At 41.9% G+C, this 124,095-nt stretch overlaps 7 protein-coding genes across 10 annotated transcripts in view; 4 read left to right on the forward strand and 3 right to left on the reverse strand.

Annotated features, from left to right (window-relative positions):
• Positions 1-821: 821 nt before the first annotated feature.
• On the reverse strand, positions 822-23,922 carry tnpo1 (transportin 1). Of its 3 annotated transcripts, none has more exons than XM_053447690.1 (25): positions 23,783-23,922; positions 23,558-23,674; positions 22,191-22,266; positions 21,370-21,519; positions 20,871-20,977; positions 15,483-15,616; positions 13,624-13,705; positions 12,595-12,717; positions 11,838-11,956; positions 11,460-11,520; positions 10,979-11,156; positions 10,614-10,766; positions 10,273-10,498; positions 9,927-10,098; positions 9,526-9,612; positions 9,333-9,440; positions 8,367-8,525; positions 8,180-8,267; positions 7,995-8,093; positions 7,770-7,865; positions 5,490-5,565; positions 4,501-4,600; positions 4,327-4,401; positions 4,052-4,191; positions 822-3,957 (listed from the first exon to the last, which is right to left on the reverse strand). In XM_053447690.1, the coding sequence occupies exons 2-24, from the start codon at positions 23,660-23,662 to the stop codon at positions 4,084-4,086; spliced, it is 2,682 nt and encodes an 893-aa protein (XP_053303665.1). In that variant the 5' UTR covers positions 23,663-23,674; positions 23,783-23,922; the 3' UTR covers positions 822-3,957; positions 4,052-4,083. The 3 variants fall into 3 exon arrangements, 2 of the variants coding, with proteins under 2 accessions (XP_053303665.1, XP_053303664.1); XM_053447689.1 differs by having other exon boundaries at positions 23,558-23,677; positions 23,783-23,917; XR_008342362.1 differs by lacking the exons at positions 822-3,957; positions 4,052-4,191; positions 5,490-5,565 and having other exon boundaries at positions 23,558-23,677; positions 23,783-23,917.
• Positions 23,923-25,368: 1,446 nt separating this feature from the next.
• On the forward strand, positions 25,369-33,543 carry LOC128462342 (MOB kinase activator 1B). The gene is made up of 6 exons (XM_053447705.1): positions 25,369-25,662; positions 26,771-26,937; positions 28,245-28,338; positions 30,266-30,399; positions 31,168-31,331; positions 31,461-33,543. Exons 1-6 carry the CDS (start codon positions 25,649-25,651, stop codon positions 31,536-31,538), a joined length of 651 nt encoding a protein of 216 aa, XP_053303680.1. The 5' UTR covers positions 25,369-25,648; the 3' UTR covers positions 31,539-33,543.
• Positions 33,544-37,137: 3,594 nt separating this feature from the next.
• On the forward strand, positions 37,138-43,415 carry dck (deoxycytidine kinase). The gene is made up of 7 exons (XM_053447702.1): positions 37,138-37,398; positions 37,671-37,786; positions 40,733-40,926; positions 41,094-41,241; positions 41,416-41,531; positions 41,872-41,971; positions 43,115-43,415. The coding sequence occupies exons 1-7, from the start codon at positions 37,272-37,274 to the stop codon at positions 43,139-43,141; spliced, it is 828 nt and encodes a 275-aa protein (XP_053303677.1). The 5' UTR covers positions 37,138-37,271; the 3' UTR covers positions 43,142-43,415.
• A 1,471-nt stretch (positions 43,416-44,886) lies between these two features.
• Positions 44,887-78,831, forward strand: LOC128462334 (electrogenic sodium bicarbonate cotransporter 1). Of its 2 annotated transcripts, none has more exons than XM_053447692.1 (26): positions 44,887-45,246; positions 50,251-50,324; positions 51,690-51,866; positions 57,016-57,148; positions 58,970-59,130; positions 59,222-59,401; positions 60,993-61,069; positions 61,834-61,991; positions 62,113-62,200; positions 63,626-63,780; positions 64,697-64,813; positions 65,063-65,237; positions 67,255-67,388; positions 68,453-68,715; positions 69,090-69,142; positions 69,269-69,454; positions 71,739-71,852; positions 72,463-72,624; positions 72,824-73,002; positions 73,909-73,981; positions 74,568-74,636; positions 75,363-75,536; positions 75,657-75,821; positions 75,977-76,070; positions 76,340-76,417; positions 76,546-78,831. In XM_053447692.1, the coding sequence occupies exons 1-25, from the start codon at positions 45,227-45,229 to the stop codon at positions 76,381-76,383; spliced, it is 3,225 nt and encodes a 1,074-aa protein (XP_053303667.1). In that variant the 5' UTR covers positions 44,887-45,226; the 3' UTR covers positions 76,384-76,417; positions 76,546-78,831. The 2 variants fall into 2 exon arrangements, with proteins under 2 accessions (XP_053303667.1, XP_053303668.1); XM_053447693.1 differs by having other exon boundaries at positions 76,340-76,413.
• Positions 78,832-85,607: 6,776 nt separating this feature from the next.
• On the forward strand, positions 85,608-87,140 carry LOC128462337 (neuropeptide FF receptor 2). Its single transcript, XM_053447695.1, has 3 exons — positions 85,608-85,935; positions 86,052-86,151; positions 86,246-87,140. Exons 1-3 carry the CDS (start codon positions 85,608-85,610, stop codon positions 87,138-87,140), a joined length of 1,323 nt encoding a protein of 440 aa, XP_053303670.1.
• An 11,853-nt stretch (positions 87,141-98,993) lies between these two features.
• Positions 98,994-107,323, reverse strand: LOC128462340 (probable global transcription activator SNF2L2). The gene is made up of 6 exons (XM_053447703.1): positions 107,228-107,323; positions 105,167-105,396; positions 103,301-103,406; positions 100,685-100,786; positions 100,391-100,535; positions 98,994-99,901 (listed from the first exon to the last, which is right to left on the reverse strand). The coding sequence occupies exons 1-6, from the start codon at positions 107,321-107,323 to the stop codon at positions 99,768-99,770; spliced, it is 813 nt and encodes a 270-aa protein (XP_053303678.1). The 3' UTR covers positions 98,994-99,767.
• Positions 107,324-114,418: 7,095 nt separating this feature from the next.
• The window catches only part of LOC128462333 (KN motif and ankyrin repeat domain-containing protein 1), an 11,771-nt gene continuing 2,094 nt past the window's right edge, over positions 114,419-124,095 (reverse strand). The window contains exons 2-11 of the mRNA XM_053447691.1: positions 122,827-124,095; positions 122,299-122,448; positions 121,636-121,744; positions 121,359-121,535; positions 121,108-121,195; positions 119,672-119,891; positions 117,213-117,355; positions 116,236-116,436; positions 115,946-116,044; positions 114,419-115,859 (exon numbers count right to left, since the gene is read on the reverse strand). The exon at positions 122,827-124,095 is cut by the window's right edge and continues 1,218 nt beyond it. Of these exons, the coding sequence (XP_053303666.1) occupies positions 115,797-115,859; positions 115,946-116,044; positions 116,236-116,436; positions 117,213-117,355; positions 119,672-119,891; positions 121,108-121,195; positions 121,359-121,535; positions 121,636-121,744; positions 122,299-122,448; positions 122,827-124,095 (2,519 nt within the window). The 3' untranslated portion in view covers positions 114,419-115,796. The remainder of the gene's footprint in view (positions 115,860-115,945; positions 116,045-116,235; positions 116,437-117,212; positions 117,356-119,671; positions 119,892-121,107; positions 121,196-121,358; positions 121,536-121,635; positions 121,745-122,298; positions 122,449-122,826) is intronic.

Genomic DNA, 124,095 nt, shown 5'->3' on the forward strand with positions numbered 1-124,095 from the left:
CTTAGGTGATTGTCATTGTTAAGTTGTCATAAAAACTCATTAAAACTCAAATGTTTAGCTTGATTAGTTCTATCTACTGTATAAAAAAAAAATGGCGGCCTCCGTAGAGAGGACCCTGCTCCTGTTGTAAATATAAAGTATTTAAATAAAAAGAGCCCGTTCTAGGGTAAAAAAACATTGAGTTATACAATTTATTTGAACTAACTGGGGTCCCCTTCTTCGAACGTAAAAAAGACAATAGAAAAAAAAACACTTTTATGAATCAACAGGGGAAGTATTGAGGCATTTTATCTTTATTACATTTGAAGAAGTGGTAGTAAATGCAACCCTGTTTATCCCTGAAACCCCAAAAGTGTTTCACACTTCACCCAACCCTCCATGTGGAGGGGTGGTCTAACAGTTAAAGGCAACACAGATTTCAGAATAGGTGCTAAAAACAAGTCATACATGACTGAATTATAAACACTAGGTGTAACTGCTTTAGCATTCCTGCCCTTCCTCGTAATGCAGGACACAATACAGACATCTGATGATTAGTCATACTGAATGCATTATGTTTTGCTGCTGCAGTCATATTTGCCCAGGATACATTAACGTTACATCATGTGTCTTCTCACTTTCACTGGATCAATCGCTTGTAAAAAATAAAAAAGGAGGAAAAAAAGTTATCACTGGTTCCTTCTTCGTAATCATTGCCTGGCTACATGCCTTTTAAGACAAACATTTTAATATGGTAACATGATGGAACCAGTCAGAATTTTGTGCAGCTGCAGAAGGAAAAAAGCTCTAAATGTGAGAAAAAACAGGACAAAACCCCATAATAATGTAAACAATTTATTGGAACAAATGTACAGACTCAAGCAATGGTAACCAGTCAGACTATATCATCTTACAAATATTACAAAATTACAACAGTACAATATAGATTCTTTGCATGATCCAAAATATTTGGTGGCCCCAAAAGTTTTAAATTTAAAATTCAGCAGCTTATTAAAAAAACTCAAACCATGTCTATCAAAATTATGTTTTTGCTTTTATTAGCAAAAAAGATGAAGGCAGATCGTCTAATCAAGTTTGAAGGCTAAACGAGAATACCGGAGTTCTTTGACAAGACATTCCTCAATATTGGTGGGTGTTTTATAAAATACAAATTTTCAATGAAGCTTCGTAGAAAGTCAAACTTATATTTTCTAACATCATGTTCATAACATAATGTCCATAAGTCGTCAACCTAGTTCTTTGCTTTTTTAGGCGTTGCCTGTTTCTTTAGATACAGCATACTGTATACCTATTGCAAAACACCAACCAAGCCTCAAAGTATTTGCTCTCAAGGCATTGTGTACATATTACACTAAATATTTATCGTAGACTGATAACAATCACTTTAGATAAAAGTTCCATAAAGTATGTGCAAGTTTCCAAATTAATCTTCCCTCTTGCGTTGCAGTCGTAGTAACACTTGACAGCTAGATGTGTGTCACACATATCACACTAATGTCAATTCACACCCACGGCTACCCACTTTTAACACGGAGGGCAAGAGTTTAACTTATCTTTAGTTGTTGAGAGGAGATGGATAAAAGGCATGTACACATTGGGGGGAAACCATGAAAACCAGAAACACTGAACACAGACGACCTGAGGTTAACACGTAGAAAACACATATTCAAGTAGTGACACACAACTACAATGTATAGCAGCAGTCAAGTCAGAAATACAGCACACAGCAGGGCTGGGGGGGGGGGGGTTTAAAGACTCTACACTCATTCAATGACGGACCAACCGGACTGTGAACACACAAGCACACACACACCCCATCAAGCTGTGATTACTCCATTGTTTTGCATGCCAAACAGCTGGAATGTGACAGACAAAAAATCACGTCAAAACACAAAACGATGTGGCACATTTATGTATTTGCCTCTGTATTCCATGATGCATTATGTCCGGAATTAACCTACACCCACCCCATTAACATTACATCTAAGAGACTAGTTAGATATTTCACATTGTATAAGTTGATCAGAGAAACTAAACAACTTTTAAAGTCGATACGTAGTATTAGTAGCAATAGTTTATTATCTTTGTTAACACTCGAATCATATTTCAAAGGGTTTGGCTTTACCATTAATTTCAAGAGCTTGTAATTTGAAATTTAAGTACATATTATGTGCATCGCATAAGGTTAAAATACTGCAGTTATTACTCTGGCCGGCAGAGGAAAAATTACTGGCTGGGCATTAAGAAAAAATGAAAAACTATTAAAAAGAAAATCTCCCTCTCGTTCCAACCCATCATGGAATACATTCAGCCTATCTGTAACTGAAACAATTACACACTTAATTAAATATAACAACCAGGGACAATAACGTTGTGGTTTCACAGCTTTTTCTTTAAAACTATACATCCAGCTACGGGGGTCAAAGTTAAGTGAGAACACTCCAGCAAGATTTACGTGAAGTTATAACTGTCCCAGTGTTGCAACACCCTAAAGGTTATTTTTAAACCCAAAAGGTTCTTTTTAAACCTTAAATTGAAGTTCCCCTCCCTCCCATAATCCTCTCCCCACTATATGTTGGGGTGTGAGGGGCCACCAACATGCAAGAGATGAAAGCATCCAAGTACCCCACGAAACACAACCACCCAAAACATTACACAGTCATCCTCGAGATCATGCTTTTAGCACAAGAAGCCAAACAACCGAGAACGAAATTTCAGTACATTGAGAAAATAAAAGATATCCAACATTGAGTTGATGGGCTGCATGGTTCTGATAGCCAAAGGTCACTAAAGTCGGGATTAGTGTTGTTGTGGTTCAAGTCCGAGAAACAAACGGTGACGACCGACTCAGGATGTCAACCCGTGTGCTTCTCCTCCGCGAGGCTCAGACAATAGAAAGGATAGGAAGCATCTAGCGCTCAGATATGCTTCCTGATGAATGGCACATCCACACTACAAGATCAGACTGAGAGATTCACTCCACCTTTACGTCACAGCCAGGATTTTCTCCTGTTTTGTTGTTGTTTTTTTTGTAAACCCAGTCATGCTACTTCACAGCTGATTGCTGTAATTCTCACGTAGAGGAAACAAAAAGTACTGAAAGCAGATAAATTGCAAGATCGAAGAAGAACCTTATTACAGGGCAATGACGGCCATCGAACGCAACGCACATCACTAATATTCGACAGCTTTTCACAATGATACAAGCATGCTACCTATTCCCAGAAAAGCTGCTCCCTTAAAACAAAACCTTGTGCTCTCCAGTGACACAATGAACAGCGTTTGCCCTGCTAAAGAATAGAAACACTGAAATTATCTGACAAATATATAGGCGTTAACTTATTCTCTGTGATATGCAGCATTGTAAAATCACTGTCTCCAGAGATGGATCCACTATGATGCATTCTTATTATGCGCTGATGTTCCTTAGCCTTAAGCTATCTCTCTAAAGAAAATATCTCTTCCTGAACCTTCACTGTGTTTACTGAGTATAATCTTCAATTTAACTAAACTGCCATGAGCCATTTACCTGGCTGACATCATTATAAATGTGTGACTGCTCTCCTTTCACTTCCTGCACAAGACATTTCGATACACAAAAACTTGTAAAACAAATTATTTTCTCCGTATCTCCATACATTTCTCATCAGTAGTTTGGTTGACAGAAAGTAAAGTGTTTGGAGAAGAAATAGAGAAAAAAACAAACAGATTAAGATGTGATTACATGAATTTTCCTCCCATTGTTAAGGTTGGTCTGCCTGTCCCTTTCCCCCTGTTGCCGGTGCATAGAGGGCTCTGAGCACTGCAGCCACCACCTCCCTCCCACCCCGTCCACCAGGTCGGGGAGGGATCCGCACCCCTTCCCTCCCCTCAGCAGGCAGACCCTTCCCCCCAGTAAAGGGTAACATGTTCCCTGGGTAAAAGAGGTTCCCTAGTTTGTCTCCCAAATTGAATGACCTGTGTGCAGAGAAAAGAGAGCCGTCATGAATATACTGATATCACATTGCGTATTTTCTCAACAATATGAAACTAGATCACAGGGAGAACTGACCCCAGCGATGAGGCACACTGCTCTGGGAACAGTTACACCCCGTAAAAGGTGGCCAGCCGCTCCTTCAGTGGCGTGGGGAACTGATCTGAGAATCGTCTCCAGTTTTCCTCTCCCACCTGGTTCTTGAACCCGTGAAGGATCTGAAAATTTGATACCAGGAGACATTTCATGCTATTTTTTACGAAATAGATCTCCTAAAAGACTTTTGATAGATGTTATTTTTTTTTTTTTTTTATAAGATGAGTCCATTTGCAGATGTCATTTTCAGCTTTTACCTTGTAGAACATGTCTCTGAGATCCTCTTTTGGATTTACCCAGGAGGCCACTGCGTCACAGAAGAATATAAAATCCTGTTCCAGAGAAGAGAGGTGAGGCAACATTTGAACTTGCAGAGAAATAAAAGAAAAAAAGCACAATGACCAGGCGGCTATCTTCGTGCTGGATCTCACCTGCACTACACCTCCCGGATTTACACTGATCATAGTGCAAATTCCTCTGAACGCAGAGTCTTTCTCCTCATTGTCTCTTATATTTCGTAGAGAGGTGCACCTGACAAAGGGGACGGCCAAATTTAACATGAGACGTTTCAAAAACCATAAAGTAACCATTTTAGAAACTTGCATAACAACAATTAATGAATGACTAATGCTTTAATACCTATATATATATATATATATATATATATATAAAACAATATACTAACATTTTATTGTGAGATATTCACAAAATTATTTCTTTCCTGTAATGTATTGTTTAGGTGTTTTCTTTCCTTATACATAAAAAACAGTGTCTATAATGACCCGAGATAACGAGTCAAGCATGCACACAAAACAAATTTAGTAAAACAATGTCTTCATCTTAATACAACTACTCTGAGCTCTTATAACCTTATTTAGTCTGAGCAGTGTGTTCAGCGTCTTTAGCACCTTGAAAATAACATTACTTTTGGATAGACTGACTAGAGAAGGTTTTGGGATCACTATGGGACAGGCACATGCAGCTGGGTGACTACTAAATGAGAAAGGGATTTAGGAATTGCTTGTTTTTTTTGCATCCTTTCTCATGTCGTTGAACCAGCAGGCATGTGACAAATCTGATCCCATGCATCTTTTAGGTTGTTAGCAACAGTTAACGATGACAAAGAAACAAACTGATAAACTAAACAAATCAAAGTGTAATACACGAAGGTGCTACTGAGGCAAAACGAAAATCACAAGTAGGACCTTGAAGAGGACAGGGTTAGTCACAAGGTTGGCAATGATTACGAACTGATAACAAAGGCAAAAAGAAATAAAAAACAGAAAAGACTTCATTTGAGAAGGAGAGTGAAGAGAGGAGGAGAGCGACAGGGGAGAGGAGGAGAGCCACAGGAGACAGCGAGGAGATCGGAGGAAAGCAGAGAGAAGATGAATTAAATAAAAGATTGAATAATACACACCAGGGTCTTATAAACTGCTGTAGCATGGGTGCCACCTCTTGAGGACAAACGTAACCAAGACGACCAATTGTTATTGCTAAGGTAACGCAATCACGGTTACACACCACCAAACGCCAACCAAGACATGAGCAATGAGGAGGGGGAGGAGAAAAATAAAGAAAAAACAAACAACTCAGAGACATAAATCAACAGAATCTGTGTATGATAATAAACAGAAGATTTCACTGGTGTCGGTTATTACTGCCCCTTCAGTCGCGGGGAGGAATGTAAAATATGACACTCTAAAAAAAACATACAACACGTTTAAGGGAGAACACATCGACAGCTTTGACAGGACATTCATAGAAAAAAGGCAAACAGTGTCATCTGCTTTCGGAGATCATATGGCTCCAACAGATTTCGTAATCGGATCCAAATCAATTAGCTTGATTTAAAAGGTGGGTCTGAAATTTACGACACACTGCGGTTTAGCATGTGTATGCGACTGGCATAAACAAGAGCAGTTCAGTTGAGAAATTTCTCCCTTAAACTCACAAATGTAAATTTTTCCATATGAAACAGAAATGTTGTTTTGTGTTGTGGTTCATTTGAAAAAGAAATGACAGATTACTCCAAGCCAACTACATGGAGGGAGACTAGTATCCAGCACAGCAGGTTCTTATGAGGCAGAGAGGAGGGAGGACCTAAGTTTAAGAGACACAAAACTATGCAACATTCTCATTAACAAACAGGCATTTATGAACAGTCCAATGACACATGCAGAAAGCAGATGGTATGCTCATTAGAGTACAGTTCAGTGCAGGATCGGCTGATCTGAGTCAAAATGTGCTGTCAATTTATTGCCACGCCCACTCCTAGCTGTGGTCTTAAGTGGCTATTTTACACCAGATTTCACTCGTGAACTGGTTGTCACAGATCTCTAAAGAAACAAACATAATTGTTCAATCATTTGTATCATTTTGCATCACTGTCGTGTTTTCAATCATTTACAATGAAAACAAAAAACAGTAGGTGAAAGTAGGGGCGGGCGATATGACCTAAAGTTAATATCACGGTATTCATTTATTTTCAAGTTTTGGCACGGCATCCGATCATGAATCCGGATCAATCCTGTCCACTTTAACCTGTGTCTCATGTTGTGTGTTGCAGGTGAACTGCGTGCTGCCTACTTTATAAAGGCAACTGGGCCAAATGCACGCTGGCCCTGATCCTGAAGCAGTGACTGTAACAATTTACTGAAACCCTGTCAACAGAGTTTTCTGTCACTCGGCTGCCTCAGTGTCACCGTCTAGATCGGAGACTCCACTATTCTCTTAAGGCTAAGACACTACTTCTGACGCTTTAGTTGATCAGTTGGACTGCTCTCTTTTTAATCAGGCAACGGCTGACATTGCGATTATGTTTTACTTTCTAATATAATTAGGCTGTTGATTTATCGCCCACCCCTAGGTGAAAACATTCACTAGGTCAGATGCAAAACCTGATTAATAAATTATTTAAAAATGAGACGTATCATGTATCCTGCATCAAACATTGGCCATTCTTAACAACACTTAACATCTATTGGCAGATATGCATCAACATTTAAAGAACAGTAAATAAAAGCAACAAATAAACCGACAGCAAACAAACAGGAACACATCTACAGAGTCCCTAAATTCCTTTTAATTTGGCAGGTTACACTTCACGCTTGCATGAATCTTTGTTCTCAACGATCTCTGACTCATCGCATTCTAATTTCCAATTCAAAGAGCAAAAACAAGAGGAGTGTAACCTTTTTTTAGACGAATGCTCTAGGCTAGGTGCCCTACATTTAGCAACTTCAAGTGTTCTCGCAGTCATTCACGAGTAGTTATCGTTAAAGTGTTGGGTAAATATGTCTGAAGTCTAGAAGTTAACTGTGTAAGACTAGGATCTCTCCAATCTATGTATCTCACACAGTGCCTGTGCTTCACCATGTGTTGTTACGATATTCTACTTCACCCTATGGTGCACAGTCAGACCACAGTAGTTCATCCCAAGACCGGGCACTTACATGGCTCGCTTGATTCAAGCTTGTCAAGAATTTCACACCAGGTCTTGCCCGGGGTTTCGTTTACTTTTTACACTCTGTACTTTGGTGAAACCAGCGAAACCTGTAAGGCTCAGGGCTTGGGAAGGGGCGGGACAGGCACCGTAATGGGTGTGGTGAATCCTGGCTGAATGGACCTGAGTGTGTGAGCACCTCACTGTGCATGTGGTGAGCTGGCTGGCTAGCTCAGCACTGCCACCGAGTGGTACCTGTGTTTTCCAGCAGAGTCTTTGGGGTATTGGGCCTGTTAATGATCTCCACCAGCTGGTGCAGCGCTATGGCAATGTATGGCTGCATTTCAGGCCCTATGAGTGGAGAAGAGACAAGCGATGACGGACAGAAATCTGTTGACTGTGCACTCTGGTGATTGTAGATGCATAACACAATATACAGAATCATTGACTGTGAATGTGTGGTAAACCTAAGGCACTTACCCATTTGTATGGCTATCTCTCCGATCGCCCATGTCGCATTGTTGCACACTGATATTAACTCTGGGTTTAAATTAGTGCCGAGTATGGGCATAAAATCAGCTGTAAGAAGGAGAGCGAGTAAACTTAGCAACAATCTAAAAATGTATTGCAAAACACGGTTTCAGAATCAGCTGCAAGGAACTTACCGATGCAGGGTTTGACGTGCTGGAAACAAGCCTTGGTCAGATCCCCCAGCAGAGCAAACGAACTCTGACGCACTTCGGGCATCTTGTCCTGGGCAGACGGAGTGAACAAGGAAAGGTTTAACACTGCAGGTGACTTAAACAGTTCATCACGTGAGTGACATGTTAACGCACTGTGACGGCTCCTCACCTGCATGCACTGATACATGAGAGTGAGGATGTTGCTGCGAGCAACTAGCTCCTCAATGGTGCCACCCAGACCCTCAGCAAGTCCACTGAGAAGATCCAACGCCACAATCATGAAATCTTTGTCAGGGGCCTCATACTGGTCAGGCTGTGACTGGTGAAGCTACAGCAGCGTAGGACAATAGAAAAAAGGGTCAGAGTTCAAGTTAAATATTTTTAAGTAAAGCTCTGGAGTTGGTTACGTTTCAGGTAGTTCACCTGTTATACCTACATTGTTTTCACCACTTGGGGCGAGTGCAATAATCTATAAACGATAACCTATTCCGACCTTGTACAAATTGATATCCTCAACAGGTAAGGAAACGATTACCTACTCACACCTCCAGCAGACAGAGCAACATCAGCATTCATTCGTATTCATGTTTGTGTCCAACTGATGAATGAACTGAAAGTGACTTCTACAGATTATGACTGAAGCTGATTTAAGACATACACTGATCCCTGGACTTTCTCTGGAGTTTCTCTGGCCAGCCCCCAAGTCAAAACTCTGGAGACCTCCCAAATAATGGATGTGAGAAAACAGCAGGAGATCCTTTGCAGGATTCACCACGAGTGTGTGGGTGTGTTGATGACGTTTCTAACATGTGACAGATGCAAAAAAAATATATATATTACAAACATCTCAAGGGGCCAGACACTTAAGAAGATGTCACAAGAGCTTTGGGTAATAAGGGCAGACGCCGGTGTCAATGTGCTGTAATTAAAAAGACGGGATCTCTGCAGCGGAATAATACGTTATATCCTGCCTCTGCACCCCCCCTCACCTGAACACTATGGAGATTTCTGTGCTCCTGCAGTGTTCATGTATGAAAGGCAAACTCCGGAGAAAGTCCGGACCAAATTGTATAGATATCCTTTGGAGTTTATGCATGTGTATATATCTACACATTTAAGGGTCCTGTGTTCTCACCATTGCTTGAGCGAGGGTTTTCTGGACCAGGTTGACACAGCGCTGGTACACAGGCTCACAGTAGGGCAGGAAGCCATCCTGCAGGGCCGTGGCTACTGACGACAGACACTGAGGAAATGATTAAACCATTAGCTGTTAACATCACAGGACTAACACCAATGGCACAGGCAGTGTGTGACCATTAGAAACTCACTTCTAATAAAGGGAAGAGATCTTTGTCCTCATCTTTCAGCTGGTTCCATTTCTGGATCAGTGGCGGCATCAACATCTGGATGTACTCCTAATAGATGACACAGTTTAAATTAGTCTTCACATATATGGTGTATAAAAATAAGAAGTTAGGATGATAATTACAGGCATTAAGCTATTCACCCATAGGTTCAAACAAATAATTCTAGAATTCACGGGGGTGGTATTAATTGTATTTGTTAGTTTTTCTGCTGCGTATGAGGAACTCAAACTAAAACTTTAACAATTGAAAGTAAACTTTCAACTACTACAAAAGTAAAATGAGGAAGAGGCAGTAAAGAGTTTTAACGGGCTAATTTTAGAATCACACAGAAAAGTGAAGTGAAATCTTTCAGTTCTACATACCGGTTTATTCAGATGATGTCCCACTGAGTCTGCCAACGTTCCTATGGCGTCATATAGAATAAGCAGATTTTTGTGCTGGTACTTGCTGAAAGCAAACACCAGCGTGTCCAGGATGAACGCCAGGTAGGGCACCAGCTCTGTACAGGCCTCCTCCTCCAGAGTGGCAAAGGCACTGGTCAGGAGAGTGGAGAGAAGTGGAAAAGGAAGAAAACACTGTAAGTGGAACCCCTTTAAAAAATATGAATACAAATCTGTGTGTATTTCTGACTCCGAAAAGGACAAATGTGGGTCGCACCATTCGCAAAGCAGTACAGGGATGACATTATGCATTACGACATGGGTTTACCTGCAAGCAGCCTCCTGCACCCGCTTGTTGGAGTCCAGAATACGTTTGAGCAGCTCCGTCATCAGGGGCTTCAGGTAATCATCTGGTGGCTGGCTGACAACCCAGTGGGCGTAGCGGCTCAGCGTCCAGCAGGTGATGGAACGGACCAGGGCCTTCTTGTCAGACAAACACTGGACGAGATGGGGGAGGAGCTCTGGCAGGTATGGGATCATGCCCTGCATACAGCCTGCAGACAGGGATGAGAACAGTGTCAACTCAGGCTGATTCCATATCCTGAGGGGTGCTTTACTCCCTATGGATTGTCTCCGGCTTTTTCCTTCCTCTCTTTCTTCTCTCCCTACCTTCAGCTATGGCGCCCAGCACAAGGATGCCGGACTCTTTCACCACCCACTCTGGATGGAAGAGCAGCTCTTTGAGGAGTGGCAGAAGGTGCAGCAACAGATCGTCCCTGAACACGTTGGCCAGCACGTCCAACGCCGCGGCTGAACACTTACCTAACGTTTGGAGAACAGAAGAAAGACACACACACGAACACAGAGGTGGACAAACATCATACAGACAACACAGGTACAGACATACAAAAAACAAGTAATCAATACACTTAAAAGAAAGGGAGACCGTTAAAAAGACAATTTATTATCAGCAAGGGGGGAAAACACTTTGACAGAGATGCAGATAGTTCCCAGAGCACAGACGATGAACTCACGCAGGTTCCAGTCAGAAATTGTGTCGTCATCATCATCCAGGTCATCATCGTCATCTTCCTCGTCCTCGATCCCGTCACCCTCGTGCTGCTGGGCAACTGTGCGCGACCGGTGGAAGCGTGGTCTGATGTCTTGCTCGTTGTCGGGAATCGCTTCGTCCTCCTCCTCCTCAATGTCGCCCTGATGAGGAATGTGAGGAATGTAGAGGATGAAGGGATGAAGGGATGATGTATGTTGCGGTTTTATTACTCTTAACTTGACTGAAGGGTGGTTGGAGTACAACAGTGTGTTTTTGAAAAGAACAATCACGACGACAATAGAAGTTGAGGCTGAATAAAATCAGATTCTTCACAGACATAATGTTTGTGTTTACATCGTTCTAAAAATGGCCGCGGTAAAATACATAAAACGTGTCATCCTGAATGACGGGCCACTTCATCGTGTTATCTGTACAGGTACAAATACCAGGCTATATAAACTGACCTTGAGCAGGATGATGTCAATCTCGGAGTACTTCATCCCGTTGACAAGCACCGGAGTGAGCCTGGAGTGGACACCAGAGAGAAACATTATGAGGACAAAGGGCAAGGATAGGTTGGAGGCCACACGTAATCACTCACATCTGATTTGTGCTGTGGTACAGTTTAATGGAACAGTGTGGTGACAGATGTTACAGCTGAGGCCAACAGCCAAGGTTCTTAATCAGCCGTCCTGAGGTCGGGAAGAGGAATGTCAACCTGTGACAAGGTCTTCAGATAGAAACTGCCAAGGCTGCTATGAATCACCAGCTTTCAATATTAGTATTACAGTGTCACTGTGTGTATTATCAGTAGGTGTGTTTGTGTGTGTCTGTAATCTTACTGGGAAAGGTGTCCACACAGCACTTCCTTACACACTGGCTGCTCCGCCAGAGTAAGCCAGAACTCACAGGCCTCCAGGGCAACATTCTCGTCTTGGTCCTGAGTCCTCAATAGCATGTACTGAGATTCAATTAAGAGAAATTACATTCAGGATTACATACGTAAGGCTTTTAATCGCAGACTGAACATTTAATTAAAAAAATATGGATTGCAATTTTTGTAGCCTAACTGTAACACAAGTACGTCCAAAAGGCGTCATCAGGAGTGCATTCTCTGGCCAGCACCTGACTCAACACAGTTCTTGTCTACTCCCAAAATGGGCAAAGAGGTGGACTGTGGGTAGAGCTGAGGAGGGCCGAGTAAAGACTGGTTGCTGAACCACATAGCTCGATGAGACCTGGCTAGCTCAGGCTACAGGGTTAGGCTAGATGCTATCCTTGATTTGCTATTGATTGTTTTAGTCAACAATCCCATAAACAAGTGTCAGGATTATATAGTATTATTTTAAAAGGTTAACTTATTTATCCTGATAGGTGGCCATGGTAGTTTTTTAATAAACGATGAGGCATCAGATACACAGCCAACACAGTGTATGTTAGTAGGATCAGGTCATTATTATTGACAAGTATTGTCAGTAGTAAAAATATCAAAATATTCTCCATAAACACAGAAAGTCTGACTCATCCTTAAAATACATCTATTCACTCTTCTTCTTTCCACCAGTGTTCAACCCTCTTTCCGTCCCCAGTCTCACTCACCTCGATGATGTTGTGCATGTGCGGCAGCAGACGGTCCAGGCGGACTTCGAGCAGCATGACCAGAGCTCTGCACACGTTCTTCCTCACCTCGGGTTCCTCATCTGTTGCCAGTGCAAACAGGTTCTATGGGACGATAGAAGGACACCGGGGTCAAAATGTGAAGTGTGTGAAACAACAAGTACCACAACAAGTGATACCAATAATAAGAACAATAGGGAAGCAGCAATTGTTTTACATGTGAGTAACAAACAGTTTTCTGGAACAAATATGAACAGTAGTTACAAAGTCTATATTGTAATATATCCCATTCTATCTATCTATCTATCTAATGCTTAGGTTTTACAAAGTGTTTTTTAGTATTTTGCACTTATGCTTAATAGTAGTTTGATATATTGTAGATTTTATTTTTGTAATTTGTAATTGTTATAATATCTCAGCAGCTGATCTGAGAGAATTAAGGAGAGTTTACATGTTGCCCTTAAAAGCCTCAAGATTGTTACAAATTCAACAGAGGTTCCTATAATTAAATGTATTATCTAACAGTTCCTGCTTCTAACCCTGCTTTTCAAAATAAATATACATTTTACTGTTTTAAATGTTTGTTTACTCTTTCAAATCTCTAACAGAGCTTTGTCAGGCTAGCCTTTTGATTTCTTCTTCCAACCTCTAAATATAATTAACACATTCAGCAATAAAGTCAGACTGATAAGGTTAATTAAAAAAGCCAGAGAAAACTCAGTACAACAAAAAAACAGCAGAAAACAACATCCTGACATGACATTTTCCGTTTGAGTTAAAGATACAAAATCTTAACAGAGGAATACAAAAGAAGCCTCATAACGTACTAGCCATAATTTGCATACAGCTCGGAACAAGCAGGAGCGGCTGTATGACGCAGAGAGAGCTGAGAGGTAGACCGCAGACAAATAGTCTGAGTGAGTGACAGCTGTTATTTACCAAAGCACGGGGGGAAGCAGTTTGTCTGCATAGTGTAACTATAGCAACAGATAATTAAAGGTCGAGACTTGCCTCGATGAAAGAGTCGATGTGGAGCATGAGAGCCTGGGTCCTGCTGATGATGAACTGATTGACGCAGGCGATGGCATGGGACCTGTAATACAATAACCAACACTTAAGAGTCACACCAACTGTTTTACCTCACATGTTGCACGCTATGAATGCAGCCTCTGTCTTCTTCTTTGCTCCGACGGCACAAATTCAAGCTTCAAATGTGAGGAGCTCTTTTCCACAGCGAACACAGGGAGACTCTCACCGTGAATTTACATGGACCTTTAAATCTAGTCTGAGCATGAACTGTGCATGTGTGATTACATGAATCAGCTGCATGGAACATACTCACCAGCTGATCTGTTCAAGATCATTTTGTACAATGGACTGATAATCGTGCATCATGAATAAAATATATAACTACAGGGAAGTGAATACATGAATACATGAATACATAAACGTACTCAATGAATATTAATTAACCCCCACTGGATGGTGATGATTTAAATAGGTATGACTGACAGTAAAAATACATTTAAACAAAACTATTGCAGTGGCTGTTTGGAACGGGTTGTTTGTTTGTACAGTTAAAGGGATAGATCATCCAAAAACGGAAATTCCCTTTTTATCTTCTCACCCCTATGCCTATGTGTTTGAGTCCACAAAAAAACTTCTGGAGTCTCAGCGGGTAAACTTTTTTTGGGGGGAAAGAATCCAATACAATTGAAGTCAATGGTGAGTCCTTCTTCAGATGAAATAAAACAACAGAAAAAAACATAACATGCCTCCACACTGCTCCTGTGGTGTCATCCAAGTGTCGTTAAGCCCTGACATTTATATTCAACTCCAAACAAGGTCATTTACACCAAGTTTTAACCCTAAATAAACCCAAGATATCTTTCAACGAGGTGCAATCATTGACTGCTCCGCTGTTTATCCCTGAAACTCCAGAAGTGTTATGTGGACTCAAACACCTCCACCCACCGTCCCATCGGCAGAGGGCCGAGTAGATAATGAGAGAATTTTCATTTCCGGATGAACTATCCCTTTAAGGCTTCGGATCTGCTTCAGAATTATTCATGGTCATTGGTGATTCCTCCTCAACCAGTTCCACAATAAACTGTCACATTTGATTGTTTGTGTACTGGACATTGTGTGCAGAGTATTTTATGAACATTGGATGGTGCACAGTGATGTCAGACAACTTTGAGTTCATCCTACCGGGATTATCTGCTCTGACCATTTTATTGTCGATGTTTTTAATGAAATGCTTTGTTAGTAATCATATGTCTGATTTATATTTGAGTTTGATTGAGCTGTTATTTTTTCAGGCATTGAATGTCGGGTAATTCAAAGGCCTGTCAAGCAATCCACCCAATCTTTAGACACAAGTTCACAATAAAAAAATAAATAAAAGCCCTTTAGTTGTGCTTGATATAAGGCATTTTAGCAATGAAATGAACGTCATGCTTTTATTTTCAAACTAATTGCTTTCTATGACTGTTGCTGCCACGGTGGAGATGAGCAACATACTTATCAAAATGACTGGCCTCGATGTTGACGAGTGGTTTGACCCAGTTGCTGACTGCCGCTGTAGTTTATCAGTGGACGCAGAGGAAGACATGTTTAAGTCTGTCCACTGACTATAGGCACACTGCACTGACTTCTGATTGCCTATTTAATTTTATTAATACCGAACATGTCCAAATTGCTCCATACTCTGCACTGCACTTCCTCGGGCAAGAAGCAATAATTATGCCAAGTGGGAAACTGATTTGCAAGATAAGATATGCATTCCACATACAGAGAGACAGACAGACAGACAGACGTTAAACTGAATTAGTAGGTAGAAGGAAAGCATTCAAAAGTAAACATTATACCTGATCTTCGGACTGTTGTGCTTAAAAAACTGTAAGAACTTGGGGATCATGACGTTGAGAGGACGATCCAGCATGTCACTGTCCAGGATCTCAGCAGAGTCTTCACAGATCTTCTGCAGGGCTCCGAACGCTCCCTGAGGGAAGATGACAAAAGAAAAAACACTGAGAATAACAACAGAACAAAGGGATGAGAGGAAATCCACTGTACAGATTCTCACAATGGCCAAGCGGTTGTACCACAGATACTGAGATGCTATGGCTAATAATAGCTCTGTTGGTGATTCCTAAAGGAAGTCTTCCTTGCATGAAGTTATAAAAAGGCTATGGTGGTTGAATGGGGTTATTTTTCAGTTCCTTTTTTCATATTGTGCTGACCTCCTGGTGTATTTTGAAATGTGTTCTTATCGGTTTTTTATAATATAGGTTCATATATAGTGTATTTGCTCTCTAGTCAGCACATGTACTATAACCTTTTATGTAAGAAATATGTACTGTAGGTCATATTTCTACAGTCTGAAGGTTATTGGAGCAGGAGGGGATGAGCCGACTGAGCACGTTTCGGAGCACTAACAGTTGGCAAGCAGTCAGATCTAAATATACCCACACACTCGTTCTTAATACTGGCTGCTTGACGGATGGTTAGTATGCACGCTCACGATATGCTGCAGACTCCAGTGTGTCTCACGAAAATCCGGTCTGAGGATCAGACGCAAGAAATGGCAAAGCGCACACCCACCGTCGCTGTCTGAAATGGGTTGCCATGGAAACCGTTCTCACGTCTGCATGCTGCTCAGATGACGGACACAGAAATGTCTCAAAGAGAAAAGGAAGAAAACACGGGGGTGCGTCGAAGGATGGAGCAAGATGAGGATGCTCACGGCGGAGACTGTGTCAAGGTCACAGAAGTCAAGTGGGAGTCAAAGGAATAAATCCCTTTTCCCCCAATAAGTACGGTCGGCTCACTGGTTCCTTGCAGAGGAGCAGCCGACTTCAAATTCACTAGGATAAAAATAACTATCCGTTTTTCAGAGGCTGCACAGGAGGGATAACAAAGAGTGATTTATATGTGAAAAAAACAAATATCACAAGATTTAACCGACTAAAACAATAATGATTCCTTGTGAGTCCAACTGCACAATTGTGGAAGATGGTTTAAGGTTTTTAAATTACATCCTTTAATGTATTAAAGGGTTAAATCTATTATTCAACTGATGGAGTATTTGAGAAGATTTGCTTTTTTTCTGTTTGAAATCATTGTAAAGTGAATATGTTTACATTTTGGACTGTTGGTTGGACACAGACATACAAGATTTTATATTTTATAACTACAAAACCATATACTGATAAATAGTTCATTCATTCACAAGATCGTTAGTCTCAGTCCAATATGGATTTGGCTTTAAATTTAGTTAAAATTAACAGAATCATATAATTACTATTTTGTTTAGTGACAATAATGAATGAACGAGGACTAGTCAGCAATTCAGCATCAGACTCTGGCCATTCTATACTATGCTGAAATGTAGCTCCATTCCAACTGATCCATGTGACAACATGAGGAGCACGGCAAAGGGCCGCTCCCGCTGATGTCACGACATTATGTATTGTAAGTGTTTGAGCGTGTGTCAGAGAAGGGCAAAGAAATGGGAGTGGCCTTCAGGCATTCCAGTGACGCTGTGGTGTAATCCTCCCTTCAAGTCCGGCTGCGGAAGGTCATTAAACTCGAGAATGTGAGTCACACAGATGACAGCGAGCCGGTTGCCGGGGGCAGAGAGAGGTATGTCAACTGCACATCTCCTTTCACACTCCTGCTCTGGAAAAACCTGAATTATGGTGCGGTTCGCGTGAGCACAGGTGAGCATTCATCCTGTTGGAGCCGCATCAAACTTGACCCTCGCAACACCATCACAGCCCCTCTCCAATGGCCATTAATCAAGACAGTAAAAGTGCTCTCAGGCAAAACCTATATTGAGCCATCCACCAACACTGCACTTGGCATCCAACACACCTGCTCGTGTCTTTTTATAGAGCCCGTAGAGAGGGGGTGGCACGGTGGTGCAGGGCGCTCCTTCTACAACCCCACCACGTTTTCCAGGAACTGGTGTTGATTTGCAAGGAATTGATGGTGCGTCTTGATAACCAATTAAAAGAAAAGATCATTGACACTATCGAAATTGAAGACCTATTTGAGAACGTAGTGGAATTTAAGACTTAGGGTAAGTACGACAGACAAGAAGGTGTCCCAGAATTTTCTGGATGCAGCCAAGTAAAGATTAACCCTGAAAACCCTGTGTAATGTCTCAAACTACATGCAGAGACAGAAGGTACCCATAGTCTTCCCCACAGCCAACACGCGAGTACTGTACCAAATTCTGTAGACTCAGTTATCAGTTCCACCTTGGTCTGGTTTTTAGTTAGATTACGATGGAAGAAGGAAATTAAGTACAGAAATAATAGCGCTAATAATAATAGAGCTAAAACACCAAAATAGCCTGGCACCTCAAGTTAATTCAGGATTATGTCTTACCCCCCAAAAAAGTACAATTTTAGCTGAGATTTAAAGATGACATGCCGTCTCAGACAGCCTCATTTCCTCAGGCAAGGACCCTGATGGTGAACCCTCTGACCACTTCCTAGTTTTCAGCCTAGATGCAGGAAGTGACAGCAGACCCTTCCCCAAAGATCATAAGCGGCACAGATGTAAATAGGGAATTAAAAGAACTGAGATACAGCAGGGGGTAAGACTATGAAGAGCCATGATTATCAATAACATCTTTAAATCAATCCTGAAACAAACTGGGAGCCAATGTAAAACTATAAAACAGGTGTGTTGTGATCATATCTGTTGTTTTGTGTTATTAGCCTGGCTGCTGATAATTAAGACCTTTCTAAATTTATTTCCAACCTAGGATGTCATATTTTAACGCATTTAAGACCATTAAGGCCTAAAATTCCTATTATCAAATTTTATACATTTTTAAGATCCTGCAGAAACCATGTAAGATAGATTACTCGAAGCTACACACCATCATTACCACATATCAGCTCATAATGAGTATACCTCTGTAGCAGAGTGATGAGGACGATCTTGCATAGATCTACTACAGATTCATGAGAGTGGATATTTACACTATTAACAGACTTCACATGGCTTGGATACCAGAATGCATATAGCTCCAGCAGCCAGTAAAAATATTCCTAAAATAGAGATCAAAGTCCTTGTGATGGCAGTAACAGCATGGATTATCAAGGGGTCTCTATGGCAACAGTCAACACCTTCAAAAAAGGAACTACGTGGGTATATCTGCTGCATCCGACACCTGAACGAGAGCTGCTGTGGAGTTGGCAGAGCTCATCGTGGTTCAAACACAAAGTCTGACTTCTGTCCACCTCTGACTCTCCAAAGACGTACAGAGAAGGCTATTGTCCACTGCAAAGGACATTAAGTGATCGCCAAGTGGAAATGCATTTTGCTTAACATCAATGCGTGAGCTCAAACAGAAGGAATTATATAAAAATGAAGTGCAATTTCTCAAGATTGGGTTTGACAGTGAAAGGGCCCAATCACACAGACGTAAAGGCAGGGCCAATATTGACCGAAGTTGAACTCACACTACAGGAAGCGAAGGTTGTATTCACCTCCTTGGACTGGTAAGGAACAGTTAGCGAAAGGTTCGCCACTGAAAAATTTGCATATGTGAGACAGTGCACAGCTTAGCATGCAGGTTATTATGGAAAGGAGGAGCAGGACTAGATTGTCTTTAAGATTCAGTAACTGTTCATCCAGTACAATATATCCATTTTAAATCGGTATATCCAGTTTAATTCAAAATAAACAAAAACTAGGCAAGGTCCTTAATTTTCGCAGCCTGTAATACTTAAAACCATTATATCCAGTGTAGTACTGCCATTATCGCCACATCCACTTAAACAATACTCACACACACACACACACTTTTGCACATTGCACCACAAGATTAGAAAAAAGTACGGCACCAATTTGAACCATCTTTAACGTCAGAACCTAAGAAGCTTTCAAAGCTGCTTTTCAAAAACATAGCAAGTCTTATGAGGAGTTGCTACATTCAGTCACAGTTCAGTATTAAGCCACAAAGACACACACACACACACACACAAACACACACACACACAAACACTCACACACACACACACACACACACACACTTAAGGATCCTCGGCAGTAAATAGATGACCTAAATCTCTGCTTCTGAATGAGCTTCATAAGAGCAGCGAGCTGTGGTGCAACTAGGAGAGACATTTTTTTTTCTGTCACACCACTTCTTTAAATTTCAGACAATCATGTGCACATTCCGGCTCCGAGCAGTGATGGGTAATCCTGCAAGGATCCATTTCAATTGCCCTTCGCCACGGCTGAATTTAGCACGACAGTTTAACCTGCTACTTAATTTGTGCATGTTCTACGGTGCAAAGGTGTACATGTTCTCGACCGTGGCTGATGTCACAGGCACACGCAGCTGACAGAATATTAACCAGCAGGGAGTTTATGAGAGTCTTAGTGTGGGTGAGGCACCATCACACTGATCAGCTGATCCAATATCGTCTTCAAGTGGCGTATGTATCTACCATTACAATGTAGTAACTGTACAAGAGCAGATATCGTCGTGAACTGATCAACTACATTTAGCACTTAAACTGGATACATTGAAGAATAAATTATATTACCCTGTAATTCAAATTGGGTCAGTGTAGATATAATAAATACAAATAATTGTTTAATGATAGCTTGTATAGAAAACAAATATTTGCAGTATAAAGACGTCACTATCTTGTTTTTGGCTAAGATGCAGATTTTTAAAAAAGCTACTCAGTGTGTCAGATCAGAAAATGGGGTCATATGGTCTCTGGTCAAAATAATCTGTAGTTGTGGCTGGTGCTCCAGCTGTGAGACTGCCTCTGGCTCATCAGGCCAGCAGGACACTATCCAGATGCTGTTTTAGAGCTGACCCAGCTCTCCTTCCTTCCCACAATAAATAAATAAACAAACAAACAACCATGCGGCACTGTGTGCCTGAACAGCACAAGTGAGCTTTAACATATGTTCACAAACGGGCACAAACTAAATCACTACCTCTCTCACATAGACACACACACACACACATGCAGGTATAAAAGAGCTGAAGGACATTTTTTCCCAATGTACTTTGAGCTGAGCCTGCACAATAAGACAAGATTAGGAATTTAGAAGAACTACAGTAATGTTTAAGAGACCTGAATACCAACATTCAGCCAGTCCCACTTTGGGTCTAATACTTGCCAGAGAGATTAAACACCATCGACAACAAAATATCCATATAGAACAATAAACAACATCTAGAAACCGTCTACTACAGCACTGTTTGTCCTCACCTCACATGTGTTGTAGTCCTCCGAGTCCAGCAGCAGGCAGAGCTTAGGCAGGAGCTCCGGCCAGTTTTGTAGCTCTCCTTTGGAGGCAATCGTGGTGATGAGGATACCTGAGACGAGGGAAGGATTTACTGTTAGTTACACTGGTGGGACACAAGTACAAACAATAGACATGTTGTTGTGTCATGCAGAGTCTCAAACAAATCCAAAATCATTCATGAACACACTAATATTGTCCAAACAACAAAATAGTGTGAAATTAAATATCTTCTTTGTTATGTTATTGTGAAGTTATAAACTGAATTGTTTTATTGATGTCTTTGCTTTATTTTTACCTGCTTTGTCTGTCCTCTACTCCTAACACTGACAGGTTTTGACGTTTTTCTGCTGTTACGGTCTTATTGTGACAATATTTTTGATCTGCGTTATCTGGTGGATACTTTTCTTTAGCAGCCTGTATTCTTATGAGCAGTGATCACTGCCTCCAGTGGACCGCACTTACCCACAGTGGCCCGGATAAGGGGAGAAGTGTCCCCAATGTTTTGGAGGCACTCGTTCTTGATGAAATCAGAGACGCCATTGGGGAAGTTCTGATAGTGAGCTTTCACATTGTTCTTCAGTATCAGTCCGCTCAGGGAGCGTGTTGGCTCATCTTGTAAGGTGGAGAGAAGACAAACAAACGAAAATGTAAAGTAAATACACCAGTGGAGTCACAGCTTAAGTTTGTGAAGGTCGTTGACTCAGTCTTTGAATTGATAACAGGATTGTACTGCCTCAACATTACTGTTCATTCAACCCACCAAGATTCACACAAGCATCAGGACATAATCTAGAAGCTGTTCAGCGAAGTGCTAGAATAATCCTTGAAAGTAAAACAAAGGGATTAGTTAACAAATGATGGATAGCTGCTAGTGCTATTTGTCTGAGTTACTGCCAATAGGAATTGAACTACAAATCGATGGCTTCATTTTTGTTCATCTTCTTGTTTCTGAGTATGCGGCTTGTTTCATCTGAACTATGAGAAATGCCTTAATACCACTTAACATGTGGGTCATCTACTGTGCAGACAGTCAAGCCAAGAGTTGTGTGGGGCCAGGAATTAGGTTTAAAATTAGAGTGACCCATATTCTTAGTGCCGCATCATCTGTGGCAAAGATGCCACCGGGGAAGCAGAGTCATGGCTCCACAGACCTGTCACTGGGCAGTTACATAAAAAAAAGAGAGGTCTGTCGTTCGCACTGTCAGGTAGCGTCGGATCATCTCGGGAACAAGGTGCAGATACAAGAACAGAACACACTGACACGGACAGGACGGATTGCTTACCTTCTGATTTTAACTTTGTCAGAACAAATATTAAATAGTTGTTGAAGTCTGGATACTGGTTGAGCTGCTCCAGTCTCTATGGAAGGTGGTTGAGGAAGACAAAGTGCTAACTGTACGTGCAGCATGTCACAAGGCTGTGAGCCCATTACCACTGCAATCCATAACATGGTAATAATGGTAAAAGAACGGATTCGCCTCAGCTGTAGAGAAGTAGAAAGAGACAGTGTTTGTGTTGTCGAGTGGCGGTGTACATTACAAATAACAGTATAATAACGTGTGTGAGTGGGAAGTCGGCGTATGTTGATAGGGGGGGGGTCATAAATATGTCATTTGCCGTGACAGATAGCTGTACCTACCCAGCCAGATAGCATACTTAGGGCTACAACTGCATTTTGACTATGAGTTAATGGCTCGGTGCATATGAAATGTAACATAAGTATGAATGATTTTACCTTCTGGGTTTTTTTACACATTGCTGGAGGTGACATCGATGGATAATAATATGGGGACGCGTACATAAAGCATTCTGCTTCTGTATGACCTTGTGAAATCACCTCTCAACACAAAGACTTTGTTTATACTTCGGACATTCGGTGTGATGATTGAATAAAATGCTACCGATGCTAATATTTACTAATGATGTATCAGTGTATTTGCAAAAGTGTTCATTTTACCAAATATCACGTGTCGAGTGTGCATCTTTGTACAGTCTTGTGTTGTGCTGTTGTCTTTCTACTCTGATCTGCCCAGGGTCTGCAGATGGGAACCAGCTTTAAGATACAATCTGTTACAATGCATCAAATGGGGACATTTGTGTGTTGTTGTTTTTTTACAGTACACGGTCCCCTTCAAGTATAAATAAATAGTGCAGTCACTAATTGGATACATGAGGATTACTGCTCCGCTCCTCAATGTCATTACGTCATTATGACAACATGTATAATATGTTAACGACTGTCTGATCCCTTCATGCATGTGAGACGTCACGCGTTACTGCAGACTGACAGCTAGACACAGCACTTTTACCTGGACATTAGCCGTTGGAGGATAAACAAACGGTGTTCGTGTTTACTGCCAGAGGACAATGAGAGGTGAGGGCGGACAGGGATGCGACTAAACGCTCGATGTAGAGAGAAAGGCAACTCCGATTAGGCAGATGAAAACACACCAGGCTAATGTCACAAAGGCACGACACGGCACGGCCCCGCGGAGCTTACTGGAGACAACACAAAGCAACAGCGTACCAGCTCCTAACGGTAACCACCCGGCTAGCCCTGTAGCTCTCGTTAGCCTGTTGAGTCTGGCAGCGCAGACGAGTGAGGCAAACAACGCGCTATCCTCCGAGCGGGGCCTCGGGAGAAGGATACTTGCTGGACGGATCTCTGCGTGGACGTGTCCGGAGACTGGGACTCTTTGAGCAGCTGTAGAATCTGTTGAAGTCCCTGCTCGTCTGGCTTCCATTCACACTCCATCTTGCTCCTCTGCTGCTGCGGATAAAGGAGCAACGTCAGCTAACACACGGGATCTGTCATTAAACGGCTCTTTCAGATTAAAAGCCCGTAGATTGGGTAAACGTAGAGATGTGGGTTTACCTGTTCGTGTGCCTGAGGCGGACTCTGCGAGGGGGTGAGTGCGGCTGTTTGGCTCCTCAGACGGGGGCCTGTTCACCCACATCCGTTTCCAACAAGCTGGGAAAAGCTGCGGGTCACACACACATAGACTGTATATAAGAGGCAGCCCCGTCACCTGACACACGGCCGAGGGGTCCTAGTGCTCCAGTATCTACAATGTGTTCACAAATACTCCAACTGTTATCATCTTTAACAAGCAGTGACATCAACGAGTGTTTTTTTGTTTTTCTGGTCTGGAATTTAAAAACATTTTCTGTCAGGAGATGTTAATGGTTGTATAAAAGCAGCGTGATAACTGGGTCATATTTCCGACAGCACTTGAAGGATGCATGGTGCACCTGAAGGCCTCACTGTTGGTTTCGATTTGAGCAAACGTTAAACAACGGCCACCAGCGGTTAGTTTGGATTCCTGCATTCTCAAAGAAAGAGAGAGATCAAATAGTAAAGCTGCTTTCAGACCAGCGGTGCACTGAATGGAGGATAATCTCCGGACACTCTCCGGAAGGGGTGTATGTGAGAGTACAAATGTCTGGGTGAGAGGCTCCGGGCTTCCCCCTGCCGGCGCAACCTAAAAAAATTGGATCATGTCCAGATAATGTGAGAAAACAGCAGGAGATCCTCCGGAGGATTCACTGCAAGCAAATGGGCGTGTTGATGACGTATCAAACGCGCATTGGATGCAAAAGTGGAAAAGCAAAACAAAGACTACAAATATCTCAGTATAAAACACGGTTCTGCAGGCATTTAATAATAATAATAATGATAATAATTAATAATCGTAATAATCAACTTTATTTGTATCAAATCAAATCAAAGTTTTGACTTGATTTGATTGTACTGCCTCAACATTACTGTTCGTTCAACCCAATGATTTGAATTAAGCATCAGCTACTTACAAGAAAATAAAGAGTGTGGATGATATGATAAGTTCACTAGAGCATGAGGTCACTAAAACCTTTACCTTTGGCCTTCGACCACCAAAATCAAATAAGTGAATATTTGAGTCCTGCTGAATGTTTCTAGCAAATTTGACGAAACTTTCTCAGGGTCTTCCTGAGATGTCACATTCACAAGATCCAAAATGTATTTTGTGAGGTTACAGTGACCTCTGACCACCAAATTCGATTCAGTTCATGGCGTTCTTTAGACATCGTGTTCACAAAAATGAGACGGATGGACAAACCGAAAACATAACGCTTTGGCCACTGCTGTTGCCAGCGCAGTCAGTAAAATTTATTAAATGTTTGGGAGAAATTGGACATTTTAGGCTTTACATTCCAATAGTCTGTATTCCAGATAGATAAATAGATAGATAGATAGAGAGAGAGAGAGAGAGAGAGAGAGAGAGAGAGAGAGAGAGAGAGAGAGAGAGAGAGAGAGAGAGAGAGAGAGTTACAATTTATCAAATGTATAAACTGAATTATAATCAGCATTTTATTCAATAACGAAAAAAGTCGTTGGTTGCCACTGTAGACTGTATTTAGAAATATTACAGTTTCCATGGTATTCCACTAGATGGCGGCCTACGGCAGAGCTGCGTGTGACGTGCCCGGGGCGTCAGACGAAGAAGTGGAGCCCTAGATCCAGTACGCTGCTGCCTCTCAGCGTACATACCAGCAGCCTGTCTGTCAAAATAACCAGCTTCCCTTCCCATCAGCTGTTTGTAACAGGCACAGTAACAGTTACTTTGGATTTTCTTCTCATACGGACCAGTAACGGGAGCCCAAGAAGAACCGGGGACGTAAGGGACCGGAGAGTTTGGATCACCTTCCTCTCTGCTCGTTAGCGGCTCGCCAGGAGAGTTTGTCTTCTGGGCTCCGGGGAAACATGAGCTTTCTTTTGTGAGTAAAACAAAACCGTGCGATGAATGTCTGCGTTGTCCGCCCGCCGGCCCGACGGTTTGCACAATGTCCCTGTTGCAACACACCTACCCGGCTAGCTAGCTACCGAGCTAGTTAGCGAGCCACAGCATAGTACGGGCTGCGACTACATCCTGGAGTCGCCTCGGCTGTCTGATGTGTTTCGTTTTGGATTTCTGTCTTTTTTTTAAAGACAATCATCATCGGCTGGACTCTCAGTGTAACTGAATCATTAGTGTAGACGAACACAACCAGTGGCTTTAATCTTAAACCCATTCAGCACGTAGACGAGAGCAGATTAAACAGTGTGATGTTCACTGTCGGGCCTGGGTATCTGCTGGAGTCACCACTTTGTTACCTCGGGCTAATCCAGCACCGATATGACACAACCCGGCGATCTAGTAATTAATCACAGTAACACCACAGTGTTTAAGGTAAATTGAGCACGAAGAGCTTAGATAAAAACACTAAGCAATCTAAAAGGATTTGCCAATTAGATCTCCTCATTTTGCTTTGTCACTTTTGTTATGGTACACTGAAGAAACTGATTCAAACTTCCGTCACTTCCTTAGCGTTATGCACAGCGCAAAAAAACAACATAAAACCATCCTTTAAATATGTATCATCGTTTCCATCAGACATATTTGAATGATTCCTTATTGTTTGAGGTGATCTGTTATAAATGGCCAGACTCTATATTCTATATTTTACATCAGGACATGATCCTCTGTATAGACTGGTATTAGCAGATGTCATATCTCTAATCAAAGCAGCAGTGTTGGTATGTACCCTACCATGTTGTGATGACTCACAAGAATGCTTGTTTAATGGGCCAGTGAGAGAGATTGAATACAGTTCCTCTCCCAATGACCTCATTAAGTGTCATACACAGAGAGCCACACTGTTCTTGCCCCCCCACTCTTAATTAATTCTGCTAAACCAACCAATTCATCTGTAACTCTTTTTTTCCCCCGTCAGCTTATTTAGACGATCTGAATATTTTGTCGCCAAGCCCTCGCAGGCTCACAAATTGTCCGCTTATTTGACTCCTTCCATGTTGTCTTTGTCTTTGATTTGTGACTCATTACAGTGGAAACCGTTCATCCAAAACGTTCAAGCCCAAGAAGAATATCCCGGAGGGTTCTCATCAGTACGAGCTGTTGAAACATGCAGAGGCTACACTGGGAAGTGGAAACCTGCGCATGGCAGTCATGTTGCCCGAGGGCGAAGACTTGAATGAATGGATCGCAGTCAACAGTAAGTGCCAAGTTTACTTCACCTCTCCTCCGCCTTGATACACCCTCTTTTGGTTCAGATTCCCGGAAGATTGACACAACCCTCACGCAAACGTTTTTTCCCCCTCCATTTGTCAGTCTCCTCATAGTCTTTATATTTGCTGTTAAAGTTCTCAGTAGTCGTGTTCCTGAAAAGTTCAAATAATCCACATCAAGAATCAGTGTAGTGAAGCACCGGGGTGTGAGATCTTGGCATTTCCTCCAAAGACCAGGAGCGTTCATGCTGGAAAAACCACTGTGAATGTTAAATAGACTTTATTGTCTGTGCTGAGAGCCTTGTTTACTTTCCTCTGAATTGAGACAAATGGCTGGTCAGCGGAGTCTGTGTATCCTCTCACGTCAGATCGCCTTACCCGCTGAAGTTTTTGTATAAGCCGTTGACACTGTACTACAGTGCAACGCAAGTGATGTCAGTCAGATTTTAATTTTGGTGGGACAGGCATGACAAAATAAATGTTCGGATGCATTATCAAATGAGCCTTTTTCTGTCATTTGACACTAGTCAAGCCAAACAAGCTGTTCCAACTTGCAGAAGTAGGACAAGTTAGACTTAAAGTGCAAAAAATGAATAATCTGTTCACACAAGAAGCAGTTCACTTAAATGTTTTTAAGATTCTCTTTTTGGCTTTTTGTTTGCAATGGATAGTGACAGCAGAGGGAAGAAGAGAGCGTGTATACAAGTTTATTCTGTGTCCTTTTAGCGTCTCTAATGTCCTGTGGCTCAGCTGTCTCTTTACTTACAGCTCTGGACCCTAATAAATATCAGTTGTAGGGACAATTGCTTTGGTGGCTGCCAGGGAAACAAAATTTTGTTTAGTTGTTGGCGTGGTTATCATTGTTAAACCTCCAACGAGCTATGAATACAAAAGTTTTGGACTAGAGTGTCTCCAGAGGGGACGGGGGAAACCTCAATCAGCTACTGAAGTGAGCTGGCCAATAATGTGCCAACCATATGCCACATCAGCTGCACAGTATGTATTTTTGTCTTAGATTAGCAAACAGAGCCCCAGCGCTAACACTGCCAGACCTTTAAATGGATCTCTCAAACTGATGGAAAGCCCAAGTTGGCCACATGCCCCTGGGAATGGACAATAACACAATTTGTGCCAGATAAGTAGAGTGTTCACTGGTCTGCACTCTGCTGCTGGGCAGTGAAGTGGGAAGGGTCAGCCGCTCCAGAGAAACGTGACGCCAGTGGTTTTGCTAGCTTCCATGGTTTTCAGTCTCATGTGCGCTTGAATCAAATATGTTCTTTTTGTGCCTTTTCAGCCGTGGATTTCTTCAACCAGATCAACATGCTGTATGGCACCATCACAGACTTTTGCACAGAGGAAAGCTGCCCAGTCATGTCTGCTGGTCCTAAGTAAGTTCATAGTTTTAGGTCATGCATGTTAACTAAGGGTGTTGCAATCAGGCTTTTTGGGGTTGATCATCGAAATAGCGTCGGCCGTCACCGATCACAGGGTCTATGGCCTGAGCTCCGGATAATCTCCTGAAATTATCCAGAGTGGCTGTATATGAGAACACAAATGTCTGGACTTTCTCTGGAGTTACTTTAGCCAGCTCACAAGAGCCCTTACTTGTTCTGGATAATAAACAAACGAGTTGGTGCGAGAGCAGAGCAGGAGATTTTCCGCAGGATTCTCCAAGAGCAAGTAGATGTGTTGATGACGTTTCTAACGCGCAACAGTCACAAAACCGGAAACAAAGAGATTAAATATATCTCGGAATGAAAAAGAGGTGTCATTCAAGTAGAAGACACCAACAAAGATGTAAAGAGCATGTGATGAGGGCTGTAAGAATAAACACTTGATCTCTGCAGCACAATTTCTAGTTACGTCCTGCCTGAACCTGCTGCACCACCCCTCACCTCAATGTACCGGAGGATTCTGTGATGAAGGAGTTTTTTCTCTCCGTAGACGCCAAGGTGCTTGCTCATAGTTGGAGCTGCTGGGTTTCTCTATAAATTTCAAGGTCTTGACGTTATTATATTTATGATTTGGCCCTAAAAAAGAACTGAATTGAATACCTTTGATTTTATTTTATTTTATTTGTTTTTTTGCCAAACTCCGGAGAACATCTGGACCCAGTTGTGTAGAATTTCTCCAGATATCTTGTTTAAAAAAAGCTTATGTTTTATCTGATATAGTGTCCTGTTCTACTTCATAATATTGAGTTGGACTTGTGCAAGATTGAAAGCTTTATTTGCGAAGGTGCTGAAAATCAACATTTTGTGGGTTCGGTTTCGACTTTCATTATATCACGTATAGGGCTGCTCGATTAATCGAAATTTAATCGTGATTACGATTATGGGGTCAAACGATCTCCAAACTACTATAATCGAGTCGAAACGATTATTTGGCAATTTTTTCCGAAAGAGACTGAAGGACTGAATTGCATGCGCAATTCAGTCCTTCCCCCAAAGCATTCAGCGGCCCAGCTGACTGGCTCTCACTCTCAAGCAGCAGTAAAGTGAAGGAGGCGAGTTGTGTGTGTGGTGATCGGCGGTGAAAAAAACAGCGCGAGTGGAAAAGCAGGGAGAGCAGCAGCAGACCATGTAGCGGCCGCACCGCCACCGCTATTCTCAAGCGCGCTCCCGCCTGGCTGTTCAGACCGGTCAGACCGGACCCACATTTCTCCGCGCCAGTCAGTCGGTCATAGTGTTAGGGTTGCCATCATTAAGGGTTTGAATAACCGGGCACCGATATCCTGGTTTCACGGAGGAATAAGACACGCAGCCCTCATCGGTGTTTATCGGAACAGGAACCGGAAGTAATACAAAAATAAAGCATAGACCTCAGAATAAGGGCACATATTAATAATTGTTTAAATAATCGTGATTTTGATATTGTCCAAAATAATCGTGATTATGATTTTTTCCATAATCGAGCAGCGCTAATCACGCTTGAACTGTCCTGTCAAAAAGGTTAAATGCCCAAAGCAATAATAATAATATTTGACATTAAACATACATGTATAGTTATTCCTTCATCATACCTTGTCTGCCCCTGAAGTTATAGGAGAGACAGACAAAGGTAGAAGTAAAGTGGATATGACGAGTTAATTGCGACCAAAATGAAATGCTAACTTGAATAGAGTATTGAACATTGTTGGAAACATTTTGATACTTTTTTCTTAAGTCAACAAATAACATAACATAGATCTTGTCGTTTTTGGACATGTAAATAAGGAATTGCTAAACGTTATATATTTGAATTAAATCAGTGGAGAATGAGTGTGAACCTACATGGAAGTATATTCAAAATGTTTGTCATCTGTGTTTCCTGTAGGTACGAGTACCACTGGGCAGATGGGACTAACATCAAGAAGCCCATCAAATGCTCTGCTCCTAAGTATATTGATTACCTCATGACCTGGGTGCAAGACCAGCTTGATGATGAGACACTTTTCCCTTCAAAGATCGGTAGGTTTTGTTTCTGTTGTCTGTAGTTCTGATGTTTTACTGGTTTGGTTTCTTCAAAGTTTCTCTGAGCCACAATCAGTAGATGTATTACTGCTTTTCTGCATTTAAACATCGTAAAAATGTCCGAATTGCATATGAGGGCTTAACACATTGTTAGAACAGGGTGGTTCCTTGTTGAAGTCCTGAGTGTTTGCACTTCCCTCAAATCATGCTCCGGCCTGTCTGTAAAAACATTTCAATCCAGGAGAACATACTTCAGCGAGGCTGCGTCTGCCTCGATCACTCTGAGCTTTTTGAGTTTAGTGAGATGTCCAGCATTAACAGAGATAAAAAAAAAAGAAAAAAAAGAATGAGATGCACAGTTTATTGAGCTTTGTTATGTGTGGAGAAACCGAGCACAATTTGTAAAATATTAACAATATTCAGGCATTTAGAAAATCCAAAATCTTGGGAATCCCTCGACCTTATCACTGATATGGTCTGTATCTTTGGTTTGTAATTTAATTGAAGTCATTCCACGGAAAATCATTCCTGCCTGCGGTCATCAGACTTTGCAATTCCTCCCTGGGAGCATCAGACAGTCTGAGTCAATACACCAGCCCTGGACTTCCATCACCTTGCCAGCACATTACACCTTATATCTTAAATAAATGATCTTTTGTTGTGTAACAAACAGAACCCCAATCCCGCTCAGGGTTGAATGAAGTATTTCTGATTCGGATCAGAATGATCTGAGCAGCTTTTCTGTCTTGCCCTCTCCTTCCCTAGGTGTCCCCTTCAAGCGAAACTTCATGTCCGTGGCGAAGACCATTCTCAAGCGTCTGTTCAGAGTCTACGCCCACATCTACCACCAGCACTTTGATTCGGTCATGCAGCTGCAGGAGGAGGCCCACCTCAACACGTCATTCAAACACTTCATCTTTTTTGTTCAGGTGAGGAGTCGCTCACATTCGGATTTTGGCTTTTATTTATTTGAAACTAATACAGTAGATCAGGAACAAACAGTTCCGTTGTTTCGTATCATGTGATAATGTTAGTTCCCTCTCCGTTGTCTTTTGCAGGAGTTCAACCTCATCGACAGGAAAGAGCTGGTCCCACTACAGGAGCTGATTGAAAAACTGACAACCAAGGACAGATAAACAGCTGTCATCCTTATTTTATTGGTCTTCTAGTTTTTGCACAGATACCCACCCCACCCTGGCTGTACGTATGCAGTATATACTATATTTCCATTTGGGGAAATGTTTTTAAAAGGGCCAGGAAGAAGGAAGGGTCTTGATAGGTTTAAGGCACCAGGACTAATGCTATCAGGGATAATTGAACAAACCACAGATTAACATATAAGAGAAGAAGGTTTTAGCTGTATGAAAAAACTAAACAGTGTTCAGTCACGGCTTACATTTAGGATATTAGAGACACATTAGTTTTCTATTATACTGCACAGTTTTTTATCACTAAGATTTCTGGCAACATGAGGCATTTCCATGCTCTTAGATTTCCAGCTCGCCTGCAGGGGAGAACGCAGGGGAAGTAAAGTTGCTGTATTACAATAGGAGGGTATTGTTGATGTTATGGCAGCCAAGCCAACCTTTTCAGCTGGTTATTTTATTCATTAAGCTACGTCGACGGAGCTTGGTCGTGATTTGCGGCGGTTCACATCAGTCAATACAAAAGAATCCTAAGTGCCTAGCATGGCTCATAATTGCCCTATATCCACAGTGAGAACTGTAAGAAGATAAAGGCCATATGTCACTGACACACTGGACACAGCGTTAAATTTCTCCCCTCCTCCTTCCTTTGTCATTTTTCTGTGTTTCTAAACTCCCTTTTAGAGCCTTTCTCTATTTGTACTGTAACTGGGTTGAAAGAAGATTTTCTTTTTCTGTAAAACCACCTTCTCACCAAACCTATTCTTATTTAGTTGCGTCTTTTTGCCAACTGTGCTGTGCAGGTTATGATTAATGAATGTTATTAAGGACGTATAGATGAGGCTAGAATATCGTCACGTCGTAGCGGGGACTGAAAATGAACTTAAACTTTTAGCGTTTCCTAGTCACACGTTCCTGTGAACTGGTTTCTCCCCCAAAACTTTTAAGTAGACACGCGTTTTAGAACATTTCCGCCAGGAATCTAAAACCTTAAAGTGTATATTAGGGTCCGTAGAATAGTTACTTGTGTCGCAGCCTCCAACAGCATTTTGTATTGGAGTTCGAGGCATCCGTTGGTATCTCACGAGCCATAAAAGCACTTTGAACAGTTTCCCCTGACCTCTCTTGCCTGAATGTTTATTCTGCATAGACCGTGCTTTGTGAGAAGCTGTACCATGTGACTGATCATAGTTTGTCTCCGCTCATATTTTCCCCCAAATGAATGTTGAAATGCTGGAACCTCCTCTGAAATCATCCATATGGCACAAGTGAGATTTCTTCTGCTTTTTGTACGCTTTGACCTCGTTTCATCGCTGTGCTTCAACCAGCAGATGCATGACCCCCCTCCCCGGATCTCAGAGTGTAGGTTACTATGCAATATTTGACACTAAAACACTAACAAAAAGGATCAGAGTGCGCGGCTCGTTCCTACTTTATATCTGATGTTCATTTTCCTTTTAGTGCTTAAATTCTGGTGTTTGTTAAGAGTAGAAAGGTGCTTCTCATTGGGGTTTGGTTTGAGAAAAGGTGACGTGAACATTTTTATATCGGATACGTGTAACACTTTATTGCACCCATGCTGAGTACTGAGGGTGCGAACTGTCTTAAGCGTCATTTTCAAAGAGCATGGGGTGCTAGCTTTTGGTTCAAAGGACGCATAGATTTGTTTTAGATGCTGCTTCCCCGTCCCTCCATTTGGATATAAACTTTTAGTTTGTTTTAATTGTTCTGAACCTGTTACCACTTCCTTAGCTAAGTACTATGAATGTTACTGCTCATTTTCAGATACATGAAAATGTAATAGAACCTGGGTCATCCTGAAAGCATCTCATCCTCATGAAATGCCCGTCACATAGCCTGTTGCCTACAGTTTTCCCTCCCCGACTGTAGTATATGATGAAATGTTTGTAAATAATGGCTTGGTAGGGGTTTTCAATGCTACTGAATTGATTGATGCTGTGTACAAGGCAAATAAAGGTGGTCTTGACTCTTTGAATGAATTTTCTGTCGACTTTTTAACTGTTAGCTCGGTGCAGCCACTTCACTGAAGTACGTTACTTTCATACAGATCCAAGAGTTTTTCAATTGTGTGCTATTTAATCCCGGTGTGCGTGTTCTCACTGTTTCTCTGTGGTTTCTCCAGCTTCCTCCCACACTCCAAACACATGGTTGTCTGTGTCTGTATGTTGACCCTGATACCGTGGTAACCTGTCCAGGGTGTTCATGACCTCTCACCCAATGTCAGCTGCAATGGACTCCAACCACCAATCCAGCTATACAGATAGTTATCTTTCATATGACCTTTATTTTATCAGATAAACATGCAATACTTTAGATGAAATGATCCTAAAATTTTAAAAAAAATCAGTTTCTACAATATTTGAATGATGTTCACATTTTTTAATAATGTTATATTAAGAGTGTACGACTGCATAAGTGGTACTTTTAGTTTTTTAGTTACTTCGATTTGGGAATTAACATTTTAAGTAACTTGCTACTTCTACTCCATTACAAGTAAGAGTGGAATAATTCACTTCTTATCTCAGTTAACAGCAGATTAAGATGTTTGCACACAATTAGGTTTATAAACTATAATGCTGTGTTATCATTTAAACTGCCCCAAAGGCTACAAAGCACTTTATTAGATCCAGTTCAACAAAATGAAAGCGCTGATGTTTATCCATAAGAAGCACAAACTTTAATTTGTATCATTTGATGTATATTTGGTTTCCAACACTTGAGTATTAAACCTGTGACACTTTGCAAATGTTCAGGACACGTGTCACTAGTGTTTGTGCTGCTGCAGCTGCAGATGAGGACACATCTGGAGTTAATCATCATTGGAAAACAAGAGAATAATGGTTCATAATCTCAACATGTACAGTGCCTTGCATAAGTATTCACCCCCTTTGGACTTTTCTACATTTTGTCATGGTATAACCACAGATTAAAATTTATTTCATCGTGAGTTTATGTAATGGACCAACACAAAATAGTGCATCATTTGGAAGTGGGGGGAAATATTACATGGATTTCACAATTATTTACAAATAAAAATCTGAAAAGTGTTGAGTGCATATGTATTCACCCCCTTTACTGTGAAACCCCTAACAAAGATCTGGTGCGACCAATTGCATTCACAAGTCACATTTGCAAGTCACATAATTAGTAAATAGGGTCCACCTGTCTGCAATTTAATCTCAGTATAAATACACCTGTTCTGTGACAGACTCAGAGTTTGTTGGAGATCATTACTGAACAAACAGCATCATGAAGACCAAGGAGCTCACCAAACAGGTCAGGGATAAAGTTGTGGAGAAATATGAAGCAGGGTTAGGTTATAAAAAAATATCCAGAGCTTTGAACATCTCTCTGAGCACCATAAAATCCATCATAAGAAAATGGAAAGAATATGGCACAACCGCAAACCTACCAAGAGGAGGCCGTCCACCCAAACTGAAGAGTCGGACAAGGAGAAAATGAATCAGAGAAGCAACCAGGAGGCCCATGGTTACTCTGGAGGAGTTGCAGAGATCCACAGCTGAGGTGGGAGAATCTGTCCACAGGATAACTATTAGTCGTCTACTCCACAAATCTGGCCTTTATGGAAGAGTGGCAAGAAGAAAGCCATTGTTGAAAGGGATCCATAAAAAATCCCGTTTGGAGTTTGCCAGAAGCCATGTGGGAGACACAGCAAACATGTGGAAGAAGGTGCTCTGGTCAGATGAGACCAAAATTGAACTTTTTGGCCTCAATGCAAAACGCTATGTGTGGCGAAAACCCAACACTGCCCATCACCCTGAGCACACCATCCCAACAGTGAAACATGGTGGTGGTAGCATCATGCTGTGGGGATGCTTCTCTTCAGCAGGTACAGGGAAACTGGTCAGAATAGAGGGAAAGATGGATGGAGCCAAATACAGGGAAATCCTTGAAGAAAATCTGATGCAGTCTGCAAAAGACTTGAGACTGGGGCGGAGGTTCATCTTCCAGCAGGACAATGACCCTAAACATACAGCCAGAGCTACAAAGGAATGGTTTGGATTAAAGAATGTTAATGTCTCTAAATGGCCCAGTCAAAGCCCAGACCTCAATCCAATAGAGAATCTATGGCAAGACTTGAAGATTGCAGTTCACAGACGGTCTCCATCCAATCTGACTGAGCTTCATCTTTTTTGCCAAGAAGAATGGATAAACCTTTCCATCTCTAGATGTGCAAAGCTGGTAGAGACATACCCCAAAAGACTTGCAGCTGTAATTGCAGCGAAAGGGGGTTCTACCAAGTATTGACACAGGGGGGTGAATACTTATGCACCCAACAGATGTCAACTTTTTTGTTCTCATTATTGTTTGTGTCACAATAAAATTTATTTTGCACCTCCAAAGTACTATGCATGTTTTGTTGATCAAACGGGAAAAAGTTTATTTAAGTCTATTTGAATTCCAGTTAGTAACAGTACATAATGGGAAAAAGTCCAAGGGGGGTGAATACTTATGCAAGGCACTGTATCTGACTGAGTCAACAAGTATTGACGAGTTAATGACTTTGCATGTATATATTTCCATTGTGCTACATGCTGCCCTCTCTTGTTAAAGACAAATATAGCAGAGATGAGGAAAGGAACAACTTTACTTCATGTCTTATTTCTCAGCTTCTCTGTCTCAAAAAGGCAAATAACAGATAGGTGGATATGACAGTTAGTAATGTCAGCTGTTAGTTACACCGAAGAAATGTTGATGAACAGCCTCCGCACCCAGAGGAACAAGACATGTCTGAATAAAATCGTATAATACACACATCGAACATAGACTTAGTTTAGTAAGTTAAAGGGCTCACAGGTGTTTCCGTGTCTCTTGTACCATGTGTTCCTTGTTTTCTATTTCTCAAGAACAAATCAAGACACCTGGAGCTGCTTGTGCTCACAGGAAATAGGTAAAGTCAACAGTTAGTAACCTCAACAACAAGGTGAGCAGATAAATAGTGATATCAACCAATCCATGAAATATATAAAATGAAGGTTCTCAGTGAAGGATTTCTATTCTCCCTTTGTCTGTCTTTCCTCTTTCTAGAAACAAAAAACTTCAGGGGGATGACATTGTATTACTTCAACAACAGCATGAAAGTGGAACTTTTGTAAATATGTATTACTATCTGTAACTGAATTGAAGATGAAAAGATTTCAACTACACATAATATACACAAGCGTGAATATGTGTAGCACTTTTTAAGTCCAAAAAAGACCAATCTGTTTCTCAATCATTGAGCTCATGGCATCTTCAGCACACTTCTGAAAAACAAAAAGAAATGTTGTCTCATAGAGTACAACATAGTATACTTGTATCTCAGAAATCCTATTAAGGATGCATGATTCATAGTTTTATTTGACATTTTTGCATTTGTGTTGTTTCTTTTACGGCAGGGAAACACTGACTACAGGCCAGTTAAAAGTATGTTATTGTTACTGCGGTGTGTGACTGTGTCTGTGAATGAGTATGTGACATGGTGTGTGACTGTGTATGTGTGTGTGCGTGTTTTTCTTTGTGGCTGTTGATGTGTGTGTCTTGCAGCTGCTTCCTGGGCGGGGACCACGCGGGAACTGACGTAGTCAAACCCGCGCTTCCTGACGTCTGTTGCCGCCGAACTTTAAAAAACCAGGAGCCTTTTCCTCCAGCACAAGCGCCGTCTCACTTCTACCGAGCAACAAGACGCGGTTTGCGCACAAAATGTCGTTGACCCCGAAGAGACGCTGCCCGGACTCACATAACGACTCACCGAACAACTCGATGAACGACCCGATGAACGACTCGCTGGAGAAACGGATCCGGCGGATCTCAGTGGAGGGAAATATCGGTGAGAAGCGACATGACATGTTTGAATCTAACTTTAAAGCTTGAACCGCTGGCGGAACATCAGACTGTGTCTCTGTGCGTAAAACCTACTGATCCCGGGATGCCACTGCTCATTTAGCCATTTGTTTCCTGATTTGTAAACGTTTGCCGCCAAACTGCTTCCTCTTCCTTTCCCAAAGCAGCAGCCTCTCTTCCTCCATGGCTCCTGTGTGTGACTCTGTGTGTGTGTGTGTCCTTAGTGGTGTGGCTGACCGCTGTCCATGTGTGTTTCAGCGGCGGGTAAATCCACCTTTCTGCGCTGTTTGGAGCAGGAGAGCGGGGACTGGGAGGTAGTACCGGAGCCCATCGCCAGGTGGTGCAACGTCCAAACAGAGAGCAGTGACTTCGAGGTACTTACAGCGTCATTGTTCTCAATCATCACAACAAGTGAAGACTGTTCTCTGGTCCGTGTCTGTCTGTTCTGTGATCCATGTCTGTCTGTTGTCTGGTCCGTGTCTGTCTGTTCTGTGATCCATGTCTGTCTGTTCTCTGGTCCGTGTCTGTCTGTTGTCTGGTCTGTTGTCTGGTCTGTTGTCTGGTCCATGTCTGTCTGTTGTCTGGTCCTTGTCTGTCTGTTGTCTGGTCCATGTCTGTCTGTTGTCTGGTCCATGTCTGTCTGTTGTCTGGTCCATGTCTGTCTGTTGTCTGGTCCTTGTCTGTCTGTTCTCTGGTCCATGTCTGTCTGTTCTCTGGTACGTGTCTGTCTGTTCTGTGATCCATGTCTGTCTGTTGTCTGGTCCTTGTCTGTCTGTTCTCTGGTCTATGACTGTCTGTTCTGTGATCCATGTCTGTCTGTTGTCTGGTCCTTGTCTGTCTGTTCTCTGGTCCTTGTCTGTCTGTTCTCTGGTCTATGACTGTCTGTTCTGTGATCCGTGTCTGTCTGTTGTCTGGTCCTTGTCTGTCTGTTCTCTGGTCTATGACTGTCTGTTCTGTGATCCATGTCTGTCTGTTCTCTGGTCCGTGTCTGTCTGTTCTGTGATCCATGTCTGTCTGTTGTCTGGTCCGTGTCTGTCTGTTGTCTGGTCCATGTCTGTCTGTTGTCTGGTCCATGTCTGTCTGTTGTCTGGTCCATGTCTGTCTGTTGTCTGGTCCATGTCTGTCTGTTGTCTGGTCCGTGTCTGTCTGTTGTCTGGTCCGTGTCTGTCTGGTCCTTGTCTGTCTGTTCTCTGGTCCTTGTCTGTCTGTTCTCTGGTCTATGACTGTTTGTTCTGTGATCCATGTCTGTCTGTTCTGTGATCCATGTCTGTCTGTTCTCTGGTCCGTGTCTGTCTGTTCTGTGATCCATGTCTGTCTGTTGTCTGGTCCTTGTCTGTCTGTTCTCTGGTCTATGACTGTCTGTTCTGTGATCCATGTCTGTCTGTTGTCTGGTCCATGTCTGTCTGTTGTCTGGTCCGTGTCTGGTCCGTGTCTGTCTGTTGTCTGGTCCGTGTCTGTCTGTTCTCTGGTCCGTGTCTGTCTGTTGTCTGGTCTATGACTGTCTGTTCTGTGATCCATGTCTGTCTGTTCTGTGATCCATGTCTGTCTGTTCTCTGGTCCGTGTCTGTCTGTTCTGTGATCCGTGTCTGTCTGTTGTCTGGTCCGTGTGTCTGTTGTCTGGTCCATGTCTGTCTGTTGTCTGGTCCATGTCTGTCTGTTGTCTGGTCCGTGTCTGTCTGTTCTCTGGTCCGTGTCTGTCTCTTCTCTGGTCCTAATGCACCGTAGCTGCTTCAGGTCTATTCGTTGTCCTAGTGATACCTCATCAAACAAATCTACAATGCACTTTCACTTGTTATTGTTTGTCTGCAGAACTTTATTTATAAACAGTGTATGAGAGTGAAGTCGGACAACTCTGTGTTCATCCCACCCGGTTTATCTGCAGGGAAGGTTTTATCGTCAATGTTTTTTCATAAAGCTAAATCGGCCGCTTTTTTTTAATGAATATTGAAGGTATCATGTGTCCAAATTGCACAACACCCCAGTTGCCAATATGATGAACGGTTCCACAGAAAGACCGACATTAGTGGAATTAGAATGTAGATGTCACATACAATACACATAACACAACAATGCTCCTCCAGTTTAAAAAACGCATAAATAATGATCCACATTGCTGAATGAACGCCTCAGATAAGGTTGTTGAGCAGTTTTGCATCAGGCGACAACAACGATCGGGTTATTGTGTTTTTGCTTCGCTAAGTTTTAAAGACTGCTTAACAGATGATGTCAAATATATGATGATCCTCCTCAGCACACACAGTTCCCAGTTTAAGATATTGGGGAGAGTGTTCATCTGTATTTAGAGTGCAGCTGCCATCTGTACTTATGTCTGCACCGGTTACCGTTATACCATGCACGTGTACACACACACACACACACACACACACACAGGGCAACAGATGGTCCCACTCTGGACAGATGAACATGCCATCATCGTGGCAAACATCTCTAACCTCCCACACAGCTGCAGCCTCACCCTCACTGACTTATTTTCAATGGTTCAACACGCCCATATTTTCAGTATCACCGTCTCTGTAGCTCTAACAGGTCATTCGGGTTCTTGCTTTATATCATCTAAGGTTTTATTAATCCTTGATACTTGATGATGATGACACTTGAATTTGTTGCATTTTCTGAAGAGTAATCAAAAGATACACAGCATTATGTTGAAGTCAGTAAGAGACGACTGCTTGCTTTTGTGGTTGAAGTGTGAGTGGCTGAAGTGCTTTGGCTGAGGAGATCTTACACCAGGTTTAAACCTAAAACTTTCGACTTTAACTTAAAAAAAACCCTTATTAAGTATTATTTATATATTTTTTGAGTTGATCCATTTGTCAAGTTTTGCTGCATCTTAGCTGTGATGTACTGACAGAAACACTTGTATACTTAATATTTGGGTCCCTTCTGGCTTGCCGTCATTCTGACTTTTATGACCAGGAAATAGGTTTTTAAATATCTGTGGTCTTTAAAAATGGCTCAGTTGAACTCTTGAACTGTCGAACACTTTTGAACGGTCTGTGACCATGGTAATGTCAGCGAGAAATAATGGCGCGTACTTTTCTAAAATGTCAGTTAAGATTGTGTTTGTTGTTCATACAGCTTAGTCTGTAGATATTAAGCAGCCACTGTAAATAATGGAAAATGTCAATTTTACCAATGCCCTTTTAATATAGTGAACATATGACCTGGAACACGAATGTCAAAGTCCTTGTTTAGATTGAATGTGGACATTAAACAGTGACTACAGACGATTTGTGCACCCTTCTCAGTTCATGAGGAAAAATACAATTCAACAAAAAAAAAATTATTCGCTACACTAGGAGCTGAGCACATCGCAGAAGAGCGGCGGGAACATACTGCAGCTGATGTACGAGAAGCCAGAGAGGTGGGCCTACACGTTCCAGAGCTACGCCTGTATCAGCAGGGTGCGCGCCCAGATGAAGTCGGCCAACGGGAAGCTGCGGGAAGCTGAGAATCCTGTGCAGTTCTTCGAGCGCTCCATCTACAGTGACAGGTATCAGAGACGTTAATGAGGAATCTCAGAATCTCTGAGACACTCAATGCACTCACTGTTTGCGTTTATTAGGTTTGTTGATGATCGACAGTTTTGCAAAGTGTACACAATTTCCACTTTAAGGATAATCAGTTCTTTCCTTCTCCCCCCCCCCCCTGATGTCACAGGTACATCTTTGCTGCCAACCTCTACGAGAGCGAGTGTCTGAATGAGACGGAGTGGTCTGTGTACCAGGACTGGCACGGCTGGCTGCACAGCCAGTTTGGCAAGCACATCGAGCTGGATGGTATCATCTACCTGAGAGCGTCACCTAAGGTACCCCCCCCCCCCCTCACAGTTGCTTTGTTATTCGAGCACATCCCGTTATAGGGCTGTTTTGGATAATGGCTGTTTTCCTCTCCTGAGCTCACATAAGGCCAGAAGAGAGGATTTAGGGAACTGATGTAAGATGCAATCAATTTTCTTTTTTTTGGTGTGTGTGTGTGTTAGAAATGTTTAGACCGGCTGCACATGAGAGGCCGAGAAGAGGAGCAAGAAATCCCACTGGAGTATCTGGAGAAGCTCCACTTCAAGCACGAGAGCTGGCTGCAGCACAAGACCATGAAGTGAGCAAACACACGGGCTTTCATGACGTATTTGCACCAGACAGTGAATGCACTGTAGACAATTTAGTTTCACCACATTGATTATCTGAAGAATCTTTGTTCTTAGAAAAAGACCACATGCATGCAATAGTCTGACTGCAGCGCGGAGACGGAAATAGTTTAAGGTCCATGTGATCTGTGCTGCTGCATGAATTTGTTTAAGAAATAGATGAGGCCATAAATAAGTAGTTTATTCGGTTCAGCGTGCACAAATGTTTTGAAGATATTCAATACAAAGTATGGATGCTGTTTCCTGGAAGTGAATTAACACGATGTCTGTCTTCCTCTCTGGACTCCACAGTATGGAGTTTGACTATCTCAATAAAGTTCCCGTCTTGACCATAGATGTGAATGAAGAATTCAAGGGGAATGACAACAAGAGCACTGACATGATGGAAAAGGTGAGTGACAGTGAAGCCTTTTTAAAATATCTGAAATGGTCGTGCAAGGCTTCAGTATTTCTCTCAAGTCAGATATTCCATCAGATTCAGAAAACTGTATTAATCCCAGCAGTGCAAAATTGGTATACCATCAAACCGGTTCATGTAAATAAAAAAGATTAGATCAATTAGGAGCCACAATCGGACGTCAACATGCCAACATACCAGTGACCAGTAGCCCGATAGCAGAAGTAGTGAAGGAGTTGGAGTTAAGATTTGTTTTACGAGCTGACACGTAATAAAGCCGGGCTGTGGACATGACAGAAAATTCCCTAGAGAGTACAGGATCGTGATGGCTTATGATACTTTTTACTTTCTGGACCCCCCGACTCCTCCAGGAGAACAGGTCTTTTTACTGGACTTCAGGGATCCTGGAGAAGACCGTAACAAAATTATTAAAATGGTTTCTCCTTTACAGACAACCCATTAAACAACACCAAAACAAAAAGTTTAAACAAACTTTCGAAAGGGACGTGGAGCTAAAGTTTACAGGATTCAAAAAAGTTTTATTCTCCTTTTGTTAGATTAAGCTTCCAACTTTTATGACTGAAATACAAAGATCTAGTGACGATTTTTGCAGTGACTTCTACCTCAACAATGACTGTTTACTTTTCATACTTTTTCTCATTATACTTTGTATTTAAATTTAGGACATTAGCTTGTAACCAAATGTTATTATATTGTGACCGAGTGTGGAACTTGTGGAAATGTGTGTATATTGTTGTTTTGGGGTTGCGTATAAGCTCACGTCAAAGTATTTATCATATGTCTGTGGAGATGCAGATCCGATGGATTGTTCTGATACTGAAACACACCCACAGACACACGCCCACATGCACCTAGGTTTCACTTGTGGTAATGAGGCCTGAAGAGCTGCTTATGTAGCAGTTTCATGTTAACGGTAAACACGGGTGCTTTTTAAGATTTCACTCCCGTTCAAATGTCATCAGACAACAAAGGGAACCAGGCACAGACACACACAGCTTTTCAAAATTGATATAAACAGTCTTGTTTTGGGGTGCGTGTCACCCAGGATGAACTACACAGAGGAAATTCAGACTGTGATGTTTGTTAAACAGTTTTCCTGTTGTCATTCTTTTTCAGGTGAAAGAGTTCCTGAGCACGTTGTGAAGATGGAAATCCAAGATTGGGGCCGTTGGAAGAAACAGTGGAGTAATTTTTAAAGCAATGAAATGCATCAACTCTGACTTTCTTTTGTTTCCATTCTCTATATAGAATCATTAAAAATGATCTGGCCTGTTGCATTTTTTTTAAATTCATTAACGGCTTTTATTTTTTTTACATATGTTGTGTATTTATCAATTTGAGTGTGTGTAAATGAGAAAGTTTGTGCGTTTATTTTGTTCTTTGGTGTCTTGTCAATAAACCTTTTACTTATTCCAAGCGTTTGGTTTCCTCATGTGTCCTGGTGACGTGTAGCTCCTGTGAAAGTGAGAGTTCTGTCCGGCAGGTGGCGCTAGTCCCCACACCAGCTCCTCAGTCAGCTATTTTGGTTTGCTGAGCTTTACCAGGTAGTTCCAATGGGATTCGGCTTAGGCTCCCTGAAATAGGTGCTTTAATGTTCACGTTTAATGCCTCTATAATTACTGAGATGAGGAGGCACTATAGCAGGTAAAGCTTCAGGGCTCTTTGGTGCGGTGTGTGTTTGACAACTAACCACAGTACATGTTCAAGCTCTGCGTGTACTCTCCATACACAAACTCAAGTGTCAGGTGAATATGATACACAACATGATTTGCTGTTATACTTGTTGGATGTGGAATTAACACCTGAATAACAAAAAAAGTTGCCCCGGGCATTATTGTTTTGTTATTTGAATTTTGAATATGCCTTTTCAAGATGAAAATATAGAGATTTCACAAGCTGAAGAGTTGTACCCTAACTCTCTGAAACATTAAAACATTTGTGTATATATATATATATATATATATTTATATATATACACACCAACACCACAGATATGTGCTCAACACAGAAATAACCATTGTAAGTGACAGTACAGTAATGGAGATAAATGAATATTGATTAGAAAAACCAATAAAAGTACATGCATACAATTTGTCAAAAACATTAATGTAAATATGAGAAGAGATAATAAATGTGGGGGGGGACACACTATTTTAGCTCATTGAAAGGTTGATTGTACATTTGGATAGTTTTGTTACTTTTTCATGGTCTATTAGTTTGAGGGGCTTCATCTACCTACTTGTTCCACAAAGCGTCTGTATGTGGAACGCATTTCTCACGAAAACCGTTTATCTCGTTGACCTCACACTTGACAGGATTTTTGTAAATTACCCGAGAAATTGGCCATGGACAATTGAAAAGTTCAATATTAATATAAAAAAGTGAATTAAAAATGGCAACCAGTGCTCTGTAGAAGGGAGTGTGCCTTCAGTCTGAGATGTGTATCTTCACTGCAAATAAACCAGGTGGGATGAACGCAAAGTTTTCAAACTTCACTCTGCACCATGTTCATAAAAAGCTCTGCACACAAACGATATAAAAGTGACAGTATATCGTAGCACTGTTTGATGAGGACTCACTGATGACAAGAAATAGTTCTAAAGTAGCTCCAGAGCATTAACACAGAACAAGAGAACAGCCAATTCCAAACAGGCAGGTTTACAATGGACACTGCAGTAGTATTCTTTCAGATATAAATCCTGTGATATTGGGGATACTATCAGCCATTCCAGATTTATGGATGTGAAACTTACCATACACAACCTTAGAATGAAATGAATGTTATAATTCTCATCTATGAAGCTGTTGTTCATTCCGCCCTCAGACACCCTCCTCCTCCTGGTGTCGTCACGCAGGAGGAGGGATGGCACTTTAAATATGGAGAGGGACACGCTGCGCACTCAGAGTCTCCGCGCACGCTTCCACCGAGACACCAAACCTGACAGTTTCCACCCCGGGATGTGACCGTGGCACAACCTGAGCGAGTCCAGCCCGACATGAGGAGCGCGCCACACGCGTGACACTCGACCTGCGGAGTCCCCGAGAAGTCCTTCCTGCGAGAGGGAGAGAGAAACTCCTGCCACGACTCCGCTTTGTTAACTTTGGCTCAGCTGCTAAGCGCCACAGCTCCAGAGAAGGCGACGAGCTTCCCAAACACCCGACTACAAGAGGTGATCTGACGGGAGCAGGAGGACCGCAGGAGTCCAGGCTGGTCGTCGGTGCGTCACCATGAGTTCCGAGAAGAACAAGTAAGTTCACGACCTTCTCCAACTTTCCTCGTTCAGCGGGCAGCTCCGTGAGGAAACTTTACCTTGCGGGTTGTAGTCCCCGCCGTGTGGCCGCTTCCTATCCAGGTGGAGGAGTGATGGCTCCAGGTGAGGTTCATTCACCAATGAATCTGGAGCTGGACACGTTCAAAGTTTCCATTAGAGGACTTTCTGCGCGTAAATGGGTGGCACATGTCGGTTTAGTGGTTCACTCGCACGTTATCTCACACATGTAAAGCCTGTTTGTTTGGCTCCTTATCACGTTAGGATTTGTTTGATTCATGCGAGCGACACTCTTGGCTGGCAGAGCCGGCTCGGTAATCTTTTTTCCACCGACCTGTCGGTATCGATTAGAGAGACGCAGGGCGCAGAGGCCAGGTGCTGGACTCCGAGTCTCTCAAGCGTCTGGTGCGACTTTATGAATAAAGTTGTGCGTGTGTGTGTGCGCCTCACAGACCATGTGGTCAATGAGCGGACACTCCAGAAATCCATATCCAACGTGGGGCAGCGTGTGCGTCCACGCTGCGCAACGACTGCACGGATACAACACGGAAATGTACGTGTCTGGAACCGGTGTTGTTGCGCAATACGAGTTGCAATGGGGAAATGCCTGCCTCTTCTTTTTTGGGGCAGGATACTTTTGCTTGGATGACTCTTCCTCTGTGTGCTGACTGGAAATCTCCAATGCACTGTGCAATCACACAGCCATCCACTTCCCCGTCCCCTTTCAAAAGTTTTCAAGTTAAGGTGTACCTGCCCTGTTCAGTAATTGCATAAACAATGCCAGGCATATGGCACGTGTCATTCGGTATCTCTGTCTGATCTGCTTCTTAAATCCCATTACACAACCTGATATGTAAACCTATATCAGTGTTTTGATAATTTGTTTTCACTTTTGACAGAAGCTGTAGAACATGTGCATGTAAAAGTAACCAGTGGCCTAATACAAACCAATGACCACTAACGCTTGCAGAACCTAAGAGTTAAAGTCAGTTAAGAGGAAGAGGAAGCATTTATTAAAATAATAAAACAAACAGACATGCAAACAGCAAACAGGAAAAACGATAAAGTCGGTACAGGAGCCCAAAACAAATGAAATGACCGATTAGAGTCTGATTAGATAGATTTTTGTTTTGGACACGTTTCAAACACAGAGCTGTGCCACAGACCCATCAGATGACCCTTCACCACCAAGAACATGGAACACAACAATATACTCATTAAACAGACTTTTTAAAATTCTGTTCACACGTCAGCATATATGTTGTTCTAAAATAACAAATTACTTGTTTCAAAATAGCTTTTTTTTTTTAATCCCTTCAGTATCAGTCACCTCCTGTGGACTTGAGAGGTTTCTGTGAAAATATTGCACTGTCGTTCCTCAAATGAGAACCATACAATAAGCATAGTTTGAGAGGTTTCTATGGCATTTTCAATACTTTGGATATTTAACATTTCATTAAACATTGCCACCTTTTTATTTTCCTTTTCTAATGTTATTTCATATGCTTGGTTTTTTTTCATTTTTATTCTCATCTCCTAGTTCTGTAAAGCGGCCTTTGATACCTTGACATATGCTATAAAACAAAGATAATATTATTCACATATTGGTCCATTGTAAGTATCTGACTTCAAACTGACCCCAGCCTCTGGTCCCTCTCCATCACGGGGGTGACTAAGAATGTTCATACTGCTACCTTTGCAGCCTTCCGGTGTTTCTTAATATCTGATACCTTGATGTGGGGACTCGCTTTAATGTTCATAAAACCCCAGAGTTCTGCTTGTTTCTCTGCCTGCGCTGAGGGCACCTACCCGCACTGTGAACCTGGCCTGGTGGGATTGGGTGCGTCACTCTGTAAAGAGATGGCGATGATCCCTGGGCAGCTGATCCCGCAGGCTCCTCACGCACCGACAGGTTTATCCACTCTTCACGAGGTCACCGAGAAGCAGTGAGGTTGTATGCCAGTGCAAGATGGATGCAGCCTGACCCTCACCCAGCTTTTTTTTTCTCTCTTTTTAAAAAAAAATGTATCACACAGTTGGAAGTCATAGCAGCAAATGAAAAAAGATCAAGAAGATTTCCGGAATTTAGAACGACGAACGCGGAGTCCTAGGATCCTATCTGCTCTCTGCTTTCATACACAAGATGTAGATTTATCCTCTGTATTGCCTGCAGCTACCTGATTTTTAAATGAAGCCTAAGTCACTTGGACTTTGCAGGCGAATGCTGAAACTTGTCTCAATAGTAATGTTTCTTGTCCTCTCTTCACCAATCTGCTTCTGTCGATCCGGACCAGTCGTCCGTTCTTCTTGAACTCCCCTGGCAGTTTAATGTGTGGATTGATTAACATGGTGCTGTGGCAGCACTAAACCTGCAACATGAGCTTCCTTTGCTCTTCAGTGTGGCCGGGCGGTCTTCTGAAGACCTTTCTATGTTACATGACCGGCCCACACACACACACACACCCCACACTTCACCTGTTGCAGAGGTTGACGCTACTAGACCAGGCTGCCTTCCTAGAAAGCTTCCCACATGTCTAAGATTCTCCCAAAATACTAAATACACAATGTTTGTGTAAGAAAGGATTAAAATAACTCCTATTTGTTTTTGATACTTTTGGATGTTTCTCTTCTTCGTCCCCTGAACCGCCGTCCCTGCGATACATGAGCTCCGAGTAGAAAACGGCGCAACAAAGGCAGCTCCCTGAAATTGGTGGTTATTTTTCTGTACACTCTGTCCTGGAGGAAAATAAAGATAGCGTACAACCACAACACGCCGAAATGTGGAGTCCAGCGATAGCGCCAACCCTCTCCGTGTGGGAACTTGACCTCTCTCTTTCGTGAGCAACAATGGGCCACAAAAGGAGGCTACAGAGGCTAATCACAGTATTACTATTGCATGTAAATGTTGGCGCGAGGCCCAGCCGACCGTCATCACTCATTTGATCTCGGGCCGGTGGCATCAACATTAGGTCTGCTATCAGCATGATGGGCTACCTCTATCTCCCTCAAGGCCAGATACCGTATCCACTGGGGAAAATTCAGATTAGCTCTTAGTGCAAGCAGAGGAACAAGTTGTATCCTTCCTGACTTTGTTTATTTAGTAGTTTGTGTACACTGCTCCCATCCCCACATTTTTTTGGGACTGTGTGGACCTCACTTGGGGATTGGTGAGTAGCAAATTGAAACTGTCCAGATGTTTATTAACAATTCAACATTCTTGATTCGCATCCGAATTCAAACATTTATGATTTGCTGTTTTGCAAAAGCTATTCCCATGAAGTGGTTGGATTAAATTTGCTGTGATGGAGGGGAAATTTGATTGGATGGATTTATCACTGTTCAAGCAGTCTTTAGTGGTCCGTATACATCTCGCCTGTTACTGCGATGACAATACATTTGATATATCGTGCAGCCAAAGTGTACTTATACAAAACGCATATCAATATGTACAGTACGTGCATATGCAAATTGTGTACTACATGACTTAGAGGTTTTAGCTTTTAAGAATTCGTATAAGTCATTCAGAACTAAAAGTTTTTTCCTGGAACCGTAATTTGCTTGCCACATTCTCTAGAACAAGGCGTGTTGTTTCCTTTGTACTTGGGTTACGTGTGTGATTGGAGTTTCCCCGTGTGTTGAGGCTTCAAAAGTTAGGCCACTCTTTGCTGGACTGGAGGAGCCACTTTACCCTCCAACCTTCCAGGAAGATTTGGGCTCGACGATCAGAGAAAACTCCGGGTCAAGTAGCCTTGGGACCTCACAGTAAACAATGAAGTCTTGTGTTTGTGAAGTAGAAGAACCAGTGTGACTGTCATTCAAGTATGATATTGAAGGTTCATCTTACAGTCATTAAAGGAGCGTCGTAATTTATACACGTGCTCACTGAAGGAATAAGCTTTCTTTGATTATGCAGTCATTTGTTCAGCAGTGAAGGTGGATGAGCAGGTGACAATTTGGTTTTGTGTGTGTGTGTGAGGGCCTCACCATCAGAAATGTGGGAAATGCAAATGCTTGCTTGGAAAACTGATTTCAAAGCCTTGCTATGCAATAATACATGTTTTTAAACCATACTGCGTCAAATATATTTGTACAAAATATTTAATTCAGACATTAAAAACTAGAGTGATAATTGAAGTCCAGAAATGACTTAGTAATATTGTAATTACTGTAACGTGTGTTTAGTCCTTGTTTTTAAGCCTCAAGTAAATGTCGACTAAGAAATTCCTTGTCAGAATAACCATTTGCTGAAAAGGGGTCATTATCAGGAGTGTGTTTAAATGGTAACTATTTGAAGTAGGATTCAAATAACGATTTTTTTTTAAATTGAAACACTATTCGTTTTTCAGAACAAATGATAAGCCAAGGAAATATGACAGTTGATAATTAATATTATTGAATATCATCTCTAAAAAGATTTTTTTTTAAACAGCTCATGAAGATTAATTTATCCTTAAGAAATTTGTGGCTTCTTCAGTTTGAATTAAAGTTAATTTATGACAATATGTACAAATGGAGGACCAGTATTTTCATTTTAACAACCCATAACTGCTTCCCGCTATCTGATCCCATTTCACAGTCTGCTCATCTAGAGAGAAGCCAAAAACAATACTAATAAATAATAATAATGAGATTTACTGAAAGCAAATAGTTTAGTTTGACTCGCATATTTGTAAAAAAGATTTTTTTTAAACAGCTCATGAAGATTAATTTATCCTTAAGAAATTTGTGGCTTCTTCAGTTTGAATTAAAGTTAATTCATGACAATATGTACAAATGGAGGACCAGTATTTTCATTTTAACAACCCATAACTGCTTCCCGCTATCTGATCCCATTTCACAGTCTGCTCATCTAGAGAGAAGCCAAAAACAATACTAATAAATAATAATAATGAGATTTACTGAAAGCAAATAGTTTAGTTTGACTCTCATATTTGTAAACTTGCTTCTTATTTAAATGTTTTTTTTCCCCCTTTTTTCTTGCAGAATGGAGGATGAAGCAGTGTTGGACAGAGGGGCTTCCTTTGTCAAACATGTCTGCGACGAAGGGGAAGTAGAAGGTAACATTAGCCTTAATATATTTTGCCTTTTGTCTGCCCAAGTGTTGTTCTCACTTTTATTATCAAAGATTCACAATGTCCAGTTTAGCGTTACATTTCTGTGCCGGAGGATGTCTTCCAAGTGTTCTAATCCTGTCCAGTGCGAAAGCCACAAAACAATTCATCTGGAGACGCCCACGTGCATTTAGTGAGACGGTCGCATATTTCACAAACGAACACTTAAGGCTGCACACAAAGAGAACCACGTCAGAGGGTTTTTGGCCTTGTGTCAAGCTGTTTGTGTGTCGCAGTCGCAAGGAGCTCTGCTCGGCTGCATGGGAATGTGCCTCGTCAGTTGCAGGGCTGCTGAATCCTAGTTTAGTTGAGGAAGCGACGCTGACCACAGGGACGCACGACAGATGTCATGAAAACCCACAAAGCAGTGTTGCAAGACACGCAACAACAAAATGTGATGTTTAAATAGATGCGATTGGAATTTAGTTATTGTGATGAGGCTCATTAATCAACAGAGTAAACATTGTAATGGAGCGGAGTCGGCTGTACAAACGTCTTTGGATAGCTCATGCGCGCTAGTCATACCATCCAAACTAACTGTACAATAAACCCAAGCAAACAGCCCATGATCTAAAATGTATTATAACAACACGCAAATAAACTGAAACACATCAGATAAAGTGGAAGCATTACACGTTAGGTTCTACTTTAAGCCATATCTCAAATTTCTATTTAAAGGAGCATAGTTCCAGTCTTAAAATCAATATTACATTAAGGGATGATTTTGTCATCAGAATGCACCTTTGTTGTCAATACCCCCCCCTGACTGAGTGGTCTGTCTCTGAGACCTGAGTCAGTGCCTTGAAGGTGTTTAACAATTCCAAATGAAATAAAATCGTATGGAATACTCCCCCAAATAACATGGGTTGAATAGATTTTAGAACTAAAGCCCCCCAACCCTGCCCAGAAGACCTGTGTGTGGAATGCATGGTTAAATGGAACAATCCAAGATTGGTCGATCCAAGCAGGGAGAGGTTTCTGTGTCTGTAATTACTTCCTGGAGAGTTTAACTCGTCATTTCCTGTCAGAGCTGCGATTGTAGGAAGCCGTTGGCATTCGTGTAATTTTGCAATGTGACTGACAACAAGCTATCTATGCCCTATTGGGAAATGAGCAACAAAGTTTCCTATTGTCAATGAATGGATTCATCATCAAAAACAATTTGAGTCTTATGAAAAGCAAATGTATCACAGCGGATCGATCGGTCCCTCATTGTTTTTGTTCTTCCAGTGGCGATGCAATTTAGGATTAATGAGATTTCCTTTTAACAATGAGTGTAATCTGACCTGTGATTTCCCCGTGTTCTGGCAGGTCATCACACCGTGTACATCGGCGTTCATGTTCCCAAGAGCTACCAGCGGAGGAGACGACACAGACGCAAGTCGAGCCACAAGGAGAAGCGGGAACGAGCGGAGCACAGCACGGAGGGATACAAGTCGGATGGAGAGACCGCAGACGAATCCACCACCAGCATCCTCAAACCTCTCAGTGAGTTGGATAAACGGGGAAATTCGGCAAAAGCAGGGTACAATGTATGGGGGCCACATTATGAGTAGATAAATCTCTTGAGATGCCGGTTTAGATCAAGTGGCGTTCTACAAATCCCAGCCTACATGACGTCAGTGCTTGGGAGGTGGTGATTCAGAGCAGGGAGGCCAGGGAGGGGCAACAGCCAAGAAAGCTCAGGGAAAAATAAATGGTCTGACAGGAACCTACACTCAACAGAATTAATGGAGCGAGGGAGTGGGAACATGTTGAGCACTAATCTGAAAATGACACTGGATTGGGTTTGTAGTGTGTAAAGTAAATAAAAGAGGGGTATTATCCGGCCCCTTAATGATTAACACTACTTTGTGGGATTTGTGGGAAAGGCGCTGAAAACCAGGTAGATGGGAAAAGGGAGCAAAGCAGACATTCAAGATGTCGCACGCAAATAGATGAGGATGTTGCTGCACTGCAAGGAGGCCTAAGAAAACAACTTCCATGCCGGTGAAGAGTAATTCATTTTGTGGAATAACTGCAGTGATGACGCAGGATTCAATAAATGTCAGAGATGCAAAATGCACATTAAGATTGTTATCAGTCCCTGGGGTCCTCATCCTGTTGTAAGAGAAAACACACCAGATGTCTCTCCTTATACTGGCGCTTAGAAAAGAGGCATGGAAGAACCTTTAATCCAACGGTCATTTTGTAGAGGAGGAGAAATTATAATTCCAAGAGTCTTCATATGTAAGTCAGTTTAGCCAATGTCTGCTGGATGTCCAAGAAAAGATGTTTTAATGTGTTAACAGGTGGGAAAGTGTTAGGACACCCATTTGTGTATTTAATTTTGTGGGGCTCTCCATGCTGTCACCTTGATCTATATCACCAAACAATCCTCTTGGGTGGTGGTTTTTCTTAAGAGCGCCAAACAATTCAGCCCGTATAAAAACTGTTTACAAGACAAACAATTATCAGTATTGTGGAATTCACTATATAAAATGTCGGGGCCTGGAAATTGGGGGGGGGTATTTACACCTGAGCTCATCCTTGGTGGAAGTAACCATTATGGTATCAAAATCGAGCTGGATGATGGGAATGAGCGGAAGAGAAGAGGGGAATTTACCTCCATCAGGGCGTGTGTGGACAATGACAGCCGCAGCACGTACTTTATCAGAAGGCTGCTTTAGGATCACGCTAAACTCAAGGTGTCAATGAACTTGTATTTCCGGTGTTATTTTGACATGGATCATCAGGTTCAAATAAAGCTCGTAAAATATGTAGACGCCGACATATTTGCATCTTAGCTTTTCCAGCATCATGACACGTGTGAGGTGATGCATAAGAAAAGATTTGAGCAACATTCTCATTAAAAAAAAAAAAAAAAAAGATGATTTGGAGTTCCCCCTATAGCAGAGGCGGGGCCAGGGGCGGGGCCAGATGAGCACTAGACCCAGCTCATTGGCCCCCCTAAAGTACTCGTTGTCAGTCAGCCTTTAATAAAGGCCTAATTATAGTCCTGCGACTGCAACCGCGGAAGGCCACGCAGCTGCATCGACGGACTCGTTTTGGTTTATGCTTCACTCACGTGTTGCGCATGTTGCAACGCAATTCACCGCCAGAACACTAGGCGGAGTAACGTTTTGTTGCGATAACAAAACACACAAAGAAGAGACGTCTTCTTCTTCGTCGAATCTTTATTTACATCGCCACTCCGGCTCCTCATAGCCTATTTCTGGCGGACAAATCGGCCAGTCAGTGACGGGTTATACAAGTGGTCATACTTTCGGATCTCTTCTGCCAAGTGCTCATCTATTTGTTCCATATTCGTTCTTCTAAATCTTCCGTGATTTCCGCGTATTGTGGGGCATGAAACCGGAAACTAGACTCCGGACGGGATGTAGTAAGCAGACCAATCACAAGCCTTGCGGGCTGCGTGAGGCTCGCGTCGTTTTGTCGTGTAGTTAGAAAAATTGGCGCACGCACGCAAGCCGCCAGAGGGCACGAAAGGGGCGTGTTGCGTGTCTTGCGTGCGTGCGTCCGTGCAACACGAGTATAATTCGGCCTTAAGTCAAATAAAAAAAAGTCTAACAATGACAAATTTGTTATCATTTTCAGAACTTTTTTTCAAGTACAAAATGTGCTTGAACAAGGAATAATTTTCAAAATGGAGCTAACCGTAAACCATGAATTACTTAAATGTGAACCTTACTGAATCAGGAATTGTGCATGAATGTTTGCCCCTCTGGGAAAGTTGTGGCCCCTTATATGGCCTCTGATTTGGAAAAAGATGTACCACTTCCCTAAAGGCTATGAGAGGGACTCCGCGCTCCCCTTAGCTCCCCAGTAATTTGAACCATGTGGCTCGACCTCATCAGTTGAAGTAATGGCTCTATAACGTCTAGCTGAGGAAATGAAATGAATCGGGTATTTAAATGACACGCATGTTAGATGGTAAGAATTTGTCACCAGGTTCAACCGCATCGCCTTGTTTATTTACCCGGCTTTGATTGTCTTTATCACGTCAGGGTCACATCAAGCTGTCAGTTCACAGACGAGCACTTGACTAATCCCCTGACGCTGTAATCCTCCTTGTTACGTGGCATGCTCAGGTGTAAACCAGCCTGCGTGCTTAGTCATACCGAGGTACCATGATCTGATCAGAGTCTAGCTCACATTAATCTCTATCTGGATGTCACGGGGCCGAAACGACGAGTCAAGTTTCATTACAGTTTATTTATTTATTTTTAATTGAATATTGTATATTCCAGTAGTTTCATAACTTTTATCGAGAAACCGTTAATGTCTTCACAACTATTCACTCATCAGCTGAGCATTAGTTGGGCTATAACAACTCAGAACAGGGGTCTGTTGCTTCATGAATCAGAACTTACAAGTCTTTTGTGGCTTTAAATTCATGGCCTAACTTTACCCTGTAGCATTTAATGTGCACGGTCCAAACATGGGGACACTTGTGTGAACGTAAACGGCGATGATGGTGCCTCATCCATGGAATTCATATCAGACTGCACATCAACAGGCAGTGGGACTAAACTAAACAGAGGAGCAGGTTTTAAACTGACCTCTGGTTCACACACACATGGTCTCTCCCTGCTGTATCTCCACAGAAGATCTGAACTGTAAACAGTGGTGTGAGGTTGAAGGAGCGGACAGACCCTGCTGTATGTTGAGGCTCGACCCGCAACTGGGACAACCATTTTCCTCCCGTTGATCAGAAAAGAATTTCACATTAACGTGTCACCCTTTTATTCAATAAGAGGACACGTTGCATCTTGTTAACTCGTCTACTGTCCTCAGTGGAAGCCCCTTGCTTCCACAAGGAATAATTGAAGTGCATCATGCGATCTGGATCGGCATCTGTCCTTAGCTGGGAAGTTATGTTTAGTTCCCTACATGTGTGGGCACGTTCAGAGGAGGGGGGGCGGGGGGGGCGGTGTAGCATTGCATACTGTAAAGCTGCAGCACAAGGTGACAGCCAGAGAGTCTGAGGTGTGGGATGGGCTGACATGTACCAGACGCCAGACACCCCGACTCAAAACACACAGTGGCAGACGGCGTGCATGGAACACTCCACTCTGCGGTTTGGCCCTCCGTCTAGATCTTTATAATCCTGTTGATTGTGGCAAACCCCGTGGAGCTGCCCACTTTAAAGTGCGTGTGTAACTACAACAAAGGCCTGGTTTTCATTGATGACACTAGTCATGGGGCTTAAGTGGCGAGTATTGTTGTGTACACCTGGCGACAACAAACGTTGCTTGAAAAGTCAGGTTCCGCAAGTCGGACAGCCAAAGGGCGCCAAAGGTCTCATTCTTATGCTTTTGTGTTTTTTTTTTTTTTTTTTTAAAGCCACATCTCCTTCCTTATTCTAAAGCTGTTTCCAGTGTGTTAAAGACATTGATCTTGACCTTTTGTGTAGCTTAGTTGTTCGATTTCCCCGCTACGTAGTTCCGACAGTACTATTTTAACAACGAGCATTCTAAGTTAAGCCTGGTCAAGATTAAAAGGTTACAGTCACTGTTACGCCATTGAGTATTGGCCTGTGGAATCCTCACTGGTAAAGTAGATCAAGAGAATGCTGCATAAATAGCCTTCTGTGTCTTAGCGCTCCACTCTGTCATCACCGCACTGTTGCAAAACTCTCCTACACCTGTAAGCATTTCAGCTGACAATGGAAAACCCTTTGCACAGGAAACAAAACATCGGGGCTCTCCCTATTGTTCTATAACTGGGACTCATTGTGAATACCGGCTGACCTCTATGCGTGTATAGATTCTCAAAAGGAGTAGGAGGAAGATGAGTATGTACAGGTGATAAATTCTCCCATGTCAGTTCGGTCTTTGCAAATCCTCATAAGGAAGTGAAAGGGAATATTCTGAGAAAAGCTTTTTCCGAGTGTTGTGAAATTCCTCCCCTCTTGGTTAAATACCAGCTGTCCTTTCATGGGTTCAAACCGAGAAGAGGCTGTTTTGACCTCCCTTTGTAGATCAGCATGGCCAAAACAAACGTGTAAAGATGCCTGCGTTGCCTTTTATACATTTAAATCACTGTTTTTCCAAAACACAGGTACACCTTTTTAAGTTGCAGACGAGTGTCACAGTTTATACATCATGTCCGCGGTTTGAAAGGCTGACGTGGACCTTTGTTTTGCTAAAAAGATAAATCACTGTGGCTGTCCATCGATCTTTTGACAGTGTTGCGGTGTTGAGTCAGTTAATTTTATTATGTGCTCAGTTTGGGGAAAAAGCTTAAACAAATCTTGTTTATTTGATTTTATCTAGCAGTTCTGTGTCATATCAGGAAGTTTTTGCGCGATAACTTATTTCAGAACAACGTATTAGATATTGTTCTGGGTGATCTTAGCTTCTTAATGTCGGTGAGCGGATCATCTGACGGGGGGGCGGCTTCCCACTATGGTGTCCCTGCAGTCTCCTGTGCGTCACCAATTGTAGAATTAAGCACAATTTTTATTGCTTTGGCCCAATGTAATCTGCTGTTCTGAGGGGCCCTTTCAGCTGGGGGCCCCAGGTAAATGGCTTGGCCCTCCCTGTTGAAACGCCCCTGGTAACGAGAGCTGGCCTTATATAAAGTTGGACAGGTTTAATTTGTTGTATCCTAACAAGTCTCTTCCTCCGTGCAGTTTCTCCAGCCGAGCGGATCAGGTTTATCCTGGGGGAGGAGGACGATGGCCCCCCACCACCTCAGCTCTTCACTGAGCTGGACGAGCTGCTGTCCGTGGACGGGCAGGAGATGGAGTGGAAGGAGACGGCCAGGTGAGTCCAGCGTCTTCCAAATCAGACATGTAAAACTCCAACACCCCCTTTTTTTCTTTTTTTTTTTTAAATCAAGAGCCTTGAGCTGTGTAGTCAACAAAATGTCCTTGCTCGCAAACCCTGTGCAGTCAGCGGAACACAATCTCTTTATGAATAATCACACTTTGTATGTGTAGGGAAATAGGCTCTACTCCTGTGAACTCCCAGTCTATTCTTATCCCACTGAGATCTGTAGTACCTACTCTGTGGGACCAGGAAACTGCAGAAACTCCCACATAGCCAGAACAGGCCTCAAAGTTACACTAAGCTCTAGAGCACATTACACTTTGGCAGCAAATTGTGGTTCTAATTACAACTTTTATATTAATGTTCTAGTAGGCTTTTGGAGCCTTCTGTCTGCATGTGACATACGACAGAAGCTGTAATCAAATGGAGATAGAGTTAGTATTGCTGCTGAGGAAGTTGAGCATTGTGATCACGTGGGTTTCTATTCCCTGTTAGATAAGTGCACCAATGTTTCTATTAACTTCTTGTAATGTTATCTTAAAGGGGGAAAACCAGGTTTACGCGTGAGTCAGTTTACAGTTTTTTTTTTTTGTTTTTTTTTTTTTTTTTCCGCACTTCTTTGTTCTGTATGTGGAGGGGGAAAACATTTTACAAAACTCCAAACAGAGCTGAGTGAAGTCTGAGGATTTGCCTCAAGTCACAGTACTTGAGTCAGCCTGGTTAATGTCTGAAGACTGCATGTCTGAAAATGACAAACCTGAGGGGGTGGAGTTGGTCTGTGGGCCTCCACTCTACTCTGCTTGAGACTGGTGGACACCTTGAGGCTACGTTAGATTCTCCCAGCATTAAACACCCGAATCCTCGACTGAGCTGTGGGTGGTTGAGGTGCATTGTGGGTAATGTAGGTGTCAGGTTTTGAAGAGGAAATGAGAATCTCTGGTTCAGGTTAATCCAATCTGATTCTCTTTTAGTTGGCTTTCAAGGAGTCTGACAGTGTTTAAATCAGTGGAGTCCTGTTGCTTATGAAAGTCCAACGCAATTTCACAGTGATCAAGTTGAATATGTGAGATCTCTATATTTTCACACAGATGATTTTAATAAGGCATTGGATGGTGAAAGTTTGAGTTACATATAAAAGGAAAGTAAATGAACTCCTCGAGGTCGACAGGGCCACCGTGACCAGGCTCCTCTCCCACTAAGATCGCTGAGCACAGGCATGTCGGCCATCGCCAGAGGGATATTCTATCCTCAGAGGAAACCCCATCCCCAGGCCTCAGGAGAATGGCTCTTTGTACTGGTGGCATGCGAGGCATCATTATTAAAAAAACGAATCCTTGTCCTGAATCTTAACTCCGATATAAAGCTTTCCGTGGCCGTGACAAAGTCTTGCTTCTCCGATTTGGACCGTGCGTGATCCGCTCCATGTAATACTGTTTACGTTCCAGCATGATGTGCATTTCCTCAAGTCTAGAGATTTGTTTTAGATTTCTACGCTGTCCTGCGTCCCCTATTCGTGCCCCTTGAAATGTTTCCAATTCAAAACACAGTGGGGTTGTTTTAGTAAAGAAAAGAGAACCCATCTCTTCTGCTTTTGAACACAGCCCGTATTTGTTCATAAACCTATAAAGCCACTATTATGTAAACTTGTTTATATTATTAAGTGGCCTTTCAGGAACTTGGCCGAGATAAGAAAAAAAAAGATAATACACCCTCTTTTATATGGGCTTTCTGCTGAAATGCAACATTTCTTGGCAAGGTCCAACACAGTCGTAAAAAAATGTCCAGCTCTCTAAATATGTTTCTTCCTCTGTCCAGATGGATCAAGTTTGAGGAGAAGGTGGAAAAGGGAGGCGAGCGCTGGAGCAAGCCTCATGTGGCCACGCTGTCCTTGCACAGCTTGATGGAACTCAAAACGTGCATCGAGAAGGGCACGATCCTGCTGGACCTGGATGCCACCACGCTGCCACAGGTGGTCGGTAAGTGGTGGGGTTGCATGGGCCAAAGACCACCCGAAACACCAGCATGTTTCGAAATATTAAATTGGTTCCAACCTGTCCCTTCTAACAGAGACCATCACCGACAGCCAGATCGAGAGCGGTCAGCTGAAGGCGGAACTGAAGGAGAAGGTCATGTACACGCTGCTTCGGAAGCACCGTCACCAGACCAAGAAGTCCAACTTGCGCTCTCTCGCAGACATTGGAAAGAGTGTTTCCAGTGCGAGTAGACTGTTTTCCAACCAGGAGAATGGTAATCAAAAACCTTGAAATCAATTCCTTTTCACTTTTACCGTCTTTGTCTCGTCATTCGTTTGTGAAAACTCTTATACTAACATCTGTTGTTCTAATACAACCTCTTTTCCTTGTCTTTTTTTCCACCCTCTCAACCTGGTGTTCCTTCTCCTTTTCTTTCCTTTCCTTCCTTCTGCCTGGGTCTGCACGCTACCTCTGACTTCCTGCATCTGGGGCGTAGTAGCACGCGAGCACCCTGTGCCTTGTTTAAACCCACAAGACCCAGAGGAACCATGCGAGGTCATGAGGAGCGCCAGCATGGGATACCTCTGTAAGTGAGGTGACGCTGTATGAAAAGCAGTGTTTCTGGAACCCCCTCCAGGGCTGTGCGCCAACTTCTTTTTTGCATATCGCACTGGTGCTACAGAGGCTCATAGTTTCGTTGCCACAAAGATGTCGCACAAGTAAACATCTGAGAACCATCCCAGGTGTAGTGCACATAATCTGGTATGTCACAAGCTAATGACTTTTTTTACTATCAAGGCACATGAATATCAAACTTCAAAGCGTTGTTGCAGATAAACTTTGTCTCTATTGCTATAACATTACAACCGTATAAAAAATGACGACATATATTCAAATAAGCGACTCAACTCTATATACATTTATATCGTCATAGATGGACATGTGTATATATATATTTATAATGAATTAAGAATGTGTGTAGATATATAAAAACCAACCTGGTAACTTGTGTGTGTGCATCACTTACTAACCCTGTCAGACCTTGCGGACTCGTTTGATTTCTGAACTAAAAAATACCACTTAAAGTTAATTCATCAAGTTGTAACGTCTCTAGCTGGATTGGTAGATGCACGGGGGGGGGGATTGTGGGATTTAGGGTTTGACGTATGGGCCCTACAGACGGAGACATGGTTTTTACTAACAACGTACTACAATTACCAAGTAGAATAGCAATACATCATCACTTCACTTCGCACACAACGGGTACACAAATCCTAATTTCACCATCCACATAAACAACCGGCTGCGTTTTCAAACCCACACACACATTATCTCAAAGGTACTACAGTGGTTAAGTCAATGACATTTGTACTACTGTACAGCCCTGTGCTGCCGTGCACTGTAAGAGCTGCATGCATGGACATGAACAAATATGGCTACCTCCCAAAAAATGAACTTGCGTTTAACTCTCATCCAGGCCATCATGTTAACAAGCTTGTGTTTTGTTTATTTATAAAATGTGGAAGACTATGTTCTCCTACATTGCCAGTAAGTAAGTACGTTTACATTCTCGCACACTTGCCAATAGTTGCCTAAGCATGTTTCTGCTGACTCGTGCCTAAGAAGACCATGTAGCCCGGCTCTCCTCTCCCTGGAGTGCTTGAATGAATGACCATCTGGCGTTAGTCCTAAAGCTTAAGCCCTGCCACATTTAGCTCGGTCCTGATGTTTCTGGCTCTTTCCGTGTACTTTCCCGGCGCCCTTCTTTTCTTGGCCTCATCTTCTCCCTTGGCCGCCATGCGTCTCAGTTGAAGCTCTGCAGTCGGGCCTCTTTGATTCCAACAGTGTCTTTTATCTCTCTGCAGGTAGCCCGACGACCGCCCATCGCAACCTCACCTCCAACAGCCTGAGTGACTTCTCTGACAAGCCGGAGAGGGATCAGGTAATGTGTTTGTGTCTCTCTAGAGATGATGTGCGACCTAGTGGGTGATGGGTTCCATTCACAAAGCGGCACTATGCGTGTGCGTGTGCGTGTGTGTCCGAGCTTGTGAGCCTCACATACTGTCAGATAAGACCCCTGGCTCTCTCCCTGCGCGGTGCAACAAAAGCTCAGTCTCCCGTCTTTGTCGTGCGAGTTTCTATCATCAGCACATGCAGTTTCTCTCTGACTCATGCCCGGGCAAACTGGCTGTGTGGTGGACGGATACATCGCTGAAGCAGTTAAACTGCAACAAGTGGCTTTAAACGCTCATTTGTTCAGAGGTCAATTTGTTAGTCATCCTGCAAGTGAGGCGTTTTTCTGTCATCCAGAGCTCATGTGTCTTTTATTGCATCTAAAATGAGTGCAGTGTGGATCATACACGTGACTGTAGATGCAGTTTCACGCCCTCGTGGTAAAATCTGTTTATTCGGTGGCATAAAGTCAAGCTGTTGTTCGACATATAATTGTAGGAAAGGGAGTGGACCCCCTGTTCTTATCCGACACCCAGTCAGTCCCTGCCTGGGTACAGCAGCATTTTAACTACCGCACTTATTTGATATGTCATCTATCATTAATGTATTTAGAGAAGTTTCAGTCTGTATGTCCTGCTTTTTTTTTAATCTGTATCTCAGAAAAGATCACATGCACCCTCCTTGTAACAAATTTTGTCTGTTGTCATTCACCTCACGTTCCCCCTCTCTGTCCTGCTCTCCCTTTCCCAACAGCTGAAGAACAAGTTCATGAAAAAGCTGCCCCGCGATGCAGAAGCATCCAACGTGCTGGTCGGAGAGGTTGACTTCCTGGAAACCCCCTTCGTGGCGTTTGTTCGTCTGCAGCACGCCGTCATGCTGGGGGCTCTTACCGAGGTCCCGGTGCCCACAAGGTATGAATGTACAAGTGCTGCCATCACTCGGGTTGAAGTTACACATCATTCAGTTACTGTGAAACAGTCGCATTGTGACTTTAATGTAATGTTCCCAAACATCTCCTTTTCATCCTGTTAGATTTCTCTTTGTGCTGCTCGGCCCCAAAGGTAAAGCAAAGTCTTATCATGAGATTGGAAGAGCCATCGCCACCCTGATGTCAGATGAGGTACCTCTTGTTTATTATAATTTGTCACTATCTCTTTCTTTTTAAAATGAACCCTTGAGCAGAGGGATTGACCTGGTTTTAATGGTATGTGTATTTGCAACAAATACTTGTTAACCGCCAATAGACTGTTGATGCGTCTTCAGGCTCTGATTGGACTAATTAAGCCTGGATTAATGGGCATCTCAACCTGGCTAATCTTTCGGACTTTAAAACACTTCACTAAGATTTCGAAGGTGCAAATCTAGAAGGGACGCTGATATTTTTCTTTCTACGCCGTGTAAATAAATCGCAAATAAACTCTGCTAGCGTAAACTTTTAGTTGATATAACTAAAGCGGCAAAAATGTCTTTACATGCAGTGTGGCAGTATTTACAGATAAATGTAAGTTTTTGACCAGGTGTATTACAAAATTTCACGGCAATAATTTCAATTATTAGCTATTTGCTGAAAACTCAAAGGGTAACCTCATCAGTGGTACAGGCTCTGGAGGAAAGGTAGGGAAGAGTCCGTAAGATACATCCTCTGGGGACCACAAATCACTGGGAATCAATCTACTAGTTATTGAAATATGTTGGTATGGATCAAAGTGTTGTTGGCTGACGACCTACATTAGCTGATGATCAATATATATATGTTCTGCAATCGCCTCCATCTCATCAGAGCTGCATTGGGCTGACTGCCAACACCTCCTACTTGTCCTCTTGCCAAATCTCAGCTCTGTGGCTACTGCTGTATTAATCATCACAGCAGTTTGCCTGGCCCATAGCTTTACTGTTAAGCTGCGTGTTAACCTTCTGGTTGACGAATTTGTTTTGGTGCTGGCAGCACAAATGCATTGAACCTAACAATGTTTGTGGTTAACATCTTTCTATTATAGGCCTGTGATAGCCGCCAGTGTTTTCTTCACTTCACTTCTTTCTGCTGACTAAATCTTGCCGTGTTGTCATGAGTGTCAACAGGCCGCTAATAATGTTCTAATCCTGGCAGCACCTGGCCTTGCCAATTCCCACAGGCATCAGCTCTTTTCCGAGTGTATATCTCGTATGTCAACAGAGCAGGATAGGAAGTGGTTTCCAGGATTTCCTCAAGTTAAACTTTACCCCCTCGACTCTCCGTGACGGTTGCGACATGAGTTTGTCAAACCCTTGTGTTTTGGTTGGTGCTGTAGAGGGTAGTACTGTACCCGTCTGTTCATGTGGTCCCAGGACACGCATCAAGGATGAAACATCATTTGGGTACATTGTGAAGAGTGTAGAAAAAAATTAAGCTTCACTCTGGGCCTGTGTCCCAGCCCTTGTGGGCAGTATTCTCCAATGTAATTGTGCATTTTGTTCCTTCTCCAAAGCCCTGGATGAATAATTAAGCCCATGTTACATTATTGATGAGGCGATTGCTAATAGGCCAGTTATGTTTGTTTGTCGGCAGGTATTCCATGACATCGCCTACAAAGCGAAGAACAGAGAGGACTTGCTGGCTGGTATCGAGGAGTTCCTGGATGAGGTCATCGTCCTGCCCCCCGGCGAGTGGGACCCTGACATCAGGATAGAGCCGCCCAAGTCGCTGCCTTCCTCAGATAAGAGGTCTGCTCTAATCCACACAGCCTAATCCAAATGAATGAAGTCACTGCATATAAATCTATAAGAAATATATTATAAATCTATTCAATGTGTTTCATGGAACATGCAGCATGAAAATCACATTGCCTGGAAAGTCTCTCCACACCAGGGATAGTTTCCTCTTTTAATCCGCAGCTACAAATCACACCTGTATGTAAATACTAAAACAGTTTTTCATTCTAGATAAGCAAATGGTTACGTTTTTCAAAAGCAACAGGAGTGGAAACGAGTCACAAAGTCAACAAACTGTCTCACTAACAAACATTATACATAAAATATTTACCTACAATTCGTCATCAGCAAACATGAGCCTCAATGGCTGGTAAAACCAGACCAAAGTCCTTGAGTGTGCCGAAATGAGTCAGTTCTCATGTTTAGGAATTCAAATGTTCATTGATAGGATGTGTTTTTCAAACATCCCACACATTACATCAAGTTTTAGTTCACGTTAGACTTTCTCTGGATTAAAGAGATATCAGGCGGACATAGAGATCAGATTAAACATGTAGCTAGAGCATTGTTGCTACACATTCTACTGTATATGGTGTATATGTCACTAAAGACAATTCACATCACACTAAACTGGATCAGTTATGTCAAAGCATAATTGGAAAGGGCTAAAGCTTGCATCTATACCATTTAAACCATAGATGTATTGCTCTATGTGACATATACCTCTGTAAAATCATGTTTATATGTCGTATAAAATGTTTATATTCCGTTTTTTACGAGAGACATTTTCAAAACTGATAATTTGACGGCACATTTATTGAATTTGGTTGATGAACAAAACAACACTGAATCTATGACTCACAGGTTTCGTCCTAGTTTCTCTCGGTGTACTCGACTATATTGACACTTTGTCTTTTTCTGTTTTAAGGAAGAACATGTACTCTGGAGGAGAGCCACCCCATATGAACGGAGACGCCCCCCATGATGCAGGACATGGAGGGGGAGGAGGTCACCAGGTCGGAGAGGAGCTTCAGCGGACGAGAAAGTAATTCACTTTAAGATTGAAATCATCATCCGGATTATGATCCTTATAGGATGTGGTTACTGTCAATGTCGAGTGAAAAGTAAAAATCCTAATTTGGAAAAATATTTTAGTGCAACGCTCTTTGATCTCTCAGCAAGATTCCGATGAGGAAATGTTCTACACACGAATAAAGAACAAAGAAAGCGATTCACTATTGTTTTTGGAACAAGTCCTTCTTTCTTTGCAGACTCTAATGTTTCTGTCTTTCAGGTTCTGTGGAGGTCTTGTCCTGGATATCAAGCGGAAGATACCGTTTTTCGCCAGTGACTTCTACGATGCAATCCACATCCAGTCTCTGTCGGCCATCCTGTTCATCTATCTGGGCACTGTGACCAATGCGATCACATTCGGAGGCTTACTTGGAGACGCTACAGACAACATGCAGGTAACCCATCCTCCCACTCCTTATGGTGGCGTTTTATTTTATTTATAGCGATTGAGACTTTTTTTCTGTGGAGATATCCTGGTGCAAGTTTCCTGTTGCAATAGACGTGGTCTGTTTTCAGCCTGGATAAAACGTAGCAAAACATTTTCTTTTACTGACGTGTGTTGAACTCCCTGCTCTGATATGTGTTGCAACTATGGCAGCTGAGGGCTTTCTTGGCATTCGTGTGGAAAAAAAGAAGTTGGCAAAGTTAACTGCTGACAGAGCACATATATAATGGGGCTAATTATATAAACAACAACCCGTGTTATGACATAATAAAACTTGGTCCCTAAATCTCTCCTAAATTAGGACATGAATCCAGATGAATTTAATTTGTGCTCAGGTGGCACTGAATCTGCTGGTATTACTTCATCTACTGGTTCTCTGGTAGCACCAGTTTGGTTTCCAAAGTATCCAAATGGAATCTCTAATGCACATACAGTTGGCTTTGAAAAGCTTACTAAACAGTGGCGCAGTACTCAACATTTTATTTAAGAAAATTACAAATAAATATAAACAAATCTCAAGTAAAAGTGCCTCATTCACTTTTCTACTTGAGTAAAAGTAGGCACTTGTTTTTAGATATTCTTAAAGTTTTAAAAGTACTTGTTGAGTGCAACCTGTTCCCTAATGCAATGGTCTACGACATCATTAGTCCCGGCAGCGGTCTCTCTGCCGCTGCAGGCCCGATTTTCTCCCGGTAAAGGGGGCGAAGTCTGATGTTATGAACTCACTCTGATTTGATCACTGGACCGATTTTGCTCTTATTGATTTCTTTTAAAAAAGTATAAAAATATAAAACTTTAACGCATTGAAGAAAAGTAGTGAAGTAGAAAGCACTGATATATGAAGTTGTATGTCGCGGAGTTAAAGTGCCGATACATGAAAAGGGTACAGTGACAATGAAGTGAATGTACTTTGTAACATCCCATCACTGTAAAACACTTAGCACTTTCAGATGTATCACTTATTTTCAACGCCATCATAGCTCCGTGTTTTGAAGTCACTTCAGCTGATAAGCAGCTAACTTGCAGCTCATACTGTATCCATCTGCTTTACCTGCTGTTGACAGCACAGCGTTCAGTGTGCACTGCTCGCCTGGTGCCCCTGGTAGCTGAGTGTAAACACTTGTCCAGTGACTAAGGTGTACTAGCTTCGGCCCCTCTGCTCCTGCCAAAGAGCTGCGTCCTATCAGACCTGTGGAGAACCAGCCCTCGGGGGATTTGCCCGTGCTGTAAATAACCACAGATCCAGATTACTGAGCCACTGCAGCCTCGTCATGGCTCCGTGTTTCCAGTGACTCCCCCCCCCCCCCCCTTCCCCAACATGGAGTGGAAGAGGGGAGTGATGCAGAAGCACGGAGAACAACTGAGGGAATCCCTGCCCTCACTTAACCCCTCTCTCCACATGCGTCCTAGAAGCAGAGCCTGTAGTACTTATCAATTACTCATCTGTGTCTATACAGCTTGTAATACACACACACACACAAGTATGCAAAAGGATAATGACTGGAAATCAAACCGACTTTTCCTGATGAGCCAGAAGAGCAGCTGCATGATGTGTATAGACATAGCTTCCTGCTGAGCAAGCAAGAATCATCACAACAGTGTTTAAAAGGCTCAAGAAGGTGTGTGAGAGGAAAAAAGTGAAAATGCTCAAAACTGATGAACCAATATCTCATATTCAGCTTTTGCTTTCGAGGTAAAGACCTCAGGTGCACTACAGCAGATAATAGGAAACAAACAAAACATTCAACGAGGCCAAGAATACACAAATGGCAAAAGCACAGAACATGAATTTTAATTTAAAGAAAATGAATAAACAGCTGGAGTTAAAATTCGGTGAGATCAAAAACCTAAATTGCCTTAAAGTTAACCATGAGTTGAGCTTTAGAGTCGTCTAAACCCAATGAATGTGCTCCATCATAGTCTAAGCATGTGTGTTAACTCTTTATGGGTTATTTTGTGTGTTACAGGGAGTGCTGGAAAGTTTCCTGGGCACGGCGCTGACTGGTGCGGTGTTCTGTCTACTTGCCGGTCAGCCCCTGACCATCCTTAGCAGCACGGGCCCGGTGCTCGTCTTCGAGAGGCTCCTCTTCAACTTCAGCAAGTGAGTAGCTTCTGATCCAACCCGGTCACTTTTTATATTCACAAGCAGCCTGGGAGATATTTATAGATGGTTGTTTTTTCCCGACCGGACCGGAGGACAGAAATCCTATCCTCCTGAACGTGACGCAGAAATGCAATGTGACTACAAATGGATAATTCACGGTTACAACTGGCAGCTTGAGCTTTAAGGATTGTTTATTTAAAGAATGTCCCTCCATCACATTTTAGCCTAGCATAAATCTCAGACAGGAACAGATTGTTCTGTCCTGTCCACTAACATCCTATTTTACAACTAGTATTAAGAACATTAACCAAAAGCACAAAGTCCTGTATTAGAAGTTTCTATGAAAAGCTATCACTGCATATTTTGATACATTTTGCCTTAGTTGTGCAGGTTGAACAGATACATATTTTAAAGTATCCAATTGGTATTAAATGCTTTTATCCTCCACTTCCTCTCCCAGAGATGGTTTTGTTCCGTCATAAATAATTCACCCTCATTTCATGTCCCACCGTGAGTGAAGAATGTCACGGTGTCCATGTCTCTGCAAATGTTTCCATGCTTCAGGTCGGTGGCAGCTGTGAGTCGGTCTACAGCTGGTGGATATGTATTCTCTACAGGTGGATGTGCTCTGCCATCGACTGGGAGTAGTGCAACCTCACAAACCTCACAAATGCTTTTCCTCACTCCCTCCTGTTCTCATTGAGCAGGCGATAAACTTTGGTCATTATCCAGCCTCACGTTGCTGTTTCAGTAGCTCCGGTGTAATTCTCTCACACACGCACACAAACGCATATAAAACTTGGCTTACCATTTGTCTGTCTCCATTCCACGCGTCCTGTCCTCACATCAAATCGGCATTTGGCAAAACCGGGATGTACACTTTTTTCCATCGTATCCAGGTTAATGTCGTTCACCTTTTGCAGTTGCGTGAACTACATTCAACAGCTCTGCAAGTCATAGCCTCAAAGGCAATACTGTGGTATTTCAAAGGCCTCGGGAGCCAAATGTAAGATTCCCAAACCTTTTTAACACCACCACTCTTATTTGAATCTTTTCCACAGAGATAACAGCTTCGACTACCTTGAGTTCCGGCTGTGGATTGGCCTGTGGTCGGCCGTGTTCTGTCTGGTGCTGGTCGCCACGGACGCCAGCTTCCTGGTGCAGTACTTCACGCGGTTCACCGAGGAGGGCTTCTCCGCGCTCATCAGCTTCATCTTCATCTACGACGCGTTCAAAAAGATGATCAAGCTGGCCCACCACAACCCCATCAACTCCGAGTTCAACCACAACTTCGCCACGCTCTACGGCTGCCAGTGCGTGCCTGGTAGGTCGCCTTCCTCCACTCTGCCCCCTACGCTCATGTTGATATTATCAAGGCACCATCACAGGTTCACTGTTCCCATTGACACGGGACAGTGAAGGCTGAACCCTCGTATATGGTTTAGTCCGGTTTGGCAGCGATGTTACCAGTGTATGTCAAACAAAGCTTTTCCCTTGTGCTTCCCTGTGTTGACAGTCGAGATAACAAATGATACTCAAGTGTATCAGCCAGTAGATACCACTGTTTACTTTCTCAACGCACCTATCAGTGACTGTGTCGCAAATTACTTGGCAGAGCTGTTTGTGAAATCAAATGTGATATTGCAAGTATCGGAGGTTGTTCATTTAGCTGATAAGATATCGTATCTCTTTAACCAGGCAACTCGTCGGAAATCCTTAACGTCACTGCCTGGAATAACGGATCTGATGTGGTATGTAGTGTCCTGTTTTTTTTTTTTTTTTCACATATCGTGGAGAGAACAAAACTGTGGCTCAATTCACTGGCTTTCTCCAGTTATTGTTTCTTGTTGGTGAAAAGAACCCTCTTGTGTTTGCAGGCAGCGAACGCCACCTGGGCGTCCCTGACCATGGACCAGTGTCTGAAATACAAGGGGCAGTTGGTGGGAGAGGCCTGTGGCTTCGTGCCTGACATCACCCTGATGTCCTTCATCTTGTTCTTCGGGACCTACACCTGCTCCATGTGCCTGAAGAAGTTCAAGACGAGCCGCTTCTTCCCCACCACAGTGAGCGATGCCTCCTATTAATCACTGGATTTCTTTTTTTTCTAACTCCAAACAGTTAACCACAGTGGTGGTGACACAGTTGGCTTCAGTGACCGTTACAGATGTTTGTGGTGTTCACCACACACCTTTTACCAAGCGGCTCTCAGTGTAATCGCCAAGCTCAGGTGTCGATGTGGGACGGTCAGATTTCACACTGTTCAGTGTTTAAGGCAGGAGGCTCCAACCGAGGCCCATAAATTACAGTTAAACTTAATTCAGTAAACCCACCCCTAATATTAATAATAATGATGTTTACAGTGTTTATCGTCTTAGTTGAGGTATTTACCCACTGTCCACGAAGTACAGCTGAGGCTGATGGGAATGTTTTAAACCAACCTAAACTTGTTTGATATAAACATTGTAAAGAGGACATTTCATCTGAAGAAAGTAAAACGGAATTCAATTGTGTGGGGTCATTTTGTAGATTAGATTATTTGTCTTAGTTTTATGTTATCACAAAAACAATTTTTCTTGCAGTTTAATCCAAAAAGTGTCTTTCGAAATCAAGGCTCGTATCCTTGATTTGGATGGGTATGGTAAACAGCTCATGAAAATCCAGTATTCGAAAATATTAGAATATCTAAGGATAAGATTACAATACAGAAATGTCCAACTTCTGTAATTTAATTTATGCACTTGATACTTCAAGAATCCAGCCTTCAAGTTATTGAATAACTTACTAGTTATTGAAAGATTGTCAAGAAAAGTCATCTTAATTTACCCAAAATGAAATATTCAAATATTTGGCTGAACAAGATTTGGTCACATTGAGGATTCCGACATTAAACGTGAATCAGATTAAATTGTTCCTGCACTCTTACTTTACCCACAGCACTAAACTAAGTCATACTAGACTAGGACACTGCCTTACAGAAGTATAGGTCAATAATAAAAATGCCCGATGATGATGATGAAGAAGTTAAGGCGTCACCAAAGTTTTTACAATTCATACCCTTGTTTTTTGGCTCTTTTAATTATGTATTTCTACTAGTGTCACTTGTATCCCTCATTTATCGGCCTTCGGCTTTGTTTAAAACGTGTTACAATTGTTAGTCACCACCTGCTGAGCAACTGTCTACTTCACAAGCTATATATGCACTGACTGCACGTGCAGTGATGTGCACAGTCAGCGAGGTGAGTATCGGCGTGTTTACATAAAAACATTGCAGTTTAGCTGTGGTTAGGGCTTTTGTCGAGCGCATGAAGAGATAGATTGAATATGCCCCCTTCTCACTCAGAAGGCAGTGCAGGTTCTGGTCCAGGCACTGGTCCTCTCACGCCTAGACTACTGTAACTCCCTCCTGGCAGGTCTACCTGCTACTGCCATCCGACCTCTGCAGCTCATCCAGAATGCAGCAGCTCGACTGGTTTTTAACCAACCTAAATTCACTCACACCACTCCGCTCCTCCGCTCCCTTCACTGGCTACCAGTAGCTGCCCCCATCCGGTTCAAAACACTAGTACTTGCGTACCATGCTGTGAACGGATCAGGTCCAGTCTACATCCAGGACTTGGTCAAATGTTACACCCCAGCACGCTCACTCCGCTGTGCTCCGGCTAATCGGCTCGTTGCTCCCTCACTGCGAGCTAAACACTCATCAAAATCACGACTGTGTGCTGTCCTGGCTCCTAGATGGTGGAATGAGCTCCCCATCGACATCCGTACATCAAAAAGTTTACACATCTTCCGCCGAAAACTAAAAACACACCTCTTCCGACTGTACCATTAATAAAACTAACACTTTAGTAGCACTTAAATGGCACTTACTTATAGCACTATGTAGTTTTGCTTTATTTTGAAGAAATTGTACTTTCTTGATTCTTGTTGTTCTGGGTCCGTACCCTCGGGGTTGAATGCACTTATTGTAAGTCGCTTTGGATAAAAGCGTCAGCTAAATGTAATGTAATGTAGATTGGAACTCAGTCAAGTGCATACCTCCGTCAAGGCAACAAATGTCATATACTCCTAGATATCAGCTCCATAATATGAATTATTCACTGAGAAATCAAACGCTGCTGTGTTAAAGAAAGTGGTTTAAAATAAATCCCGGATCCCCACAAATACTTGATGGGTTCTTTCCCTGACCCAAACTACATTCTTCCACCAGGTTTCGTGGAAATCCATGAAGAGGTTTTTGTGGAATTTTGCTTTCAAACCAACTGGGGTGAAAACATTTCATTGCAGCCAGTTGTTCCCTTTACCACAGTCTAAAAATAAACCTGCTGTTAATGTTTCCCCGCCCAGGTGAGGAAGCTCATCAGTGACTTTGCGATCATCTTGACCATTTTCCTCTTCTGCGGCGTGGACGCGTTTGTCGGTGTGGACACTCCGAAGCTCATAGTGCCAAGTGAATTCAAGGTACGTAACCACACATGGCAGAGCATCTAATCCATAAAGAAATATGCATGTACACTCTCAATAACATAATTCATCCACTGTGTACTTGAAGTCATTGCACTGAATGAGTTGAAATGTGAATGACAATGGTCAGCAGGGCGCAGTTTCTTCTAACTCCAATTCTGCCCGTTCGTATAAGAAGGCCCCAGTAATTCTCTGAAAGCCCAGTATAAAGCTTTCTCTGTGGTTTGCCCAGTAAGCGATACATATTACCTGAAACCAAGACAAAGTCGTTCATGGAGGTTGCTGAGCTCAAATGTTCCTCAGCTGGCGTTAAACCCCCGCCCGCCCTGACACGGAGAAAGGGACCGATGGGTAGAGGAGCGGGCACCTGCATCGAATGACAACATGATTATAGGTGATGTGAGAACACAGCCGGTGTTGTAGTACAAGCACAGAGCCAGCCTTGTTTGACCGCAGAGTCTTAGTTAACAGCTTTCTGTCGTGTAATGATGCACCAGTCGTCCCAGACTTCTGTGCACATGTCCAGTTACTCACGCCTAAAAGTTCCGGACTGCGTTTGTGCAGAAATGGTAAAGTGTTGTCTTGTTTTTTTTTATTTGTCTTTCAGCCCACAAATCCAAAGAGGGGCTGGTTTATTCCTCCTTTTGGAGGAAACCCCTGGTGGGTGTACCTGGCAGCCATGCTCCCCGCTCTGCTGGTCACCATTCTGATATTCATGGATCAGCAGATCACCGCGGTGATCGTCAACAGGAAGGAGCACAAACTCAAGGTTGGTGCTACCGCCTCCGAGTTTCATTCAGTCAAAGTTATTGGATGTAAACCCCATCATCATTTGGTCATTAGACTGTAAAAATTTTCTGAAATACTGAGGTAATGAGGAGCAGTCAGCGATTTATGATATCTGTGGTTTAATTCTGATGAAGCACATTCTTCTTCTTCTGCTGTCTTAACCTTGTGTCTCCTCTCAGAAAGGGGCAGGCTATCACTTGGACTTGTTCTTGGTGGCCATCCTGATGATCATCTGCTCTTTCATGGGTCTGCCGTGGTACGTGGCGGCCACAGTCATCTCCATCGCCCATATCGACTCTCTGAAAATGGAGACCAAGACGTCGGCCCCTGGGGAGCAGCCTAAATTCCTGGGTGTCAGGTGAGTTCACGCAGCTGCCAGAAAAATGACTGGGAAAATAAAGAAAAGGAGGAGATGGATCCATTATAGTCAGAGTATTGTTTGCTTTTACCTATGCCAGGTAGATTATTGTTCACTTTGAATGCCCAGGTTTAAATTGATCTTATTGATCCCTTGAGCAAGTGGCCGGGGGCAGACTGACTGTCTGTAGGAGCCTGGGCCACAATGCTGTGTGCGAAATCTGCACAAAATGTTGTGTAGAGCTAGAAAACGTATCGATTTTACGAGAATGATCACGATAAACTTTATTTTCTCTTAACAAGGTTGAGGAGTGCTTTACAGAATCCATTGGAATAAAAAAAGAGTTTATATAAAATTAAATATTAGGAACAGAATTATATATAGAACTGCACCAGAATAGAAAAGGAGATGTGAAAAGAGAAACAGATTTCTTCCCCCGAAAAGTAAAGAAGTAAATATCTTTGTAAATTATTTTACAATTGTGTCTTTATTTGTATCAATTGTTTTTTAGAATGGATTAACTGAACTGAAAACAATGAAAAGTCAAACTTGACGTGGACTGATTTCTGATTTGTTAAAGATTGTGTCATGGTCACATGACCATTATAGATGATGAAGACGACTACCTTCATGCTGTCAACTGGGAAATTAATACTTAGTGTCAATTACAAGTTAATATAATATTGAAATGTTTACAATATACGAAGACATTCTTAAAGGACTTCACTCATTGCACCAGGTTAAGCGTGTGCACCGTGTGTTTTAACTGTTTCTTTAGCGTATTCTGCCATTTTAGAAACATGCTGCATGTTATCAGACTGTGTTTCAGTCTAGATTCAGAGCTATTGTCTTTGATGTTTTGAGTTATTGATTAATCTTGTTCTTCTCCTCTATCCTTCACTCCAGGGAGCAAAGGGTCACGGGGATCTTCGTGTTCCTCCTCACAGGACTCTCCGTCTTCATGGCCCCCATCCTCAAGGTAACGCTCCGGCTTCTTAATTCTTCCCTGGAAACACGGATAACTGTCCTCCTCTCTTAGGACAAACTCCTGTCACCCTTCTTAAATTTTAAATAATTTCAGATCTTCTACTCATCCGATTAGGGACTCCCACAGTAGAAGTAATGCGATGTGAAATAAGCACGTTCATCAGCGCCCAAACTCTGATTGCAGCTGAGTGTGGTCTTCTTGAGTTTTCATTCCTTCACTGAGGCCAGATTAAAAGATGTGAAGTCACACTGGAGACTGGTGCAGCTGGGGCTCCCCCTTGTGGAGATTTATGATTGTGCTTTGAAGTCTTGTCTATTGCTTATAACATTGACTTTGACATTTTGAAAAGATTATATATTATTTTCCAATTCAAAACTTCAAATACATTTTTTTTGGTGATTTCTACACATTCTTCCCACCTGCTGTGACATTGGACAGTGAAAGATTGTTTAGAATTAAAAAAAATCACCTGACAATATGATCGAATTTGTTAGATTTTCATGTCTTTCACTTTATTGTTGAGTTTATACCCACGACATCTATGTAATTTTTTAAAACCACGCTCTGTTTTTTTCAGTTCATTCCCATGCCTGTGCTCTACGGTGTGTTCCTCTACATGGGCGTGGCGTCGCTCAACGGTGTCCAGGTGACTTTTATGAAAGAAATCTGTCACTTAAAAGCAATTGCTCTACTATAAACACTGCAGCGTTTCATTTCATCATTCAGCTCATCTCTGCAAAAGACGTTTTCAATCAACTCAAAACCTTTTTTGTGTTTAACGTCTCAAATTAAAATGAGCAAGGCTACATCTAAAAATTTGAATAGGCGCAAACCTCCACCAAGGCTGTCAATCTCCTTATGAAACCCCATTTGAATCTGTTGGATGTGAATTTTAATTTGGATCTTCATAAAAATCCCTGAATCCACCTCTTTTCCCAGATCCTCCTTACAGGTTTAATGGAAGTTTGTTTTGTAGTTTTTGCTTAATACTGCCAACAAACAACCAACATCCTTAGCACAGGCTCTCCTGTCCAAAACATACCGGAATGTACGTAAGGCTATTGGTGTGGAGCTGGCACCAAAAGCATGAGACGAAACAAAGACGGCGAAGTGTCAAAGTCGTGGAGCAGCACTTGAACTAGACAGTTATTATTGAATTTAACAATTTAATTCCTTGTGACTGAAAGATTTACTCGTATGTTAACGTCTAACAGATCAAAGTTAAACACGACCTTCACTCTCATTCCACTTGCGTTTCCCTTTTGTTTTGAAACAATCATGACCAAAAAAGCAATTAGCATTTTTATGTAAACTACACAAATGGTGATTGGCTGCACTGTGTCCAAGCTCTGAACCCGTCCGTCTGTTTCAGTTCATGGACCGTCTGCTGCTGGTCCTGATGCCAGCCAAGCACCAGCCGGACCTCATCTACCTGCGACACGTCCCCCAGAGACGCATCCACCTGTTCACCTTCATCCAGGGCCTGTGTCTGGCCCTCCTCTGGATCCTCAAGTCTACCGTGGCCGCCATTGTCTTCCCGGTCATGGTGAGAAACTGCTGCAGTCACTGGAGGACGGACGGGACAAAAGCTTGTGGGGCTCAAAATCCGGACACGGAGGCTAAATGGAATATTCTGTTTCATTTATTCTTTTTTTTTTTTTATCAGATCTTGGCTCTGGTTGCTGTGCGCAAGGCCATGGACTACCTGTTCTCCCAGCATGACCTGAGCTATCTGGACGACGTCATTCCAGAGAAGGACAAGAAGAAGAAGGAGGATGAGAAGAAGAAGAAAAACAAGAAGAAGGGAAGCATCGACAGCGAAGCTGATTTCGTAAGTAAACCTTGATATTTTAAATGTGTAGATTAAAATACAAACCAGTACATATTACCTTTTCATGTGTCCAGTGTGATAGTCTACATCCTCCTGTAGATCCTCACCTTTTAAAATAAATCCCAATGTGTTCATGTTCCTCCCTCCTCCCACAGTCTGACTACCCCTACAATGAAAATGTCCCCAGTATAAAAATCTCTATGGATGTGCTGGAAAAGGAGCCCATGTTGGGGGATAAGTCTTTGGATAGTGAGTACAATCCAGTTTTTGCTTCTCTGTAGCATCAAGCGCTGCTCGCCCTCTAACACTCTTTCCTGCATGCACTCAACAACCTTAACATCTTTTTATGTGAACTCAAAGCTGCTCTTACCTTGAAATGTCAATACGATTATCAAAATTAACAGCTTATAAGCAGCTTTGTTGGTGCTTGCCTTTTTTCTTTTTCTTTTAAAATATCCCGGTTTTGTATGCAAGTTTTTGAAAATGTCTTATTTTTCTCTCTCTCTTCCCCCCCTTAGGAGATGAATCACAGACTCTCCTTAACGCGCACTCGCCATGCTGAGCATTACTTTGAATCTCCCACAGTGGCTGAGTAAGTGAGTACCAGCTGGCATCCTCAATGCATATTTCCTCGGACAGGGAAATGAGAGAACCTGAGTGTTTCACGCTGTGTGATTCCAGGCGTCGCGTTTAATGCTCTTCTCTCACTTTCTCCTCCTTCCAGTCTTGAACGAGGGTCGTACACCAAAGGTTTGCCTCAGATTCGAATAGGCCGCAACACTGAGGATAACGGCTTCATCTGGAGGAGGGGCTCCGACACTGATCTGTGAAATGAATTTGTCCAAAGAATTTGTCCAAAGAACCTATCAGAACCGACGTGATTTAACAAACCCAGCCTCTCCTTTAGAGCCAAATTCAAACGGAATGGAGGCATTTGTCCTAAAACTGGTACTGAATTTTAATACGGGGCCATTTGACTGTTCTTCGTATGCGTGATTTCCCCGTAGAAAACAAAAGGGCTCATCAAAGTCATGTGTGTGCAGTTTTTATGGGACATTAATAAGATATTCATGTGTACGCTAATAATTTATTAAGCATCTGGCTAAACATGTACAATCATCAAAGAGGTGCAGCAGGGTATGTAGGTTAGATGGCTTCACAACATACTCATGAATTTTTATACAATTCTCTACATTTCCACAGGCGCTGAAGTGCTCTTTTTGTCTTATCAATTTATTTCCAAAGAACATAGATCATAGTAGTTCGGTTCTTTTCCCTCCAGGAATTATTTCTAATATTTCTTGAAGGTTTTGACTCGTAACTGCTGGAGTTTTGAGATTCAGACATATCGCAGGTGTTAATTGTACTCAATCGCGAGAGCTGCCGACACGCACGTGAAATCCTCCATTTTTATACTTGCAGTGAACAAAAGGGCTAGGAGAGGTCATCTATGCACAGACAGGAGCAGACATTCATTTTGTAACTATGGGCATATTTTAAACGCATATTATTTATCCAGCAGCCATCCATGGCTGCAGATTCGTACGCAACAGCATACAATGTTTCTTCAACACCATACAGACTGGAACTCCTGCTCGTTTTCTAAATCTTTTCTTTTCTTTCTTTCCTCGTTTTTTTTTAAATTATATTTATTTTATTTAAACGCTTGAATCTTACTTATGGCTTTTACTTTTTACTTCCCCATTTGTGCAAACATTTTCCTGTGGTCTATATCCACTCTGCTGTCATTTTCCTGTTGTAGGGAGATAATACTGTAGATGTATTATACCTGTATGTAGCTCTACCTCTTTACTGTAGGTGCCAGGCATACTATATGGATATTAACATCTGTTTTTAATTATTTGTGATCAAACACTGATTTTGTTTTTTTCCAATTGGCACTGCATAGGATCTTCGATTCCTGTTCCGACACCTAAGATATTATATTTTATTCAGGTTTTTTCTCAAAATGACCTAATTTAAGATTTTAAGTTTTTCAACCAAAAAGGCGCATCTTAAAAACTCTTCTGAGTACAGACACAGGGAAACTAAAACAAAATGGCATTATCTTTAAATAAAGTGTCATTATTTAATGTTATCATGTGCTGACGGGGCAGAAGTGATGTCCTGTCCCCTTCTCACCCGCCTGAATGATTCAGTTTAATCTTGACCAAGAATTCAACCCTCAAAGTCTACTTAAGTTGAATTTTCCTTTTGAAATGTGATTATATTTAAAATGTGATGTTTCAATCTTTGACTACATTTTTATTTGATTTTTAATGTTTTTTGTGTATTTTTTTTTAAATGAAAATCAACAATCACTGTGAGCTAATGCAATGTTTCGCTCCTGGAAGAACTCCTGCTTCATAGTGTGCAGAGTAAAAAGGGCTTCACTATGAAACCGATTATTTAGCTGTGACAATCGTTAATGCATCATCATCTAAATTCTCTGTAGTGACGGTTCGATGAGCAGTGAAACACACAGGTCTTAAATTTTGCAATATCGTGTGAAGTCTTTATCGTGCTCTTCTCCCTGATTGAAGTTAAACACTGTAATAGAATCAGTCAATTTAAGATATTCTTATTGCACATTTGAATGTAATGCATCTCCATCCATTTTGAAATGTTTCTGTATTTCTTTGAAGACAATCACGTGTACAATCAGTGCAGTTGTAGTGCAAATATAAGGGCTTTTGATTCCTGCTTTTCCAAATCGCATCAGTAGGTGTCGCTGTGAAGTACGAGACCGTTAAAGTTGCTTCGAACCCCAAAATCTAAAAACCACATTGTCTTCCACTTTGTTCTGTGAACTGTATAATCTTGATTTTTAGACCCGCTGATTATATAATCTATGTATTTTTTGTTCGTAATCTAAAAACCGATTTTATACAAGCATCAAATGATACAATGGGTTACTTGGAAGGAAGCAGAGTCGGCGGGATTTTTTTTTTTATAACTGTTGTTTTTGTATGAGAGCAATAAAACAGTCCAGATGATTCTTAAACACTCAGTTCTCTGTGTTCTTCACTTTATTGTAAGCGTTTGAAAGATGCAGCTTGTTAATGATGGGTTTTCAAACGACAGGTTTGAACTGATGTGTGATTTAGTAAAGTTGATATTATCTGCACTACAGACGGGTTACCTGCTGACATAGCCCATAAGCTCTGAGGCCACAAAGTGTTGTTTTTTTTTAGACATTTACCAGTGCCTGTTCTAAGCACAACAGTCCCAGTTAAATGTAATTAAAGTATATGCACTGTAAGCATCTGGTGTGCGAGATTCAGACACGTGGAGTGCATGTGTGCTTCTCTTAAGTGGATGTATCGGGTGTAATCTAAGCTGCAGATGCCGTCCTCACATCCTACTGCGAGTGCTCAGTCTCACAGCAGAGAGGGGGGGAAAAAGGCAGAGCTGCATAGTTTCCACGATCAAAGGGCTCTGTGTCGGCTGTAATGAAACTAATTGGCTCATGACAATGAATCACTGTGCTTGTGTCATTGCCAAGATCAAAATGTGTAATTAACTCCTCCGTGTTTTTCCTTGTGTGTTTTTTACTGGACGTCCACTGAGCTTAATGATATTGGATATTACAGGTGTTGCCCAAGTGACTGGATATGAGTAATGTGACCCTGAGAGCACACGAAGGGAGGTGTCTGATTATGTTCCGTTACTGATACTGAAAGGGAAAGGGATAAACATTGCTTTTCAATGATAGAAGTAAATATAGTAGTTGCAATAAAAGTGAACGCAGGGGCTGATCCTCCTGTTCAGTCCCACACTGAATCACATTCAGGCTCAAGGGGGCAGTAGTGACTCTCTAAAAGAAATGATTCCAAGCAGAAACCTATAGTTAAAGATAATTTCTGCATAGGAGACGAGATTGGGTGTCAGGGCGTCTGACAGCAGAAAAGCACCTGTGTGGTGTGATGTGATGTAACCCACCACAGCAGCACCGCCCCTTTGAAACCTAGTTAGTGTCAGAGATGTTGATTCCACTATTAGATGTTTTGCAGGCAGTTCTTCTTGTTTTTTATATATTTGATTGTCCTTGATGTTAAACACTTTCACAGCAAAGACTCTTGCAATATCTCCAACCTTTCGAAGGACAAGGTGGATGAAATACCATGAGCACCATGACGACTGTAATGCAGCCCTCACATCTAGAGATGTGAGGGCTGCATTAGTGATTCAGTTGTATACAGTGCAGCTACCACTATGTACTCCATACCAATTCTAAAACAAATTGTGCCTTCACTGAACTGTTGAGGAAATTGTATGTGCAGGAAAGGCAGCTGTATTTGAATAAATTGAATGTATTTGAACATGTGCATGTGGTTTTGGAGGTTAACCACACTAATGAGTCGGCCTCTGTACTCTACACTTATTTCATCACGTGCTATTGCTCTATAGATCAGATATTAGCTTTAAGAGCAACTCAAGGGTCGACTAGTTTTGAAAGGACCCACAACTCCTGTTTGTTAATGAAGACTAATAAAGGTTGGTCACACAAGTCATGTGGTCTGAAGCTGCAAATAGTAAAGTAAAGCCACTATAGGTAAAACTACCATTGATCAACCACTGTGAATCAGTAGCTGTGGTTTGACCGTGTGTTTCCATTAACTGTCGTTGTCCATTTGGGAACCTTGGGAACTAGAAAAGGATGAAAATGAAATTCCTACGCCTGTGGATGCATTCAGATTCTGTTTGACCTAATTAACTGTCACTGTGACCGTTGCTTCACAGCAGGAGGGTCATTAGTTAGAACCAGACTCTCAGCCTTTGTGGAGGTGTCCCCGTGTCAGACTTCATGTTCTCTGTACTGATGTATGTCTCTGTCGACCTTTTCAGACCAATACTTTGACCCTTTAATGTCATTTTGCTCCTTTGTGCCTGAGAGGGAGCTGCTCCACTGCTGCTAAACAGCGATGACGTCAGATATAGTCAACAAACAAACAAGAAATGGATTCAGAATGGCCTGATTTTGTTCGATTAGAGAGTAAATGAAAAATGACTGACTGACAATGAGAGCGCTTAACTATAATCCAATTTAAGTGTCACATCATCATGATATAAGATAATCATTCTTTTTCTTTTTTTCACGAAAATGTTTATCTTACTAAGTATAGTGTGCTATAATATACTGTTATCTAATAATAGTAGCTTGGGCTGTTAAGGTGTTGAATAGGACTGTGTGTTAGTTACAATCACTGTCAGGTTTATGCACCAAAGCAAAACAACAAAATAATAACCGGACATTGGTTCCAGGTGAAAAAAGAGGCGTTGGAAGAACACCACACAACTAATAAACAAAGTCTGGGTTAACAATATCCGTTGCTGCTCTCGGAGCTTAAATAGAATAATAACAGGTTTCGAGAGTCGAAAGGAAAAGTAGTTGCAGCGCCATTTTTTTGCTCCTTTCCCTCATTCTTAAATTGTCCATTCTTCGTCTTATTAGCTTCCACTGCGAGCGAACATTTTACACAGTTTTCAAACTGTATCCGATCCTTTATTTTGACAGCACATGCATATGTACATTTGGCAAAGCTTATTTCTTCTTTGCCTTATTTCAAGGATCACGTAATTACACACTTTCGATGTTGTCATCACGAAGAAAAGTCTCTGAGCGGAACCTGAGCCGTGCAACACCCTCCCGACCCCTGCGAACATCTGTCCTACTTTTAACAGTGTGATGCATACATTACTATAGATCATATTTATTAACTGCAGCACTGCCAATGATCAAATTGATAATGGCCTCGGCTGGCAAAGTGAGGGACAATTTATGTGGGGGAGAAAATGACAGACGGGGACCCGGAGGAGAAATCGAAAGAGTGTCTCCTCTGGACTGAGAACTTCCACAGTGAAAGTGGACAGATGAGGACAGGACATTGATATGAACCTCGGTGACCATGTCCTGGGAGGGATGCACAGTGTTTTTCAGGAGCCAGCGGGTTTACTGTCAACTTATTAACTGTTACTGAGCTGAGCACAGACGTCCACTACAGGAATAAGTCAATTGTTTTTTTATTTCCGACTTTAATTTCTCACATTTCCAAATGACAGTATTAATTATACTTGAAAATGTAGGAATATATTTATATAGCTATATATATATGGTATCTATGTATACCATCAGTGACTGCATCTTGTGTGTGAAGCTGTTCAAGATTTTACATCTGTCCTGACAGAAAACCTTGGTACCACCTCGCATTATTATTCATATTTATACATAGATCAGCCACAACATAAAAACAATTATGTAGATTTTCTCTTGTTGATCTATGTGCGTCGTTACATTTATGAAATGAAGTCCCATCATTTTGCATAGTTCTGAATTATTGCTTTTCTCTTTGCATATCTGGGTAAAATCAAATGTGCAACTGTACTTAAATATGTTTTTGGTCACATTGCAGCTCATATTCACGGTATACTATAACCCTGGAGGAGAGAGTGAAGCGTTGAGGAAAAAGAGAGAGACCGTGCAGCATTCAACTTCACATCTTCTCAACTTAGCGGGGGTGTGAGAAGGAAAAGGTGAAGAGTGATCTCCACAGGGCCTGTTGAGAACAGGGGTGAGCACAGCGGAGGAGGACGGATGCTCAGTAGCTGATTGGTTGATCCAAGATGAGCAGTGAAAACCCTTAGTTACTATTTTTTGGAAATTTGTCAGGGAGATGTGTCAATGCTACGATGTTTGTTGATAACGGTTGTTTATATAATAATGTTAATTAATAATGCTGATGACATAGCGAGTGGTGTCCCAATTCCTAGGGGGATTTTCTAACCCTCTCCCTTGTGGCTCCGTTTGAAGGGGGACACTCCCAGAGACACTCCCATCAGCGTTACGTGTGTTAATCTGCTTCAGTCTTAGTCACCCCGCCGTCAGTTAAAGCAGAATAAAACCTTAGATGACTAAAGAATAAACTCATAAAATGAATTAGAATGAATGGCTTTTTTCTTTGCTATTTGCTATTTTATATAGAAAACCAAAGAGTGGGTGAGAAAGAACATTTCTCAATCGTCTAATCACTGATAATAGCCGAGCCAAATTAATAGCAAGCACACTGAGCTGAAACACTCAAAGATGAGGGGCGACCCTCAGTGAATGTTGTCATGAAAGCTTCCCGTGATTTTTGTATCCTTGGGTTTGTGTGTGCTCACTATGTTAGTTGTGTGTGTGCCTATGTGAACTATGTGTGCGAACTGAGTGAATAGTGAAATCCCAGGAGATAAGACACAAACACCTGCTGAAGGCCTCCTGGACGTTTTGCTGGGGGAGTATTCTGCAGATATGTGGTTCTGAGTTTCGCACGGAGAAATGGCTTGCATAAGAAGAGATAATACAAGCGTGGTATATTGGTCAAATGTTTCATCGCACATCTCATGTCCTTGACGTAAAGGACAACACAGCCACAATAAGCCTCTGCCACCACAACTTGTGAACCGCTTTCCCTGCAAAGCATTGAACGTGTTATTAAAACTTCATGTGGCTGCAATTAATAGGTTCAGTGTGCACTGGAAACCCTATTTTTAAAATGATAAACTTCATATAAACTCTAGCTGACACCGAGTTCCCTCCCTCCCGCTTCCCTCTAAGTCAACTATTTTGACAGCTTTTATGCTAAAGGCATCTTAATGTGCTAATTGAGCGTTTTGCATTTCACACCGACCCAGCAAAAACTGAAAGAGATATTTTGTGTGACAACCACACATAAGATAGTTGCTTCCTCCTTTTTTCATTTCCCCTCAAGTCAAATATCCACTAACCACTTACAAAGCATCAATCCTGCTCCTTAACCTGCTGCTGCCTATTGGTCAGGTATCACCCTGTGCCATCGGTCCTCTGCCTCACCCCTCGCTTCTGCATCCAGCACATATTGACCCTGGATTAAATCCTCACCCCTCAACCTATCTTCTGCTTTAACAATCTGAGACAATTTCCATTTCCCCCGAAATGTGTCAATAATCCTGCTGCAACTTGCAACATGGTGGGTAGAGTCCTGAACGTGTCAACCATAACAACCGTTACATCCTGTCACAGAAACCCCCCATTAATGCAGCACTGTGTTGAAACCATTTAAACTTCACATCCACTTTGCTCCATGGATGTGAGAGGGCTGAGAAGATGAAGGTGAGAAGTGATTTACAGTGAGCACAAGGGAGGAGGATTGATGCTCTGTAACCGATTGGTTGAGCCAAGATGAGCGGTGACATCCCCTCAACACCTCAACAAGATGTTCCCCGACTGCCGAAGAAAACAGATGCCACAGATGGGTCTTTTCAGATGCTCAACCTTTGCTCCTCATTAACACAGAGTGGTGTGGCAGCACATTCAATTCATACAGCGCCTCAAGACGTGTCTCGCTCCCAGCACCTGCACTGCCCAGCACATCTCCCATGGGGAACTCTGGTCTCCTCTCTGTCATCTGTAGCAGCTCCAGCAGTCTCTGCCTGGCAGGCACTTTGCACAGAGGGGGGATGCGAGCGTGCGGCTTTTTCCTCTGAGCGGGAGGATTTCCCATGAAACAGATCAGTGAGAGAGGAAGAAGAGACGAATCCAACCCAGATATACTGACTCCAGTAAGGTGAGATGGCTTCAAATTATTAGGAAGATGTAGGAAAATATACCTCTGGAAGAAATTGTGACTTTCTTTCCCAACACCTTGACTAATTCGTTATGCACTGTGTGATTTACTCTTATAGTAGTAAATATCACTGATACACTGTACAGGTTGACACAGCTAAATATATAGTTTGAATTTGATCCAAATTCCATTATGATTGAAAGACAAACTAAATCTGATCTACTCTTAAAATCAGCTTTATTCTTTGATTTTTGTTATTTGGTCATTGTTTGCTTGCTGTGGTATAATTTTCCAGCACGTGATGAATGTGATTACGTGAATGTGAAACTCACGTAATCACATTCATCACATTCAAACTAGCTGTGTAGCTATAGAGAAATATTCCATAGCTTGAAGAATCTAAATATTATTGCTGGTTGTTGTTAGTGATGTGTTACTATTGTTGTTATGTTATCATAGTAGTATAACCACTGTTTATGTACAAAAATTGAATTTGACTGATGAATACATTGATTAATCACAGAGCAAACCTCTTTGATTTTTATTTTATGCCATTGTTAACACACACAATGATTTGACAGCTCATTGTTAATAATAATTGCGATGAGCTGCGTGAAATAAAAAACAAAACTTAAAACAACTCAATCTGCAGAAACCATGAGCCAAACGATCAAGAAATTTCCCAAATATAGTTTCCAAAAATCCATCTACATGGTTATTGAAGTGTTCCTATTACAGAACTGTGGAAACGAGTTTGGTTTCAAGCCTTAATCTTCCCAGAATGCCATTGTCACTTTTTCACCGTAACCAATCGGTAAACCATTTAGAACGCTCGCCCACCACTCTCACAGCAGATATCTCATTTTGGTCAGCGCGGTGGTTGTTATAGTGTGTGAGGAAGCATGCACTTCACTGAATCATCCCACTTACAATAATCGAGAGACACAACAATTGAACTATTGATTCCTGTGGAGGTTCTATTGTTTTATGTAATGACCAATCGATTCTTCTTCTGGTCTGCAGAATTGCACTCCACTGAGTGCGTGTTTGGGTGAAATGGTGCTCTGGTTAATAGTTGGTCGATTTTTGCTACGGGAGGATTTTTATTGGGGAACACATGAAGGCTACTGATGTGTACCTAGCAGGTTATTTAAGTGATATATTAATGCCTCTCTGTCTCTGTCCGTCACCAGATATCACCATGACCCAGAATCTGCTTCTCAACACGACATGGGAGAGAGTGAACCCTCCCAATTCCTCAAGATTGCAGGAACAAGCTTTGACCCACCAGAACATCACCTACGTGGATTTCTACCTCCACAAGCCCTCGGTGGCTGCCGTCTTCACCATCGCCTACCTGCTGATCTTCGCGGTGTGCATGGTCGGCAACGGGGTGGTGTGTTTCATTGTGCTGCGCAGTAAAAACATGCGCACGGTCACCAACCTGTTCATCCTCAACCTTGCCATCAGTGACATGCTGGTTGGCATCTTCTGCATGCCAACCACTCTGGTGGACAACATCATAACAGGTCAGTGTATACGTTTTTTGAAAGTTAGGATTCATTTTAATGTTCAAATCGTTTCTGCAGGTTGTTTGTCGTATGTTCTTTAACTCAAACATTGACAGTTTCTCTCTTTTTTGCAGGATGGCCATTTGGTAGGGTAGTGTGCAAACTGAGTGGCATGGTTCAAGGCATATCTGTCTCAGCATCTGTGTTCACTCTCGTGGCAATAGCTGTTGACAGGTGAGGGCTGTAATTGCATTGTGCTTGTGGGGCTGTGTGTGTCCCACGAGACTTCTTTTCCTTCATGCATATCCTTCAATCCCCTTTGTGTCAGGTTCCGCTGCATTGTCTACCCTTTCAAGCAGAAGCTGACCATCGCGAACTCCAAGCTTATAATCGTCATCATATGGGTCCTGGCTGTGTCCATCATGTGTCCCTCAGGGGTCATGCTCCAGGTCACAAAGGAGCAGAGGGTGCGGATTGTCCTCGGCCGCAACAATGATACCCGCCCCTTCTACTGGTGCCGGGAAAACTGGCCCACTCAGGAGATGCGGAAAATCTACACCACTGTCCTCTTCGCCAACATCTTCCTCGCCCCTCTCAGCCTTATTGTCATCATGTACGCCCGCATCGGCTTCACCCTCTTTAAGACCGCCATTCCTCCAAAGAGGGTCGGCGGAATTGTGCCTGGCGAGGGGAGCGGCAACAACAGGCTGAGCATGGAAAGTTCACACACAATTTCAAGTAAGAAAAAGAGGGTGATCATGATGCTGCTGGTTGTGGCTCTGCTCTTCGTAATTTCCTGGCTGCCCTTGTGGACGCTCATGATGCTAAGCGACTACGCCAGCCTTGCAGAGCACCAGTACCGCGTCATCAATATCTACGTGTATCCCTTGGCTCACTGGTTGGCCTTCTTCAACAGCAGCGTCAACCCCATCATCTACGGTTTCTTCAACAAGAACTTCCGCAGGGGCTTTCAGGCGGCTTTCAAATTCCAGTTGTGCTCTGCTGAAATACAGCACCAGAGAACGTACTCCCATCGGATACGAGGGAACGCTGTGCTGCCCGTCCAGCCTGCCATCCTCAGCAGATCAGGCTCGAGAGCGGGATCGGTGTTCGTGGGGAATGGGAAGTGCTCATGTCAGGAAGAGGGGCGTTTATCTGGTAGACATGATGTTAATGAACAGGACCTGATCTTGGAAGACCTGGAAAAGGTGTCCCATATTTAAATGGCCAGAGAGTGAACAGCACAGCACTTTAAGAGCTTCTAAAGCTTTTTGGACATTCTAAACGTTTAAAGGACCATGGAAAACCGACCTCAGAAATATGTATATTTGTTGAATTGAAGGTACTTTCAGCCTCTGCAACATGCATCATCAGGAATCATTTTGTGAATGTTTGTCATTGTGTATATAAACAGATAGAGCTTAAAGTCCTCATAAACTCGATTTGTTTGATTTGTCCATGAACAAACAAATCACCAACTGCCATCAGAGTCGGATTCAACTGTTGCTAAATCCTGATTGGTGGATGGGAAATATGATCTTTTAAGGTAAATCCCAAACCACCTCGAACCAGAAGTTTGTGCTACATACTATATGCAGCACAAATAACTAAAATTCTCTCATGTGAAAAAACCAAAACAACTCTAACTGAAGCGAAAATCGGGATGCAGCCCACGTGCAGCACCAAAGACCTCCTGAGGAAACGAGAGTGAGAAGTGACCGGAGATATAATCTGATTGTTAACATTCTGTGAACCAAACCAAAGCCCCCTCCCCTTTGAGTCATACCCACCAACATCTGGCATGTGCATTCAGTAGGAGACACGATTTAATAGCTGTCTCGAATCAGGGGCTGCATCCTTCGGTTGTGTCACGGCAGCACGAACAGGCTGTCCCATTTCAAAGGCTCCTTCAAATGCGTCCTTCCATCGCCCACAAAACGAAAGGTCCAACGGGTGGCTCCTTCCCGGCCAAATATATTCCAGGATTCATTTTGCTTAAGCGACTAACCAATTAGCAGAACTGTAAAGGAACAAGATGTCTCTTTGCGCTTCAAATCATTCGAATAACTAACCGAACCCTTAGGGGTATTAAAACTATCTCGGCATCTACAACTTCAGCTCTGTTGCTTGGAAACAACAGTAAGGTGCTGGGCGGGCTGGTGACGCTAATCACAGATATCCTCTGCAGACCAGACAATCTCATTTCGGTTTATGCGGCCCACGAACTTTGCCTTTTTTGTGGACTACATAGACTGGGTCTTCTGAAGGATGCAGCCCACAAATTGAGACACAGCTGCTGTCTCCCGCTCAGGACAGTGATGGAAACAAGACACCCGGGTGGTTTTGTTTCTTTTAAGGGTGTTTAATGAGGCCAACAAACCCGTCTGAGACGTCTGTGGCTCTTTGCAATTTCCAACCACAAAATCAATCTGTCTCCAGACATTTGAGTTGAGTTTGAAGAGGACGAAGCTAAATTAACAAAATGTCATACTTAGTGGCCTCCATGACCGGAAAAAAAGACAAGAGGCAAATTGATGTTGGGAGAAAAGTTAATTGCCTTTGATGCGGGTTTACCCATGTTTAGAAAAACTGCCACACCTCAAAAGACTTCCTCGTCTTGGTGTTATAAGGGGACAACTTTGTTGACTCTATTACAAATTCACTTTGCAGGTGCCGTTTAACCTTTGAGATTCAGCGAACGCCACAGCGGCACAGCTCGATCAGACTTTAATTCAGAGGGGCTCTGAACATTACTCTTACTGCTGCGAATTTTGAGGCTTTCAGGCGGGGGTTGACAGTTGAAGAATAGGATTACTTTCAAGAGTGAAGTGCGAGGTGGTGTGTAGAGAGCTATGTCAGCTACCTCTAGTCAAAGTGCATGCTGTAGTGCCTCAGGGCGATCGGTGCGGGGCTGATGGCTGCGACGTGCTGCGGCAAATGGAGGAGGATCACAGGCTCATTTGGAAAGCATTTATGTGCCCTCCAGTTATCTGCTTTTGCGCGGGCGCTGTGAGATTTGAGTGATGTCAAAGTGAAGAAAGTTGTGTTATTAGCAGTGGGTTGTGGGAATGAGCGTGAGCTGACAGCAGAGCAGATAAGAGGCTTACCATGACAAGAGAACACACGAGGACATCTGCATAATGCGATAATACCTTATAGAGAAAAAGGGTATGGCCAGTATTTAACCGTTGGAGAAAAATTGCCATTAGTTGAAGACAAAGCTTATAAATATAAAACTCACAAAGAACTACCAAAGGCGTGGTGCTTCATTCAGAACCATTTGAACATGATTAGTCCTGAGCTGTGTTTAAGTCACTGTTGGACCTTCTGGACTCAAATATAAACCTGAACCACAGATTCTGTTTGTTGTTTTCTGGAAACTATAGGTTCTGTACCCCATTTCCACATGCACATTGAAACAATTATCTCAATTTGTGATGTGTTATTGACCAGGGATGCTGCTATTCTAGCTGTACAGTGCATATATTTGACAGATATTCATTAAAGACTGGAACTACAATTTTGTACAATTGCCATTTTTAACACTATTTGTTAAGTAACAGTAAACAATGTGTTTTTGTCAAAGTCTTGAAGGGACCGACGTACAGGTTTTGTCCACTAGTAGCGCTGTGGAGCCAATCTAAGATTTGGTTATGGTTTTAATTTTCATCATGTACAAGGACATACATGCACATAATGAAATGTACACTCATGGTTGACAATTGCTGCAATAGAATGAACGAACACAGCAAGCTGACGTACATGGAAGTGAACAATTCATGGTATAAAATACTTTAAAAATACATTTTTGTACATGTTGTGAGAAGAGGGAGTTGCATTATACAAGTAGGCTGCTGTTTGCTCCGTATTGTGTTCTGAAGTGTGTAATAATAATGATGTTCTTAGTCAAGTAATTGGTACTCTCTTTGTTGTGCTCTGCAGTGGTACTTGTGAATACTTCCCATGGTTATGTCGGTGTGCTTAGCCAAGCAACTCGTTCTTTAAACAGAGTTCATATTGTTAAGTTCTGCACATGCAACATGATTTGAAAGCATTCTTAATGAAACTTAATGGTGAGCTTCAGTCTGTACAGAGCAGGGGAAAATATTTTAACTTTAATGATGTTAGCAGTGTTTGAATTAACTGATCTGATTGCACTGATAAGATGTGGTTATTGTCAGCCCAAGATCTTTGTGTACATAAATAAAAATGTTTCTGAGGCGATGAAATTATGAAGGCGTATGAATGCGATTAAATAGTAGCTTGTTTTTGTGTACACAATAGATAATTGTAATATGTCATAAACTGTATATTACAATTCATATTTTTTGCTTGTTACAAACATATTACTTATTTGGGGGGAAAAGGACTAACTGTACAGCCAGTATGATTTTGCTGCTTGTTTGTGTATTGGGAATACAGATTTTCAGTGTGCTAATAAAAAATTAAAATGAATTTCAATAAAGAATTTTGTGACAAATGTTTCTTAAAGAAGAGGAAACACATCAAGGGTTTCTACAGCAACATGTTGGTGGCTCTGGGCCAGCCTAAAAAAACTGTTCTTACAGTCATTGTGTAGTGAATAACTTTGTCATTGATGCATTTGTAGACAACAATGAAGCTCTCCAAGCTGTAATGGGTTTGGTTTCCCTGGCAATGCCTCTTACCAGAATCAGCCTGGATATGAATGAAATTAAGAGTAGAGGTTTGTTATTCCAAAAAAGGGCCTGTTATGTTACTTCGGTAATTTAATAAAATCGTGTCCAACCTGAATTGTCCCTAGAATTAGGCACAAAATTCAAAAAATTGCAAATGCTTTCAACACAACCAAATGAAAGAAAGAAAACTGAAGCATAACCTATTCAGTGTTGAGAGCATTTTAATTAATACAAACCCATGAAAACCATTGATATCTAGATGGCAATTATTAACACAGTTGGGATTGTACAACCTTATACGTAATTCAGAAAATTAAGCAATTTTTATTGAGTCCACTGGGGAAGAACTTGCACATGGCAAAATATAAGTAAAATGTGACGCATGATGAGAAATAGAAAATAACCCCACTCGTGAAATATAGAATCAAAGTGGTGTTGACATTAGCTAATTAGCTAGCGTTGATAGCAGAGCAATAAGATAAAAGGTGATCACCTGGATTAGTGGAGGTCACAATAAATGTGGACGGCACTAACTATCTGTGTCCTGGAGGTAAAAGGAAAATCGATTGTCTTCTCAACAGATTATAGCAACCTTCTGGACACACTAATCTTCAAAAGCCATTAGTGTGTCTACCCCAGCAATATCTCTATCTGTGGTCTTCCATTAGGTTTACGTGACATCAAATGTGGGATTTTCATCACGAACACATACGGGCCACTGGGAGAGCCCTTGCCCATTAGCTACCCCGCACTAAGGACATTGTTAATCTCCAAACATCTGTGAGGAGCTTTTACTTCTGAGACTCTTCCCACTTCATTAAACGTTAAGAAACATATCTCAATACTGTAAACTGATTAGGTTTTGTTTTCATGATATTATTATAACTAGGGACGTGCAGGAAATGGACTTTGACTGAACAAGATGATGGACACTTTATATTGAATTGGAATTACTTAGAGATGTTGATGACTGATATTCTCATGAGCTTTCTGGTGATTGATATGGGATTTGAATTGTAGATATACAGGGAACTAATGGGTTTCATTCCAGATACAATTATTGTCACAGAGGAAAACAAAGACTGAGTTATTGTTTATTTGACCACTCTTTCTGAGGTTCAAGCTAAAACTGAATTTACGGACTGATTGTGTCATGGCAGCACGGCTAGGCTTCCCATTTCGGAGGCTCCTTCAAATGCTCCATCCTGAGCAATGGATTCTCCAATGGGTGAATCCTGGCCAGGTCAACTTATCACAGGATTCATAGTGCGCCAGTGACGAAGCTAATGGGTTAGCTATACAGGCAGCTGGGCTGTACTACCTGCAGTAGCTCAAAGTGGGTAGCGATGCTGGGAGAAGGTAGTGACGCAAATCTTCTGTATACTGTCTATTTCGGTTTTGCCTTTGCATAGACCTCCAAAGGATGCAACCCTACATTGGGACATAGCTTAAGAGCCTAGATAGACATACTACTGGCCCTGTTAGAATGTACTTATGGTGATGTTACCTTAATGCTGATATCCACATGCTAAAGAAGAGTTCTAACATGCTGAAAATTAGCACTTTTCATGTTCGCTATCTCATTTTAGTGTTAGCATACTAACATTAAATATTTAGCGATACAAAAAGGACAGTAAAGGAAAAGTACAGACCAGATGGCCCTAGTTTAAATCATCCTAAAGCTTGGTGAGCACATGACAATTTTCAAACCTTGTCCAAATTTGGGAGACCACAGACAGATTAAACCTATTTCAATTTTAGAAGCTTCAGAAAGCAAAAACTAGATGATTTGGACTGAATGTAACATCTCACATGTTTTTCGAGTGGCGATTCCAGAGCAAACAACTTCTAGGTTCATTACCGCTACCTGCTGAACTGGAGCTTGGAACACTCAAGTGATTGGGCTTAACTTTAGAGGAAAAATAAATGAGGAGGAGGAACTACATGGTGTGTTCTGTTTTGCATCAAAATGATCAACAAAAAAATTATAAAAAACTATGGATGAAATCATGGCTGTGAAGGTGTAGTTGGATTATACATGTTGCTGCTCAAACTGGAGGGGAGTTAGAAGTCTATTGTTGTTTTTAGTAGCAGCTGTACAAGAATGCAACATCCGGTTGGTAATGCTTCCTGATCAGCTCGCTCTATTGGCCATATGTCGATTATCATAGATATCAACATTTTTGATATTTTGAGATCAGGGGAGGCTCCGACTCAACCTGTAGCATTCAGATTATTTTGCAAACCCCTTACACTTCTGAATTATTTGTGTTTATAATTGGCACAGACTGACCTACAGAAATGCAAAAATAGGCACGATTATCTTCAAATGTGCAGCTACCTTAACTGGAACATGACATTTTGGAGTAAATTTCAGGGAAACTCATCCAACAGTTGAGTCATTGCATACAGAACCAAAAACATTAGAGAAAGTCTGGTTATCATCAGCTAGTTTACATTACTATTGATAATGTTCACTTGCTGGTGATTCAATGAATTTCATAGCATTCGGTTATCTATTGTATCCTGTGAGGACCTTGCAAAGACTTGATGGACTTTTTGATTTTTCGGGGGTTTTCATATCTTTTGATATGTTTCAGTTGATCTTATTAGGTATGGGATTTTTAGATTGGTCCTATTTTTTTTTCTTACGTCCTGTCATTGTCTGGTTTTCCCACTTTTGTGATTATCTGCGCCGCCCTAATGTGATTCACCTGAGCCCAATTACCTCCCATCTGTAGTTAGTCTCTGTGCTCATCAGTCTTCGATGTCATTTCGTCTTTGTTTGGATTAGTTCTGTTTAATCCTGCCCATGTTTTGCTGGTCTTCATTTTTGAGCTTTTGGAGTATTTTCCCGATGCCTTTCACCCACAAGCAGATTGACGAAATGTTGGTTACTACGAACTACAGATTATAACAAAAACCATGACTTCTAACCTCATGGTAGAGGCTAGAAAAAGAGGTTCAACAAAGTAACATTGTTGTGAGCAGGTAAAACCTCGCTAGTGGTAAACTCAAGGATGCTCTAACCTCCAGACTTCAGAGTCAGCTGTCAGACAGCGCTGCAGTAATGATCAAAATGTCATCAGTAAACTCTCAGCTGTCATTTCCTCCATGTTTATCAAATCTCTGGCAGTAGACTAACACTTTTTGTGATTATTTGGGTGTCAACATTCCTGCATCAGTGAAAACTAGAGCGGCAGGATGATATGTGGTGAATCTTCCACAACAGAATGTACTTTTTTGTCTGTATAACAAACATATAAGCACACATTTCTATTAAAGTTTGTAAATAAACGAAAACGATTAGGTCTAATCGCAGGTTTTTATTTGTTTTTGGTGATTACATAGTGTGTACTCAAAATATATGCTCCCAACACTGACCAAGTCATTTTTTACATATGTGCTGTATAAACACGTGCAAGGTTATGACTTTTGTACTGCCATTGCCCTTAACTGTTATCATGATAATGAGATAAGCATATTGCTTATAGTTAAATTTTTTCACGGTTGCTGTTAAAAGTGAATCAAATAATGCTTAGATACTGTATATAGGGGAGAGCGGGGTAATGTGGGACATTTTTTACATTTGCTCCCCTATAGGCGAGCTAAACTGATATATCAGTAAAATGTACACATTTCACATTAATTCAGGATGTTTTCTAGAAATGGAAATGATCAGAATGTCTTCAGGACAAAGGGCAGTGAAAATATGATTGTTTTAAAAAAAGTGGTCTTGTGTCCCACTTTACCCCGGCTACGGGGTAAAGTGGGACACTTACTTTTTCCACTTTAAAACTACCATAACAACACATGTTGTAATAGTTAAAATCCCGACAGCTAGATTGACAACCACTAATATCGGACTAGTAACAGAATCATGGGGATTGGTCAATTAAGCACATTTATGATTATTATGATTCATGTGATCTCTTGCACACCCTAGCTTACCTGCACATTGTTTCTCTGTCCAATTGGCAGGGACAGGGATATTGTTTTTCTCTGCGTATTCAAATGCCAGTTCACGGCACTTAACTGGAGCAAGGCCATGGAACTGGTCAGCTAGTTGTTTCAAGTGTTTGACAAGCTCCTCCTCCATCTCATCTGTGAATATTCTCTTTGCCTCAGCTACTGCACCCCAGGCTACTGATTTTACTTTCCCTTTCTCTTTTTTCTTTATGAATCTTTTGAGGGTTGTCTTATCAATATTTCTATCCCTTCCAGCTTTTCTTAAGGACTTCTTTCCTTGCATGACCTCAGCGGCTACACTCTCCATCTCTGTGAGGGGTGTTTGGCCCCAGGTTGTCTTCCTGGTGTAGTTTCTTGGCATGATGGCTTTTCTACAATGTTTATGACATTAAAAATAAAACATATATAATGTAGTATAACACTAGAATATGTTTAAGACTAAACTTAACTTGTGCTTCATGGTGGGGTAAAGTGGGACAGTGTCTCACTTTACCCCACCATTTTAGAAAAACATCTCTTATCAATTTAGGCTAATCTTCAGCTAGCATCAATCACATGGTTTTATATGTTGGAAGTTCACCAACATGTATGATATAAGCTTTTCTACCTGAATCAATTTGTTTTGACACAACAGTTGATTAAGTTCAAAGCAAGAAAATTTACTTTTACATGCAAAAAACACATTTTTGTGAAAAAACATACTTTCCACAGCACCTGCACCAACTTATCCTTCATTGCAAGGGGGGAATGGGAGGGGCTTTTAAACATGATAGTCACATGACCACAAATGTGTTCCGTTGCCTAGATACAGGGGGGTTTTCACATCACCCGATGTCCCACATTACCCCGCTCTCCCCTATAGTTTCAATGAGTTTCTTGTGTCAGCTGTACACATCTGTCCACCTGTTCGGGCCACAGCCTTAACTTCCTATGATATATTCAGCCATAGTAATGATAAGAATTACACGTACACTCAGCCCCGCCCACAGTTGCCCTTTTCTCTGGTCTCTGATTACCTATACACTCAGCTGCATTTTTCAACACAATCATTTCTGAAAATGCAGCAGTCTGAGGCTCCTGTATGAATCTTTGCTTTTCCAGCTCATATGGTTGAATCTATATGGCTGACTCCCAAACATAAAAACTGTCTCTTACATGCTCTGAAAAGGACTTCTCTTGGGACCTTGTGAAACAAATACATCTAAAACAGTTCAGACTTTTGGAGAACAAGGCAATTGTTTCGAGAAGAAAGTCATGTTACAGTCAGAATAGTCCCGATAAGTAAAAAACTACAACAATTAAGAAAAAAAGAATTTGGGACGTTTAGGGAGTTTCAATCCTCTTTGATCCAAAATGTTGAACCAATCACATTATTTCTTGTCTCTCTCTCTTTGTATCTTACGCAGACGTAACCAACGATAACTTCACAGTCGACCATGACAAAACATTTCCTCCTCCACAAAAGACACAATTTCTTTCTCGATCTTGTCAAAGTCCTGACACTTATATTAGTGTGGGGCTAAAAAGATAAAGTATTTTATTATTTATAAAACTTTTTTGATGACCTTATTCTTGTGTTGCCCTAACCCAGGCTTACAATACCCTAAATGTAATATATTCCAGAGGAGCGATATGAGTCTGAATGAGTTTAATTAGCAGTCTAAGGACCGTGTGTTGTTTTCCAAACATTCCATCCCCTAGTGGTCAATTTTCCTGCTTTAAAGGAGTAGTTCACCATTTGGGAAATATGCACACTACCTTCTCCCATTTTTAAATGTAAATTGACTTGTACCAAACATATATTACATTAATTCCAGTCGGCAGTATTTGTTGTGAATAACAGATCAAATCCAATGGGACTGTGATCTTTGCGTTTCTCATTACAAAATCTTAACCTTGCCTCTTGTAATTCCTCACTAATTACTTGCAGAATATAAGCTCACATACTGTTGAAATAGGAGCGGCTCCCTGGGATTTGCTCTTGGATTCCTCCTCAGAACTAGCCTGGATGCCAGCCGAATTTAGCCCCGGCCACAACATTTTTGGTCGGGCAGTTCGGTCTGGAGTTAGCCTGGATGCCAGACGAACTTAGCCCCGCCCACAACATTTTGGTCGGGCAGTTCGGTCTGGAGTCGCTCCATTGGGAAAAAATTATGGGGCGTGTTTCAACTGACCAGGAAGTAAAATTCCTCTTCGCTCAATTGGATAGACTACAACCAATCAGAGCAACGTAGTATGTGACGTATGCTAAGCAACGCATTGTGAGTTATTTACTAACGCCGGGTTCACACCGGACGCTTCAGCGCAGCGCCAAGCCTTAAATAACAGCTGGCTCCCATCGTATCCCATGTTAAAACTTTGTGCCGGTCACACCGGAGGCTGAAGCACCGCGAGGCAGCCTTGGCGCAGCGTGGTGCTTCAGCCTCCGGTGTGACTGGCACAAAGCCGTGCAGCGATCTACTGGATCAACGGGTGATATTATTAGCGCTGCCCGGCGGTTCAGCGTCGCTTCAGTGTCCGTTGTGAACAGCCAAGCGCCGGGGCGATAGGGATTAGCGCGGTGCTCTGGCGTCGCCTCCACGTTCTGTGTTCCTCTTTCAAAATGAATGCGCTGTCGATATCTTCTAAAACAGACTCAATGGCAGCATCTACACATCTCAGCTCGCCAGCGGCAGGCATGTTTGTTGAAAACGAATTCAAACCGAGGGCACTTTGGTGACGTGGTTGATTACGTCACCGTTGATCATCTGTCAATCATCGTATAAAGCCCGCCCTGACAATCTGATTGGCCCGGTCCGGCCATAATTTTTTCCCAATGGAGCGACCCCAGACCGAACTGCCCGACCAAATCTGTTGTGGGCGGGGCTAAGTTCGTCTGGCATCCAGGCTACCTCAGAACACCTCCGACGTGACTTTGCTGTATGTTCTTGCATACATGCTGTCACTTCTTTTTTTTTTTTTTTTTTTTTTTTAAAGATTATTTTTTGGGATTTTTTATGCTTTATTGATAGTTTCAGAGACAGAGTTGAAATGGGGCAGAGAGGGGAGTGACATGCAGAGAACATGCTGTCACTTCTCCTCGGAAGCTATAGCACATGAATCTGCGAAGGCATCTGTGTTTTCAATATGTCACTCATCCAATCAATCCTGATTGGATGGTCGCCATGCAGACCCTCTGACGCAAATTGAAAAACGTCAGTATGTGGCCAGGTGGGCACAGATTGGCTGTGACATTGCCACAGATGGGTCCTTGTGTCACATGATGTAAAAGCGATTATACGCTGTAGGATGATTTGCACGTATGAGAGAGATGATTATCAAAATGTAGGGGTATGCCCATTTTCTGTATGAGGACACATTGAGAGGTTTCTGGAACTAAGGTCTTTCATAGACCTGTGTATAAATCCCTTTATTCTTCTGTATGTAAAAAGTACACAGTACACAATGGTCACAAAATGGTGGTGATAATAATTGTGGATAACTCCATTGTCAAAACACTTGACTATTTTGTCAATCATTTGTGGAAACAGTGCCTTGTGTCACAGCCCCGAATAACTAAAGACATTTTGACTTTGGATATTATATAAAAAAAAGCTTAATTCATATGCTCATCAAGCCTCTTCTTTCTTGAATTAAAAACATTATTTGGAGCAGTATGATTAGCCTTTTTTTATTTTGTTGATATTCATCAGGGGTCTGAAGAAATATACAACAATCCTTTTTCCATGCATCTTCATTATCTGCAGCCATTTCCTATTAATCTCTGTTTATATATTAAAACATGATAAACACTGTATGTTAGATTGATGAATTCATTGATTCCATAATTCAGGCATGATCACTTGAGAGTTGCTGTCAAAAGTTTCTTTTGCACTTTGTTGTAAGTCACTTTATAAAAGTATCTTACCGTTCACACGCAGATGATTAATTATTATCATTTAGTTGGTACTTCAACACATTTTTAGAGGCACTTCTTATTTGATTAATAATTATGGACCCAGGTTTTGATGTGGTCGTTTATATATTCATGGCATTAAATAAATATAGAATATAAAATAAATGCATATTTTTAATTACACCTGGGTTAAGATATTGATGCAAAGGGACACAGATACTAAAACATACGTCTAAAAAACTTGTAGTGAATAGAATTATAAGTACACAGCTCTCTTCCACCACCTATTGGCTTTATATTGAAAATACAGGCTCACACGTGAATAATGCTGACTCTGAAAGAAGCTCCTGCATGAATTTAGACGTTTAGATGATTACATAGTAGATTATGTAGTCAAACTAAACATGATTTTATTTATCATCTGATAAACACATCCACCCTTCTCTGGTTTCATAAAAGTGCTGCATCAACAGTAACCACAAACCAGAGGGACTTTTTGGTAAAATTTATTTCCCCAAGTGTTGAAGTGATACATGTTTGCAGGGATTGTCTTAACAACGACGTCTTCTGTCCTCCCCAACTAGGAGAGTAACTGAAAAGCAATAGAGTTTTGAATTACTCTGCACAGACTGTACAATATGGGAATACACTGTAGCACAAGGGATACAAATGTTCAACTTGAGTACCCTTGATAAGACCCAAACTGACTCCATCAAGCATCAGAAGCAGACAAAAGGCGTACTATCAAGTCTCTTTGTCCTCATACGTCCGCTGTGTGTTTATTAGGATTATTTAATCAAAGATGTAGCATCTCTAATCTCATTCAGAGATTTTTAAACACACTTGCAGTGTTCGTTTGTCCCCGTTGTCGTTAAAAAGACCTTCCCCGCGCTGCGGTTCTTCAGCGGGCGCTGCTCTGGAGGATCTCGGTTTCAGGAGAGATACAAATCATGCTCCAAGACATATGAAGGCTTTTCATACAATCAAATATACCGATTAAAAACAGTCAATGAAACTGGTGTTTTACATAATATCTGCAGAAGCAATCACAGGGACCAAGGCAGATAGAATGGAAATCATAATTACTGTAAAATACTAGCTAAATTAAAGGAACAGCACTAAGTGCAGCAAGACTTGATTGAGTGGCATGAGTCATCTTAATGAAAAAAGCATTACCCCACAAGTGGCTCTCTTCGAGTGGCCCCTTCTGTTCTATTTTCAAAGACCTTTATTTTGCTTAGAAAAATGAGGAAACCAATGAAAAGGGATGTGGCAGTGAACAGACATGAAGAAGAATACAAAAAATTGACCTTTTGGGGCCTTTCAGTTCACCCTTCATCCTTTGTGGTGTTAGCCTCTAGATCCTCATCACTGTCTAAATCACTGTGGAGCCTCTTGGCCATTGTATTTCTGCTTTTCTCCTCCTTAGAGCCCTTCTTTAGCTGGACTGGTAGTGGTTTCCCTGGTGATCAAAAAAGAAAACACAATTACTTTAATGTTAAACCATTACCAGTGTAATTTGGTTTGTTTTGTGGAAAGATTACATAAAAAGCTACAGGTCGAATTATCACAAAGAAAAGACATTAGGGTTTGGATCCAGATCAGGGGGCGGATGCGAGATTTTTTTTCACATTTCCGCTGCCTAGTGCAGGGGTCGATCTAAATATACCAAATTTGACACTTGCCTGGGCACTTAACAATACACGTGTGAAGCCGATGAGATAAACACTTCTTGAGATATAAGTTCCACATGCAGGCAGAGGACATTTTCAGACAGAGTATGAAATGCCTTTCACACATGCACGACCCAGCGGGAGGTTCATTGCACAGACATGCATATGAAACCGTTTTTTCAAGGGGAGATAAATGTTTTTCCTCATTGTCTTTTCACTTCCATTGGGTCACTTGGTGTGAACCCCCCCCCCCTTCATGTCTGTGTTTCACATCTCACCTGCTGATGGAACAAACTGGTCTTCAGCTCTGCCGCCATTATCACTGTGACTGGTGCTAACCGTCTCTTTCTGCTCCTCGTCTGTGACAATTCTCTGTCTCGCGCTCTCGAAAACGGACTTAATAACAATTGAATCCTCATAGATCTGCAGTGGCAAACACAGACACACACACAAACACACACAGACACACACACACAGGTAATCAGTCGCATCGAGATCCAAACCCTTGCACGATAATAACAACAATAGAGCAGAATTGTTGCTTTCAAATGAAGTAATTTCTCTGGGTTCACCTGAGATCCTTCCAGGTTATAAGTCTGAGCATTGTGACACAGGAGGAAAATGTCCTTCTCCAGATCCCCCACACTTCTGTACTTGTGATTGCGCACACGTTCCTGTGAAGCAGAGGGTCAGTATCAAATCTTAACGCGGCCAATGCAACGAAGCTGCGTTGAGACATCGTTTATTACAGTGAGGTATTAGAAAGGTAAAATCAAATATAATTTACATCCCAAAATACAAGCCTGGAAAAGGTCGCACACAGGTAACTCGTATTAACTTAGTCTCCCATCCTCAAATATCTTTCAAGAAATATGTTTTTTTTTCCTTTCACTGGGAGTGTAAAAGTTCAGATGAGATTTATTTCTTTACACCTATTAGCTTAGCTTAGCACAAAGAATGGAAGCAGGAGTAGCTGCTAGCCTTCCTCTGTCTGTGGGTACAAAAACCTCTTCTAGCAGCAAGTCTAAAACTCAGTAATTACAATGTGTGATCGGATTTCAAATCATTTGGAGAACAGGTCAAAGAGGATCTCATATGCTAATATCCAGCTCTATGTTTTTATTCTGCTGGATTAGCTTTGCATGACTCACAGTTCAGGAAAAACGAATTATTTATCTCAAACCGCCTGTAATGGATCCTCTCAGCTGAGCGTCTGACTGAAATGAGGCCAAACATCCGTACATGTTCGAGCACGAATCCAATCAGGAAATGAGAGTGGGCAGCATGAGCATCCACAGCAGCAGCAGCAGGACGTCTCTGTTCCGTAAATATTACAAACATTTCCTGCTTATTGAGCGATATAACTGTGGATTTTTCTATATGTGCTCCTGTAAATAGTTGAGCATTGAGGTTTGGATACCCGACCCGAGTTGGACAGGGTTCGGACAGAACTTTTTACATGATATTCGGGTTTGAGTCGGCTTCTGTTACATTGTATGGGCTACCTACTTGATGTTTTACACTGCACATGCCTGTAATCGGGGGGAAATATTGGGCTCAGGTGGTGTTTGGACATAAAAAAACAGAATGCCAGAAAGAAACAGGCCGAATTGAAAAATGTCTGCTCAGAGCCAAAAACAGGAAATACAAAAACTAATGTTACCAATTATTCTGCGGTCGGCAAATGACTGTGTAGTAAACCTGCTGTTTGATATTTGCACGTTTCACTACATGTAGTGCTTATAAAACCCTTCCTGTAGATGGTTTATGGAGATCGAGCTGTACGTGGAGCTGAGAACCATTTTGAGAAATCCATTATCAGCTTGTAGCAGAAGTAGAAATAAGTGTTGGGAAATGTTAGTGTTCAGAGCAGTGGAATGCCTGAGCGGTTAACATTCAATCATTATGTGAGACTGTCCACTTTGGACATCTGACACTGTAACTGTACTGAAAGAGTCCCCTTTTATTTCAACTTATTACTTCAATTTTTTCACCCACCTGTTAAATTCATTATTTCACTGGTTTCCAGTAAGATGGGAGTTGATGATTTAATCTATTTTTCTAATCTTCTAAAGAGTTTTTCTTTCACCCTCTGATGTTCGACTGAATCCCGGACGTGCATCTCAAGTTTTCTGCAGCCTGTTACATGAAGCTCCACTCGTATTTGTAACTTCGCTCTGACTGATCTAACAGGAGTGGGTTACGCCACTTACCACAAATGGGCTCCACTCCAAACCTAATATGACGCTAGCAAGTACAGAGGGACAGATTAGCTTTATTTTTGTATCTGTCATTCAAATGTGTTGGCTGGGAAGCTGCGATTGTCTGTGTGTGTCATACTTTATTTTTGACTCCTTCTGTCAGTAAGTGAAGCCACAGTCTTATTTCCAGCCTCACTAACAGCTCGGGTTCTAGAGGCAGTGTCATTTTTCACTAATAGTTGTGTATTATTGTTTTAAATGTTTATTTTCAACGGTTAATCTCAGACAATGTTAAAAATCTCGATAAGTAAAAAAAAAAACTTAAAAATAAAAAATGAATCAAGGTCTCCGTGCTATGTTTCCAAGGTGTTTCAAACTGGTGTTTCAAACTGGTAAACATTGTATGTATTTTATATATTTGGCTAGCCTGGCTCGACCAATCAGAAGGTTCATGTTTATTTGCTCTTGTAAATGGGTCTGCCCACCTTTACCAGTCAGACCAGCCACTCACAACCATATACCTAAAATAATGCACATTTTAAAAGTTTGTTAACAAAGAAGATGGCTGGCCCTGATGTGAATCTGCTATCGCGACAGCATTAAACCAAATGTTGTATCAGATAATAGTCCGTTTACATGTTTCAGGCACTCGGTGCTACATCACATGTCTCATCACAGTGATTGGTTGTAGTTCGGTTCTCTCGCCGCTGATAACACTACTTGGAAATTGAAAATGAACAGAGAGGTTCCAAAGTCACCCAGTAATATCCGTTGGTTTGGCCATGCTAGGGTACCGTTTAACATCACACTGTACCTAAGCACTATTTGTATCTTTCTATTTGTATCAACTACTCTTTACTATGAGACGCACTGGGATATCGGATACAGACATTTAGTATTTATCTGTTGGAGTTTCATCTCACAGTGTTTGCGTTGAACGCAGCAGCAAAGATAATGTGAGTGCTGAGGATATTCCCCAACACGTACCCTGATCCTCCTGAAGTCCACAGGCTTCCGGATCAGCTCGTAGTACTCAGGTGCCTCCTTCCGGGAGGGAAGCTGCACAAAGCCTTTACTGATCTGCCGACCCAACCTGGAAGCACAATGTGATACATCACTCAATCTTGTTTTATCAAGAGACAGGTTGAAGCATTATGTCAGTATATATAGTTGAGATTATCCCGAAGTGGCCATGATTGCTCACAATTTATCTTATTATGTTTGGAGTTTTAGAAAATCCCAATGTCATAGTGTACATTTTCTAGCTTTAAGGTTGTTTATATGCAGATAATGATTCAATCAAATTGTGATCTGTAGTGATCAAATTCTGTTTTCACTTGAATTGGTTTTATATATTCACATCCCTAGATAACTGCATAGTTACACTCAATCTTGAGCTCAGCACTTGAAGTGAGGTTATGTTACTACCACCACTGCAACAGCTAGAAAATGAAATGACTGCTCTGTTATGAAGCCACAGTGTTTACATTATCTATAGGCACAACAAGCTCATATAAATTCACCAATAGGAGGAGGAACAGGAAATAGATGTGTGCGTGTGCAGACAGAAGATGAGGTGAGTCTCAGAGACATGACCGCACAAGCTGAATCAGTTTTAACTTCAACTTGAACAAAAATGTGTGTGCAGCCGCCGGCTTTATGAATGTAACATTACTTCATGGATGTACTGAGGAAGATTGTGTAGGTTCTCTCAAATCAGTCAGAAGCAGAACTAAGCACACGCACGCACACACACACACACACACACACACACACACACACACACAAACACACCTGCACGCACACACGTTTGATGTGACCATTGGCAGCTACAGATCGCAGCAAACATCTGTACAGACTTTACGATGGATGTTTTGTTAAAATCAACCTTCCTGCTGTCAAATTAGTGTGAATGACTAAATTCAAAAATAAATGTTTTTAAATTTCTTTTTTGGAAAAGTCTGTATATATATATATATATATATATTTTTTTTTTCTACCCCTGTAGAGGTTTCCTCATGTTTTAGGTGGGTGGATAAGTAGTTTTTTACCTTTTGAGGTTATTTCTTATTACTTCAACTTCTCTGTTCAAGACACCGCTGTCTTCATGATACACCAGGCGGATGTCCATAAATATAGGGGGTGCAGTTTGCTACTTGCACACATCGGACACGCGCCTGTTTATTAAGAATCATTCTGATTCACTAACACACACAAGGTGGTGAGAACAGAATTGGCTGGTGCCCACATGTCATGAATCTGGTGAGTGTTTTATTTTTTCTGATTTAAAATGGTGAACTTTATTCATTAGATAGAAACAAAAAATTTAAGTCATTGTGTAATCAAACTGTATTTGTTGCAATTAAAGAACCTATATGAGTATTACAACTTACATTTTCCTCTGTGTTTTATGGCCATAAAATAGTCCTAATAATAACAATTATATCTCTTATTTTTGTGTGTGTGTGTGTGTATTAGTCATATTCACACAAACAATCATACAGAGCTTCCATATGCAGCGCTTTTTCTTGGGCGTTCTGTGTCTTGTCCAAGGACACTTTGGCATGTGGAGATCAAACCACCGATCCTTTGGATGACCTACTGTGCCTCCTGGGCCAGAGCCGCACAATGAATTTATTCATGTTTATCAGAAATAGTCGGTTGTCTCCATGTGAGATCGTTATTAGATTTGTTTGGAAATTATGAGAAACAAGGACTGAAGAATCTTTCTGTGAGCACGAATTTAAAAAGATTTCTGTAAAAGCAAATCAGGTTCTTTCCTCAGTGAAACTGACAGTTTTTATAGTTGGGTCCTAGTGCCATGAAACATTCCATAGATCCTCAATCGCTCACCCGTCCTTGTAGTTGATCACCATGTCGACCAGCGTGTTCAGTGTTCTGGTGAGCTCAGGTGGATTCGGAGGAAGTTTCTCTGCTGGCGGGCGCCCTCGCTTCCTTTTCACCTTCTCGCCGGTTTCCTGCGCGGCCTGCAGCACTCTCTCCCCATGGTGATCACCTTTACGCTTCTTTAGGCTGATGTCCTCTTCCATGTTCTCCAGCGAACCGTTCTCTCCTGCCTCAGGCTGCAGGGAGAGGGAGCGATGGGTGGGGGACATCTAACGAACTCAAAGAAACTTACAGGGTAAGGTGGGTGAAGCTTTGTATCGAGTATAGAGAAAACATGCATATGATGTACAGACAACAATCTGTAATGTTCTCCCTCTGCAGCTCAGGTCATACTTCAGCTTTACAAGGACAACAGATGAGGAACGGGAGAAAAGAAGAACTTTGACTGAATTCTAATAAAACTTCTATTTCTCTTCATTTGAACTCTTTTTATGTTCCAGACATGGTGTCTGTTTTCAAAGACAGAGACCTGAAGCATCTTACCCACCAAGCTTTAGGATCCAAGTTTAAATCATCTCAAAATACAGCGTGATTATCATCAGTCAGAATTATTAAAGTGTGCGGTTCTGTATTCAAATGAAAGAGGGGGTTTATTTATTCATTACAATTCTGCGCTGTGTCTGCAAATTTAGGACAGATTATTGTATCTGGAGGCTTTGATGTCAGATGATTATCAAGGGCAGGAACATTGTTGTTGTTTTTTTACACGCACAATAGATGTGAATAAATTTGAAAAAGCCATGTTCTGTTTCTAAAAGTGCCAACAATGCAATATGAATTCATTCCTCCACATTTTCCTCGTGTGCACTTGCCTTCATGCACTAATATGACAATGGAAACATGATTTTAGGAGAGCGTGGATTTCAGAGAGGGTGCCCGCTGCATCCTGTGATATCTTCGACCATTTCATCATCGCTCCTTTTTCAAAAAAAAAAATATCTGCAGCGACCACAGTGTATTCCACAAAGGCAATTAGAGGCCGGAAATATGAGTATGCATGCAGCGAGAGCAGCATCCGAGGAAAAGAGGGAGCAGATAGCGGAGGCATGCTGTCCAATTTGAACAGAATATTTATGCATCAATCATACACACACACACGCACACACACACGTACACACACACACACACACACACACACACAGCAGCAGCAGCAGCTTTCTCATCCTATAAGAGAGCATGCACTTGTGAACATGCATGTCTCAAGGACAAGAGATTACAAGGATCCTGAAATTTGAGATTTTGCACACACTGAGGGAAACACTCAGCAATAGCAAATGTCATCGCTCCAGAAACATGCGTGCCTATACACTTCCCACCAACCAGAGAGAAGACATAGGCAGAGAGCAGAGTTTAGAGGACACAACACAACAACACTGGAGAGGCAACAATGGAAATCCTGCTCATCATCGCTCGGCTCAAATCAAGGCTTTGAGCGCCCCGCTGCTCCCTCTCTCAAGGGGCTGCAGAGGAATACTGGAGGGATAGAGGGTAATCCTCAAAGATGTATAACACAGCTGAGAGATGCCTGATTGACTGTGATGTGTGTGTGTGTGCGCGTGTGTGTGAGGAAGGAAGGGTGTCACTTGTGTGTGTGTGTGTGTGTGTGTGTGTGTGTGTGTGTGTGTGTGTGTGTGTGTGTGTGTTTTGTGTGTGCATGTGATGCTCCATGCCTGTGCTATAGCTCCTATAACAAGCCTGCCCCTTCCCTGACTAATCTGGCAAAGATTCCCTCTCGTTGCAACACACACCTACACACTCCCTCTCTCGACCCCCCCTGCTCACACACACATACACACACACTCACACACACACACACACACACACACACACTAACATACACACACACACACACACTAGACAACCCACTCTCTTCACCCTGCACACGCGCTCTCACGCGCGCGCTTCATCCGTCTCTTCCCATGCGATGTAGCCTGGCTGAACGCGGAGCCCGGGCGGCAGACAGGCGGGCGGACATGGATGGAGGAGGCGCGGATGAGGCGGTTTTACCTGAGCGCGGTCTGCGGGCGGGCTCCCAGGATCGGCTGCGGCGGCGGGGGAGAGAATTAGCAAACCAGCATAGCGGCGAGCTGCGAGTCTCTTCATCAGCTGATCACTCGGGAGCGAGAGCCCAGACGGGGGGAGAATGGCAGCGCTATGTTTTCATACACAAATCAATGGGCTGGGGGGGAAACGCGAGCGCCGTGCCCATCTCCTGTCTGCAGCTGCCCGACGTCTTTTTCCTGACTCTGGAAGGCCCCGAGCCGCTCTCCCTCTGCATGTTTTTAATATCGACTGTTGCCAGACGGCTTTTTTCTTCTTTTCTCCCCTCCTCTTCCTACCCCCGCTGTTAAAGTTATCGGGTCCATTTTTTTAAATAATCTAGCCCATCATGATCTTTATTTAATTCGTGCATAGCATTTCAAAGCCCCCCCACTCCCTCCCTCATCCCTCCACTGTATGTCAACCCATGCAGGAGGGATGTTGGAAACATGACTCCAGCCTGCAGCAGCAGCAGCAGCAGCACTCACGGTTCCTCTGTGGAGGGAGCACGTTTGCATGTGCAGCCCCTCCACCCCTCCACCCACCCAGAATTCCAACATGGTTATTAATGCATAAATATTCACTCAGATTTCACTGATGCTGCCAAAGGGGGGAAACAAAACCAAAAAAGATCTGTTCAAACACAGAGCTGTAACAGTTGCCGTAAAAACTGGACTTTTCTTTTTTTAGATTTTGACTCATTTTCAGACACATCTGGTTTCTGTAAATCAGATTTAAGTGGAGTTTTTTTTCTCTCCCTAGCATGTGGTGCAAAGGGCTTCTGGGGGGGGGGGGGGGGGGGCACACAATATTAGAACTCGCACAACAGTTAAGTTAAGTGTACACAAGAAAACAGGGTTGAAGTAAAAGTTGTTCTTCAAATGCAAGGTCAGACTCATATTGCTGTAGAGGACTGTGGTTTTGTGGGATGCACAGTCTTTTATAAAACTAAGGGGCCCTGAGCTGCACGGACTGGAATTGAACCACAGTGTCACAAACAGATAACTCCACTACGGCCCTATAGTCTTCTAAATTCAAGCAAACTGCACCAAATTGAAAACACTTGGAAGGAAAAGCCTCCATCCCCTTAACATTCATCCATCATTACGTCTACTTTGAGGGTCACAGGGGCAGTTGGAGCCAATCCCAGCTGATAATGGGCGAGGTCAATGAATTACTCTAACTAATCAGTGAAAGTTAAGAACATCCCCAGCTGCTGGTCAGGGCCATTTCTCATACTCACCTCAAATTAATCCATTTCTTACTACAGCTTTACTGTTGCTCAACTCAGCCGCTTACAATAAACACTTAAAATACACTTGTATGAAAGAGTTTGAAGGTTAAAGCCTCCAAACACATTGCTTCGAGTATTTCTCTATCCTTTAAAATGTTTTTTAACTACCAGCCAGTCTTCTAAGTCTGATCATTCATTCATATCATTGCTGGTCCCACTCTGTCAAACACACTCTGTGTTATTACACCTCTCCATTTAGATTAGACACTGACTTATTCTGGCCTGGACAGCAGACTGCCCTCCCGCACTCTCTCTGGAGTTTCTCCATTCTTTTCCATTAAAAGTTATCAATCCCTATGCGTGTTATTTGGGAATAAAGGCTATGTAAATAACAACAATTAAAATAAAGATTTTAATCAACACGATTGCCGAGATGTATGCTGTAATGAATGAATTCAGTTCTGATATTAGTTGTCGACTGTAACACAGGTGAGCTGTATAGTTGTGTAAGGCCGTGTTTTCAAGCACATGTTGTGGAGATCAGAAATCAGGAAGCCATTAAACTGCAGGGACCCTCACATGTAGAGAAGGAAAGATTCTTGATATCATGTTTATATATATTAATCATTAACCATCAGATCATGCAACATTAACACTGAAACATTAAGTATTGATGATTCAATCTGTAAAGCTGTTGATCTCTATGAGATCGTCATTGCTCATATATCACACCTTCACAGGTGCGTTCTTTCTTTTATTTCTTTAATGAAAGAAAAGCAGCTGTTCTTTTGCTGAACACGGCTTGTGAAGGTCTATTCTGATAAGTTGTGAGGTGCTTCGACAACAGACTATAGATAATAGCAGTGGAGCAGAGGTATCATTCCTGTGCTATTTTCTCAAGAAGCACCCGTTTAAAACCGCTGCCCGTTGCCATGGCAACAGCAAAAAAATTGATGCTGGACCTTGTATATCATTGCATTTTATTACCGTTGCCGGGAAATGACTCACAAAGTGTTCTCAGTCGCACAAGCACAGGCTCGCAGTAATGGGACACCTAGTCACATTTGGAGTGTGTATGTGTTTGTGCAGGCTGGTCTCATGAAAAATTTCATAGAATATGCTACTAAAAGTAATGCACTAGAATTCTTATGAATTCCTCTAAAATGTGAGTCAGGAGGCTGGGGACACGTGACCTATGCACTTCTCTCTCTTCGTGAAAAAAAAAACAAAAAAACTGGCGGACATTCATCTAACCCTAAACCCTAATATGAAACATACATATGAAGTCTGCACCACGGTGATTCAGCAGAGTGACAGCCGCAGGAATAAGCTGTTCCTGAACCTGCTGGTCCGGGAACGGAGGACCCTGTAGCGCCTCCCAGAGGGGAGGAGGGCAAACAGTCTGAGGCTGGGGTGTGAGAAATTGGGTTGTCTCTAACTTGGTCCAGAGTGAAACACATGATTGTGTATAAAGCAAACATACATATTTGGACCATATCTGGCCATTAAATACCACTTAAAACAGATTTGACAGATTTGATCCAGCCTGGACCTCAAAGGGGTCTGAGAATGTAAACCCCAGTGGGCCTGTGTTTGGAGCAAGATGAAATGTAAACTTTGTCGTAGGACAAAACCAAAGACATCATCGTAAAGGCCTTGACCTCGGGAGTAACATTATGTCAGTTGGAAAATTGTGGAAGGCTCCTGCTTCTCAGGGATGACCTTTGAACCCTGCACCTGAGTCAGTTTTGATGACTTACAGGATGGAAACTAAATACAGTGCCTTGCATAAGTATTCACCCCCCTTGGACTTTTTCCCATTATGTACTGTTACTAACTGGAATTCAAATAGACTTAAATAAACTTTTTCCCGTTTGATCAACAAAACATGCATAGTACTTTGGAGGTGCAAAATAAATTGTATTGTGACACAAACAATAATGAGAACAAAAAAGTTGACATCTGTTGGGTGCATAAGTATTCACCCCCCTGTGTCAATACTTGGTAGAACCCCCTTTCGCTGCAGTTACAGCTGCAAGTCTTTTGGGGTATGTCTCTACCAGCTTTGCACATCTAGAGATGGAAAGGTTTGTCCATTCTTCTTGGCAAAAAAGATGAAGCTCAGTCAGATTGGATGGAGACCGTCTGTGAACCGCAATCTTCAAGTCTTGCCATAGATTCTCTATTGGATTGAGGTCTGGGCTTTGACTGGGCCATTTTAAGACATTAACATTCTTTAATCCAAACCATTCCTTTGTAGCTCTGGCTGTATGTTTAGGGTCATTGTCCTGCTGGAAGATGAACCTCCGCCCCAGTCTCAAGTCTTTTGCAGACTGCATCAGATTTTCTTCAAGGATTTCCCTGTATTTGGCTCCATCCATCTTTCCCTCTATTCTGACCAGTTTCCCTGTACCTGCTGAAGAGAAGCATCCCCACAGCATGATGCTACCACCACCATGTTTCACTGTTGGGATGGTGTGCTCAGGGTGATGGGCAGTGTTGGGTTTTCGCCACACATAGCGTTTTGCATTGAGGCCAAAAAGTTCAATTTTGGTCTCATCTGACCAGAGCACCTTCTTCCACATGTTTGCTGTGTCTCCCACATGGCTTCTGGCAAACTCCAAACGGGATTTTTTATGGATCCCTTTCAACAATGGCTTTCTTCTTGCCACTCTTCCATAAAGGCCAGATTTGTGGAGTAGACGACTAATAGTTGTCCTGTGGACAGATTCTCCCACCTCAGCTGTGGATCTCTGCAACTCCTCCAGAGTAACCATGGGCCTCCTGGTTGCTTCTCTGATTAATTTTCTCCTTGTCCGACTCTTCAGTTTGGGTGGACGGCCTCCTCTTGGTAGGTTTGCGGTTGTGCCATATTCTTTCCATTTTCTTATGATGGATTTTATGGTGCTCAGAGAGATGTTCAAAGCTCTGGATATTTTTTTATAACCTAACCCTGCTTCATATTTCTCCACAACTTTATCCCTGACCTGTTTGGTGAGCTCCTTGGTCTTCATGATGCTGTTTGTTCAGTAATGATCTCCAACAAACTCTGAGTCCGTCACAGAACAGGTGTATTTATACTGAGATTAAATTGCAGACAGGTGGACCCTATTTACTAATTATGTGACTTGCAAATGTGACTTGTGAATGCAATTGGTCGCACCAGATCTTTGTTAGGGGTTTCACAGTAAAGGGGGTGAATACATATGCACTCAACACTTTTCAGATTTTTATTTGTAAATAATTGTGAAATCCATGTAATATTTCCCCCCACTTCCAATGATGCACTATTTTGTGTTGGTCCATTACATAAACTCACGATGAAATAAATGTTAATCTGTGGTTATACCATGACAAAATGTAGAAAAGTCCAAAGGGGGTGAATACTTATGCAAGGCACTGTATGCACCAGACTTGATATGAACTGTTTTGGAAAGGTCTTGAACTCCGCTACCATAGCCCAATACAAAACTATGGGGGGCGCAATTGAGTAGGGCCAAAACCTTGAAAAAACTAGATTTTACCTTTTTATTAGTAAGAAAAACTCAATCTGAATAAACAGGTGTTTAAAGAAGCATGCAAGGTTCCCGGTCGCAATCAAACAAAATAGTGAAAACAGATTTGAACTACAAAAGATGGGAGCAACACACACACACGTACGGGAACGCAACTTCAATTTGTAGTTCTCTGTATGGGTCTTCCGGGTTGAGATTAGGGTTGTGAAAATAGGGTTTAGAAAACATATTAGCGGTTTGTTTTTTTAACCATGAAAGAAAATATTGAAACTGAAACACACATATCTCTACATCGATATCATCAAAACTCATTTTATTAAGAAACATTGCTAAAATATAACGTTTTCCACCAAGAATACAGCAATCTCAGCCATCTTGCTTGATCAGGCTTGGCGAAGTAGGACTGCATAATTTTATTCATCCACCCTGTCTTTTTATGGAAGCTTTCTTTCTTCCTTTCTTAAAACCTTTGCAGTTATAAATCACGACGCAATGTCTTTTTAAAAAATGTAATTGATGTCAAAAACATGGGCCATGACCTATTCTTGGATTTCTTATAATTTATAGCTTGTCACATATTTATTCACCATCAGTGTTCTTATGTAAAATTAAACCATGGCAACTCTCTTAGTTGTAGGGCTGATGCAGAATTCAATCATTGTCCCACATTTATTGCAAACAAACTCTAAGCCCAAACTACCAGGGCACAAGTCACTCTGATGTTTGACAGATAATTCAAAGCTGACATTCAGTTTTAATTCCCACTGCTTCAGAAGTGGAGGGATACTAATCGAGATTTGCAGGTTGGGTCATTTATAGCAGTCTTCTGAAAACGTGTTGAAAATGTAAAGCGTCTTATAAGACAACATTTAAACAGTAAAACAAAGTGGGGAACAGGATGAGCACAGAGGAAAGTATCTGATGAGGTGGAGGAGATAGCGAGGTGAGCGGTTTCTGCCTCAGATGAGAACAGAGAGCTGCGTGTCAGGGGATGAATCAAAGGTGTCTGCCAGACTGGAAAATGGGGGAACGAACTGCTGATGACCCACTGAAGGTTTGGCCGCCATTTTCTTCCAACATCTTGCACTTTTCATAGACTGTACTTTTTTGTGTCTATTTGTTTGACTTGATTAGTGGCCAGCAACAGAGAGGAACCTTTTTGATGTAGGTTCCTTAAACATTGTCTCAAAAGCAAGAGCTGGTTGCATTAATCGTTTCATGCCTTACGTTTAATTTAGCTGACGCTTTTTTTCAAAGCGATTTACAATAACTGACTTTTTTTCTTAATCCAAGGTGTAGTCGTAAGAGATGTGTCTTTAGCCTGCGTCAGAAGATGTGTAGACTTTCTGCTGTCCTGATGTCAATGGGAGCTTGTTCCACCATTTAGGAGCCAGGGCAGCAAAAAGTCGTGATTTTGTTGAGTGTTAGGGTTAGGGTGAGTGTTTTGCTCGCAGTGAGGAGAATAAAGAATAACCAATTATTCATTTTTTTACATTAGCAGATGCACACAAACATCAATACCACACAAGAATAGTTAAAAAGTTAAACCAAGGTGAAAATCAGGTTACGAGCCAAAGACACCAAACAGGACATAAGCCATTTAAGTGGTTATTTTTCGCAATTCAATCTAAAGAGCTTTTTCCATCACAATTCTATTGTGGCTATTTTGGCTTCCAGATAGTTAGTATTATCTTTCTTCAATAGTAAATATTTCCTGAGTATAGCATGCAATCATTCATTGGTAACAAATAATAATTTAGAAATTTGTAATTATCCTAATATATATATATATATATATATATATATATTGTGAATGTATAAGTCATGAACTACTGCACAGGATTTTAAGTTTACAAATACAACATTTTTTCAAATGCAGAGAAAAGTTACAGTCAGGTGAAGAGAAGACAAGTCATTCACGGACGAGAAAACATTCAGTTTTCCAGCTTTCATCAAAACGGCATTTTAATGTCAATGCCATTTGAAGGAGGAGTGCAACTTCTTACTTATTTTTTTTTAATATGCTTTTTCAGTCCCTTCCTGAGTAAGAAAAAGCTGTCTCACATCTGTCCGTTAAATATGAAGCTGCAGCCGCCAGGTGAGATCCTTAGCTCAGTATAAAATAATGGAGGGAAAGAGCTAGCTTGACTATTGGTTTGTGTAATCTGCAGTTTTGAAGCCTTTAGTTTGGCATTTCGTCCAGCGCCATCTTGGTTTGATCTAGAAGTAACCAAAGACGCTGCATGCCCACCTACACCTGTAACCTGCACCCATTGGATGTTATTAGCTGTCAATCAGACACTATCCATGTCCTAATGCTTTGTCTCTAAATGGGACCGTAATTTACTAAAAAGAACGTCATGGTGTTTTGAAGAATACTTGAAACTAGCAATTTTGATAATAAACTCATTAGGAACATGTTTACTGATGTAAAAAATCAAGTAAGAAGTAGGATCAGAGACATTTATTCAAACAGACTTCTTTGAAAACCAGTGGAGTCACCCTCTGCTGGTCATTTGAGATAATACACGAGTCAGGGAGTTCTACATTGGCTTCACTTTCTGGACCTGGAGTCTACATCCATTTGTATATGGTTCAAAGCCTCTTAAAGCTTACTTATTAATCAATCTGGTTTGAACTTTATTTTGTCGTCAGTCGCTGTTTTGTATTATTTCTGTGTCGATTTAGGTATATTGGATTTGTTTTTTGTATTCTTTATCTCATATTCCTTGTGCATCTGTTAAGTTACCTTTTATTATCCCTCATGTCAAATTTTCCTGTTTTATTCTGAAGCCCCTTTCCTTGTGTCTCCTACTGGTTTAGTTCCAGTCTTTTACTTGTGATTGCGTGCCCCTGTCCGGATGTTTCACCTGTGTCCACTGATCCCTGACATTTCTCCTATCCCTGTGCTCCCAGTCAAATGTGTCAGGTCGTCGATTCAGTTTTGTTTTTTATGTCCAGTTCCTGTGTCTCCTGATCTGTTTTTAGTTTCAGTTTCGTATCACCAGAGTTCTTCAGCTGACAAAACATTTTTTACAGGCCTTGCGGTCTTTCTTTGTTTGCATTTGGGTCCAGCTCAGCAAGTAACGTGACGTTGTGTTATCTGTATCACACCCAAGCTATCCTCATGTTAAACCTTCTTCTCATTTTGTGAGAAAGCAAATGAGCATTTTTCCCAAGTGCTGAAATATTCCGTTGCACGTTATCAACAATGTGTTGCATGAATATCAGCAGAAGTTCCTGCTTCAGTCTTAAGTAATAACATGTCGTTTTATGATTGAAAAATATCAAAGTTTGACATTCTTCCATTAAAAGAATATAGAAATAGTAACACATCAGTTCCTAAATATATATAAATCTATTCCATAACAATACAAATATGGACATACAGTGATCCCAAAATCTTTACTTACTATGTAGCTATTTTGTCAAATCAACTTTTTGTATCTTATGTATCTTAAAATATTTGAAATATTATTTGCAAAAAAACTGAATCGCCAGGAATAAAGACCCTATTTGAAGTAATGCATATAACAAAACAACTGCAGGTTCAAACATTAAATGTTATATATTATTAATACAAACCAATATTCTCTGCTATGCATATATTAGCTGCTGCTGATGTGTAATGACTAGTATCCTGTCAATTGGTAAATTACAATGTTAAAGAATTTGTCTGACAGAGGTTAAAACTGAGAATGTTAAAATCCTCATGTTCGTTATGAGAGATTTGATCGGAATCGCCTCATGAATGTGACTCTCATGAATCTGAATTTGAGCCATCGCATTATTCAAAATGATGTCTGCCACCAGGGGAGGAGAGGGACTTTCCACTGTGATGAGCGCCGGCCTGTTAAGACACAAACACACAGTAAAAAGTTCAGCAACCTGAATATATAGCCCACTTAGTTAAAGTGCTGTGAAAATACCACATACCCCCGGTTGTCCTCTGGAGAAGTTGGCATGAGCATAAAGCAGCACTGCAATGTCGTGATGTCCGGCCTCCAGTGCAATGGACAGGGCTGTGCTTTCCTCCTGAAAACATAAAATCATAAAAATTACAAGAGGTTTTCCAGTTTATTGTACATTTACAGGAGACAAGTGCATATTTGTGTATTTAATGAAATAGAAGCTTCTCTGTTTTCCTGAAATACTTTAAATCCTTATCTAAATGTTTGCTGCCTTTGTTTGTAATTCAGAGTGAGTTGTGGCGGTGAGTCACATACACCGTCGGTCAGGGTGGCGTCGCAGTCTGCTTGGGCCAGCAGGAGTTTCACGATGTCAGCGTGGCCATGCTCGCTGGCACACATCAGCGCGGTGGAGCCCTCGTCATCCTGGAGGTTGACCTCCGCCCCCTGCGCCAGGAGGGCCTGCACCACGCCCATTCTGCCGTGGCTCACAGCCAGCATGAGAGCGGTCTGACCGGCCTGGATGGCAGGCGGGAGGGGTCAAACGCAGCACGCAAGGTTAATGATGCCGAGTCCACACATCTCCAACATTTCAATTTCTAATTAATTGTCTGTATGACCTCAGGTCTCTTTGTCAGTGGATCAGGCAAAGCTGTGAAAAAAACTTTCCACTAATAAATTATGAATGACTGAATAATTAGGAGCTTTTTTTAAATCTTTTGACAGATAAATAAATGTATACAAATAACTTCTAAAGGAATTATTAGAAAGTTATGGACCTGTAAAAGAACTTGTAAAGTGCAATAACACGTGTCACGAAATGCTAATGTGTTCACAGAAATGTACAAATAAACAAAAACAACTTTTGATAACCACACTTAATGGCTGCAAGATGGATTTTTCTATTAAGGGAGAATATAAATAACAGACATACTGAACATAATGGGTGAGATGCAGGAAGACAAAGTGTGACAAAGGGGGTGATGGGACATATATACATATGTTATACAAAATTTATATTCAAAGGAAGTAGTAAAATAAGATAAAATAGTAAATTAGTAAAGAGGAAAAAGTTTTTTACTGTAATTTCCCATATGTCTTTTTTTCTTATGCAGGAACAGATATATAACCCCACAGCTGACATTCACAGATCTGACATACGCGTGTAATAATCCTAAAGAAACCTTCTCTCCTCTTAAAGGATGGAATCAGCAACACGTCTTCTAGACATCATTTCGATTAACAAAGGTGCGGACAGGAAGTCACGTCCTCCACCTGCGAACAGACTGGCTCACCTGGCTGGCCTTGGCGTTGACCTCTCCCTTTGTGAAGAGCTGCTCCACAACCCTCATGTCCTCTGCACTCTCCACAGCTGCTAGCGCCGCCAGCATGATGGGCGTGTAGCCGGCTTTGTTCTGCTGATTCACGTTACACACCTCTGTGGGGATGGTGCCCAGTACAACACAAGAGAGGGAAGGAGAGGATGTAGAGGAGTGTTATCATTTGTGTGGCTCATATCCAGCGACACTGACTGTACTGAGTTTTACTATGGTTAAAACCCCTGGTTAGAAATTACTGTTTTCTTTTTAAAAATAGAGGTCACATGTAAATGAGGTGTATATCAGACATAGAAACTATGTAAGCACTCTAGACCAGGGGTTTTTCAGGCCAAGGACCCCCAAACCGGTGGAGAGATGGAGCAGGGACCCCCTACTATATATATTGTATAAAATTGTGTTTTATATTAAACTGGGCCTAGTGCCATATATAAACATAGATACCCTGTTATTGTGCATTCAATACTAAGCTATTCAAATATTACACTGGTTCATATATTCATGTTTTTAATTTAAACATGTGCACGGTACAGGATGGCCATGCCACTGCCATTTATAAACATAAATCTTGCATACAAGACTGAGCTATTAAAGTAATTCACAGATTCATGTTTTTATTTTAAACATACATGTAGAAGAGACAGTGAATCCACAAGCCATCTATGGATGGCACACATACTCCCATATTAGTGAGATGTCGGACCCTGATGGGTAGCACACAACGTGTCTAACCTTGGACGGATGGAGGTTGTCAGGCAGAGGGTCATATCAGCCTCACAATATTTTCGATGCATGTTAATGTGTATTTAAACACATTTTAATTTGTGGAAAAAAAATCAAAGATTATAAAAAATATAAAAAGATCATCTAATCAACCAAATATTTCCCGACCCCCCCTGCAGTACCTCCGAGGACCCCCTAGGTTTCGCGACCCCCTGTTGAAGACCTCTGCTCTAGACGCTTCAAAGCAGCACTATGTAAGTTTTGCTGAGCACCAGCCGCCTCTGCAGCAACAACAGGTGATAAACGCCTCTGTGCTCAGAGTCTCAGCTTTCCACTGGAGCGCATGGGAGTTGGAGCCTCCGGTTCCCGACATTTAACCAAACCTCTAAAATGACCAAGCTTTTAGCAGGGACCTGGTGGCATGGGATCTTTCAGGGGGCTCCCGACCCTGTCGTCTTTGCAGTCCTCTGTACACAGCCTATCTCAGAATTGAAGGGAGTTCTCATAAAATTGTCATTGCTTTGGACCAACATAATCAGCTGTTCTCAAGGGGCCCCCCTCTCGGCTCGGGGGCCCAGGCAAGTGCTCACTTTTTGCCTACCCTGTTGCAACGCTCCTGCTTAAACAAAAACATGCCGAATGGTGTATATTACCCATCATCCCTGGTGTCCAGAGCTCCATAAATAACCAAGCTTTCATTCTCGCTGTGCAATTAAAAGTTCTCAGAAGCATGTATTTCGAGAGTGCTTGAGTTTCACATAATTGCTAACACACACACTCTCAGTGCATGGTTCTTTCTTTTTCTTATCCTCAGACAGTTAGACAGACAGCTACTTAAATAACAAAAAAAGACATTCTTGATACAGTATTTGAATATGTTCATTGTTTGTTTTGATTTTATGTTATATTTCACATGTCCTTAGTCGATCCAAAGAGAAAGAAAAAACCTCAAGTAGTAGCAAGGCTTTTAGACAAACGACAGAGAAGATGTTTCCCCCGTTCTTCATAATCACTGTTCTCTGAACTTGTGTCCCCTCATACACAACTGGAGAAAATGTTGAAGCACTCCAAAATGTCTCATTCAGCTGTCTGGGACGTATGAGGATCGATAAAGAATTTTAAAAGCTGCTTCATGAGCAAGACCACATAAGCAAGACCACAAAAAGAAAACATCTCCCTTGGTTGGTTTCGCAAACGTCAATAAACTCTTTCTATTCACTCTGCTGTTATACGAGGCCAGGGTTTCATTTGAGCAACATTTAATAATTTACAGTTTAATTGTATATAGTGCATAGTACTCTTATGCTGTCATCTTGTCCTTGGAAGTTTAGTCTTGCAAATAGTTTGAACTCATGATCCACAGAGTAACTCTTTGTTGGCCTATCTGCCTCTAAGTGGCTATTGAGAAGCATAGTAATTGCGAATTGAACAAGGATTCTCATCTCTATAAACCTCTTTATCCTTGCCTCTTTCTCTGCTGTGTAATCATCATACAGAATTTTACTCAAAAGCACAGTAATTGTTCGAGTTTCTAAAATGCATGCCACTAGGATAAGTTTCTCTTAACCCTTCTTTTGTTACGCAAAGACAGAAAACTGTGGAGAAACTGAATCAAATTCTCACAGCGTGGAGCGACAGACCAAAACTAAAAAGGAAGGAAGTTTGTTAGAATGATGACCCGAGTTGCACCGTACCTGCATCCAGCAGTCTCTTGACAATGCCAAAGTTGGAGTGAGACACGCTGTAGTGCAGAGCTGTGTTTCCATTGCCGTCGACCATATTCGCAATGTGCCGCAATACCGCAGGCGAAATGACCCGGAACGCTGACAAGTAGTCTGCCACAGCATCGGGAGCAGCCGACTTGTGGCTGGACGCGGAGAACCACTCCTGCTGGAGCGTTTGTAGGCAGTTATGCTGCAAGGGACAGAATGATCAAACTCAAATATGTGTATACTTTTTCATGCGTCCTCATAAATGCCTTGCAAGATGCAGCCGTAATTCACAGTGTGCAGAGCAGTTTCAACTTTGAATCGATGGGAATATCTTTTACAGGGATGAGAGCGACAGAACACAGACGAAGAGCATCGTAAAGAAACAAATAACTATGACACTATAAACTCACTATGAAGATCTACAAAACAACATCATAAAGGAAGAGCCTTAAGAATCTGTTTTCATTTCCCCGGCAAAAACTTTGTATCATGTTCAGTGTTTTTCCATTTCAAGTTACATCATAGGATTTATCTTGACTGTTGAACTTCCTGTAGTTTAAAATGAATAGGAAAGTGAGGCGTCTCTTTCACTGTGAAATATTATTGTTTCTAACTTCAAGCAAAATTCCACGGCACAAAATTACAGAGTCGTCACATTCCTGTGCTATTTGTTTCCTTTCTTTCTGAAAGACAGATTTGAACACACCCTGTCCCGGTATCTCCCCACGCACACTCAATCTGTGACATACCATTAAATGTGGTAAACACACAAACACACACACAGACACACACACACACACAAAAATGTGTGTACTTCTATCTTAGTGAGGACACTCATAAACATAATACATGCCTTAGCCCCTTACCCTAACCTTAACCATACAAACTAACTGCCTAACCCTAAACCTCACCCTAACCCTAACCTAATTATAACCGTAAAACCAAATCTTAACCCTCAAACAGCCCATTGAAAAAGTGAAGACCGGTCAAAATGTCCTCACTCTGTAATAATAATAATAATACATTTTATTTGTATAGCGCTTTTAAAAGGTACTCAAAGGCACTTATCATGGTAAAAACATTGACAATAAAAACAATAACAATAATGTATCATTATAGCAGTTAAATAGAGTCATTTTACATTGAAAACAATTATGATACATAAATAGATCATAGATTAAAAACAGATTTAGAAAGGTGCATTTTGTAGGGTCTATGCTTAAAATGGTCCTCACAAAGATAAAAGTAGAGGAACCCCCCAAGACACACACACACACACACACACACACACACACACACACACACACACACACACACACACACACACACACACACACACACACTAACGCACACTAACGCACACTAACGCACACACAATATTAATACCTCTCACTCTGAATATAGAGAACAAAACATACCAATTCCCTGTTGGGTAGAGCTGTGTCATCACTCAGGTGCATCTTTAAGGCTTGACAAGCAGAGAAAATCTTTTCACTTAACTTACACCTAAAAGAAATAAAATGCCACAGATTACACAGTGTCAGTTCCCACGAGAGAAGACAACTCATACGTTACACTCACAGAGTAAAACATTAAGATGCATTGAGGCTTTTTAAAGCAGAAATCCTGTTCAACTGAGAGGCTTTGGCTTTAAAGACTCTGACATTACCTCTGTTGTGTGTGCGGCTTTGACGTCTTCACCCCCTTGTTGGAGCCTCCTTTGCCCTTTCTTGCTTGAGTCGTACCTTGAAAGGGTTCCCTTAACTTTTTGTTTCCTCTCCTGTCCCCTTCCTCCGAGTTTCCTTTCTCACTGACCGGGAGCTCATAAGGCGGCATGGGGTCCAGTCTAAGGGCAAAAAGCAAGAGTTAATACACAGAGAAAATATCTATCCTATCACATCCAAGTGTTAAGCAGTAAAATATTAGTTTAGTCGTCAGATACTAACCCTGCTGTCACCCTCATGAACTTCATGCTCCTCCTGTTACTGCTACAGCCTGGCTCTCCATTCTGTTTCTTTGTCACAGGCAGATGCACGCCAGGATAAGCTGACTTGTCTAGAAATAATGATGAAACCAATGCATCTGAAGCTTAACATAGACAACTCCTAACTCCTGCAGTCTGTTTTATTAACTGCACACATACACATATGCATATACAACAGATATACAGTAGGTTTATCTCGACAGGACTTAGTGAGGATATATTGTTGATTCTTTAAATATTCTTACACATCTGAAGGCCACATTTTTAAGGGGAAAGTTTCCTGACACCAGTTCCTCCTACAAACCCATTCAATTTTAGACTCCCAGCCACAAACTGCTATGTGCAATGAACTGCCTTCCAAAACCAGATATCATTCCAAACATTGCAAGTGTATCCCTCAGAAAGTCAAACCTGCCAAGCCAAAGGCAGCCACTTCCTTTAAACCTAACACAAGTATAAACTAGGCCTCAGGAGTGGTCTGGAAAATGAATATTTTTAACATAAGCTAAAGTTTTGCAGAGAGTTTTTGTATCCTCCGAATGTTGACTGTATATTTCTAATGAAGATTATATTGAAACTAAATTGTTTGGAATCACAACACATTGCCACACACACACATGTTTACCTTGCAGGGCCGAGGATGCCTGTTGCTCTAACAGCTGTATCATTCTTTTCACCTCAGATTCATTGCCGCTCTGTTGGCAGGTTTCTGGGTTTGTTTTTTCACATTTAGAGTGGACTGACAGTGGAAATGGAGACTGGTACTCTCTGCTGACTGTGAAAAGAAAGAGAAAATGTTTCAATCTTACCAACATGACGTTACAACATCTTACATAAGATCAATTAAATATCAAATTTACCAAGTGGAGTTTTTGACAACTCTTGATGATATGGAGCTTTATTTGAATGAGTGGGTTTCTATGGTGCACAAGGATTTTCTAATTTGGGTTAGAGTTTAGCAAGATAACTGATGTACATTGGTTTTATGCTTCTTCACTTAAAGAGGATCTTTGGCAATAAGAAATGCATGTTCAAAAGGGGGAACATGGTGTATGAGGGAAGGCATTTCTTCAGGATACACACAATGATTTGTGGTGAGATTCATAAGAAAACTCGACAGAGTATTTTAAGAAGCAAATCCCTGCAGGGTTACCTGGTGGCTGAGAATATAAATGATGGACCTCAGCTTTGTTGTTGCCGGACCACCTGGAGCTGTCGTTTCCTTGACCACTGTACTGGTTTGAACAGTCCTCTGTGAGCAGGTTTCCATGCTCCCCGAGGAGCTTCTGCATCTTTTCTATGTAGTGGTTAAGCTCAGGGTCCCACTGGGACTGCGAAGATTGCTGGAAACTCGGGGCAGGTGTACTGCGTGAAGATGAAAAATCCCGTATCCTCCCCTCTCCTACACCGATACTTCTTGTCTTGATAGGGTCAGGCAGATGGGATGGTCCAGAGGCCATATTTCGGGTTTTCAGTCCTACCAGGAAATTCTCATTAATATTTGTGAACCCTACACCAGTGTCTCTGGTCATTTTGAGACCATTTCCAACCAGAGTTGCAGTTCCGACACCGATGGTACGGGTCTCTGGGGTGCGTTTGATGTCTGTGACCCGGTTCCCTACAGACACAGCCCTTGTAAGAGTCTGAGTGGTGTTGGTGTGCTTGTCTTGGGTACTGAGGAGAGTATTAGTGCTGGAGTCTGTGCTGAAGGTATGCCTGGTGTTGGTAAAGCGAGACACTGAGCTGGATACAGTGTTGGTACGCTGTGAAGCTGTCAGCGGTGATGCCATGATTCCCAGTTCAGCTCTATTGATTGGATCTGTGGCCATACCTTCAGAAACCAGTTCCTTTGGTTCACAGATGATCACATCAACAGAACAGTCCCCACAAGCCACTGAACGATACTGAGTCTTTCCTTTCTTTAACCCCACAATCTCCATTGGTGGCTCTGTGTTGGTTTCTGCATCACACATCTTTATCTCCGTCAAAACGCCCTGTGTGTTTGTTAAAACCTGAATCCCCACGCCCTTTTCTTTGGTCTCAACTCGCTCTCTGATCTCCCAGCGGCTCATGGGTAATTCTGGTCCGGTGCAAACGTTCCTCAGCTCCGGTCCACAACATGGTACTCCCACGCTCTTTACCTCTGTTGCCTCCCCCGTGCTGATGTCCCGTACCTCTGTGTGATTACCCACTCCCTGGCTCGTGGTGTGTGGCCTCGCTTCGATACCTGTGCTCACAGTGGATGGCTTTGCAAGACATGCTTTGTCAGCTCTGCTCCTAGCTCCTGCCACCTGAAGCTCCAGTTTCAGCCGACTCATCTCTGTCTGGAGGGCTGATTCTTTCAACTCTGCTTCCAAGTAAGAAATTCTCTCCTTCAGGGCACCAATTAATAGCTGTTGGGCATCAAGCTCTGCTTCCCTCA

Source organism: Pleuronectes platessa, chromosome 19 (genome assembly GCF_947347685.1).
Source record: "Pleuronectes platessa chromosome 19, fPlePla1.1, whole genome shotgun sequence".
Taxonomy (NCBI): Eukaryota; Metazoa; Chordata; class Actinopteri; order Pleuronectiformes; family Pleuronectidae; genus Pleuronectes; species Pleuronectes platessa.

Excerpts from the sequence above, each read along its gene's own strand:
- LOC128462337 (XM_053447695.1), top strand. The coding sequence starts at position 85,608 with ATGACCCAGAATCTGCTTCTCAACACGACATGGGAGAGAGTGAACCCT. Across the intron at positions 85,936-86,051 it reads GGTGGACAACATCATAACAG|GATGGCCATTTGGTAGGGTA; the intron begins GTCAGTGTATAC and ends TCTTTTTTGCAG. Across the intron at positions 86,152-86,245 it reads GTGGCAATAGCTGTTGACAG|GTTCCGCTGCATTGTCTACC; the intron begins GTGAGGGCTGTA and ends CCTTTGTGTCAG.
- LOC128462342 (XM_053447705.1), top strand. Across the intron at positions 28,339-30,265 it reads GTCATGTCTGCTGGTCCTAA|GTACGAGTACCACTGGGCAG; the intron begins GTAAGTTCATAG and ends TGTTTCCTGTAG. Across the intron at positions 30,400-31,167 it reads ACTTTTCCCTTCAAAGATCG|GTGTCCCCTTCAAGCGAAAC; the intron begins GTAGGTTTTGTT and ends CTCCTTCCCTAG.
- tnpo1 (XM_053447690.1), bottom strand. The coding sequence starts at position 23,662 with ATGGAGTGTGAATGGAAGCCAGACGAGCAGGGACTTCAACAGATTCTA. Across the intron at positions 20,978-21,369 it reads CCTTATCCGGGCCACTGTGG|GTATCCTCATCACCACGATT; the intron begins GTAAGTGCGGTC and ends CCCTCGTCTCAG. Across the intron at positions 15,617-20,870 it reads AGGACTACAACACATGTGAG|GGAGCGTTCGGAGCCCTGCA; the intron begins GTGAGGACAAAC and ends ATCTTCCCTCAG.
- LOC128462340 (XM_053447703.1), bottom strand. The coding sequence starts at position 107,323 with ATGAAGAGACTCGCAGCTCGCCGCTATGCTGGTTTGCTAATTCTCTCC. Across the intron at positions 100,787-103,300 it reads TGGACTTCAGGAGGATCAGG|GAACGTGTGCGCAATCACAA; the intron begins GTACGTGTTGGG and ends TCTGCTTCACAG. Across the intron at positions 99,902-100,390 it reads CCAGTTTGTTCCATCAGCAG|GGAAACCACTACCAGTCCAG; the intron begins GTGAGATGTGAA and ends TTTGATCACCAG.
- dck (XM_053447702.1), top strand. The coding sequence starts at position 37,272 with ATGTCGTTGACCCCGAAGAGACGCTGCCCGGACTCACATAACGACTCA. Across the intron at positions 37,399-37,670 it reads CTCAGTGGAGGGAAATATCG|CGGCGGGTAAATCCACCTTT; the intron begins GTGAGAAGCGAC and ends TGTGTGTTTCAG. Across the intron at positions 41,532-41,871 it reads CTGCAGCACAAGACCATGAA|TATGGAGTTTGACTATCTCA; the intron begins GTGAGCAAACAC and ends TGGACTCCACAG.
- LOC128462334 (XM_053447692.1), top strand. The coding sequence starts at position 45,227 with ATGAGTTCCGAGAAGAACAA. Across the intron at positions 68,716-69,089 it reads CGGCTGCCAGTGCGTGCCTG|GCAACTCGTCGGAAATCCTT; the intron begins GTAGGTCGCCTT and ends CTCTTTAACCAG. Across the intron at positions 71,853-72,462 it reads TAGTGCCAAGTGAATTCAAG|CCCACAAATCCAAAGAGGGG; the intron begins GTACGTAACCAC and ends TTTGTCTTTCAG.